Source organism: Acinonyx jubatus, chromosome B2, assembly GCF_027475565.1.
Source record: "Acinonyx jubatus isolate Ajub_Pintada_27869175 chromosome B2, VMU_Ajub_asm_v1.0, whole genome shotgun sequence".
NCBI classification, from domain to species: Eukaryota; Metazoa; Chordata; class Mammalia; order Carnivora; family Felidae; genus Acinonyx; species Acinonyx jubatus.
Window position 1 is genome coordinate 25377973 of NC_069385.1, and position 144179 is coordinate 25522151.

Genomic DNA, 144179 nt, shown 5'->3' on the forward strand with positions numbered 1-144179 from the left:
AGACTCTAGCACCCCTGTCTCGGTAACTATAAAAGAATTAGAAAGAAATCAGTAAAAATATAGGATATTTGAACAATACCATATAGATCACTCACCTAAGAAGACTGAAATTCTTTCTACATGCACATGAAACATTCACCAAGTTAACATATTCTGAATAACAAAACAAGCCTTATGAAATTTAACATGCTTGGAATTATTCAAAGTATGTTTTCAACCATAACAGAATTAAACCAAAATTAATTCAAGTATTGGAACTTAAACATCATACTACTAAATAATTTATAAATAAAGAAGACTCAAGGGAAATTAGAAAATATTTTTCAGCGAACTAAAATTAAAATATATCATCCAAATTTGAGCGACATAAAAATGTTTTAAAGGCTAAAGAAAAGCCTACAAGGAAATATATACTCATTAATGCTTATACTGGAAAAGAAAGTTTCAAATGAATAAAAGAATTTCCACCTTTAGAAACTTAATAAAGAAGAACAAACTAACACCAAACACCAGAAGGGAAGGGATTATAAAAATAAAAGGAGAAATAAATACATTTGAAAACAGGATGATAATAGAGAAAATAATGAAATGAAAAGGTAGTTCTTTGAAAATATCAGTAAAATTGATAAGTCTTCAGCCAGACGGACCAAGAAAGCAAAGAATAATTTATTGTTAAAAAATAGAAAGAGGAGATAATGCTACTAAATCAATAGACATTCAAACGATAATAAAGAAATAATATAGCCAACTCTATGCACATAAATTCAACAACTTAGATGCAATAGGCCAATTTGTTAAAAACTACAAGCTATGGAAACTCATGCTAAAAGAAGGAGATAACCTAAATAGTAACATAGCTACATAAAGAGATAGATAAGACAAATTGAATTCATAGTTGAAAGTCTTCATAAAAATAAAGAAAACTCCAGTCCCAGATTATATCAGTCATAAATTCTGACAAACGTTTTTTTAAGAGTTTTTTTAATGTTTGTTTATTTCTGAGAGAGTGGGAGAGACAGAGCTCGAGACGGGAAGGGCCAGAGAGAGAGGGAGACACAGAATCCAAAGCAGGCTCCAGGCTCGGAGCTGTCAGCACAGAGCCCGATGGGGGGCTCGAACCGAGAACCTTGAGATCATGACCCGAACCAAAGAAGTCGACTGAGCCACCCAGGTGCCCTGTAAATTCTGCCAAACATTTAAAGTGAAAACGACCACTAGTTCCACAAAATCTCTTCTAGAAAATAATACTTAAAACATCCCAATTCATTTGTAAGGCCAATTAACTCGATAGCAAAACCAGACAAAAAAAATTACAGGAAAAGCAAACTGCATAGAGGAAGAAATGTTGAACAAAAAATATTAGTAAATTAAACCCAGAGGTATGTAAAAGAAATATGTATCACAAGCTAGTAAGGTTTATCTCAGTAATGTAAAGCTGCTTCATCATTTGAAAACCAACCAACATAATTTACCATATTAATAGCCTACACAAGAAAAACCCCATGATTAATAAATCCATACATGCATGTACACAATTGACACAATTTAATACCTATATTTTATTTACTTACTTTTTTAGAAAACTAGGAGTAGAAAAAGAAAACTTCCTCAATCTGAAAAAGAACATCTACAAAATTCTACAATCATGTCCTATTTTACAGTGAAAGCTGAGTAGGCATAACATTTGGAACTCTACACAGATGTTCATTCTTATCATATCTATTCAATAATGTACTGAAAGTTACAGCCAGTGCAATAAGACAAGGAAAAGAAATGAAAAATATTCCCATAGGGAGAAAAAAAGGTAAGCACAGAAACTGTTCTGATTCTCAAGTGAAATATTGGTCTTTGTACAAAATCCCCAAACATCTGCAAAACAGCTCCTATAACTCAATCAGCTTAGCAATGTTACAGGATAGAAGATCAATATATTTTTCTCTATAGTGGCATTGAACAATTGGAAACCAACATTTTTTAAATACCACATAATTTATAGTAACTTTAAAACACTGAAATTCTTATGTGTAATTCTTAAAAAAAAAAAAAAATATATATGCCCAGGCTCTATATACTGTCTACCAAGCTACTTCTGGATTGGTACTGTGGGAATACAAATAAGTAGTTTAAAAATAGAAAACTCAGGATTTTTGAATGGTTAGATGAACTCAAAAAGGATAGGGAAAGAAATCAAATGACTAAATAAAGGGATAAAGGAGGGAAAGAAAAATCAAAAGAATGTGATTTTTTTTTTTAATTTAAGAGTTTGAGAAGGTTTTTCTTTAAAAAACAGGGACATGGGGCACCTGGGAGGCTCAGTTGGTTAAGTGTCTGACTTGGGCTCAGGTCATGATCTCAAGGCTGGTGGGTTCGAGCCCCGCACTGGCCTCTGTGCAGACAGATCGGAGCCTGGAGCCTGCTTTGGATTCTGTGTCTCCCTCTCTCTCTCTTTCTCTCTCTCTCTCTCTCTCTCTACTCCTACCCTGCTCATGCTCTGTCTCTCCCTGTCTCTCAAAAATAAAATAGAAAACATTAAAAATATAGTAATAAAAATAAAACATGGACATGAAGAGGAGGGGGTCCTTTCTGTTGGCAGATCTAAAGAAAATAAGTGGTTTAATTTTGGATATTTGAATTTGGATTAACATAAGACATCAGGATGAAAATGTCTGATACATAGTAATACATAGTTAAAAAATGGGCATTACATGGCTTGAATTACATAAGTATCTCCATGGCAAAAAATAGAAGTTACTCATTTTCTTTACCTTTGTATCTCTAAGATCTAGCTCCGTATCCAAATACTGGGCTCCTAGTAGATTCTCAGTGAACATTTGTTGAAAAGAATTACTAATTTTCTAAAATTTTTATAAAATATTTGATGTTTATAAATATTGAAGGATATTTGCTTTGTGAATAACTATGTAATTCAACCAGACATTTAACTGAAAATACTTCACACCTTCAAGGCTAAGATTATGAAGGGTGCTTATAGATTTTTTTGAGAGGGAGAACCTCTCTAAATTAAAGTACAAGAAAGGATTTGTACACGAGAGCTACCACATTTTTATCCTGCTGTGACTATTAAAAGCTTTGAAGATGAAAGATCTTTTCTAAACAAAACACATTTATTTCATAACATGATTATTATGCATAATACTTTCTTTGTTTATTCTTAAAACCTCTGAGTAACTCTTTACAACAGCTGCTTATGAAAGAAGTATTAATATAGGATTTTGCTTTTAACTTTTTATTGACACCACAGAATTTTTAATGCACCATATTAGCACTGAAGGGTTTCCTTAAATTATACTATGTAACAAGTGTAAAATATGTTGCATAATTTTTTCTTAGTATTTTACTTTTAAAGACATTATGCCTTATAAAAGGTGCTTTATTTATTCAGCTTTCTTCTCTGTGGACGGTAATTGGTTTAAGCATTGTGCCAAATTATATAGAGAAGAAAATATCTGTTCCTTCCATGGCTAAATTTATTTCCTGGCATCACTTGGACACTAGAAGAACCTGGATCATTTTACTAAGTGCAATAATACCCAAAGGAAAAAGTTGGTAAATTCCCATCATGCCGTATTTCTAAATAGTTTTCAGGAACATCAGGAAACTGATCTTCCTTCCTTTACTTCTCCTGCCACATCCCCAAAGGAGGACCAATTAACTAACCAGTCACCTGGAAATTTTCCAGTATTTCTCTAAGTAAGTCCCGCCTTGCTTGCAGTTATGAGTGGTAAGATTATGCTAAATAAAGGTCCCATGCTCCGGGAGCACGTATGACGACACTTAAAATATGTTTATGTCCCTTTAATTGGGCTTTCCTCCTTGCAGGAGGCTGGCATTATGCAGACCAAATTAAGTCCCCTCCACTCCCCCAACAAAAACATGCTAGAGTTGCCATATCCCAGAAATTACCTAATGAAAGCAATTATCAAACATTCCTGCATTGGAACACAGCTTCAGTCCTGTATTTCTTTGGAGGCTTGGATGTGGTTTTCATCTAGGCTACAAGTTTTTCTTTCTTATTTAAATTGACCTTCTCAAGATGACATCCCATGATGATATATTACATTACACAGAAATATTTCTACTGACCTTAGCTTGATGAAAAATAAACATGTTGATTTTTTCATCTGGTTTAAATACTATGTATCTATCAAAGAAGTTACTTTATTGGCACATTGTTCTTTTGGATGGCATTGGGCCACATCAAATCAAATCCCCCCTTTTTATGCTAATAGATTAAAGGAATAAATCATATTTTAAATTAATCCAAAAGAAAAACTAGCCAAGACATTTGTTTTGGTGTTTTGTCAATGACTTTAAAACATATAAATGGTCAAGCATTTTGTTTATCAAGTCAATGTTCTTAGAATCATTTCTATTTTTGTTTTATTGTGTTTGTTTTGTTCTTTGAATATTATGACTTATTATATTTGAATATATATAAAACCATGAATACATATCTTTGTTATATATATGATTCTTTTTGTTATATATGATTAATGAGGTAACTGGAAGTAAGTTACATTAAAGCTTAATTTTAGCAAGGCACAAACATTAAGTATTAGTTATTGCTCAATATGATTATTTTAATTTTTTTAACGTTTATTCATTTTTGAGAGACAGAGACAGAGCATGAGAGGGGAAGGGACAGAGAGAGAAGGAGACACAGAATCCGAAGCAGGCTCCAGGCTCCGAGCTGTCAACACGGAGCCCAACGCAGGGCTCGAACTCACCAGCCGTGAGATCATGACCTGAGCACAAGTCAGATGCTCAATCGACTGAGCCACCCCGGCACCCCTTGCAATATGATTATTTTAATAACAATTTATCTACAGGCATAAGATAATTCTCTTGTTTAAGAATGCAAAGCAGGACCCAGTTCTTAGTCCCCCAGGACAATTTAACAATGCTCCAAAGTTGTGGGGAAAAAAAAAAAGGATAATAATCTGGCATTCACTAGAAATGTTAGAACAACACAGAGAACAACTTCAATTATTAACCACTTCAAATTCTATTGATTGATTGATTGATTGATTTAATTTATTTATTTTAGAGAGAGAGAAAGAGCACCTGTGTTGGGATATGGGGCAGGGGGAGAAAGTGAGAGAGAAATCCCAAGCAGGCTTCGAGCTCAGTGTGGAGCCTGACACGGGGCTCAATCCCATAACCCCAGGATCCCAACCCGAGCTAAAGTCAAGAGTCGGACGCTCAATTGACTGAGTCACCCAGGTGCCCCAACCACTTTACACTCTTATTGGGAAATCAAGTGGAAAATAAAATGCACAAAGACTGAAAGATATGCAAAAGACTTCAGGGAAGAAGACAGAGAAGAGGGAAGAAAAGACAGAAGAAAAAAAGGAAAGAAGACCTCATAATTTTCCATCTTAATATTGATGTTCATATCCAATGTACCCACCCATGAAAGATTTCTCACCATAAACCCAGTCCATATTAGAAACCTCATTGTCATTCTCAGTATACCTCCTTCCACACCACCAATCCTTTCTAAGTATGCAAATTCTCCCATTTCTATCGCTGAAAAGCTTGCATAACTGCTCTTCTTCCACTTTTTCAACTTATTTCGCTTTAAATCTCGTGATCTATCTCTGCAGACTCTTAAGTGATCTCCTCTTTTACTACAAATTCAATCCTGTCCCCACTGCTATCTCCCTAAATATGCACTTGATCATGTTATTTGCAGACCAAAGACTTTGAGAAGGTACCACCACCCTGCTCACCTTTTCCATCGTATTTCCTCCGATTTCCTTTGTCCCTGGTGTGTTAGCCAAATCACAAAATCTCAGCTCTACTGCAGTTGCTGTCCCATCTAATTGGTATGCTTGTCCATATTTCTCGTCACTGGAGTCCCCTGGTCATCCTTCAAAACTTAGCCTCGGACTCAGCCAGCAAAACCAAATTCTCCTCATTCTGTACCTCAAATATGGGAAGATGGGTATGTTTGGGAGTGAGTAACCAAAGATTTGTTTTGTGGTAGATATTGCAGATTGGCAGTGGGTTTCTATTATGACAATTTCAAGAAAGCAGTAGTGGTTACTTAATGTCTGTGTTGTTCCTGGTTTTGTATAGCCTCCAAACTCATTTCCCGGGGCACTTCAGAAACTCCATGAGTTCCCCAATTCCCTGTACTAACTTCCATTCTGCAAGTATGCGTTCTAAGGATTGAAATTTAGAAGGCTGATTATTGACAGATTCACCCACTCATTGATTCATAGAAAAAATAATTATTGCCTATGATGAGGTTGCTGAGTAGAAAATCTCCTTTTTTTTTCAGAAGTAGAAAATGATACTGGAATTTCGGAGAATAGAAAGTGCGGAGTAATTTCATTTTGTAAGGAAGAAAAGAGATCTCCAGAATTCTGCTCCTCAAATCACTTTGATTTTTCCACTGATACATTTTTTTCATCTTTTAGTAAATGGAAATGGATCGTGAAACTGTGACTTTGGAGCGTGTGTAAATATAAAATACTCTTTCTCTAATTACTGACTTCCACCTGTGCTATGTCACATCTTTCTTTCCTGTCTCTTATATATCAAAACATATTCCATATTTTCCTGGTCATTTTGGTTGTTAAAAGTGTATATCCAGTCTAGTCCAGTTCTTCAAACTTGTATGTGATTTAATAGCCATCTGCACCCTATCTCCATGCCAGATCTTGGCCCAAGGGAACTCAAGTAGGTTATAGAGCTTGATCTGCTTTTTCATTCTTTCCTCCTCTTTAGGTCCTAGCTCCTTGGTGATTTGGGCCTGTCTAAAAGGATGGGATGAAAAGGTCAAACAGTATTTACTTAACGGGAATAAAATTGCAATTGTTGCCTCTCAACTATCGTTGGCTTGCTGAGGATACTCTTCTTTAAGGGCAATCTGTGGTGCCTTCTCCATTGCTTAGCTCACTTGCAGGTAGGATTTTTTCTTCTTCTGACTTAATCTCTTGCACCCTCCCATTGGAACTGGTACTGAATTTCATGGGTGGGGTAAGGGCAGCTTAGCCAACGACTTTCCACAGAGAAACTTATGAATCTTCATCATGCCGAATGGCAGTGCAGAGGTAGAGAGGAGCTTGCTGCTCCTTTTCTGACTTTTTCTTTCTTACTTCCCCTCTGTCTCCAGTTTTCCATTTTCTCTTTCCAGTGTTTATGTAGGCTCAGAACATTCCACCAGGTCTGCTACATGCACAACTAGGGCTTACGTTACTAATCTTCCTTCATGCATAAACACATACTTTACAAATGATTAACGTGCATACTCTTTCCTGAGTTTTGGTATAAGAGGCAAGTATCTCCCTCCTCTCTCCAAACAACTAGCACCAACTCCAATTCAGTACTTCAAAACCCTGATAGAGTCCTCTGATCTGTATAAATCCCCATACGTAGTCTTCTAGTTCAGATAGACAGGGAAAGAGAGGATTTAAGGAGTGGGGGTGGTGATTTGGGGAGCAGAATTCTGGAGATCTCTTTTCTTCCTTACAAAATGAAATTACTCCGCACTTTCTATTCTCCGAAATTCCAGTATCATTTTCTACTTCTGAAAAAAAAAGGAGATTTTCTACTCAGCAACCTCATCATAGGCAATAATTATTTTTTCTATGAATCAATGAGTGGGTGAATCTGTCAATAATCAGCCTTCTAAATTTCAATCCTTAGAACGCATACTTGCAGAATGGAAGTTAGTACAGGGAATTGGGGAACTCATGGAGTTTCTGAAGTGCCCCGGGAAATGAGTTTGGAGGCTATACAAAACCAGGAACAACACAGACATTAAGTAACCACTACTGCTTTCTTGAAATTGTCATAATAGAAACCCACTGCCAATCTGCAATATCTACCACAAAACAAATCTTTGGTTACTCACTCCCAAACATACCCATCTTCCCATATTCATAAGCCAATTAACAACTCTAGCAAAAACCATGTGAACCTGCCTAATAGATTGTAACTGTTCATCATAGAAATGAAATATCTGTGGAAATTCTCATCTCTCAAAAAAAGTGTAGATCCATACATAGTCTCACTACATGCCACATCCATTGTTAGTTTTTGTTTGTTTGTTCAGTCACAATCTCGACTTGCTACCCTCTAGTCACTGTACTAAATTATATTTAACTTTTGTCCACATAAGGAAATACGTTTGGAAAAATATGCATACACCTAAGTGTATACATAACCGAGTAAAGAAGAAATTATGGATACCTACTATGACTTTAATTTTTGGAATTTTTCACAAGGGTATGGTTTGTATTTATAACTTTTTCCCAGTACACTATGCATTTTTCATTTGCTCTCAGGAAACATCACTTGCTAACTAAATCAAGACTTTTTGCTTGTTGGTTTAGCCAACTGATGGTGTGAAAGGCCAACAATTGGCTCGTTGATTTTCTCGACTATCCATCCAATTGCAACGATGCATCCATTGTTAGAAGTATTGATTCCTTGTCTTCAGCAACTTCATAATTAGCACTGTATTAGGTCTCAGGAATAGGAAGCAAACATTTGAGCAGTGGGTCATTTTAGTGCTATGGGGAAAGTATCATGAAAGTGCCACTCTTTCTTCCATTCGTTAGTTTCAAGACTCATGCATTCTAATTGTGGGGAAAATATTAGCATATATTGTTTTCTGGCTAGGAATCTGTTTTGCACTTTATAGGACAGCATAAAACACTTTAATGCATTGTTTCCCATCTGGCTCCTTATTTCTCTTAAATAAACATTTTATTTTCTATAAAGCAATTGGTAACTTTGTGATCGAATACATTTTTTTTTAATTTTTTTCAACGTTTTTATTTATTTTTGGGACAGAGAGAGACAGAGCATGAACGGGGGAGGGGCAGAGAGAGAAGGAGACACAGAATCAGAAACAGGCTCCAGGCTCCGAGCCATCAGCCCAGAGCCTGACGCGGGGCTGAACTCACGGACCGCGAGATCGTGACCTGGCTGAAGTCGGACGCTTAACCGACTGCACCACCCAGGCGCCCCTCGAATACATTTTTTAAAAGTTAAAATTAATCCCATGGGCACTTAAGAGTTTCCTTCTTTTGTGGTAAAATGAATTCCTTGGTCGGAAGTTATGTTTTGTTTTATTTTGTTTTGTTTTTGGTGACCAAAAAAATAAGAAAATAAGTAAATCCATGAATAATATTGCTGGCAGAAACAAGTGAGGAGGAAAGAAAAAAGCAATACCAAGAATAAGTCAATTTCAATGAGGACAAATCATTGTACTTTCAAAATAGAAACGTCCAACGTAACTGAACTTCTCCCAAATTTTTAGTTGGCCTTTCCAAAATGTTACGCTATATTAACTGTTCTGTGTATGTCTCTGCTCTTGGCAGGTTGGACACTCAAGAACAGTAACATAAATAACACCCATGAAGAAGAGAGCCTCAAGTTTATAAGCCTACCTCGACACTTTGCCCTGGCTATCATGGCGGTTTGTTCATGATTACATAGAATAAAAACTGGGAGAGTACAGAAAGAGACGATCTGACCAAAAAAAGTGAATCTTTCAACAGATGACTGAGAGATTCCTCTACAGACAGGGCCATCTGCTGATCATTCACATGGGGCACAGATATTTCAAATTTGGGACCCATTTACATAATTTTCCTTCAAACCTTGTCATTAATCTTCCAAGTATATTCCTCCATATCCCTGATCATCTGGCCAAAAACTAGCTACAGCACATGAATTTAAATGGTGCCACACCCTGTTCATCACTCCTAATCAAAGTGGAAAAAACATCTATACTCAAAAGTGTTGCCTACTGGAAGGACTTTTTTATACACTGTCTTTCAGAGACAATCAGAGTAAGAATAAGACAATTGTATGTCTATGTTCTCCTCTTACTCTGAATTGGTTGCGGAATACCATGCAGGGCTGTCTACAACCAGGTTTCGAATCCATTACCTTCAGTTATTAGACATGGGGAACTCCCTGACGCTCTCGGTAGAGGTGGAGAAGGAGATGACAATGGAGTGGGCATTGGTGCATGGAGGAGATGAGCACCTGCTCATAACCCTTCCTAGCACCTTCATCCCATACATACCACTTCTAGGTTTGCCCAAAAGGATACTTCTGTACACTAAATCACACAGACCACAATGAGAAGCTCAGGTCACAAGATTACTTGGTGTTTTATGAACAACCTCAGAACATCTAACAGGAGCAAGAGCTATTTCTCACAATACTATAGTACACGCCCCGCTTTGCTTCAAAACCTAGGAGCTGAGCTATGATTCTCTTACTGGAGCTTATTACTACTTCCTTTCAGCATCCCAATCTGTCACAGACATCTCAAGCATCACTGAATCTGTTGAGTCATAAGGGCTAAGTGTCAAAACTGCTTATATGACTGCCTGAATAAACTAGAAAGTCTTTTTCTGTGTTTAGGCCCAATTAAAAGCTGATAGCCTAATTATCCAATAAATAGGTTGAAATTACACAAATGCCAAATATCACATATGTTGCCTCTGAAATCCACACTGGCTTACTTTTCAAATACTAGACAGAGCAAAATATAGTGGTTTTACTTTGAAAACAAATTTTCAATATGCTCCAGAGTACGATATCTTGGAAAATTTGCTGGGCTTTTGAGATTTTGAATTTCCTTAGTGTATATCTCCTTTTTCTTGCATGCATATGTCTAATCAAAGCATCTATGTACCTGCTATTCCTTGCTCCCTAGATTCTATTCACATGTGTCATCAATGAAAAGGACTGATTTGATGGTGTGGGAGACGTTGGAATGATGAGGCTCTCCACAGATGAAATTATGGCTCAGAGTTACAAAAATGACATCTATCTAAAGTTAGACACTGAAGGCTTAGCATTTTGCCAGCCAAGTGAAATAAATTATTTCCAGTATTCTTGACTTATTGGAATAGAAAGGTGGCCAAATCAATAACTGTATATCAAGTGCCAAGGTGCATGATGATACTTATTTGTTTCATTAAAGGGTCATGTAGTACATAATTTTTTAATGTGTTATTTTACTATATTCTACTCCCATTCTCTAAGACCAAGCTATCTCCAAAAAACCAAGCAGGTGACTTGAATTGGGAAAGATAGCTCAAGAGTCATACATCATGTGAGCCAAGGCTAAAATTTACTTGTATCATTAGCTCTTCCTGAACAAGAGAAAAGTTACTTTCTTGGTATGCAGAAATTAGCAATAACTGTGTCCAGTTTCCAACAGTTAAAAACATTCTAGTTGTATCTCTTTCCCACTGCACAATTATTTTGATAAATGGTTGTAAGTTCTTTTGAAAGAGGTTAGGAAAAGATCTTACTTTATTTATTTTTATTTGCTAATGTTTGTTTATTTCTGATACAGAGAGACAGAGCATGAGTGAGGGAGGGGCAGAGAGAGGGGGAGACAGAGAATCAGAAGCAGGCTCCAGGCTCTGAGCTGTCAGCACAGAGCCCAACACAGGGTTTGAACTCACAAACCATGAGATCATGACCTAGCTGAAGTCAGTCTCTCAACCAACTGAGCCACCCAGGCACCCCAAAAAGATCTCATTTTAAACACCTGTAATGTTTTGAACATCTTCATCAAACTATTGTGGATTTGAAATTTGTTAAGCAGCCCTGTATAATTGAACTTTTTAATTATCCAGTATTGAGCAAACCTATCTCAACTACCTGATCCAACATTTTCCTATGACTAGCATGTATAATAGCATTCATAGTAAAAATACCCCTATACGGACTTCACCTCTGACTACCAAAAGCACATGTTGAAGCCCCCTGTATCTCAGTCCTGGCAATTGAGTACATGGCAAAATAGACTATTCTGTGGTTCAATTCAGGGTCTGTTTCTTGCTAGACCTAAAGTAGCTTCCTTTCCTTTCCCTTTTTTTCTTTTTCTTTTTCTTTTCTTTTCTTTTCTTTTCTTTTCTTTTCTTTTCTTTTCCTTTCTTTCCTTTTCTCTTCTCTTCTCTTCTCTTTTCCTTTCTTTTCTTTTCTTTTCTCTTTTCTTTTCTTTCTCTATTTTAAGTGAGGGAGACACTTATAGAAACCAGGTAGGATGTTAGGGGCCTGCCCATTTATTTTGGTACCAAAGACTCCATGATAAATTAAAGGTCAACAAAGACCTAAATGGGCCAAAGTATTTTGATTACCATTCTTTCCCTGCTGCCCATCATTATAACCATGCCATCTTGCCTGGCACTGCAATACTGATATTTAGCCTCTTCCACTCTGAAATAAAAAAATCCACTTCAGTGGCAGCATTTCCTCCCCTCATCCCAGGTTACAAAGGACAACTGCTATAGTGCTTTTGAAAGATCCTGGTGCTCTACCAAATGCCTTGGAGAGCAGCATATGCTTTGGGATATCATGAGGACAGTATTTGAAGGTAGATGGACAGGATGTACATAATAAATTCCCATTTCTGTAAGTTGTTGCATTCTTTCCTCTGCATTCTTCCATAAGGAGTTTTTGTTATTTATATTTAATTTAGTACAAGCCTCTTCTGAGACCTAATACAGGTCAAGTAATTAAGCAAATAGAATCCCTCTCAGCTGCTCTTTCTAGAACAAGGGGAGCAGAATCTTTGGGAAGTACCTTATAAAAATAAATTCATTAGTAGTATACTTCTCTGTCTTTTGCCTCAGAATCCATTTGAACTTCTACTCAACATATTTTTGCAGATCTTTCCCAACTGATGCATTAAGTTTTCCAAGGATTTGAATTCAATCAACCAATCATTGCAATTTAGCAATCTCAAAATTAAATTCTATTTTCTTATTTTTGGTGATATCAGTGTTGCAATTTTGGAAAATAGATTTATTTCTATTTCTTCCTCTTCCTTCCTTCCTCACTTCCTCCCTTCCTTCCTCCCTCCCTTCCTTCCTTCCTTCCTTCCTTCCTTCCTTCCTTCCTTCCATTTTTCCTTTTTTTTTTTTTGTTCAATCACGAGAAACTATTTGATAATTATGTTTTTTTTCCATAAGGTCCTTACGGCACTTAGAAACAGCCAACTTGCGGCACCTGGATGGCTCAGTCGGTTAAACATACTGCTCTTGATCTTGGCTCAAGTCATGATGTCACAGTTTGTGGGTTGGAGCCCCATGTTGGGCTCAGTGCTGACAGGGCAGAACCTGCTTGGGATTCTCTCCCCTTCTCTCTCTCTGCCCCTACCCACTTATGTGCTCTCTCTTTTTCTCAAAATAAATAAAAACACTTTTAAAAAAGCCAAATCATGTCACAATATTTGTCTTCTTCCTCCCTCGAAAAATGATCTGTCAGAGTTTCCATTCAGTCTGCTAAAGGCCTTAGCTTTATAAGGAAATTCATTCAAAATGTTGAGGGGGATAATTTAAATAACTATGTGACCTTGCCTCTCATGGAATACCAGTAAATCATCCAATAACACTAACTGAATTCTCAAACACAATCTAGGTTAGAAAACCAATTCTAACGTTCATATCTTGAATTATATCATTTGTAAAAACTTCTATTTTGGTTAGGGTTCTTAGCTGCAGATTATTAAACAAAAAAAAAATCTCAACTGAGTAAAATTTAATATCTAATTGATTTTATTAAAGAATTCATGAGGAGCGCCTGGGTGGCTCAGTCGGCTGAGTGTCCGACTTCGGCTCAGGTCATAATCTCACAGTCTGTGGGTTTGAGCCCCGCATCAGGCACTGTGCTGACAGAGCCTGGAACCTGCTTCAGATTCTGAGTCTCCCTCTCTCTCTGCCCCTCCCCTGCTCCCGTTCTGTTTGTCACTCTCTCTCAAAAATAAATAAACATTAAACAATTAAAAAAAAAAAGATTTCTTGAATCAGGCAGTATTTAGGAAATAGAAAGAAGCTTCACTGATGTAGAAAAGGAAAGGTTTCTAAAGGTAGAGAGAGAGTTGTGGGGGGGAAGTAATTATTTGCACAGAATGCATTTTTAGGAAAGTTGCCCTTCTCAGAGAAATGGAAAGGTTCTAGCAATAAATTTCTTGGTACTGGCCAGGAAATTCCATGTTGACTGATTAAAGTTTCCATTTCTCGGGTGATTAAAACTGCAGTTTGTTTAGGTATTAAGTTTTGGTTTGTTGACATGGGGCCTTAACATAAGTGACTCCATTTGAGGCCTGTGTTTATTTGTTTGTTTTGTTCTGTTTTGTTGTTAACAAGACAATAGTATGCACCTTTTTATCTTAATTTAAAAAAAGAAAAGTTTTTTAAAGCAATCTCTATGTCCAGTGTGGGGCTTGAACTCATGATCCTGATATCAAGAGTCATATACTCCACTGACTGAGCCAGCCAGATGCCCTACAATGGTATGCACTCTTGACTTAGCTTAAACTTTCTAGGGGTTATTAAGAAGTTAAAAATATCTTAGATGCCCAGGAAAATCAACTGGGTTTCTACACATTCAGAAAGGTGAATGCCCCCACTAGTTCCGTAAACAACTGTTTAGCATCTATACTACTGGGCCCTAAGTTTGGACAGTAGAAATGCTAACAAAGCTACTCCATATATTTCCTTCTGAGGTGTGTTTATTTATGTATCAGGTTGGCTAGGGTAAGGTGCCTATTTGTTTCATTACACATTATTCTAGATGGTATTTTTTAGATGTGATTAACATTTACAATCAGTTGACTTTGAATAAAGCAGACTACCTTCCATAATGTAGATGAGCCTCATTTCATCAGTTTAAGGTTGTATAAGCAAACACAGGCTTCCCAAAGAAAAGGAAATTCTGTTTCAAGACTACAATGTAGAGGGACACCTGGGTGGTTTAATCAGTTGAGCATGTAACTCTTGAATTCAGTTTAGGTCACGATATCACAGTTTGTGGGATTGAGCCCTATGTTGGGCTTTGCATTGACAGTGCGGAGCCTTCTTGGGATTCTGTCTCTCTCTTTGCCCATTTCCTGCTCTCTCTCTTTCACCATAAATAAATAAACGTTTAAAAAAAAAAAAAGACTACAATATAGACATTCTGCTTGAGCTTCCTGCCTGCTGCCCCGTTCTGCAGATTTTGGACTTTATATTGCAACATCAACTCTTACATGATTTCCAGTCTACTGACTTACCCTACAGATTTCAGACTTGCCAGCCTCTACAATTATGTAAGCCAAATATATATATATATATATATATATATATATATATATATATGCAATAAGCTAGCTGCAAAGCAATTCAGAAAATGCACCTGTTAAGGGAAACCTTCTTGTACTGTTGGTGGGAATGTAAACTGGTGCAGCCACTCTGGAAATAGTATGGAAGTTCCTCAAAAAGTTAAAAATAGAACTACCCTATGATCCAGCAACCACACTACTCAGTATTTACCCAAAGAATACAAAAACACTAATTCAAAGGGAATACATGCACTCCAATGTTTATAGCAACATTATCAACAATGACCAAATTATGGAAACGGCCCAAGTGTCCACTGATTGATAAATGGATAAAGAAGATGATCTATATGACATGGAATATTACTCAGCCATACAAATGAATGAAATCTTGCCGTATGCAACAACATGGTTGGAGCTAGAGAGTATTATGCTAAGTGAAATAAGTCAGTCAGAGAAAGACAAATATCGTATGATTTACACATATGTGGAATTTAAGAAACAAAACAAATGAGCAAAGGGGGAGCAAAAACCAGGGAGAAAGACAAACCAAGAAACAGACTCTTAACTGTAGGGAACAAACTGATGGCTCCCAGAGAGAAGGAGGGTGAAGGGATAGGTTAAATAGGTTATAGAGATTAAGGCATGCACTTGTCATGATGAGAGCTGGGTGATGTATGGAAGTGTTGAATCACTATATTGTACACCTCAAACTAATATAAACTGTATGCTAAGTAATTGTGATTTAAATAAAAACTTCTTAAAAGTGTACCCCTATTAGCTTCCCAGCCTCTTAGAAGAAAAGACCACATGGAAGGGGAGTGGGAATGGTAGCTAGTGCTTCAATCTTTAGTACTGCTACATAGATATATGATTATTTATTTATATATCAGCTTCCCCTGGTAATCAGTTGGCCTTGAATCAGTATTGTAACCTCGCACCACCCATCAAATCTGGCCATATACTTCATAACATACAAATAAATAAGATATCCTAGCCCCCGATTTGTCATTTACAAATGATTTAAACATTTAATTAGTTTCTGTGTGTTTACTTACTTGATGATATTATGCCTATATATCTTTAAGAAAAAGAAAATAAATAAAATAATTTATAATCTCTATTTTGAGAAAACTGAAGGAAAAAGGATGACTCATTTAACCTAAGTCATTTGACAATTCAACTTAAGGAAGTAACAGAGCCTGGCCTAGAATACAGGTTTTGTGAGTTCTTGATTAGTGTCCTTTCCACTCTACCGTGCACAAATAAACATTATAACCCACAAGGAAATATTCACCTAACTACAGCCTGACTTGCCCATGTGTAAATAAACCAAGGCAACAGGAAGAAATGTGGAGTTGAGGCAGGGGAGATTGCAAACAGACAAAAGCTCTCTGGACAAACCTCAAACTTCAGTGCTTTATGTAAGGATGAAACCCATAGAACATATTCTTTTCCTCAAATGTTTAATTTGTTATTCTTTTATATGTAGAAATTAGACAACATTCCGAAAATCTAACAGCAGTCTGTGCTCTTTCTCTGAATTCAAATAGTCCACTTTTATTGAACATTTTACTAAGCTTAGATAAATCAGAGAGATTATCCAAACGCATTCAGCTCATTGTAAAAAACACCAGAGAGACCTTTAAAAGGATTGTAAACACTCTCAATCAAACTAGTTCTCACAGAAAATGTGTTAAAGGACGTAGGACACAGTTAAGAAGCTGGAAGCGGGATCCATTTCCACAGCTACCATTTAAATTCACTCTTTTGTTACCTCCATCTAGAATTCTTTAACAGCACTCCCAATGGCCTCCCCTTTCTAATCTTCCTCCTCCAGTTTGACCTTGAAACACTGTTTTTAGATTAGTCTTGAAAAAATATCATGCCATTCTACTGTTAGGCAAAGTGATGAAGGACTGATAGCCAAAAAATCTTGGCTTGGGCTCCTAAACTCTGGTCTTGGGCAAAATATACTTTTCCTGAAAATACTATTCTGAGCCTGTGTCTCTCTGTTTTTCCGTCTCTCTTTCTCATCAATTAAACTGTTTCATAATCCCTTCCAAAAACATGGTTCCTATTATAATTAAATCAAGTGATTAATTTGAAAAATGTTAAGCACTTTTAAATATTCCAAAATAGAAAATAATAAAATATTTTGAGGTTATCAAGCCAATAATCTAAACTCAAAAGTCAACAGATAGGCTATATAAATTTTAATTGTGACCATATTTGTATTCTGATACATCATTTTCTTTTATTGGTGAACATCTGTGAAAATAAAATTAATTTTGTCCACTTTTAAGTAAAACATGATTTATTAGTTCAAGGTCAAATTCCTCAAATTATCCATTATACTCATTAACCATTAGAAGTCTTATTTTTAAAACATTCAGCCTTTATTTTAGTGTTCTTTTTTTTTTTTTTTGCTTTTCTATTCTCTCCACGAGTACACACGTGCATGTATACAGACACACACACACACACACACACACATTCCTCATGTTAGTCATAATGCATTTATTAAATAAATGATGATATAATTTAAGTATTTGAAACATAATAGTAAGAAATGTTTTTAAATATTATTTTAAAAAGACAACTTGTTGACTGTTATGTACCTATGTTATGTACCTAGGATTTAAACAGTCCTAAGAAGTTCAAAGGGTGAAAATGATTGCACTGTGTTAGAATTCTACAAATCAGAGCAATATTCTCCAATAAAATAAAGGTACTTCTTTTTTTTTTAAGTGTATTTATTTTGAAATAGAGAGAGAGGGAGAGACAGCGTGTGGAAGGGGCAGGGAGAGAGGGAATCTCAAGCAGGCTATGCATTGTGAATGTGGAGCATGTGGAGTTTGAACTTACAGTAAGATCATGACCTGAACTGAAATCTAGAGTCAGACACTTAACCAGCTGAGCTACCCAGTTTACCCAAAAATAAGTAAATATTATTGTAATGCCATGTTATCAGTAGCTTTATTATTATCCATCTCTTATTCTTCCATAAAGAGCTCAGACCACATTGACAAATTCTACAGCTAGGAATACATCTTTAAAAACACATTTAAGGGGCGCCTGGGTGGCTCAGTCGGTTAAGCCTCCGACTTCAGCTCAGGTCACGATCTCACGGTCCGTGAGTTCGAGCCCCGCGTCAGGCTCTGGGCTGATGGCTCAGAGCCTGGAGCCTGCTTCCAATTCTGTGTCTCCCTCTCTCTCGGCCCCTCCCCCGTTCATGCTCTGTCTCTCTCTGTCTCAAAAATAAATAAAAAACGTTAAAAAAAATAAAAAAAAAACACATTTAAGGTGGTCAGCTATTATTATGTAAATAAAGACATCCATATTCTTACTTATTCTACACTTCACCTCCATATAGGATAAACTCAACTTAAAGAAAATATATAGCTAAGATTAGCATCCCTAGATTCTTTTATGAAATTGATTCAAGCTACTGACCAAAATAAATGGTCTGCTTCAATAACATGCCATTACTTTTCAATTGTACTGGTCCCAACTTGTTCTTTTTATTAAACAAAATAAAAACTTGTTTATCAGATAAATTGATGTAGTTGTATATAGCTCTAATACAGTTTTCATGGCTGACTAGTATTTCCTTGCATGAATATACCACAATTTACTGGCCTATTCATTTATTGATAGACATTTAAGGCATTTCACTCTTGACCTTTATGAATTTGCTGACATGAATACTTTTGTAAGAGTCTCCTGGTGCAAATGTGCCAAGATTCTCTAGGGTAAATATGTAGGCATAGAATTGCTGAGTCATTGAGTGTATGCATGTTCAGATTTACCAGGCACTGCCGAATGTGTATGTCCTACTTTGTGTGACTCTCTCAGAACTGTCTATTCATCTCAGGTCAAATCACAGGGGGCATGGCAGAGGCCCTCGGGGCCAACCCACAACCTTGCTTGCTTTGTCTTATTTGGGTTGATGATTTCCTTACATTCTGGCCATGGAATTTTTTCAAAAATATGTTTATTTGTCCTGCATGTTATATACTACTGTGGGAGAGTTTTAAGTTTGGTTGTTTGTTTGTTTGCTTAGTTTACCCTAACCACTCTGCTGAAAATGTAAATTTAGGTACAGTCTAGTCAATTCCTTTTGATTTATCTTTATCTTGCATCACTTTTTGCCCTCACAGATTATCCGGCTGTCATTTCTACTTTTAGTTTTAAGATTTTTTGAAAAAAAAAATTACTTCTTTTCTTTCAGATTCCATCTCTAATTCTCACTTTCTTTTTTTATTTGTTCGGTGGCTTGCATTACTCTTCAATGCGTATCATGCAAATTCTAGAGTTGCTCAAACTCTTTCTTCATTACAAGGAACAAGTATCATAGATTATGTGGTGATAATTGGCAGTGGGCAGAAGAACAGTCATTAAAAACAAATACAAAATGTAACAGCCACAGTCCAAACAGGAGATAGAATCCACATCATAATTTGAACAGTGAATGTTTAAAATTAAGAATTATTAACTCTAACAAGGCCCTGGCACCTGAGGAGTATGGATAACTTTAGGCAATAAAGCAATAGCAGATAGAAGAATCAGCCCGCACTCCTGGGACTATGATAATGTGTGCAAAGAAGAGGCTTCACATCCACAAGTGAGCTCCAGAACTTGGTGAAGAGGGTCTGGCCAAGGTACCTGAATGACAGAGAAATCACTTCGAAACTATACTAGAGGGACTTGCTTGAAATCTGCCCTCTGGACCTCGCCCAAAGTCTCCTGTGTTTCAAGAAACGTTGTTTGGGGTAGGGTGTCTTGCTGGAGACATTCTGTTACAAAACTGTCCAGAGAAGGTGCAGGGGGAAGCTGTTTGCCATTGGCTGTTGCTGATCCTGGGGCACTGAGTTCTCCCAACAATCAGTAAAAGGACCTTGAGTTCAAGAACAGAACACAGCCCTGCCACCAGCAGGTGGCAAGGTTCGATAACCTTCTCGAACCCTGAACAGTGGACCAAGTTAAGCTGATGGACCCAAACTCCTCACTCATAGAAACTATGAGACAACAAATGTATGTTGGTTTTAGCTGATCCGTTTGGGGTAATTTATTATGCAGCAATAGTTATTCTTTGGAAACAGTATTTTGACCCTCTGTAACATTATTCCTGAAGCCTTGGCTAATCTTGAATGTAGCTAGTGGAGAAGAATCCAGGTTTTGCCACAGGAGAGGGATGCATCTAGAGTGAAAGATTGTAAATATAAAGGCATCAAACGCAGGGCGAATTTTCCCCATGAGACATTTACTGAATTATGAAGTTGAGTAAGACGGGAAACTCAACACTTAAACCACAATTCTCTAAAATACTGAGCTTCATTGATGGCAGTCTTTCATATTAAGAAGCAAAAAACCACTGAGGAGATGCTTCACAGTCATAACATGCTGTAACTTGAAGTTCCGGAAGAGATATAACCTAGAAAAGGGGACAAAGAAATATAGATTGACTATTACAGCTTACTCTCTGATTAGATTGAGATAGATGGTTAGTCACCTACTCTGTCTGCTAGGAAAATAAAAATGTGAAATTCCTTATGGTAATGTAGTATCACGTGAGGTCTCTACAAATGTTTTATGCAGTCTCTGGAGTTCAATTATAGTAATTTAATTTTTAAAATTCATGTCAAAAGAAAGTACAGAATTATTAAACAAACCCAAAATAAAACAGATTTACAGATGATCCAGATCTAACCAACAAGGATATAATTATGGTTAATTTGTTTAAGAACATACAGATATAAAAGGATAAAACAGGGTAAAATATTGAGAATTTCATAAGAGAATTAGAATCTAAAAAATATAATAAAATAGAACTTACAGAAATGGTAATAGAATATGTGAAATGGAAAGTAGATTATTTTAATAGCATAATAATCTAAGAGAAAGAGAATTAGTCAACTGGTCAAAAGAAAATATTTACGCTGACACAGAGAAGAGTAAAAGGAAAATACAGAGAAGAGTGTAAGAGACCAATGGAATATAAAAGAGTTGCACTAGCTGTAATTGGAGTTCTAGTCGAAGAGAAAGAATTGGGCAGCAGGAAAAATTAAAAAGAGAATGAGTCTTAAAATTACTAACTAATGATACTAAATCACAGGACAGAAATCTGTGCATATACCCAGAAAAATGTATAACAATCAAAGCAAATCAATACACTTCAGTACATCATAGTCAAAATAATGAAAAGGAAAAGGAAAGAAAGAAACAGAGAGAGAGAAGGATAGAGAGAACATGTTAAAAGCAACCAAAGATAATATAGACATAACATTCAGGCACCTAGGTGGCTCAGTTGGTTGAGCATCTGACTTTAGCTCAGGTCATGATCTCAAGGCTCATGAGTCTGAGCCCCACATCGGGCTTTCTGCTGCCAGCCTGTCAGCATAGATCCCACTTAGGGTCTTCTGTCCCCCACTCTGCTGTCCTCCCCCCACTGTGCTATCCAGAAAATAAATAAATATTTTTTTAAAAAGAAATAGATGAAACATTCAAGAGTAACAATCTGATAGGTAGCTGAAATATTATAAAAATGTAGCAACCAGTAGACAACATGTGGCATCTTTAAAGTGCTGAACACAAGTAAATGTCCCTTCAAAATCTTCTGCACTGTAATTATTTCTATAAGTATGAAGACAAATTAGAGATATTTTTGAATAAATGAAAACTGAAATAAACTGTCACCAAGAGACCTGTATTTAAAAAACGCCAAGGGACAGAGAACAAACTGAGGATTGCTGGAGGGAGGTGGGTGGGGGTATGGCCTAAATAGGTGATGGACATTAAGGAGGGTGCTTGTTGGGATGAGCACTGGGTGTTATATGTAAGTGATGAGTCACTAAATTCTATCCTGAAAACATTATTACACTGTATGTCAACTAACTTGAATTAAAATAAAATTTAAAACAAAAGAAAGAAAAAAACATTTTAATAAAATATTAATAAATAAATAAACAATACTTTCATACATACATACACACATACATACATACCTCAATAAAGCTAATGGGCATTATTTACTCAGAAGGAAATGATACCAGAAGAAAAGACAGAGAAGCAGAAAAGAATGAATAAAAACAGCATAAAATAGAAGTTAAGATTGTATAAAAGTGAGTATGCTGTATAGAGTTTTAAATATATACATAATACAATTCTTGAAAAGAAAAAACACTAAATAGGGGATGAGGATAAATGGAATTTGTAAAACTTATCATTTATATTAGGTTATGAGAAGTCAAGTGTGCATGTTGTAATACCTTGAAGTAAAAATATTTAGTGTAAAAAATTTCAGTAAACTGAAAAAATAGTGAAGAATTTTATACTAACACCTTAGTAGAGAAAAAGTTAAACAATAACAATAAACACACATTAATACAAAAGAAAGCAACAAAGGAAAGAAAAAAGGAATATAAAGCCCCTAGTAAAAATAGGAAACATGTAGTAAAATTTTAGATACAAACCCAAGTATACCAATAAATTAAATGTAAATGATCTAAATATACATACAACAAGGGTTTATATTAAGAATCTATAAAGTACTACCACAAATCATAAGGACTAGATAGAAAACCAAAAAGATATGTACAAAATATTTATATAAGACAATCTGTTCTATACGACTTTGTTAAGTTTACTTAAATATGCCATTGATAGAGTTCTAGAAAGATAGTCATCAAAATCTTAGAGGTGGTTTCTACTGTGTCAACATTTAAATGATGTTAATGTATTTATTATACAGTTCTTTACTATATTATTTATATATTAGCAATATATACTTTTTTATAATTTGGAAACCACTTATTTTTATTATATATTCACCTTGTAGGTCTTGTCTTCATTTCCCAACAGCTAAACTTGTGTCAGAGCTACGTAGGAAAATTATTTAAGCCTCTTCCCTAATTAATAACCCGTTTAAGTTTCTAAAAAATTCAATTCTCCTTCCCAAGGAATTAAATCAGATTCAATAAAACTGATTAGCACCTTACTGAACATATTGTACTTCCATTTTAAAGATGCAAAATACCTGAGGCACAGAATACCTTCATTAGAGCTGCGTTAGTGACAGAATTTGGTTAAAAGCATTGCATGTATTTCTCTTGCTTAGTGTGAACCCAAGTGCTGTGAAACATGGGATAAAAATGGTTCTCTTATAAATGGAAATAAGCTAAGGTAGAGTAAAACCTATGGTCAAAAACTTACAAGTACTCCAGAGTGAAGTTGAATTTCCTCTCTATAATCCTTTACTGATAGGTTTATATATAAGTTTATTAGGTTTATCAATCTTCCTTAACACAGTTACATGCTATAAAACATCTGGTAAGGAAAAACAGAACACAGTATTTGACTTAATGCTAGTACAGTCAGGATATATATTTCTTATTATATTAGTAACAGACACAATTCCACAATACAATAAGTAAAAATGTTTCCCCTTAAAAGCAAAGTACTCCCTTCTTGGAAATAAATTACCCTGGCGAGGACCATCATGGGACTCCCGAGAATAGGTAATTCACTTCAAATGAATGAACCCTCAACCAAAGGGAGAGTGCTTCTCCTGGTGAATTTTAAACTGTCGTTTCACTTTCTGCCTCAGTTTCCTTATTTAAAACATATGGTAATACACAGCCCTTTTACAAGTGGGGATAATACGAGTGTATTAACAGGCAAGTTATGAATATATTGACACAGATTTAAATCTCCCCAAATGACAAATCCCATACACATGCTGAATAACAGACTCCAGCATTAAACTCATCTGTTTTTTTATTCACACTAACTTCTCAGCATTGTCTGAAACACACCTATGTACTAAACAAAAATCTCCCTGTATTTTACCACCTTAGGAACATCACTAGATGAGTATCTCTTGAGCTGAATACAAAGTATTCTGGGGTTGTTGGGCTTTTTCCCCCTACTATAAAAAGACAATAACTGTTGGGGTCCTTTCGGTTAGAATGAGCAATTGATGTCTTTTTCAATTGTGCCGTACTTATAAAATTGAGCAGTTTATATTCATCTGGGTGCTTTGTTTATTCACTTCTGTGTGAGCTATTGTGAACTGGAACTTTAACATGTAGTTGCTTTTCCCATTCTTTAGTGAAAAGATTTGTAATGTGCACCTCCCCCACAGTACTTGAAAAATATACACTTTATTGACCTATTATTGGATGTTTTGTGGTTCCTGAGACAATTTTATATAATTACATTGTGAATTCTGGCTTGAGTTCAAGCATCTTTGAAAGTGAAGTTCTGATTACTGACTTGTATGCATAACATAAGTGGGAGTAAATGAACACCTCCCTCAACCTTCCCCAGACACTCAGTTCTAACCTCATCTCCCCTTTCCTTTGCTTCCCTTTGAAACATGTAGAGTAAGGTCAGATTGTATTTGAGCATTTGGTAGTTAAGGATGTGTTTTATTTCCTTCCTCATTTGGCACCATTTGTTGTATCTAAACAGGTAATCTTTCCTCTTTGAGTCACCAGAAACAAAACACAGCCTCTCAGAAAGCGTTGGAGACTTTTAAAGGACCATTACTCTTCTAGACAGTGAATACACTGCTTCCGCAGAAAAAGAAAAGTATCTTGTCTCTCCCTGTCTCTCTCTCCCTCTCTCTCTTCTTCCTCTCTGTCTCTCCTCCTTGTATCTCTCTTTTGCATTGCATAATAAGAAATACTGTTGTATTATATGCACTGATGGACCTTTCAGTGCATAAAGGGAATGCAGGAAGAATCCACCAAAGGCTGAGTGCTAACTAAACAGACCTCATTTCATCAAAAGGTTGCAGTTAATAGTAAGAGACTCACTAAGGTGTGGCATATGGACTCAAAGCCTTTGAGCAGGATGAAATTGAGTTGAATGTCAGCTGCTTTGCTTATGGACTATATGACATGCAACTTACAAAGAAACGTAGACGTGAATCTCAGTTTTTATATCAATAAAATGGGAATAATAAATTCTGCCTTGAATAACTGTTTTTCTTTGACACTTCTTCCTCGTAACTTTTGAACATAGACGTTCCTCAGACAAGGTGTCTCATGTCTCTGCATGTATTCTGACCTGCTGAAGGATATCGTCCACTCGTGATGTTTTGACCCCATCTTTACACCATTAACTCCAAAATGTGTATCTACAGCCAAGACATCTCCAGACTCTGTCTATGTATCCCCACCAGCCTACTTCACGTCTCCTAAAATTCTTAATTGTATCTCAAACTTAAACCAAACTATGGATCTCCCTCCTGACCTACAGCTGATTCCCTTCTGGGGCACCTGGGTGGCTCATTTGGCTAAGCATCTGACACTTGATTGCAGCTCAGCCCATGATCTCACAGTCATGAGTTTGAGCCCTGTGTCAGGCTCTGCAATGAACATGGAGGCTGCTTAAGATTCTCTCTCCCTGTCTCTTTGCCCCTCCCCCACTTGCTCACTCTCTGTCTCAAAAGTAAATAAATTAATTAATTTAAAAAATGGATTACCTTCCAACATTCTTTTCCTCAGTGAAGAGGAAATCCTCCAATACTTAATTCAAAAACTGGAGATAACTGGAGTTATCTCGGACATTTGTCTTTTAAATGTCTCTCAAAATCTGTCCAGTTCTGTCTGTCTTTCTTCCAACAAACTGATTCCAAGAACCATCACTCTGTGCCTCCCTAGAGAGACACAACATGTGTTTAACTGACATTTTCACACAGTGGGTTTTTTTGGTTTAGGGGGTTTCTTTTATTTTAGAGAGAAAGGGAGAGGGAGAGTGCATGCTGGCGAGAGGGGAAAAGGAAGAGAGAGAAAGAGAGAGAGAGACAGACAGACAGACAGAGACAGACAATCTCAAGCAGGCTCCATGTTCAGCACAGAGTGCAACTTGGGGCTCAATCCTATCACCCTGGGATCATGACCTGAGATGAAATCAAGAGTCAGACACTCAACCGACTGCACCACCCAAGCACCCCCCCACATAGTTTAATACTCCTTACAATAGAGTGATCTTTTAAAATGCAAAACTGATCGTATTATATTCTGTCTTAAAATCCAATTGTAAAATAGTTAATGTGCATTGAACATTCAGTGTGTTCTAGATCTTGCCTTAAGGATTTTACGTAAGTCACCTCATTCTATACATAAGATGGGAATTGTTGTTATTATTACTAAATTGTTATTATTATATTCATTTTATAGCTGAGAAGACTGAAACACTAAGAGACTAAGAAACATGCTCATGGAAACCCAGCTGCTAAGTGGAAGAAGCAGGTCATAGTCTAGGTTTAGAGTTCACATCCCTAACAAGACACTACACTGTTGCCCAGTATCTCCTGTTCATTCTTGAAAATAGACAAAGATTTAAGAATATCTAGCTACAATGCTCTTATTAAACCCATCTTGCAATGTGTGTGATTGACTTGTAGATTGCAAGAACCCATTCATAAATTTTCAGGAATATTGCAAGCTTATTGGTAAACACAACCATTATTAAAAACGAAATTTTAGGGGCGCCTGGGTGGCTTGGTCGGTTAAGTGTTTGACTTCGGCTCAGGTCATGATCTCACGGTCCATGAGTTTGAGCCCCGCGTCGGGCTCTGGGCTGACAGCTCAGAGCCTGGAGCCTGTTTCAGATTCTGTGTCTCCCTCTCTCTCTGACCCTCCCCCATTCATGCTCTGTCTCTCTCTGTCTCAAAAATAAAATAAAAACGTTAAAAAAATTTAAAAAAACTAAATTTTATTAACTTACAATTAAATAAATTTTCTTAAAACTGAAGGCAAAGATAATAATTACTCAAAGCTCATCACTTCCTGCTTATCTTTTGCTCTTGAGGTTATGTCTCAGCATAGTAAAAATACAATATAATGGTGAGCTACCGGAAATCTCTTCCCAATTCCGTGTTCATATGATACTGCTCATGGTTGGGGCATTAACTGCATAAAAACTGTAAATGCTTCAAATCAGGACTTTGTTCATCATTTTTGCTCTAGGCTTAAGAAAATAATGGAGAAAAATATTAATGATAACTGAGTAAACTTAAAATGTTTGCTGACTATTGACATTGTATTGTGACCAGCACAAAAAAATTGAGGAGATACACTTTCAGTATTCAAAGATTAGTCTCCAAATCAGTAAAGGTGTTTCTCATACCATTAATGAATGAGTGAAGTTCTGACACGCATATTTGTTTCATTTCCATCTTGCTTTTTCCTGTAAATGAAAACATCAGCTAACAGTCACGTTGGAATCATATTCTCTCATCAGTTGCAACTATTGTCTATGGACACACTAGATGGGCAAAAATCATTAAAAGTATTCTGTGAAAATCAATTACATGGAATTGATTTTAATATTATCTAAAACATGTAAGCTATTCTATATACATTTAAATATAAAGCATTTTATGAATTCTGAAATATTGTTCAGATAACCTAAGATGTGTCTTCCTTTTAATAAATTTGACAAAATTGGTAAATCCTTACTGCAAGGTGTTTTGAAAGCTATAAATCATGCACTTTGTAAACAAAAGAGACTCTTCTTTTTATTTTTTCATATATCCCACAGGTTTTTATAGAACTTATAGACTTGATAACTATGTGATATGTTCCAAAGTATTCTATAAACTTGACATGTTCTTGTTTGACATTGATCTCCAGCAAGAAACCAGGCAGAGAACTTAAAGAGATGATTTATGAGTATAGAAAAAAATGAATAACCATCACCAGAAGACAGCCTGTGTTTATTTGACTCAAGTAATGGCAGACTAACTATATTCAAACACTTTGAAAAGAGATGAGACTCTTGTATTGTTGAAATGCAATATTTATGTAATATATTTTTTGTCTCAATAAAGCATTTGACAGATTCAAGACACTGGGTAAACAAAATGTTGAAATATGGATTGGATAATAGCACCAATGAACATAATTAGGAGACATATATCAAATCAACAGTAAGCACTTTGCATGAGTTGAATTTATGCAAGAAAATAGAATGAGTAGACCTGATGAGGAGGGGATTTTCTATTACCAGATGTTTGTTTAACCAATACATGCATGCAAGCTGGACATACCTATATAATAGAAGGGTTAAGAAGGTTGTATGAGGTTGGCCTAGAATCCATTTCAACGGGCCCTTTATGTTCTTAAGATGGTTTCAAATGTCTGTGTAAATTGTAAAATATTTATTTCTAAAATAAGGTGTTTTAAGTTTTTTTCTATGAAAACATTATGATAGCTAAAGATGTATATAACCCCATTCTAGAATTTGACCAAGTAAATTAGTCACTGGGTTAGTTTTAAATGCTAAGCACTGCACCTGGTATCTCAAAAGTATCCCAGATGATGAATATATTATTCTCAAAAGACAAGATGGGAATCAGATCAAATGTTATTATCCTTATATAAAAATAGACTCATTTTTATCCTCTAGGATTCAACAGGGACTTGGAAGTCAGTACACTATGCTTCTGTTTTGTTTGAAGCACTTTCAACACCTTGATTTGATAATCCAGGAGTTGAATATTCTTGAAACATTTTACTCTTGGAAAGAAATGTTCACATCAAATTACTAATTTTGGATTACTATTTATCATAATCTGTACCCCCCCCCCAAAAAAAAAAAGAAAACACTGGAAGGAATTGAAAGTACCAAATATCATAGAAGGCCTGTCAATGGAAAAGGATTACCATTAAATTCTAAATGCAGAAATTTGTCATAATTACTATCACTATAAGAAAATAAAAGTAATAAAAATAAGTGCATGAAAGTGAAGCATGTTGTAAAACATCTCAATCACCAGAAAATATTAAAAGGTAGAAATAATAACACCATATCTTGGTGCTGATTAGCAATTAGATTTCACAGTTTTTAAACTCCATCTGGTCCTAAAGTGTGGGTAACTCTAAGTTTCGATTACTTAGAACCGCATTCAGCTTCAAATAATAGAAAACCTAAGCAACGATTTGTCCACAAAGAGATCTGTTTTTCCAACAGAACAGAATGTCCAGAGGAAGGAAGTTACTTGTCTTGCTTTCTTTGTTCACTGTTGCCATCAAACACTCTACTTTTCTTCTCTGCTGCCTCAATGTGTTGGCTTCTCATTCTCTTGAATTGTATCTCATAATCACAACCAATCAGCCACAAATCTCTCCCTAAAACTTTGTGCTCAAAATTTCGAAGTACAAAAAAACAAAAAACAAAAAACAAAAAAACAGGCTAAGAATTCAGGGCAAGTGGGAATTTAGTATTTCCTATTAATAGAGAGGGTAATGATGTTTCTAATATTGTGAAAGTATTTTTACAGAAAATGGAAAATAAACAAATACTTTCAATTTGATAGCAGTTGGTTTCAACTGCTTAGTAGTTCCAGTAAACCATCATCCTTGGCTACAGAATCAATATGTTTTAGTTCTGGCATGAATCTCATGGGTCATCTGGCCCGGCGTCTTACTTTAAAGATAAAGAAAACTGGGATAGAGACAACTTAAATTATTTGTTCAAGATCATACATGCTACAAAGTTGTGGGTAAACAGCAGTCACAGATGGCTAGCAAGAACATATTTTTTAGGTACCCATAGAGATCCGTACACAGACACATAAAAAGACTCACAGTCTAATGGCTGGATTGGAAAGCATCCAGCGTATTGTAATGGTACTGATATCTATGTGGGAAACATATTCAGAATTTCTTTTTATCCTCATCCAGATTTTAATACTAGATTTAAACGTTCTGCATTAAATAATTGATTCCCAGTCTTTGCAGGTGGGATTTAGTACAGTAACACAAAATAATAGGGAAACGGCATTTAGCAGCATCATTGTTATTTGCCTTTCAATTTTTTTTTTTCATTTGAGTTGATCTGTGTTTTTAAATGTTACCTTTGGAAAAGCTGTCCACAAAGCATTGGAAAAATAGGGAACTATATTTAAATGGTATAATTGTCAAGGAACCCATGTGTAATTGTGCCATACTGAAGCAGAAAATATTGAGTCACATCCACAGATGATATTTTATAATAGGCATTAAGAAATTTAAAAGTATATAGACTTATTGGCAGCAAATTACCCATAAGTTGGAGGGGATGATTGGCGCAGAACAAAAAGGTCAATTGTGCTTGGAAAACACATCCTTCCCATAAGACAGCCCCCGAGTAAAGCCACAAAGCAGATATGTGTGAACCTTGAAATAAGCAGTATTTTCAAATAAGTGAAGTAATTGTATATGAATTCATTGTGTACATAAGTGTAGCACCCTACCTGTATTAGAACTGAGAGCTATAAAACCAGAGAGGCATGTTATGGAATCAGAATAACCTGAAAATGGGTTGACGATCTCAGCTGCCTCATGTGTAAACTGGGAATAATAACAGTATTTACTTCACTGTGCTGTTATGAGAACAAAATGAGATAAGGCAAAGCAAAGCACCCAACACAGGGGCTGGCATATAGTGAGCACTCAGTGACTATCAGTGGTTACTATTATTACAAAGCCACATCCTTCCCTTCCCAGGGAACCAATGACACAACCTGGAAAGATGAGCTGCTGGTAACTCACAGACATGAAAACGTGACACACCGGATTTCGGCACCCTTGGCGTCTACCTAAAGACTTTTTACATGTCTTAAACATCACTTCCTTGTTTACAGATGCTAAGGGACAGTAGCATTGAAATGGTATTCAACGGTGTCATAGTCCTGTCATTCTATTAACTGTCTTTAAGCCAATGGGATTTATGGAGGATAGAGAGGTTTATTATCTTATTATCCAAAATATATTCCATGGTGTGTAAGTCAAATTTACAATTTGAGCATCAAATAGTGTTGGCTATTATTTATTCTCATTTTATTCCAGTGCAGAGTACGCCAGATATGCTAAAATACTGGCCAGAAAAGCATTCTATTTAACCAGCGTTCTCATTGGAAATAGTGATCCTCCAAATATAGCTCTCCATTGATTTTTACCACCACAGTGATAAGTCATCAAGTATCAGTGCCACTTAGGCAGTGTGACTGTGTGTGTGTGTGTGTGTGTGTGTGTGTGTGTGTGTGTGTGTGGTGATGTGTATGTGTATGATTGAGAGAGAGAGAGAGAGAGAGAGAGAAGAGACTGAGAAACAGAAAGAGACATTGAGTGGGGGGAAATCTGTGTTTATTATATTATTGCTTCTTTCATCCTAAGATGACTCCGTTTGGTGCTGTGAAATTTTTAAGTGCCAACCAAGATGCAAAACCATCACTGTCACACAGAATAAACCCTTAAATGAGCAGATGCAGTTGCGTTTGTCTAATATGCTATTATTGATATGTCATTATTTCTGTCTACCTTTCTCTCTGGGCATTGATCACTTTTGCTCAAATTGAACTCTCTTAATTTGTCCTATTTATGCCATAAGAAACAGCAACTTACATCACTTGCCCTTCAGTATTCCTGAGCTAAGCTTCATGTCTTCTAATAAATCATTCTTCCTTGATGGGGGGGGGCATATTTTATTCATCTTTGGGTCTGCAGAGCTTGGTATAGTGCTGCTGGTTCACAGTAGACACTGAATGACTAGCCACCATATTGAATTGAACTATACCATTTAAAATTGTCTTTAGGCAAGGGTTTTTATATCTACCCCCTCTGGCTTTTCTAATTGAATTCAAATAATTTGAAGTGAAGTTTCAATTGTTGTAGAGGGGTGGCATTTCCATCCTTAATTACCAGTGACCTACTCTTATCTATCGATGTTAACTCTGGTCTTTTAATGTCAAACATGACATTGATCCAGAAGCCAAATGTGATTCCTTCAGTTTGGATAAGAGCCTGAACCTATATTGTTTTGGATGACATTATCATACATGAACCTTAAACATGCTCTTTATGGTAATGCAAACTTCCTAGTCTAGAAACTCTAGCATAGTTTCTACCTTAGAGGCAAGATGGAAACATCATCCTTACTGTTGTATCTCTCATTGTTTCAACATCTGTAGCATGGTAAATTTATGCATGTTCTTCCTATTTTTTTCTCTCAGGAAAGGGGCTGTGGAAAAGGTATTTTAACATTCATATTTTCAAGTGAATGTTATTAAAATTCTATTAATTCTAATATTTATGATTGTTGTAGTAATCTTTTATAAATAAATAAGATCAAATTGCAAAATTTAATGATTAATTTTCTTCCCTAATTTATTAGACTGTTAACAAATTGTCATCCATTTAACTCCTTTCCTTTTTTCTTAAAAATCCATCCTCAGTAAACATTATAAAACCAATCATAGAATAATGAAAACCTAGGAATATTATGGTATAACTTGTAAACTTAAAGTGTAAATTCTTGAGAACTGATTATGGTGAGTTTTTAGATTTCATAACTTAATGGCACTTTTGAAATAAATTGCCCTAAGTCCTTTGTTGTTGAAATAAGGAAGCTAAAATTATGTGTCAATGATCGCCCCCAGTCATAGTTGGTGAGATGCTCAAACTTGACAGAAGATTTTCTCACTTTAGGTCTAAATATTTTACTCTTAAATCATGTGACCTCTGACTAATCCCTTTAAAAAGGAACTGAGTAGAGAATGTGTATGGGTGCCATTTACAGACACATAGAGCCACATACTCATTGTTGGCAGGTAGTATCAATTACTATGCAGATAACTGTATACATACCATGGTGGTATATCATCAATTCAAATATTTAGTGACAATACCAACTTAATGTCTTATTTGAAAAAGCTACTAAATGTTAAGAAATCAAAAACCTGTATCATCAATTGCAGTGATGCCAGAAAGAGGCATGGAGCATAGAAACGTCACTGTTTGGGGGAATGTGTTTGACTTTTCATACCAGAGCCAATCCTTCATACGAGATATATTCATACGAGATATATTCATACGAGATATATTCATACATCATGAATATATTCATATGAGATATATTCATACGAGATATACTCATACTTCATACCTCATACGAGATATATTATTAGTTACACCTATTTCATAATATCTGCTATATCATATGATTAGTTTTCCTTATTAACAACATTATGACCAATTGCTACCATTTTTGAGAACCTACTTAGAGCCAAGTTTTACTACATCATTCAAGAGATTGCAACAGGTCCCATAAGTGTAATCTAAAAAAATAATAATAATAAATAAAAATAATAAACAAACAAAAAAGCAGAATCAGACCTATAAATACAGTGAATAAACTGATGGTTGCCAAAGGGCAGGGTGGTAGGTTGGGCAAATTGGGTGAAGGAGAGTGGGAGATACAGGTTTCCAGTTAGGGAATGCACAAGTCATGGGAATAAAAGGCATAGCATAAGGAATACAGTCAATTATATTGTAATAGCAATGTAATAGGACAGATGATAGCTACACTCGTGGTGAACATAGCATAATGTGTAAACTTGTCAAGTTACTAAGTTGTACACCTGAAACTAATGTAGCATTGTGTGTCAACTGTACTCAAATAAAACCATAAAGAAGATGTACAACAATTCTGCAAGATAGATATGATTGCCCTCATTTTACCAAAACAATATTGTTACCAAAAAAATACCAAATTGCTAAGTAAGAGAAATAGAATGAAAAATCCAGGTACACCATAACAACCTCTACCAAATCAATCACCCCAAGTAAATAAATAACTCTTGCTCTCTTCCCATAAATCATTCTTCCTCCTTGTGCCTGTTTGGATTCTTTGGAAAGAAAATGCCAAAGCAGAATTTGCAGTACAAAAGATTTATTTCAGGTAATGTGTGTGACAGCTAACAGAAGAGAAAGCAGAAGTGGGCAAAGCTCTCCGACTGTGGTGTGGGTCTGACACCTGTGGAAGAAAGGGGGGACAATTAGGAAGAGAGAGACTCAGGCTAGGGTATAGGTGTGAGAAAGTCTGAAGCTCAAAGGGGTCTAAAGACTGTCAGTAGGGGAATCCTGCCTTCAACAGAAATAACAACATCCCGCTCTATTATGCTTGGGCATTGGTTAAAGCTGCCTAAGGAGAACATATCCTCACCTTGCTGCAATCAGAGATGGTCCTTGAGGCAGGATGTCTCTTAAACGGTGATTAGAGTAGTGCACGCCTATGGCCAACTTCCTTTGTAAAAGTCCCTTGTAAGTTCTTAATTTCCTTGACTAAAATGGGGACACTTGATCTAACTTAAAGTTTTAGCATTTGTTCTGCTAGTAACCAATTACTAGAAAGCATCTAGGAATTTACCAGTACATAAAAAGCACTCGAAATATTTTCATGAAAATAAATGTAGGGCATTCAATAACACCACTTTTAGTATTTTAAATACACTATCTCTACAGTTATTGGCTAATTGGGTAGAAAAATAGAGAAATGGTCTTTCAGAATGTATCATTTTAAGTTTATCATTCTCAACTCTGGATTTGCTTTTGCCAGTGCTAGGGATAACCCTAACCCAAATGCATCAACCATTAAACATCTATGGCCAGCCACTAGTACTATGGAAGAAACATCATTCCCGAGGGTAATATTCCTGTTACTATTTTATATTATCACACTCAATTAAAAAATTCTAAAGTAAAGTTCATTGCAACGTGATTGCTCAACTCCCAAGTGAATTGAAGACTGTTAACTTGGCCAAATGAAATAGGTCTTTATTTTCCAGCCCTTATCTGGATAATTTAGGCAGAAAATAAAACCACTGAGGAAGGGCTGAAAGATTGTTTATTTTAGAGTTGATAAGATTATGGGAAAATTAAATTAAAGAACTACTCAGTGTACACCAAGGAAGATATTTTTCATACTATGGAAAATATAATGACGGAGCATATTTTCTCTATCTTCACTAACAATCGAGCAAAGGAAAATTAGTGCTACCATAACCAATCTATTTTAGAGTATAAGAAAAATTATCCTATATTTGGGATTTTTATACTACAGAATAAGTCACTAAGGTAGGTAATATAAATCTTTCTATGGGTGTACTGATTAATTTATTAATTCATTCATGCATTCATTCAATATTATTTTTCAATATTTACTATATGTAAAATTTTAGGCTTTACAGTGGAATATCATGAAACATAGTATGAAATAGAAGTCTAGACCACGATAAGCGTCCATTCTGTCTATAACTTAAAATCAATGTCAAAAAGTAAGCCAGAGTGACAACAGAACGTTAGAGTAGCAATTTCAAAACTTTGTCTCATTGCAAAAGCAAGATATGAGCTGGCGAAAACTGTCAGAATTAACTTTTTTTTTTTTTTGAATTCTGGAATCAGAACACAACAATCAGGGGAATATTTAATGAAGAGAAAAACTGTTGGATTTTGGTAAGAGAGCTCTGGGGCACTTTAAACTCATGTGGTTGCCATCTGCACGACTCAGTTTAGTAGCAGCAGCCTTGAGATGGCAACCTGTGTTGCTGGTGCAGGTTATTGGTACCAGAGGGATCAATATGGACCTTGTTCTTAAAGAATTGTGGCTGTGTGTTTTGGCCTGTCTAGTGGATGTCTGAAGGATCATCTCAAGGGCTTGATGTGTTTCATCTACCTCAGAGCTGTCACAGGATTGTGACAGCATCTCCAGCAGTGTTTGCTGAAAACAAGTAAAGGTAAATGTATTAGCCATGGCCACTTGGACCAAATTAGAATATTTGAGACAAACAAGAGACCAAGAAGCTTGGGAATAAAGAGGATGGGGAAGGAGAAACATAGGGAGGAAAGGCTTTGAAAACCTCCCACATAGTCTCAAGTATATAGATGGTCATGAAAATGGCTAAGTCTGAATGCACGCTCAGAAAACACCTGAGAAGAACCTAAGTTTTCACCTCTGGCTGAACTTCAGGCTCTGTGTGGCAGGAAGTCAGGAAGTGAAGACCACAGCAATCTTATAAATTACCTGGCAAGTGGGGTGCCTGGGTGGCTCAGTCAGTTAAGCATCTGACTCTTGATTTTGGCTCCGGTCACGAACTCACGGTTTGTGAGTTGGAGCCCAGTTTGTGAGCTTGAACCCCACATGGGGCTCTGTGCTAACAGCACAAAGCCTGCTTGATATTCTCTCTTTCTCCCTCTCTGTCTCGACCCCTCCACTGCTCACACTTTCCCTTTCTTGTCTCAAAAACAAAACAAAACAAAACAAAAAACAAAACAAATAAACAAACAAAAACTACCTGGCAAATCTTGGAGTGCCTGAATACAGAGTCCATCTGAAAAGTCAAAGAGAGGTGGTTGTTGTTTTTTTCTCCTGTCTTTTTTGGTTTTAAGTACTTAAGAACATCTCTGTCAAATCTTTAGCTGACTACGAAGCTGAAGAAACAGAAATGTCAGTGGCCAATAAGACAAAGAATGTATATTAACAAAATTAGTTTAGAAAAAGAACTAGACAAACAACCCACCAAAACAAATTGTAACAACAAACTATGGGGAAGGAGAAGAATCTGATTTCTAGAGTTACCACACTGAAATGTTCAAAATATCCATCTTTCAACAAAAAATTATGAGACAGGCAAAAAAAAAATAATAAACATGAATGTTCATACCACTAAGAGGAAAAAAAATTAGTAGTAACTGTCACCAAAGAACCCCTGAAATTGATCTGACCTAACAAGTAATTTAAAATAATTGTTTTAAATATGTTAAAGGAGCTAAATGAAACCAAGAGATTGATGCCTCACCAAATGGGTAATATCACTTAAGAGATGGAATTTGTTTTAAAGCCATATAGAAATTCTGGAGGTAAAAGGTATAATAACTAAAAGAAAAATTTCAGTAAAGCAGTTCAATAGCAGTTTTGAATAGACAAAAATAATATCTGTAAATTTGAATATTGATTATTTGAGAGCATCCAGGGTGAAAAACAGAAAGAAAAAAAAATAAAGAAAAACAATAAAGAAAGATGAGACTTCTGGAACACCATCAAGCATATCAATATAAACATAATGGAGTCCCAGAAGATGAGGAGAAAGAGACAGTGGTCAAAATAATATTTGAAAAATTCACGGCTAAACACTTGCTAAATTTGCATACTGAATCTACACATCTAAGAATTTCGACAAACCCAGCTTGAGTAAACTCAAACAGTTCTACACTAAGACTTCTTGAAAATTGTTGAAAGACAAAGAATTATGAAAGTAGCAAGACAGAAGTGAATTGTCTCAAACAAAGGAAACTTAATAGTATTAACAGCCATTTCTCACCAGAAACTATAAAGGCCAGAGGGCAGTATGATGAGATATTTAAAGTGTTGAAAGAAAAAAAAAATGTTAGCCAAGAATTCTATATCTGGTAAATTTCCTTCAAAAATGAAGCCGTTCTTATATAAACAAAACTACAGAGTTCAGTACTAGCAGAGATGTCTTGTATGAAATGTTAAAGGAGGTCCTCAAAATGAATTAAAAGGACTAGAAGTAACTCAGAGCCATAGGAGAAAAATAAAAACCCTGGTAAAGGTAACAACATAGGTAAACACATAAGCCAGTATTATTGTATTTTTTATTTCTTTTTCCTCTTTTCCTCATTTTTTTCTTCATTTTTAGCAAATTTCTTTATAATTGTAGTTGACACAAAATGTTATATTAGTTTCAGGTGTGCAGCACAGTGATTTGACAAGTTTATATATTAGGCTATGTTCACCATCAGTGCAGCTTCCGTCTATCACCATACAATGCCATTATAGTATCATTGACTACATTCCTTATGCTGTGCCTTTTATTCCCATGACTTATTCATTTGTAACACCTCTTTTTAGTCTATACAATTTAAAAGAGAATTGCATAAAAATAATTATTAATCAATGTTAATGGGCACACAATGTGTAAAGATATAATTTGTGACAATAATAATATAAGAGGGTTGGAGTTATATAGAAGCAACTTTGTATACTATTGAAACTAAGCTGGCATTAATTGGAAATAGAATAAGATGTCAATTGTATTCCCCAAGGTTACCGTTAAAAAAATAACTAAAAAATATACAGTTAAAGAAATACCATGGGCTCCACTAATAGCATATACAATAGATTGTAATGCAAAAATTGTCCCAAGAGAAAAAGAAATACTGTATATTACATATTACATATTGATAAAAGAGTCTGTTTTTAAGAATTTTTAACAATTACAAACATATACACAGCTAACAACAGGGCCCCCAAATCCGTAAAGCAAAAACTGACAGAGAGAAATACTTCTAAAACAATAGTTTTAAACTTCAATATCTCCCTTTCAATAATAAATAGAGCAACTAGACAGAAAATGAAAAGTAAATAGAGTATTTGAAGAGCACTATGATGCAATTAGACCTAATAGACACATGTACTGCAGAATATACATTTATTTGATATGGACCTGGAAGATTCCCCAGGCTACACTATATTCTACTCCATAAAACAAGTCTCCATAGATTTTTAAATAGCTAAAGAATAAAATATGTTTTCTCCAACTGCAATGGAATGAAACTGCAAACCAATAATAGAAGCAAATCTGAAAAACAAATTATGGAAACTGGACAACATAGTTTAAATAACTAATAGTTTAAAGAAGAAATCACAAGAAAATTTTGATAGTACTTTGAGACAAATGGAAACAAAATCCCAAAATAATGAAACCTGTAAGATGCAGCTACAGTAGTTCTCAGAGGGAAATTTGTACCTATAAATCATACATTTAAAAATAGAACTATCTAAAATCAATAGCCTAATTTTAAACATAAAGGAACTAGAAAAGAAGGGCAAACTAAGTCCAAAGCTAGCAGAAGAAAGGAAATGAGAAAGATAAGAATGAAGATTTAAATAAATAAATAAATAGATAGATAGATAGATAGATAGATAGATTATGGGATAAGTGAAAATAAAAGTTGGTCCCTTGAAAAGATCAACAATACTGACAAACCCTCAGGTAGACAGAGAAAAAAGACAGATTATTCAAATTACTTAAATTAGAAGTGAAAATGGGAACCACAAAAAAATGAAAACGAGGATATTGTTTCTGGCCTTAGATAAAAATATTATAAAAAACTTCATAAACAATTGTATGCCAAGAAATTAGTGCACTATATTATTAGTTGATTTTATATGTTGAATCACCCTTGAAATTCTTGGGTAAATCTCATTTGGCCGCAGTGTATAATCCTTTCAAATGCTGCTTGGTTCAGTTTGATAGTATTTTGTTGAGAATTTTGCATCTATTCTTACAAAGATGTTGTGTTTTTCTTTTCTTGTGATGCCTTTGTCTGGCTCTGGCATCACGCTGATGTTAACTTCACAAAACAAGTTAGAAAGTGATCCTTCCTCTCCTATTATTTTGTAAGAGCTTGAGAAAAATTCGTGTTAATTTTTCTTTAAATGTTTGGTAGAGTTAATCAGAAAAAGTGAGATTTATCCAAGAATTTCAAGGGTGATTCAACACATTAAATCAATCAATAATATACCACATTACCACAATGAAAAAAAATGTATGATTATGATGATTGATATAGCAAAATCACCTGACAAAATCCAGCATCCAGAATGTATAAGTTACACTTAAAACTCAACAACAAAAAGGCAACCAGTCCAATTTAAAAATTGGTAGAAGACATGAACAGGCATTTCTTCAAAAAAGATATACTTAAGTATCCAATATGCACTTGAAAATGTGCTAAATAGCATCAGTCATTAGAGAAATGCAAATTCAAACCACAAGATATCACTTCATAGTAACTAAATGGCTACAACAAAAATACAAAAATTAAAAAAAAAGAAAAACACCAGAATGTAACAAGCGTTGGCTAGTAACAAAACATGGAGAAACGAACTCTCACACATTGCTGGTCAGAAAGAAGAGTGCTACCACTGTGGAAAACATTTGGCTCTTCTTTGAAAGTTAAACACAGTGTTCCCATAAAACTCAGCAATTCCTCTCCCAGATATATATCCAAAAGAATGAAAAATAGATGTTCCAGCAAAAACTTGTGCACAAATGTTCAAAGTAGCACTATTCAAAATTGGTCCAACAATGGTAATAATTCAAATGTCTATCTGTTGATGGATGGATAAGTAATGGTATATCCATAGGATAGAATCTTACTCAACCATAAAAAGGAATGAAACAAGGATATATGCCACAACATAGGTGGATATCAAAGGCATTATGCTAAGTGAAGGAAGACAGTCACAAAGGCCACATTTTGCATGATTCCCTTTATATGGTATATTCACAGTAGACAAATCCAGAGAGACAGCCATCTTGTGATTGCCAGAGGCTAAGGGATCAAGGAGTAGGGATTAAGGAGTGACTGTTCAATGGTTGTGAGGGGCTGGAGAGAGGGGGAAATGAATAGTGACTGCATAATGGGCAAAGATTTTCCTTTGGGGTAATATCAATATTCTGGAACTAGATGGTGGTGATGTTGTACAACACTGTAAATGTACTAAAAGCCACCATGAATTTTATCTCAAGTTAAAGAAGTATAAATTAATGGGCAGCATAATATGATCTTACGAAAGATGTCACGCAGTGGTATATAATTCCTACCAAACAGATGAGACAAAAAAATGTTCTGAAGGAAGGTGGAAGGAGAGTTCAATAAGCTTCAGAAGGGGAAATGTTTACTAGGAGAATCAAAACTTCCTCTGAACTTTCAAAGAAGTTAGGATGGAGATGGCTAAGGAGGGTTTGAGTGAGCCACGAGGAAGTGGGGAGAAGGTCAGAAGCAAAAGATAATGCTCTGCATGGGGTGGCATAGTTCTGCTATCACCTGAAAAACAAAAGAGCCATTTTCTGAAACATAAATGGCAAATGGGTAACTCAAAAGTCACATGTAGCTCATCGATGACAACTGTTTGGTGCACATAGCTATTTAAAACTGGGAAAAATCCACTTAAAATCTGGATTTTGAACTTTTCTTAAAAATTAAATATATAGGAACGCCCAGGTGGCTCAGTCTGATGAGTGGCTGACCCTTGATTTCAGCTCAGGTCATGAACTCGTGGTTTGTGTGTTCAAGCCCCACATCAGGCTCTATGCTAACAAAGGCAGAGCCTGCTTGGGATTCTTTCTCTCCCCCTGTCTCTACCCCTCCTCTGCTCAAGCTTTTGCTCTCTCTCTCAAAATAAATAAATAAACTTAAAAAAAATTAAATAGATATATTTAATATATATGGCAATGGACGCCCTATTCTTAAACATTACAGATTTACTGGAGCAAAGCAAAGGTGGGCCCTTTCCGAAGGAGTCTGAAAACACTCAGTTGCATTACTTATTTCCTAGACATTTAAATTTGAAGGACAGAATCAAAATTTTTAACATCTTTTTTAGCTTCTACAGTACCATAATTCTAAAGTAAATTTGCAAGAATAACCTTTCCATGAACCTTAAGAATCTAAGTAATAATTTTAAATTTTTGAGTCATTATGCATCCCATAGAATGTAAGGTGCTCTGTGTTACAGACATCCAGTTTTAATTTTACATCAAGCCATCCAACTCTCCTTATGAGATGAGCAGATTTATTATTTCATAATCTCATTTTAGGATTTTATAGACCAAATGGGACACATGTCCTAGGAAATGTTAATGTGGAAAGGATTTGTTCAAAAATATAAATTTTCTCTATTTAAAAAACAGAATTTAAAGAAAGGATATATTTTTTCAATCAGTTTTATAATGGCACCCCCACGCATATTTTGCACCTTCAAAATATCCCAATTCTATATATTTGTAGCTGAATATATTTTTGTTCTGACACAGCTGGAAAAAGCTTCAATTTAGCAATTTAGATTTAGCAAACAATTTGTGCATAATATGGCCCATTTGCTTTTGGTGTTATTTCATCATGATTTTAGAGCCAAAAATACTGCAATATAAAAATCAGCAATTGAGTATGTGCAGTGACTCTGATGAACTGGATTTTCAATAGTGTTTTGTTTAAAATATTATCCAGCCTGCTTAGAATGTATAATTTCAAAAATGTCATGGCTTAAAAGGTAAGATGCCCCTTACTGGGTCTAATTTCCATTACAAATCAAGAGGACACAAGCTGTGATATCACTCACGGCCTATGTGAGAAGAACTTAACCTGCTGACCCACCTCATTCTTCCCTGTTCTTGTGAACACTGAACCAAGGCTGTCTGATAAATTTATAACTTAATTTGTTTTGAGATTGTACATCTAGATTTTATGCAGTTTCTCAAATGGGAAGCAAATTATGCCCTACCTTCCAAGACTCTTGTCCTCTAAATAAAAGAAAGAACAAGACTCAGTTGCTCTGAAACTAATCAGTGTGGGCTTTTCAGGATCTTCCAGGTATGGCCAGTGAGACACTGAAGCCCCATTTTGTTCAAGTTTGGTTCAGGAGAAGAAGTTATAAAATCCATAGACACAAACGCAAATGCACACACACATACACACACACGCAATGGATGAGGAAAGGTGATCTCAGGATCAGGACCTCCTGCTTTGAGTTTCTAGTGGTTATTTGGAGGCTAGCAACCACTTGACCTCAGAGCACTTGTTTTCTTGCCTTTAGGATGAATGTTCTCTGGTGCCTCCCTGATTGTACACAGCTTGACTTACTAAGAAAAGCTGTGTGTGTACTGCTCTAGAACTCACTCTAGACTCTATTTTTTTTATTTTTTTAATGTTTATTTTTGACTAAGAGAGAGAGAGACAGACAGACAGACAGAACACAAGCAGGGGAGGGACAGAGAGAGAGGCAGACACAGAATCCAAAGCAGGCTCCAGGCTTTGAGCTGTCAGCACAGAGCCTGACGTGGGGCTCGAAGCTACAAACCATGAGATCATGACCTGAGCCAGAATGGGACACTTAACTGGCTGAGCCACCCAGGCGCCCCAGGGGTTTTAATGAATAGGATTAATGAAGGGAAAGAAGATGGTGAGGATGAGGGGACAAAAGGAGGTAAAGAAGAAAAGTACTGCATCCGGAGGTAGCAGAATAAGGACATGAGAATGAGAATCAACATACCGTTGCAGGGGACTACAGGCTTCTTCACGGTGCCCAATTAAAAAGTGGGAGCCAGAGATCATTAGAAGTGAGGATGGAAAAGTAGGATGAATTCAGATGTCTGCAGGCCTTAAATCCCAAGATAACCCTGAGTCCTAGCATTCTACCAGATGGCAGTAAATATCCTTCAAAATTAAGCTTCTAAACAACTATACACTTATTATATTTCTTTCTTAAGGTGAATATTACCTTAATCATTATTTCCCACACTTCCTTTATGAAAAGAATCAATTGGAGTTGTAAAAAGCCTCACATTATGAGGCCCCTCTGGAAGACTGAAACAATACTGTCTGAGAGGGCGCAAGAATCTGGATTCTTCACAGGAATCTTATGGTCAGACATGTTTGAAAATGCTAATGGTGGAACTTCCTTAGCAGTAATTTCTATCAAAAGATAATGTGTCAGGGGTGCCTGGGTGCTTCAGTTGTTTAAGTGTCCAACTCTTGATTTCGGGTCAGGTCATGATCTCTGTTGTGAGATTGAGCCCCATGTAGAGCTCCCCACTGAGTATGAAGCCTGCTTAAGATTCTCTCTTTCCCACAGCCCCTCCCCCACTCATGCTCTCTCTTTCTCTCTCTCAAAAAAACAAAAACAAAAACAATGACAAGACAGAAAAAAACCACACCAGGATGTGTCAAATTTGATGTTTTCTTTTTAAATTTTAAATAACATTAAAATAAAAGGAGGCTATTGTATACATTGGAGAGAAATCCGTATTATAATAAAAAAATTATTTAGTATGTCACAGTTAGGGTAAGATTTAAATTTGTTACTTCAGAATTGTATGAAGCAATTTTATACCATTGAATGACTCTGAATTAATTAACCATAAAATGCTGATAACCAGTTTTCTTCCTATATTTTCTTTTTAAAAGGAAATGAATGAAAATACAGAGAAATGATAATTATAGTTTTATAAATTCCAAAGATTAATTTCCATGTCCAGTCTAATTTGTGTGATAACGACATTCTGTCAACCTTAATTTTTACTCTGAATTTTCACTTGGTCATGGTATATGTATTTGCGTTTTTCTTTATGCTTTGCTGGGAATTCTTAAAATAGGTGACATTTTAATCCAGGGGTAATACAGAAAATATATATGTGATATAAGCTGTGTGATATGTTCATATAGCTTCCAAAGTACCTCGCAATTCATCTACATGACAGTTGTTATTGAAGCTTAAGATCATTAGCACAGGAAACTTGGCAAGGACATAAGACTGGGTTATAAATATTGGCTTCAGATGTCATTTTAGGACAGAATTAACTTCTCTCAGGATGTAGTAGCACGGATTATACAAGAGATCTCAGTTGAATCCAAAGTTATTTGTGACATTAATGAATTAGACTGAAGGAAAAGTATAGAATACAATTTGAATTCATGTTGCTTTTGATTAAAAAAAAAGTTTTGGGGGCACCTGTGTGGCTCAGTTGGTTAAGTGTCTTTTTCAGCTCAGGTCACGATCTCACACTCCATGAGTTCAAGCCCCACATCTGGCTCTGTGCTGACAGTGCAAAGCCTGCTTGGGATTCTCTCTCTCTCTGTCTTTCTGCCCCTCCCCTGCTCAGGCTCTCTCTCTCTCAAAATAAGTAAACAAACTTTTAACAACAACAACAACAAAAAGTTTTGGTAGCAAAGTTGAAGAGTTTAATTTTTGTAACTTATACATTATCTAACATGAGGAAAGTTACTTAACTTCTCTAAATGTAGTTTTTGTCCTGAGTCAAATTCAAGTAGATGGAAACTGTTTTTTTTTCTATGGTTCTTGGCACATGCTAAGTTCTTCTCCTTCCTCTTTCTTTTCTATACTTCATTTTCCTTCATCTTCCTCCTCTTTTTAGTCTATTATCATTAGTTTCATCATCACTTTTACACATTTACTGACACATCCCTCTACCTCTGTTTTCTCAAGATTCTTTAGTTCCTTGAAAACCTTGCAAAATTACATTTTATCTATGAGAGTAGCTGTATGTAGAGCAAAAATGTACATCAGTGATATACAGTTTGAAAAATAAATACTATTTATTCAAATATCTATTGTAAAATGTATTAGGGCTGTTTATAAAATTGCATGGATTCTGACAAGATAAAAAAAATAAGTGATGAAAATAAGAAGGGAAAGAATGAGGTGAAGTCAGAGGAAAGTTTAATACACCAAGGAATTCCATAAAATAATTTGTAAGAATTTGGGCTGTAAATTTGCTTTTCCCAAAGCTAATGCATACAATAATGATGATGGTAATAACCAAAAAAGAGAATAAGGAAAAATTATGTTTCATAAGTTACAGAGTTGGCAAGATGGGATCACATCACCAAGACCAGCAGTGGAGGGCAGTGATAACCACTGCTGTTACTAAGAATAGAGACAATTTTTTCCTTTAGTCCTCATGAGGTAAGTACCGATTGGTAGAAAGGGCAATGGCCTTGGCATTCCTCCAGGAAATGAGTCTGTCCCAGAGGGCACTGGTATCACCAGCATTTGGAATTGAGGCATTGACATGAGACCAAAGTAAGGTTCAATGAAAACTACCCTACAACTAGCCAAAATAGTGTTGTTCCATTGTGGACCTCTATGATGGTCTGACATGACAGAGGAGTAAGTTGTAGAATGCCTTAGAGAGATAGTCTTGGCGTATTTTTCAATCCTCAATAAATCCTGCAGACCTAGGTAAAAATTGTGGGGTAGTAAGTTTAAAGTTGTATTCTGATTAGTACCTGGATAGTAAAGATAATACATTGTCAATTTAAGGTGGATCACATGACAATCACAGGCCTGACATCTCCTTGTGAACTGTTAGGAACTAGCAACAACATACGAACAGTTGGAAACTCATTCCATTTCTACACAGGTGTGCACAAAGGAGATAACATATTGTCAGAGTCAACATTTTCCTCAGAAAAGGAATCCATTTTTGCTTTAACACACAGGAAAATGGCCTGTGATGGCTTCCAGTCGAATCTTATTGAATGTTGTTATAACCTAAGGCACAGATTTAAAAATTGATTTTAATTTATATCAGTTTAATAATTATTTACCTGAAGAAATATATATCCTAATATATGTGTGTTTAATTATTAAAGAAATCTTACAAAATGCATCTGGAAATTCTCATGGTTTTGACATATCTGTTAAAATATACGAATATACCTGGACTCAACATAATCACCCTTTTATTGAGAGAGGTGGCATAATATTATGGAAGGTGTTGGAGACTTAAAGTAGAGAGATCTATGTTCTGTTCCAGAATGCACATGAACTTTCTGTGTAACCACTATGGTGTTCAGCTAAGTTTTCTTTTTGGTGAAATGAGAGATTGGTAACAGATAAGTTCAAAGGTCCCTTCCATGTACAGATTTGAAGGGATTCTCACTGACTTTAACGTTTAAGCAGTTGTATGTACGTTATCCATCTTAAAATTTTATTCAGTTGCTAAAACAGCTCTTTCATCTTTCACCAAATACAGCTGAGAATTGTCTCCTCAAGCAGGAGTGAAACAATTAGTCAACGAATCACAAACTAACTACTTAACAAACATCCATAGGTTACGTCAATAAGCAAAATAAGTAATAAAAATCATTCCTATCACCTAACACATACAGAATAGTCCTCATTTTAGAAACATAAAAACTAGTGACCAGAAGATGTAAGTATATTTCAAAGGCCGTACACCTAGCAAGATAGAATTTGAGTTTTGATTTTTCAACTTCAAGAATTATGATCTTTTTCTAGTAAGCCATGCTCTTGATGACATGACAGAGATTCGGGTTATAGAGATAGATAAGCCAAGACATTCTAAAGAACAAAACAACAGTACTCAGTGATAAATTGTGTCAAAATTATTCTTTGAAGATTATGTTAGTTTTTCCATAGAAAGCATGCATCACTAACAAGCACAAATCAAGTCACTAGGCTGATAAAATATTTAAAAAAAAAACCCTGAAATGTGGGGCACCTGGCAGGCACAGTAATTAAAGCATAAGACTCTTGATCTTGGGGTCATGAGTTCTAGCCCCACATGGGAGAGTGGCAAAGAATACTTGAAAAAAAAATTTAAACGTGAAAATGCTCAATTTAATTTATAAATACCCATTGTTGGAGACTCAATACATTGTATTTACCTTTACATAATTGGAAAAGAAGCATGTATGCCATTTAAAAATTTTTCTGTCATTAAATTTCTGGAAATTGTCAGCTGGGCTTTAAAGAAAAAGAAAGACCAAGAAGATTTTTTAAATAAATAGTTATAAAAAGTATCCCTGTTTCAGCACATGATCTTTGCTTTGTCACCAGTTTCCTTCGGAAAGAAGGAAAGATATCTTCGGAAAGATAAAGGGGTCACTAATGGGGTCCAGGATATACTACCCCCAAATATGGTGTCTGGGCATATTGATTACTTTAAGCTGAAGACATTTGAGAAACAGCCAGTACAGGAAGGATTTTCCCTGAATCAGTTCATAAGATCTTTATGTGAGAAGGACCCTCTCTCCTCCCAGAGGAAAGGATCATCCTTATCTCAAAAAAGAAGAGTGAGATATATCTGAATGAACAGGTTTTGCAAACTTTCCCTCAGTTTACTACCCTTAGCTCATATCCTTTTTGTTCTGCCACATTTTTCTACCACTTTCTCCTCTTCATCAAACCTGGTATAAAGACACTCAGATTAACTCTATCTTTCTGTCTTCATTTCCATATGAAGTGCCCATGTCAGGTAAAATTTACACTAAATAAATGTGCACACTTTTCTTAATTTGTCTTTTGTCATGCAGACCCCACTGAGAACCAAAAGGATAGGAGGATGAAGGTATTTTTCTTTCCCTCCAGAATAATACTTTCAGACTTTAGCTTTCTCATACGTAAGACATAGAGACTTGTCAAAATAGTATCTAAGGTCCGTTCTGGTCAATAACATTCTTAGAGTTTATTAAAATAATTAGTTGTAGGGGTGCCTGGCTGGCTCAGTCAGTAGAGCATGAGAGTCTTGATCTCAGGGTCATGAGTTCAAGCCCCATTTTGGGCATAGTGCTTTGTTAAAAAAAAAAATTGTAAAACAGTTAACAAGTAGCAGCAATAGAGAAAGGAAGAGAAGAAAAGGGTAGTGTGATTTTACAACGTATAGTAAGTCAAGAAAAACCAAATTTTTGACTAACAATGACTTTGGGATTTTTTTCTTTGTAGGAAACATATCTCAAAATAGCAGAAGATGGCCCAAAATGTGAAGAAGATTTAACATTTATCTCATTCTTAGGCCTTGAATCACTGCATAGAAACCATGATAGCCTAATAATTTCCATTAGATATTATAAAATCATAAGGATTTGCAGTTAAACATATGGACTACAAACTTTTATAAGCTACATTTTAAAATGGGGTCAATATTATTAAATTTCAAATACAGAATGTGAAGGAAATGAACTACTTTACGTTTCAAGTGATATCCTTATTATGAAAACATGAATCTAAATCTGCAGTTGTACTAACCTATTGCCTAAGGCATTAGAAAGAAAATACCAGTATCTCTGTGTATTTCCACAGTTAACTGTTGTACTTTCAAAATAGTGCACTATCAGGGCGCCTGGGTGGCTTGGTCGGTTAAGCCGCCGACTTCGGCTCAGGTCATGATCTCGCGGTCCGTGAGTTCGAGCCCTGCGTCGGGCTCTGTGCTGACAGCTCAGAGCCTGGAGCCTGTTTCAGATTCTGTGTCTCCCTCTCTCTGACCCTCCCCCGTTCATGCTCTGTCTCTCTCTGTCTCAAAAATAAATAAACGTTAAAAAATATTTAAAAAAAATAGTGCACGATCAATATATAAATTATAAGGTATTCACTGTAATTTTTATTTCTTAATCTTCATAAATTCATTAACAGTCAAGATAACCAGTACCTGGGACAATCTCAACTCAAAAACCATGCAAGGAGAAACCTGAAAATATTTCACGTTTGTTAGATTCTGAATATTTGCATTTAAAAATAAGGATCCCAGGGGCCCCTAGGTGGCTCAGTCAGTTAAGCATCCGACTTAGGCTCAGGTCATGATGTCACAGTTTGTGAGTTCGAGCCCCGCATCGGGCTCTATGTTGACACCTCAGAGCCTGGCGCCTGCTTCAAATTCTATGTCTCCCTCTCTCTCTGCTCCTCCCCCGCTCATGCTCTGTCTCTCTCTCCTTCAAAAATAAATAAAAACATTTTAAAAAATTTAAAAAAAAAACATCCTAAAGATTTAAGGCCAAAAACAAAACTAAAATAAATCAAACAACAATCACAAAAATCGGTAAACATCAGACTTTCAAACGGTAACTAAGACCACCAACCAACATAATTTAGGGTTGGAAAATCTATAACCCACAGTAAAAGGTGTGTTTAGGTTAAAAGAGTATATGTTATTATCTCCAACATGAATTTAAAATGGAAAATTAAAATGAGTTGCTTTTGATAGACCCTCATTTTCAAGATTCAAATCTCAAAACATTTCAGAACGACATATTTATGAAATGTTCATCTAACGAAAGACTGTTGGATATTTATATTGTTGTAATCTTATTAAGTTTGTAAGTAAAGGTTGGGAATAAAGCGCAAAACTTTAAACTGGACATCCAGACGTCACTGCTAACCACAGACTTACATTCTTTCTCTATTTATACCGTTTGTTTACTTTTTGCATTTCCTCAGCTTGGACAGGGACTTTCTGCTTCTAGTCAATTTCACTCTTATTTTTGGCACGTAAGTAAATTTTCCAGTACTTCTGGAAAATGTTACATCTAAACAATCCTTAGCAAAGAGATGATGGAAACATTCCTATTGGGATTTAATAAATTGGGTGGTGATAGTTGTCACTATTGTCCCAGAAGATATCCACGGTAACCCAAAACAGGTCTCCCAGTCATCTCTAGGAGGCTGACAGCAGTAATAGTTGGTGACTTCTCTCCTTCATCCCTCCCCAACACTACAACCTAAAACTACTATCCCAGTGTAAAACAAAAATGGCCTCCCAGGTTAGCCTGGCAACAACAGTACGTATTCCAGCCCCTCCTGAGTTTTCTGAATGATTCATTGAGAATTTCTGTCAATATGGTAGTCTGGAGAACTTAAGGCTGGTCTCTCGTGAGTACAGTTAACTCCACTCTCCTGTCAGGTACCAAATTCTTTTCCATCTAATCACATCATGTGATTTAAAACTAAACTTTGGAACACCATAAACGTATACTTCCCCCCCCAAAAAAAACTGCCAAAAGGCAAGGGGATATTTTGTGTATAATAACTTACAGCTTTTATGGATTACACATACTCTGTTAAAAGGGAATCGTAAAATTAATTTCCAGATCAATACTCATCCAACACCTTCATTTGTATGCTTGCAAAAGAAGTTGCCTTATTCAAATCCCAGGGTTTTCTGTTATTATTTTAACTGGGGCTCTCCACTTTATCTACCTAGAAGTAGATTTTACTTGTTTTATTGCCCAGTCAGGAGAAAATTTCCACACCAGGGTAGCCAAACTAAAAATGAAGAGGAAATTATAAATACAGCTTGAGGAGGAAGGAAAGACCATTTCCTTTCAGCCACTCTCGATTTGGCCTGACTGTGTTATGATGAATATCGTGCAGCCTGAATATAGAAAGTGCTCCTATTGTAAAACCCTCAGTGCCGCCTCCAAACAGAACACAGAAGCAGCTTCCCACCAGGAACTCCAAGGAACACCCTGCATCCCGAAAGTAGTTTCCTATCTCCGTAACTTTCAATCTCAGTCAGAGTCTTTAGTTCAAAGGTAACAATTGCTGCTTATGGCACAAACGTAATGATTAACAAGATTTTTATATCGTGGTAATGGATATGCCTGTGACCACTTCGGGGTCTATGTTAACGCCCTTTGGAATCAGGGAATGACTCCCCAGCTCTTGCTGAAATGTCCTAATACATGTCAGGAAGGGAATAGAATAAACAAAGATTATGACTTACTTGGATAGGAATCTAAGATATTTTACCATTTATCATTTCTCCTGTTTATTTTACACAGAGAAATTCTAAATATTTCCTGTCATACCTGCATTTTCAAAGTGACCCGAAATGAAAGAGGAAACATAGCAATTTTACACAATGTAACAAATCTTACATGTTATCTTCTAAAATTAAAATTTTACACTTTAAGGGCACCTGGGTGGCTCGGTCAGTTAATTCAGCTCAGGTCATGATCTCGCAGTTTGTGGGTTCGAGCCCCACGTCAGGCTCTGTGCTGACACCTCAGAGCCTGGAGCCTGCTTCAGATTCTGTGTCTCCCTCTCTCTCTGCCCCTCCCCTACTCGTACTCAGTCTCTCTCTCTCTCAAGATAAAATAAAGACATAACAAATATTTTTAAAAACTTTACACTTTACATTGAAATCTATGACCATTTTGAGTTGATTTTTTATGTCGGGTATGGGGTTTAGTTTGAGGTTTAGAGCCTGGTGAACAGATCTGGGACATGACGGCAAAAGCATGGTCTATAAAAGGAAATAATCAATAAATGGGACTGCAGCAAAATTAAAAATGTCTGCCCTCCCAAAGACCTTATTAAGAAGATTAGAAGACAAGCCATATAGACTGAGAAAATATTTGCAAACCACGTATCTGACGAATGACTTCTATATGTAATACGTAAAGAACTCTCAAAATTCCACATTAAAATAATAATCCAGTTAGAAATGGGCAAAAACAAAATAGAGAGTTCACCCCAAACGATATACAGACAGCAAATAAACTTTTGATAAACGATCAATATCACTAGCCATTAAGAAAATGCAAATTAAAAGAACAAATAAAATATCACAACACACCTTTCAGAAAGGCTAACATTTTTGAAGTTATAGCACAAAGTGCAAGCCAGGAGGTAGAGAAAGGGATCTCTTCTTCACTGCTGATGGGACTGTAAAACTCCTTCCAACAAGAGCAAGCTATAGTGGGGGTAGGGGGGGCAGGGGAGTAATCCCTCCTCCATTAATAAGGTCCAGACAGGGCCTTGTTCCCTATCTGCAGTGATCAGTACCTGTCCTAGGACGGCCAATAAAAAGGCTTTTTTCCCCTGACCAGAGCAATTGATTTAGGTGTGAGAAATGTGACCCATACCACGCAATGTAAGTCCTTCTGAGATTAATTCATGAAATTAGAAAAAACAAAACAAAACAAAACATGTTTTGACTTCATTTACAGTCACTCCGATGATATGGTACTTAATTCAAGAATATGTTAAAAATCTGTCAACCTATGAAGAAACTAGATACAGAATCTTTTTAAATGTTGATTTCTTTTTTGAGAGAAAAAGAGAGAGAGTGTGTGCATGAGCGTGTATGCAGGAGAGGCAGAGAGAGAGGGAGGCAGAAGATCCAAAGCGGGCTCTGCACTGACAGCAGAGAGCCCGATGTGGGGCTGGAGCCCACCAATCATGAGATCATAACCTGAGCCAAAGCTGGAGGCTTGACCAACTGAACCACCCAGGCACCCCGATACAGAATAATTTTAAAGGAATGTTTTGTAGTTTGTACATAAAATGTTAGCTTTAAAGGAGGATAAAATTATAAAATATTGCTGATATATTCATTGGGTTTCTTTTCTTTCATATTGACAAGCTATGCCGAATACAGCCATTTACTTTAAAAATGTTGCTTTAGCTCCTTTTTAAAAAAATAACTTCTTTCTTTCCTTCAATATCCTGGCCTCTGCCCCCTTACATCTCTGAATATGAAGTATGTCATCGTTAAGTTGCAATTCTTATAACTTCCTCAAATTCCTGAAAGCCATCTCCCCCTGGGAAAAACAGGAAGAAAGAATTGAAAAGTAACAGCAAATGAGCTCTGATTAGCAGATCATCTCTGGGGTTCAAAGCTATACCCCTATGACAGCTTAAACACCCCAGAAATTCAGTAAGAGTTTTTATCGCCATATCATAACATGTATAAAATTGTCCTTTAATTTTTATCGAAGTTTGTACGTGTGTGTTTCACGCAATTTATTATTCAAACCAAAATTGAAAACTAGAATTAGTATACACAGAAAATGAACTGAGTAGGAAATGATGCATTTTTGTATTTTTCATTTTACCAGGTCGAAAATTAAAAAGTAAAATGACTCTTTTTTTAATTGAAGTCCACACAACATAAAATTAACCCTTTTAAAGCTTTCAACAGAGTGGCAGTTAGTGCAGTGAGGATGTTGTACAACTACTATATTAACTTTCAAAACATTTCCATCATTCTCCCCACAAAAAAACAAAAAACAAAAAAAACAAACATCCATTAATCAGTAATTTTACATAATCCCTTACCTTACCCCCCACCCCCAGCAAGCACTAATCTCCTTTTTGTCTCTATTATTTTAGCTCCTTTGGATATTTCATATAAATGAATTAATACACTATGTGACCTCTCATGTCTGGCTTCTTCTATGTCTGGCATAAAGTTTTCAAGGTTCATCCATGTTGTAGCATGTATCAATACTTTACTCATTTGTATGGCTAAATAATATTCCATTGTATAATGCTACATTTTATATCTCTGTTGATGGACATTACAGATGTTTCTACTTTTTAGTTATTATGGACATCGATACTATGAACATTCATATGGAATTGTTGTTTGAACACCTGTTTTCAATTATTTGGAGTATCTAACTGAGAGTGCAATTGCTGGGTCATACGGTAATTCTACCTTTTACTTTTTAAGGAACTACCCGATTGTTTTCCACAATGGCTGCTCTCTTTTACATCACTACCAGAAATGTAATATATGAGGGTTTCAGAGTCTCCACTTCCTTGCCAATGCCTGTCATTCATTGGTTATTATTATCTATTATAACTATCCTATATTGTATATTATTAATAATATATATTGATAATATAAAATATTATTTTATTATTATAAAAATTATTGAGGTATCATTGAAATACAACAGTATATTAATTTCAAGATTTGTTGTTTTAAATTTCATTTCTATAATGCCTAATCATTTTAAGAATTGTTTCTCATTGATATATATCTTTTGTTTTGGATACTTCTTTTATTTTTATTTAACTTATTTTTTAATTAACATCCAAGTTAGTTAGCATATAGTGCAACAATGATTTCAGGAGGATATTCCTTACCCATTTAACCCATCCCCCCTCCCAAAACCCTGCCAGTAACCCTCTGTTCTCCATATTTAAGAGTCTCTTATGGTTTTGTCCCCCTCCCTGTTTTTATATTATTTTTACTTCCCTTCCCTATGTTCATCTGTTTTGTATCTTAAAATCCTCATGTGAGTGAGGTAATATTATATTTGTCTTTCTCTGACTGACTAATTTCGCTTAGCATAATACCCTCCAGTTCCATCCACGTAGTTACAAATGGCAAGATTTCATGCTTTTTGATTGAAATGAATAAAACTCCATTGTATATCTATACCATGTCTTCTTTATCCATTCATCTATAGATGGACATTTGGGCTCTTTCCATACTTTGGCTATTGTCAATAGTGCTGCTATAAACATTGGGGTGCACGTGTCCCTTTGAAACAGCATACCTGGATCCCTTGGATAAATCATTAGAGAAATGTGTATTCAAGTTCTTTGTCCACATCCTAGTTGAATTTTTGTCTTTTTGTTGTTGAGTTGTAAGAGTTTTTATATATTCTGAATATCAGATACTTAATATCTGTCCTTTTTCTGTTTTGGGGGTTTTCTTTTCACTTTCTCAGTACTGTTCTTTGATGCCAAAAATATGTGAATTTTAATGAAGTACAATTTACCTATTTGTTTTTCTCCCATTGCTTCTGCTTTTGTCCTCACATATAGAATCCATTGCTTAACCCAAGGTCATGATGATTTACCCTTAAGTTTTTTGCTAAGAGTTTTATGGTTTTAGCTTTTACATTTAGGCTATTGATTCATTTTGAGTGAAGTTTTGTAAATGGTGTGAGGTAGAGGTTTTGTAGCCTTTTGAGCCTCATGACTATTTGAGCCCCTGAAAAAAAACAATTCTGACAACGTAAAATAATTATTTTACTGTGATTTGTTATCCTTGATTAAAAAAAATTATTAATGTAGATTTTGATGCATGTATGGTCCTTACAAAACTTGGAATTAGTTAATACTACTCCAGACATATGCCATATTTGATTTACTACCTACGTTAGAGTTACTGTGCCTTTCTTATTTATTACTGCTGGCAACTTCATCACTTGAGCACTAGTCAAACAAATCTGGCAGTGACAGAGAAGTATCCAAAACAATAATGTCCAGAACATGTCTGTCAATGTTCCTAAGGTCCTCAAATGTGGTGGTAGGGGGTGGGGCTGTAAATCTCCTCTGTGATTACCACACCTCATACTTATATAGGGCTTTCCATTTTATAAAGCACTTTCAGCATAATATTCTATTTGATCCTACTAGTCTCTTTTGAAATAGACAGGACATATGCTTTTTCAATATTTTATACATATGAAAACTGAATCTTTGCAGAGCTAAATGATCTTCCAACATCAAATAACAGAACATACCAGATTAGTACTCAAAACCCAGTCCTTAGACTCTGGGAAATAAATAAATATATATATATGTATATGTATATGTATATATATATGTGTGTGTATATATACATATATATACACACACACACACACATATATATATATATATATATATATATATATATCTTTTCCTTTGCCCTACTGTGATGAGTCAGTGTGATTCTGAAGCAAAATTATGAGGGGTTTATCAAAAATTATTTTAATTTTTATTGAAAACCAGGTTTAAAATGTTAAAAAGCTATAAAGTGTTATTTCCTCTCTAAATGATTGTGCAGTGCATATTTATAAGCGTTTATACAATAATTTGATAACCAAACAGCTGCTGAAACAATGAATTTTAATGACCAGCATCTCAGTTAGTGTTTTTCTCCTAAGCATGATAAAATAAAGTTTGTGTGAGACAATTCATCTATTTCAGATGCGTTTAATGTAAGCACCAGCAAAAGGATAATCAAGAGGAGAATCCATGAAATAAAATCACATGGGCAGTAGAGTAAAATAAAAACACATGTCAGGTACCTATTTTTTTTAACTCATGTGTGTGCCTGATCATAGAGAACACTACTTTTTGAGATTCTCTAAAAGAAATCAAAACTAGAACTTTTTGAGCTGCATGGTGTAGACATCCGTCCTTAGCTCATCGTCACGTTGCACATACTAAGTGAGCACTTTTCATCCGGACAGCCCCAGGCTAGATATTATAATAGGATAACAATGTGAGTAAGATTTAGTCTCTGGCTTTAGTTTACAATCAAAGAGAAGTGACATATATGTATCCAGCTAACTAGATTGTAAAAGAATACGCCACAGCTAAGGTAATGAGCTGCCCTGCAAGGTAATGAATTTCCTCTCCCTGGAGGTGTTCAAGCACAAGCTGGCCTTCCACTCAACAGCATTGTTATAACAGAAGCTGATGCCTGGGTAGAAGCTGGCAGTGAATCACTTGTTAGAGCACTTCCAATTTTAATATAAGCTCTAAAATAATACAGTTTACAGTTAAAGCTGTAAAATAAACCCCTTCTCAAAGCATTAGCTTGCTATTGTATTAATGTTTTTGGCCTGCTGATGATTTTCTTTATTCATTATTCATATGTACTTGTGAAACATTTTTATTACTTCTTGAATGAAACATTTTCTACAAGAGAAATAGCCTGGTGTGTCTTTGGTAATAGCAATTCCATCCAAGATAAGTCTTACAGTTATTCCAAGTGACTTTTTGTTTTTTTTCCTTAAACAGCCCTCTAACATTTGATAATGTTGATTCCACCACCAGAACTCTCTGCAGTTAATGCTATCACATTACTATTATACAGAGGATCAAAGGATTGTGTAAAAACTGAAATATAGTGTAATTAGTAGCTGAAAGCCCAACTAACAAATGTAAAATAAATTTTAGAGAAATACAAAGTGTTATTTGGCACTGATCACGATCATATAAAGCATGTCAAATTAAATAGCATCCCAATATGCTAACAATGTGTTTTCTAAAAGGTGAAGAGGTTAATTGTGTTGTAAAAGGAATTTCCAAAAGAATGCATCATCTATTTTACATTGAAACCTCAATTTACTATGGCAGGAAACCATATTACTGAACTTTGCAGATTAGCAAGTAATTGACCAAACATTCAGAAATAGTTTTCCCTAATTGTTGGTTGTTGGAGCAGTATATATTATTATATTTAGCAATCCCAATGAAGTTGAATAAATTAAAATGATCTTTGTTGTGAACTAAAATTTGTATTATACATTTTTAAGTTAATAAACTTATATGAATTTGCTCAAAGATTTCTGTGATTACATTTGTCATGGTTGATATAAAACTGCTCAGCCATTTGGAGGAAATGAATTTTTTTTCAGTGTTTTATGTTTAGCAAATGAGAATTGCTGATTATTATTCATCCTAACAACATTCACTTCTCAAATTATGAATCGAATACATCTTGATTGTGGCTTACGGTAATATGTAAAAAGTTTAATTAGTGTATACGAATGAGTTGGGCTTTTTTTCAGTAAATCTTATAGGTTTTGTTTTTACTTAGAGTTTTTAGTTTTCGACTTGTCCAGCTTTCGAAGGAGTAGAGAACCCAGTGAAAAGTGATGGCTTCCAGATAGCAACCAGCATTAGTAAACGCTCTCTCTCATGTATGTCCTTCTTTTTAAAGAATGTATCATCCTTTAGCTGAAGAAATACCAGAGTGATTCTTAAAAGGTAAAGGTATTAGTAATGGACAACATTACCCAGTGTTTGTATATATATACACACACATATATACATATATATACACATAGCAAAACCGGTGCTAACTTCATGTACTCTGCACAGGCACAGTCAGTCCTGGATAATGTGTAATAGAGATAATTGGTATTTACAAATGTTTGTGGATAGGTGAAAAATTTATATAAGATTTAGGTAAAATTCAAAAGGATTCTTATATTTAAAACCCACTACATATTATCGTTATTTTAAAAGGCAGAGCATGATTAATTAGTTCACAAGCACTTTAAAAAGTCACATTAAATAAACAGCAGACCAAATTGAGGGAGGAAGCCACTAAAAATTAAGTCGTTATTATTGTTCTACTCTTTTATATGAGCATATAATCTTTCAGTCGCTGTAAAAACAAAAATAACACAAAAACAAAACAAAACAAAACAAACGAACAAACAACTCAAGGCAAAATAGCTCACACTATAAAGGAAATGTATTGGCTCATGTGACCCAAATGTTCTGTGCTTACTTTTATCCTTTCAAAGAAGCTTGCTTTGGCAGTTCAAATGCTGTGACCAGAGTCCGAGTCTCTCTCCTCAGTTCTGCCTCTTCGGGTGGGCTCTGTTCATAGCAACCTCCTGTCGTCATGGCCTGACATTGGTTCCCAGTGGCTCCCAGGTCGTTCCTCTTTCTCCTTAATGTCATATAGAGAAGATAACAAAGTTCTATAAGAAGAATTTTAAAAAGAAGCTTTTCCAGAAATCCTAGGGAAGGTTACCCTTCAATTCCTTGGGTGCATTTGGAACAAAGGCCTTGCATCAATCACTCTGGTCAGAGGAAGGCATGTGATGATTGCCTTAAGCCAATAATGAAGCTATAGTTCTGTGGCCGAAGAGGGGTTCCACTTCCCCTGAAATATATGGCCTGTGTCAGGGAGGACAAATCCCCACAAAAATAGAGATAAACTTTTATCAAAAGAAGAGGGAAATGGACACGAGCTAACCACCAGAAAATGTACATGACACTTGTGTTGTACGTCTCTGCCTTTCTACTGATCTTCTCCTTGCCTTCAAGTAATTAATAGAAAAATGATTTTTTGTAACGATCAAAGATCATGAAACTGGTGAGCCAATTATTCTCTTTCCTCCCATTTAGAGCTCATTACCAAATGTGTTTATTATAAGAGGCTGCCTCCCACCCTGCTTAACATCTATGGAAAAAAAACTAAAGACACTGCTGAATCATAGTCCCTTTTTTAATATACTTCACTGGCTAATTCTTCAATAGTAATCATAAATGTAAGTGATCTTCTCTCCAAATGTAGAAAAAGGTGAAGATACATAGAGTCCGTCCACTATTAAATCATATTCCATAATTCCCTTACCTTTCCAAAGAAACCTGTAGGCCTCAGTTCCTCAATTACAAATTCTATGGTTGTCAAATTGGGCCCCTGAGTCAATCATATAAATCCAAATAAAAGTTAGTGGAAAAATAAAATATGTGGATATATGAAAAGACACAAATTATTACCCTGGCATTTGGATATTTGTAGATGCAGGCTCCCTATGCCAAAATCGTATGTGATGGGGCTCTGCTAAATAGGAGAAAGGCCATTGTCCAAACTGGAATGGTGACAGATTATCTTCTATATTCTCCTTCAGATTCATGCTCCACCTTGGACTGTGTTCCAGTAGCTAACCTGTCTAAACTGCTTAGATTCCCTGGTTATCTCTGATTTATGGCTGGGCTTGGCCATTTAAAATTACCAGCAGGAGATTAGTAGAAGGATGGAGAAGGATTTTTTGAAATTCTCTCCCCAGCTCTCTCTCCTCTAGTAATTCATGGTAGGTTGGTTCTGTCCATCTTTAAGACCCCACAGTTCTTTTTAAGCAGTCTCCCCCAAAAAGCTTTTCTCCCTGGTTCCAGTAACTGTTCCTTTCCCCTACACTTTCAGATATTGGGATGTTCAGAACTATGACAATCTGAGGGTTGGATTGTTGGATTCCTTGCACTCACTTTTGTATTTAATCCAATAACTAGGCTCACTCCAATATACCCAGTAGAATATCCTATTTCTTTCCAGGACCATGACTGACACCAGGGCCAACAGGGACATGGGAATAATATAGGAAAGAACAAGTTGTGCTCAGCAAAAAGTGGGAATGGCTCAAATACACTAGAGAGAAACCTTAAGGAAAGTGCGAAATAAAATAAAGAGGGGCCAGATGATATAGAGCCTCTAAATCCAGAGGCCTTTATAGAGTTTGCCTATCAAGTATAAAAGAACTACAAAGTGTTTGTGAGAATGATCAGGTATGCTGAAAATATCAGTTTGGCGGACTGGAAATTGAAAAGACTTAAAATAGAAAGAAAGTTTAAAGGACCATAAAGATATCTGAGCAAAGACAGATATAAGCCTGAGCAGAGAAGTTGGTAAAGAGGACAGGTGAAGAAAAATGGATGCATAGAATCTTTTAATTATGGAGAGTTGAATAAGGAACATGAGACGAGAGATATGGAGTGTGATCATATGATTTACCATCCAAAGAAGGACACCTTTAGAAGTGATAAAAGTTGTATTAATACCTAAGGTAATTAATGCCTACCAGGATTAGTCCCATAAAATGGAGGCATATAGTCAACCTAGAGATAAACAAAACATTTCATGATAGCAAACCTGAGTTCTTTAGAAACTGATCGCTTTTGGTGAGGACAAGGAAGGTAAACAAAAATGCTAAATATCTAGCTAAAGCTAAATATGTGGGAATGGGGAAAAAGATAAAGGGTCATTTTTGTACATAAAGTTGAAAATGCCCAGATAGCATTTGGCAGCATAGAGCCAAACTCATGGTCAATTGAGAACACAGGATAAGAAATATGGATTTGAATCTCTTCCACTTAAAGAATGAATCTGTTCTACCAAAGAGATAATTTCCCTGACAGAAATCCCTTCCCTCTTAACTATTTATGCCTGTGAATTATTACCTCCACAGCAGTCTAGGAGCCTGAAGGGCAGGGCCAGCCTCTGATTCACTTTTGCAAATCACCAGGCTTAGCACCCTGTTGTATATCCGAAAGAAACTAATACATATTTGTTGAGCTAAAGACTTGTTTTACTTAGGCCACTTGAATAGCATATCCATTACCATGTTTCTGTCCTGCTACTACTCTGCCATACCTCATCTTTTACCTAAACAATCCTGCTGCTGCTCAATCTGGTTTGCCATGTAAAAATAAAGAAGAGTTTAAGAATCGGTGTCTCGCCAGGGACTGAGCTATGGAAAGATTCCTGTGCTGCTTGAAAGTAAGCCAGAGCATAAATTAACTGCGTTGTACATAAAAGTCTTATGTCTTGTCTGGGCAACTGAATGGACAATACTGTCACTGGAGTACTGGTTAAACAGTGTTATATATTTAAATGCTAGATTTTTCTTACTCTCTTCTTCATATTTCCTTTTGAGGAGATGTTTTTGAGGTTTTAGCAGATGTTATTCTTTTTTTTTTTTTTTTGTTAATAAGATGAATGGGGGAAATTTTCTTTGTAACATTTTGATGTCCCAGATCAGTATTTGACCTCCAGTAGGTCACGTATACTCTTAACTGCCTACTTATTCTCATGTTTTTGGCAACTGGTTTTATAGATATATCCATTTTACTTTTTTAAAGTAGCTGCCATTTCTTCTTTTGTCATAAAATCAATTTCCCTGCTCTGCATCCAATAAATATGAAATCCATGCTGATAGAGTTTTTCATTCATCATTTGGCAAAAAATTTACCAAATGTTTGAAACAGTGCTGGGTAAAACACATGAGATATGGATTTTGTGGGTCGGGAAACACAAAACTAAATTAATAAAACATTGCCCCTGACCTCACACAATTATAAATTTTTATGGTGACTGAATTATGTGATTCTTTTGTCACAATATTATTTGACAGAAATAAAAATGTCTGAAGTCTATAGAATCTCTTTCTCTCCCTCTCTCTGTTTCCCTCCTGCCTTCCTTTTTTCCTCATATTTAAGACAGCTATTTTCAGAGCATGTCAATATTGAATATTCATTAATTTTCAAAGTCCTGGGTTTTTGCCAGTTTAGATTTAGTTGATGTTCCATTACACTGTTGAGCACATTTCATGGTTCTCTAATCAAATTAGCTCACTTCTAAACACAAACATTTTTATAAGACTTGCCCAAAGCAGTTGTGACTTAGCTCCCATCTTATTTTTTTAAATAAAAAAAAAAACAAGCAGCAGGTTATTAAGTTTGGCACATCACCTGCTGTGCAGAGACCAACACACAAGAAAAGCAGCCAACCTTCCTACAGCACATACTGTAGATCACACAGTGTAACACAGACTGTAGATCAGAGAGTTGTTACATCACTAATATTCAAAGCCCCTTGAATTTCAATTATACTTTATTTATTATCTTAGCTGCTTCACCATTTGTAATGCATAGTAATCTTCTACACATTCACTGCTTCCACCTTGATGGTTGCGAAGTATCTTCTATGATGCATTTTGTCATTTAATATTACGTTTACTATGCAAAACACAGCTAAATCTTGACAGGCCCCATAAAAACCCATCCTAAATGAATCATTATATTGTATGCTGTCAACGTGGACTAAAAAAATACAGTGCCACTCCACCAAGCTTGCAGAAGCAGTGGAAAATTGGGAGGGATGTAACTCCCAAAAAGAAGATAGCAACTACATATTTTGCACCGGACGGGACATATCCCGGCGGGAGATGGGGTGAGGATAACTAGGGAAATGGCAATAATTAAAATTTGATTCCGTTCAGGAAGTCATTTTTTGAATTCTTACGGGAGACTCAATGTCTAACAAGACCTCGATTGTCTAGAAGTTCAGCCAATACAAGAGAATAAGAGGTACACACGTGACTGTAAAACAAGGCCACTGTCATGCAGGACGTAACAACAGCAGATGCAGCAGACCATGGCGATAGAGAAGAGGGAGTGAATTGCTGTCCCTTGGGCATTTGGGGAGCGATGCGCTCATGACTCCCAGGGCCTGTTAATCTTCTCAAGGGTTCCGAAATACAGCACAGTCAGCCTACTATGTTGGAATCATGGGGACCAGTGAGTTCTGGGATCTTTGGCACCTGACAAGTTCTAATAGGCAGAGAGGTGATTCCCTAACTAGTCTGCATGTCCAGCTCACCATGAGAGTCATGAATAAAGGGATTCTTCTGCCCTATCCAAGAGCTGCTCTACTGAAGTCCCAGAGTAGAGTCTGTATTTTTCAAAAGTGTGCTGGGCAAATCAGATACGTAGCAAGGCACTGAAGACACAACTGTGCATCTGTGACTTGCTAGATGTTAGAGCTCCTGCCACCTGTGAGCAACACTGAAATATGTTTTCTGTTCCTTACAATCCCTGGCCTGATAAAAACCACCTGTTTATCTCTCACCCTTCAGCAACCAATTTTTGTGGCCAAGCTAACAACCAGGATGCTACAGTGTAAGAGCTACATACTTCTGTAGCTTTATCTCAACCAGGGCTGTTTTCCCTCCAGGTAATTCAGCGTCTTCAACCAAAGGGAGCCAATACACTGCTGCATTGAAAATAATATTTTTATTAATAGGAGTTAAGGCACAGAATTAGAAATTAGTTTAATCTTATTATCTATAAACATGTGCTGTTTCAAAGTTATCAATACACAAATATTATATGTATAATATACATATATACATATATATACATATACACATATATATGACATGTGTATGGTATAAAACATATCTCATGTGGACTTGAAGATAGTGGAGTTGTATACATTTGTTTTTTTTTTTTTTTTAAGAAAACAGAAGTTGGAAAACAAAAGTTACCTCCAAGAGGTAACTTATGGAAATCTAACAGTAACATTATGTAGAAAATTACAGCTTTTTTTTTTTTTTTTTTTAGAGGGAGAAACAGGCAGGGAAGGGGCAGAGAGAGAGGGAGAGAGAATCTGAAGCAGACTCCACACTCAATCTCACAACTCTGAGACCATTACCTGAGCTGAAATCAAGAGTTGGATGCTTAACCAACTGAGCCACCCAGGTGCCCTGAAAATTACAGAATCCTTAATATCACAATTTAAAAAGTGAACGTTATGGTAAAACTTTTATACACTAAGTGCAAAGCTCCACTCCACGACTCCACGACATGGCATGATGAGGTAGGTGCTCTTTAAAATCTATCTGCACCTTGTTGATACTAAGATTGCACCTTTACCATATATTTAACCTGTATTGAGACTTCGGAGTATATCCTGTGGTAATCCTGAAGTTGTGTCCTAACACATGGCTCATGGTTTTCAATGGGCAGATTTAGACCTGAAAAGGGACCTTCAATATCATTTTTCTTTCTATTTATGTTTTTATTTCATTTATTTTATTTCAGTGTCTTCCTTTTACAAAATACCTGGAAATTTTGGTTAAAATAAAAACAAGCATAGTTTTCAAATTAAAAAAAAAAAAGAAATTAAAAAGTCTAAATTTTTATTGGAAAATTAAAAGGTTTTAGGGTGCCCAGTTAGGCAGCTACATTAAAGCTGCCATAATCCATCCTGTTCCAAATAATCTAGAATCTTGATTGTTAAAACGAAGCCAGAGAATAAAGTCAAGACATGAGGACTCAAGCATGGAGAAATGAAACTGACCACCTGAATAAGTTAGGACATTAGAAGCCTTCAACTTCAAATACAGAGACACACTAGGAAAAGTTCACCTTCTGGAAAGGAAACGTGACAAGAAACTTCTGTCTTAAAGAGGACTGTGGGTGGGAAAATAAAATAAAATAAACTCTTCCCTAAAAGTTTATAATTTGGGCCTGTCTTCACACCAATGGAATTTGATTTTATATTTCTTGCAAGTATAAGTTAAAAATTAAGAAAGAAATTAAGTTATCAAACTAACTCAAGTTTGTCCTGTGCCAGTAAGCCCTAAGGCACTCCTGTAAGGATTCACAGCCACTCCGATTTCATATGATGCAAAGAGATAAAACTCAGCTGGATGTGAACTCCCAATACAGAAAGACATATGTCAACACGAGGAAGAGTAAGCAAAAAGAACACGTGGTTGAATTAGATAACCAAGGAGTTTAGATATTCCATCTACTGCATACAGAGTTTGGAGGAAGCACAATTAAACTATTTTTTTTTCAAATGAGTGAATCTAGACCATAAGTGAGAAAGAGGACCCGATCAAACAAAGCCAGATGGATTTAAAAAAAGAATGAAATAGTATCTGTGTATAAGATTATAAAAAAATATGTATGTCCATATCTATGTAACCACCACACAATTTTTAAGAAAGAGAATATTTCTAGACCTTAGAGCATCCTTGTGATACTTGCCAATCAAGATCCTTCCCTCTGAACCATAGTTACGACTGCCTTGATTTATAGAAAAATTATTCCTTAATTTTACTTACTTGTCTTAAACACTATAATATTTCATTTTGTTTATATCTGAATTATACATACGTAAAGTTGCACTTTATTCATTTGGTTGCCGTCTTACTTTCTTCAAAATTACTTTTGAAATCCTTTTGTGTTCAGTTATAATGCACTCACTTTTATTAGCCTGTATTAATTTGTTGCATGCATATGCCACAATCAGCCTGTTAATTCTAGTACTCATGAACCCAAACAGAATTCCACGAGTAAAAATATAAACATCAAAAGGAATTAATTAAAATTAATGTCATGTAATTAAAAGTAACGTTACATAATTAAAAGTGTTATTAGGGGTGCCTGATGGCTCAGTCGGTTAAGCATCCGACTTTGGTTCAGGTCATGGTCTTGTGGTTAGTGAGTTTGAGCCCCCATCAGGCTCTGTGCTGACAGCTCGGGACCTGAAGCCTGTTTCAGATTCTGTGTCTCCCTCCCTCTCTTCCCCACTCACACTTTGTCTCTCTCCCTCTCTCTTTCTCAAAAACAAATAAATATTAAAAAAAATTAAGTAATATAAAACAAAAAAAATTGATGAATAAAAATAGATAATTTGTGAAGTGGAAGAAAGGTCAACAGGAATTATACAAAGTTCATTAAACAGAAACACAGTAAAGATTAAAAGCCACAGAGAAGAGAATGAAAAGGTGACAATATATCTAATCAGACATCAAGGAAGAGGATGAAGATAATGGGGGAGAGGAAGAATACTTTAAGAAGAGAGTTCCCCAGAAACTAAAAAAATAAATGAATATTTACATATAAGATACACAGCAAATGACCTATCTGGTAAAGGGTTAGTATTCAAAATACATAAAGAGCTTATAAAACTCAAACCAAAACACCCCAAGTAATCCAATTAAAACATGGGCAGAAGACATGAACAGACATTTCTCCAAAGAAGACACAGAAGGCAAACAGATAATGTGGAGGTTCCTCAAAAAATTAAAGTAGAATTACCATACAATCCAGTAATCACACACTGGATATTTACCCAAAGAATACGAAAATGCTAATTCAAAAGGATATGTGCAACCCTATTTTTATTGCAGCATTATTTATAATAGCCAAATTATAGAAATATCCCAAATAGATGAATAGAGAAAGTGTGTTACATATATATATATATATATATATATATATATATATATATATCACTCTTCTTCCAGTATATATAATGCATATATATAATGCATTATATATATAATGGTATATTATTCAGCCATAAATATAATGAAATCTTGCCATTTGTAGCAACATAGTTGGACCTAGAGGGTATAATGCTAAGCCTAATAAGTCAGTCAAAGACAAATACAACAAATACCATATGATTTCTTCATATGTGGAATTTAAGAAACAAAACAAGCAAACAAAGGGGGGAAAAAGGAGACAAACCAAGAAAGAAACTCTTAATTATAGAGAACAAACTGATGGTTATCAGAGAAGTGGGTGGGGGATGGGTGAAATTGATGAAGGGGATTAAGAGTACATTTACGTGATAAACACTGAGTAATGTATAGAATCGTTGCAATACTACCTTGTACACCTGAAACTAATATCACCCTGTATGTAAAGTACACTGGAATTGAAATTAAAAAAAAATATGTGCAAGAAACAAGAATCTTACCAGTTATGGATCTTAGTAAACAGAAATTCTAAAAGACATAATTTAGAAACAAAGAAAATAATCCTAAAATAATTCAGAAACAAAGATCTGAGCATCTAGAAGGAATAGTGAGAAAAGATAATGCATATATTTGGGTAACCTAAACAAAAATTTAGTATATACAAAATAACAATGCTTAATTTATGAGACAAAGAAAAAGACAAATTAAAATCCTGCACAAGATTAACATTTATAATGTGAGGAAATGAGATTATAATTCAAGTGTTCTTTAATCCTTGTATTATTCAAGAAGTATGTGAATTTAAACCTTAAATTAATGTTGTTTAAATTGTAATATTATAACTTCCAAACCAAAGTTGGTTGAAGAAAATGTAATAATAACAATAACAATAATAACCACAGCCGTAATAGTTAAAAATAATCCCAGGATGGCAGGAAGTGAAGTAAAATGACCAAAAGTGTATGTAAACACATAACATAAAAATGGTTCAAAATATATCGGTAATCAATAAAAGTAAGTTGACAAATCAATACCAATACTTGAAGGTAGGTTGGAATTAAAAGTGGGAAACCCTGCTCCATGGTATTTATAATAGTTCCTCCTAATAACTTTATAAGTTTTGAAGGACCTGCCTGGCCAGAAGAGTGAGAAACTCTTGATCTCAGGGTTGTAAACTCGAGTGTAGAGATTATTGGGTGTAGAGATGACTTAAATAAACACACAAACAAACATTACAATAAGTTTTAAAGTAAAAGAATGAAACATATTATACAGTTAGGAAACACTAAACAAAAGACAGCTGATATGGTTGTTAATGGGGCATCAGCAGGGGGATTGAATCTCAACACATAATGTAAAGAATGGATTCATCAAGAGCTAAAAAGTTCTCAACTCATTTGAGGGAATAACCTAGGTTCAAAATACATGAGGCAAAACTGATAAAATATAAAGAAAATTTAACTCATTTAAAACTTTAGTGAGATTATTTAACACTCTTCCAGTAATGTATGTTTGCAGCAATAGGTAACAATATAGTTTTGATAACAGAATTAAGTAACTGTGAATAGACATATATAGAACTTATAAAATTAGCATTCTTCTCCAGCTCACGTAGAGCATTTATGAAACCTGCCAAGCTACTGGGACATGTGGCAAGTCCTGTATTGTACAGACCAGAATCTTCGACAAGAGAAGAAATGAAAATCATCATCATTGATACACTGAATAGCAACAACAATGGCAACACAAGCCTTAGAAAGAGCCACAAGCCTGGGTGGCTCAGTCAGTAAAGTGTCCGGCTTCGGCTCAAGTCATGATCTAGCGGTCTATGAGCTCGAGCCCCACGTCCGGCTCTGTGCTGACAGCTTGGACCCTGGAGCCTGCTTCGGATTCTGTGTCTCCCTCTCTTTCTGCCCCTCCCCTGCTCATGCTCTGTCACTATCTCAAAAATAAATAAAAACATTAAAAAAAATTTAAGATAAAGAAAGAGGACAATTTTTTGAAGATTTTAGAATGTTTACCAAATAGCAATAGCCAACTAATTAACCCTAATGAAAACTTGAAAAGATTTAGAAGTCAATGAAAATGAAAATATTATATATGGGGCTTGTCGGATAGGGCTAACATAGTTTTCAAAAATAAATAAAGCTTAAGTGTTTCTATTAGAAAAAAAGAAAAGGCCAAAATATAATTAATTAAATACCTGCATTAAGTACTCTTACTCAGCACCCCAAATTCATCCTGGCCTAGAAATGTTAGTTTCCCTTTTTGAGTTTATTTTTGTGAATGGTGTAAGAAAGTGGTCTAGTTTCATTCTTCTGCATGTTGTGTGGAAACCAATTTGACAATAAATTTCATATTAAAAAAAATGTTGGTTTCCCTTTTGTGATCTCAAGTTCCTGGTCCTGATTAGACTTAGCTTATACTCAAACTATTTCGTTCTAGCCTGATAAGGTCTTAAATGGACTTAGTCACACCCCTTCACTGGACTTCACAGCACAACCTTTACCCAGTTGTACAATCTCAGCCTTTTACTGGATAAAATCAAATATATGAACCACTTGTACAATCAACCCATCCTTTTCTTTCAAGAAATTTACACGTGCCTGTTCTTTCTTGGGCCTTAATAATCTGGCAACAACACTGATAGCAGTGTGCAAAGAAAACATCTAGAGATGAAGAAATGAGCCAGCTGAATTTACATGTGTTCATTTTACTGAAGAGCATAGAGTCCTGAGGCTTTGTGTTCAGATGTTTCCTTTGTGATGATAAGAACATCTTTCTCTGTATTTAAGAAAAGCTAGATGACCCTGCCTGAAGATCTCACTGCACATAGACCTTAGAGTAAATTCAGAACCTACCACTAAGTTCCAAACTGTCACCTCCTCATATTTTTTCTCACCATGTCATCCTAAATGGACTTTTTCTCTCTCCAGTAACCATGGAGGACAAACTGGTGAGAATTTTTTTCTTTTCTTCTTCTTCTTCTTCTTCTTCTTCTTCTTCTTCTTCTTCTTCTTCTTCTTCTTCTTCTTCTTTTTAATTCCCACCGCAAATGAAGATACTGATCAGTCATTGAATATGGGAACTCATCTTGCCTTCTTAAACTGAACTGGAATAAAACTGATACACTAACCAGAAAACCCTAAGTAACTCTCTCCAAGATCTCCAAGATGAGTTTGTCTGAGAAAATTTAATCACATGCCTTGTTCAATTAAGTGTTACATTCTATCACTTGCAGAAATCTAGATAAGTTCCTGGTGAGGGGATTTTGTTGTATTGTGTAGGCACGTATACTAGCCATTTCCTTGAGAGGATATGTGACCTATAACAGAAGAGTCCCCACATATCAGCTACTAAAATATATATTCCTCTACACTGAATAGTAGCTTCTATTTATAGACAAGTTCATCATCAGGAATCACCTCCAGTAATCTGCATATATTAATTTTATTTATTCCTGAAAGAAATCCTATGGGATAGGTACTTTTATCCTCATTTAACTATTTGAGACACAAATAGTTAAGTAGAAGTAATTTGACAAAGGTGAATGGAAAGTGAAAGAGTCAGGATTTACATCCAGATACGCTGGGTTTCAGAACTCATGTTTGGACCCTTATTACTTCTACCCTCATTTTGAGTTTCTGAGGGCATCCTAAGACAACAGTAAAATATAGAAATCAATGAGCTATATAACTTATACAAAAGTTTCTTTTTTAAAATGTTTATTTTTGAGAGAGAGAGAGAGAGAGAGAATGAGTGGGGGGGGGGGGGGGAGCGGTGGTGCAGAAAGAGAAGGAGACAGAATCCGAAGCAAGCTCCGGGCTCTGAGCTGTCAGCACAGAGTCTGAACTGGGGATCTGACCCACAAACAGTGAGATCATGATCTGAACCAAAGTTGGGTGCTTAACCTACTGAGCCACATAGGTGCCCCATAACTTATACAAAAGTTTCTAAGATTCATCCTGTGCTACAATCACCCACCTTGCCCAACTATACTTTCCATTACTATACTTTCCATTATTATACTTTCATTGTAAGCCACATAGTGTCTGCCTTCACTGGGGATTTCCTGTATGTAAAATGTTATTGTTTATAGTTAAGAGTCACCATTATGTAAACCATAATATGATATATTTTATTGATTCCTCCAACTCTATTCTGAGTAGCATATGAATAAAGGCCTGAGCTTTGGAATGAGATTGTAAATTCCAAACCAGATCTATATATTCTAGCATATGGGGAGGGGGTACAAAATAGCCTCAATAAGCATCAACTTCCTTTTTTGTAAAATACTGATATTAATAGTACTAACTTCAGAGAGTCATGATGAATAAATTAGATAACATATAGAAAGAATTTGAATAAATTTTATGTGACTCATTAAGTGCCCAGCACTTTACAAAATTAATGATTCAAGGATGCAATTGCTGAATGATTTGCAAAAAAATACATGATGATGATTTTAGAAAATAATTAATATTAAAGTGATTTATCATTTAAATTTTTGCTAGGATATCCAACCTAAACACTTATATGCATCTAGACTGTATTTATTATAGGAAGCCAGTATGAATTTCTCATTTGTTAGGTTTCAGACACCATAGTTTAATGTCTTAAATATCCTAATATATTCAGGAAAGCCAAGAGAAATTGGCAAAGGTTCAGAGAAATCAAATGCAATTAAAAAAGAAAAAAAAGCACCTCTTAAAGTACTAAGGAAAGTGAGGTTATTGAATCCGCATTACCCCGATTCGATAACCTCACTATGATTCTGGTGAAACTTGAGTGACAACATAGAACAACACACTCTACAAAAATTATAACGCTCTGGAAGAGGGTTAGAACTAGAAAGTGCCATAAATCTTTGGAGGATACCTGCATTTACACAATTTGGAAACCGATTATTTAGTGAACTTCAGCCAAACTGATCTAATTTAATTTTTGCTGTGCTAATAAACACATATTGGATCAAGAGCAAATCTGGGATGTGAGAAATTATAGATATCTGTATGTGTTTTGAAAGAGATTTCTTTTCAAGCAAAAGTATAGCCTAGAGGTGCTCCTACTGATACACATTTTCGCTAAATGAAGAGTGAAGCCAAGATTACTATTATCATCTGAATTTTTATTTAAAAAGTGAAATTTTAAGCAGAAATCAATTTTGAACGTTATGGCTTGGGAAAAATAATTTCTCACTTAGATTGCCCTTGCAGTATATAATAAGGATTTTTGGTACAAGATGATGCGTTTACCTAAGGGCCTTGGAAGAGTCGCATATATGGGTGACGCCTTGTTTTCTCTAACATTTTCATTTCTAAAACCTTTAAACTATATGTATATGCTTTATTATGTTTCAATCAACATTGATCTATTCTGAGTGCTACCATACTTTACAGTTTCTCTTTCTTATATTTTGGAAGGGTCAAAGTTTACATTTTTCTTTTAAGATTTGAAGAAGATCTACTTAACATTCCCCCCCCCCCAGGCCTAGTGACCTTATTTAGGCCTCCTTAGTGGAATTAAATAAAGAAATTTTAAATATAATTTTTAAATTATAGTTAAACTTATTCTGTTGGATGCCATAAACATCAGCAAAACGTTTAGATTATGGCATAATATAATCTCTCCTATTATAGCTTAGATTATTACTCAAATTTTATTGACATTTATGGATATAAAGTATATATATATATATGTGTGTGTGTGTGTGTGTGTGTGTGTGTGTATGTATAATCTCAAAAAGGATAGAAAGTCTCCCAGTATAAATACGCTTTATGATATTGTGAAAACATGTTGTATTTGTTTGAGAATTCTCAGTAATATTTATACATAAATTATTAGCTTTCACAATCGTCAGTAATTGTGGAAATATTAAATAGATATTTAAATACAACTCACTAATAGAATATTAACATATAAAGCGTATGATTTTTATTTCAAATTACAGATACAATCCTTACCTATACATGAAGGTATTATAAGTTATTAACCTATAAGATATAAGTGAAAGTCCAGATGGAATATTCCTAGTAGTACTATTTTTTTAGGTTTATTTATTTGTTTTGAGAGAGAGAGAGAGACGGAGAGAAAGAATATGAGCGGGGGGGGGGGGGGGCGGGTAGAGAATCCCAAGCAGGTTCCTTGTTGTCAGCCCTAGAGCCTGATGCAGGGCTCGAACTCAGGAACCAGTGAGATCACGACCTGAGCCAAAATCAAGAGTTTGAGTCTTAACCAACTGAACCACCCAGGCACCCCAGTATGACTACTACATTTATGCTGATTAAACATAACACTACCTAACAAGATTAAATGAATGTGATACCCAGTTTCCAAGATACCACAAAATAAAATTAAATTTGCATTTGGTCTTCAGCTTTCCAAATGTTCAATCTGAGGCTGAAACACCTGAACAAATGTTTGAAAGATTCTGAGTCCAAAGTCAAACTTCTGTGCATTTGTAGCTGGCGGATAAAATACTAGTATTATCAATTATCAGAACTAGTATTTTAAAATTTTTATTGCAGCATCTTTTTTTTTCATTTTCTTTTTCCCTTCTTCTTCATAGTTCTATTTCTCTTTCCTTCCTTTCCTTTTAGGAAGGGAAGGGGTGCTGGAGGAGGGTAGCTGCAATGGCTAGAGCGGATTGTCAGAGTCCAAGAAGGTGGGAAGGATATTTATGTGGAGAGCGACCTGGCATGGGAGGTCAGAGTCCAAGTACATAAAAAGGATGTCCCCATAGAAGGGCAGCTTGGTATGGGGCCTCAGTTAAGGTGAGGAGGGCATTCTTGCAGGAGAAAAGCTTGGCTTGAGGTGTTAGTACTAAGAGGGTGAGGAGTGGCCTAAATGGAGTGTCAGATGTAAGGTCAAAGGGTTTCTCTTCCTTGGGACCATTCCTGATTCCTTTAATTCATGTTTATGTAATAGATACCCTCCTTTAACAAAATGTGTCCTTTTTTTTTTAATGTGTATACTATAAACTTCCACAAGGATTTACTTACAAAAGACAAATTAAGAATGGGTAAGTTTACATAATGTTTTTATAAACATCAAGGCTCAGGTATTCCTTTGAATTAGCATTTTTGTATTCTTTAGATTAATACCCAGTAGTGTAGTTGCTGGATCACAGGGTAGTTCTGTTTCTAACTTTTTGAGGAACCTCCATACTGTTTTCCACTGTGGCTGCACCAGTTTGCATTCCCACCAACCGTATAATAGAGCTCCCATTTCTCCACATCCTTGCTAACACTTGTTGTTTCTTGTGTTGTTGATTTTAGACATCCTGACAAGTGTGAGGTGATATCTCATTCTAGTTTTGATTTGTATTTCCCTAACAATAAGTGATGTTGGGCATCTTTTCATGTGCCTGTTGGCTATTTGTATGTCTTCTTTGGAGAAATATTTATTCATGTCTTCAGCCCATTTTTTAATTGGATAATTTGTCTTGAGGATGTTGAGTTTTATAAGTTCTTCATAGATTTTGGATACTAACCCTTTACCAGATATGTCATTTGCAAATATCTTCTCCCCTCCGTAGGTTGCCTTTTAGTTTTGCTGATTGTTTTCTTCGCTGTGCAGAAGCTTTTTATTTTGATGAAATCCCAATAGTTTGGTTTTTTGCTTTTGTTTCCCCTGCCTCAGGGGACATATCTAGTAAAAAGTTGCTAAAGTCAATGTCAAAGAGGTTACTGCCTGTGTTCTCCTCCAGGATTTTAATGGTTTCCTGTCTCATGTTTAGGTTTTTAATCCATTTGTGGAATTTAAGAAATGAAACAAATGATCACAGGGGGAAAAAAGAGAAAAATCAAACCAAGAAACAGACTCTTAACTGTAGAAGAACAAACTGATGCTTACCAGAGGGGAGGTAGATGGGGGGAATAGGTTAAATAGGTGATGGTAATTAAGGTATAGTGTATGTAATTACATACACTGTATGTAAACTAACTGGGGTTTAAATTAAAACTTAAAAAAAAGTAATAGGTAAGTGATTCAAAGGACTGTGAGACAAAAGTCTGCACTTCTAATTTGTGTTTATTGCGTGATTCTGGAGAGCTACCTTAGCCTCCCTTTATTTATGTTTTCTCGTTTGTACAATTGAATGATGTATTTTTTTCTTTCCTGATCTGCAAAAATACTAAAGACTCTCTATTTCCTTGGAGAGATCTTGACGCTTGATATAGACTTCATAGTAATATACAGTCTTGGGAAGCATTTCAGCCATTGTGGAAATTAGTACCATTATTGATTCTGGATCTATGAAACATTTAAGCTAAAATCCAGGAAACAGCCAATTTTCAGAGTCACCGATGCACATTCATAGCTTGGTAGAATAAGCAAAAAAAGGGAACTTTAGTTCATAGAAATGGTGAGAAATTATGATTTACACTTGTGTTTTCTGACTTATTTTTCTTAAATCACTCTTCTGTGCCCATTCAATTCATATGGATTACACCAACCACGTGAGATTTTTATCTGAAGCAATTCTTTAACAACTGATTTGTTTTAACCACATTAATGACTTTTCTACATGTATGATGCAGTTTTTTCCAATTTAAACTTAAAGCTAGGCACTTAGTAACAACGGTTTAAACTTTTCAGGTCACTGGAATAGCAATGTCCTGGAGCTGTGCCACTTACAGCATACCAAGCACTCACTGTGGGAGTTGCCAGATGAAAATCCATAGGCAAGTTACTGCCCTCATAAACATGTACTTGGTTTGGCTGACAAAGTATTTAACCAAAAATTGAATTGGACTTCTGATAAGGGATGCATGATTTCTTCAGCTCAGCGCAGGCCCACCCTTGCCTGGTCCTTCTCCCAGATCTAACTCAGACATTTATGTACTGGTCTGACCTGACAGGTATTCGAGTTTGCTCATGATTTAACATAACTGCCAAAGTGACAAAACTTAATGAAGTATGGGAAATTAAGCAGGCTGCTAAAATGACTTGAGTAATTTGAAACTATATATTTTCAAGCATATCCTTAAGTAGGTGACAATTATGTTCACTGACTACTGAATCACAATAGAACATGTGCATGTGAAAATAACATGATTGTGTGCTATTCTTGCTAAATGTCTATACTCACTCTGCATGAGAGTATCAATAATTTTTATCCAATAATATTATTATATGAGCAAAAGGTGAACATAGTTGCTCCCAAGTCAAAGTCAGTAGCAGATGCAAGGTGCCTCATTTCCAATGATATCTGCTAAAAGAAATAGAGCTAACACTATATAATTTGATTCATAGAGTCTTAATTACAGGATATAAAATGTTCTGTAAATGAGCCATTATATGTTTTCCATTTTGTTAGTTACTTCAGTAAATAAAAACTTCAGAACTAAACAAATTTTTAGTTAAGATGCAAGTTGCAAGTGCTGAGAAACACATTATTTAAAGAGTAGTATGCCCTTGTTTAGAAGCCCCAGATCTTAAATCCTTTTAGTTCAATGGACTTCCTATATGATCTCAGGCAAGCCTCCTCTCAGCACAGAAGTCTTTACAGCTTATAAAATGAAGACTAATACCTACTGTAGATGAATCCCAACAATTATGTAGATTTAGAACACTGATTTGTAAAGGATATTGGGCTTTTTCAAAGCAAATGAAAGACAAAAACTTATACATGTTTTTATTGTTATTGCTATAAATTCTATCATTCTTTTGGTCAAAAATTTTCTTAATGATAGATTTATGCAAGAAATTGTTATTTGGAAGACTTGTGTCCATGCTAAAAGTCTATTCATTTGTTAAGTCAACCACCCACACAACAGTTCATTTTATCTATAATTTGTACATTCTTTGAGTTCTTTTGAATTACTGAAAAGGAAATATTTTCTTTTTTTCATGTTTGGGAATACATTATTATAAATCCTATTCCTCCCTTCAAAGTTAAAAAGAAAAGAAAAGAAACAAAAAGAAGAGAAAAGATCCTAAAGTATATTCTAAATGAGATAACTTAGTCTATAAACACCCATCAAAATATTTTTTTATTTTTGTTTCATACATGAAGTTGCACAGGATATGACTCAATTTACTCTGATTTTAAATAATTAGAAGTGGAAGATAGTGTTTTTTCATAGAAAAAAAAGTAAACGAAAGGCTTAAAATCTAATTTATCCAGATAAATAATCTGTGTATATAGGAAGGTGGCTGCATTTACATTTTGGGATGTTGTGTCCATGAAGGTCCCTTTCATCCCAAACACTTTCCATTAGTTCACCATCAAGACAGGTCATAAGTGGTTGCAACTGGGTTTGTAAGCTTATTATATTTTGGAAGTAAATGACCTTGATTTTTGCCTATTTTTCCTTTTTTATTGGTTTATCACAATAAGAGATAATCAACATTTCATGTTATAAAAATCCTGTATGAGCACAGGTACAGAATTAGCAGTAAAAAGTTCAAGGCATATATTACATTATAAAATAACTAAAATACTATAAAATACTGTAGTTCACACCCACCTGTGTCTATCATTAACAGTTACGAAACGAGCAAATTGATTTCATTGTTGGAACGTCCTGGGTTTTTCACACCATCATTTGATGTGTACATGTGGGTAAACTCATAGGAGGAAATGAGGAAGGGCGTATAATGTAGTAGATAGAAAATAATCAGTTCAACAAGTGGATCCAGCTGGGTACAAATTGAAGTCACTCGATTCTTCCCTTTGTCTCTTCACTCTTTTTCTTTCATTTATATTCATTGACTGAGAAGAGCCCTCAAAAAATCATCTCATAAAGCCACAATGAGATAATATAATCAAGATAATTCCGAGAGTCAGTATCTAGTAATGAAATCTGCCAGGAAGTATATTCAGTGTTTCATCGTTTTGACTCATGAAATGGTTTTCCACATGTCGTTCTGAGAACTCTCCTTGTAACATCAGAACCTAAGGACATCAGTTCATGTTCTTCCTTTCATGGTCATACTTTCTCTTATCTCTGTTATGTGGTGGTTCCTGTCCTCCTCCCAAAATTCATGTGATAATTGATGACAAGTTCTTTAGAGAGATTATTAAGAATAAAGTCTTTATGGTAGGCTTTAGTTCCATATGACTGGTGTCTTTATAAGAAGAGGAGATTTGGATGCAGGGACAGAAACACCGGAGATTTGCAAGCACAGAGACAACCATGTGAACACAAAGCAAGAAAGCAGTCATCTACAAGTCCAGCAGAGAGGCCTGGGAAGTAACAAAATCTGCTGATACTTTGATGTCAGACTTCTAGCCTCCAGAACCGTAAGAAAATAAATTTCTCCTGTTCAAGCCACCCAGCCTGCGGAATTTTGTTATGGCAGCCCTAACGAACCCACAGAATATCCTATAGCCAACTCTGGGTTGTATCCACTTACTGGTGTAATGGGATGTCTAACAAAGCAGAGAGTCAATGAGATTGAGCATTTACTTTGAAAGGAGATCTTAGAAATTAGGCTATTTGATGTCTAAAGATAAAGGAGACAGGCCAACCAAATTAGAAAAGCCATCCTATGAAATTCCCTTCTCGGGAAAATTGTAAGCAATTTTTTTTTAACATTTATTCAGTTTTGAGAGACAGGGCTTGAGTGGGGGAGGGGCAGAGAGCTAGAGAAACACAGAATCTGAAGCAGGCTCCAGGCTCTGAGCTGTCAGCACAGAGCCGACCTGGGCTCGAACCCACGGACTGTGAGATCATGACCTGAGCTGAAGTCGGATACTTAACCGACTGAGCCACCCAGGTGCTCCAAGAAATTTTTTTATTCCAGGAAAAAAACACTATTCTTTTTCTTAGCACTTTAGCAAAAAATGTATCTCCCCTTGGTATATTTAATCACAAGTGAGTAAGTGAACAGGTGTATTAGATCCTCTGGGTAGGAAGAGACCAACATCCTATTGTCAACTATATATTTAATATATTGATGTCAACGATGTTAGCTCAATAAAGACTTGATGGTAGTAAAGGGCAAGGCAGTCTTGAAATTAAACAATCTCAGGAAAAGAAGTAAATTGCTTGTTTAACACAAAGGCCTGAATGTTTGAGAGGTACTTTTGCCTGCCTCATTTCAATATACAGAATGAGTGTGATTTTACACTGGATTTATCAAATGAAGAAATTAGCATGAGTCACCTTGCCCAGAGCCTTTTGATCTTTGGACACCACTTCTTACCTAAGCCTTGATTATTTATTAACCATGTCACTCTGCCAATGGTCTCCTAATGAGAATATGAGCCCCAGCCGTAACAAAGTACACATATTATTCAGTTAGGCCTAGCACCTCAAAATTAAAAATTTAAATTTTCCCAGGACAACAATTAATATGCTTTCAGTCACTAAATACTAGTTTGTATTTTCTAGAGTTTGATACGAATGATATCAAGTGGTATCAGCCATTTGACTTTATTCTTCCTTAAATTTTTTTTTTCCCGTTAGTCTAGGTCTTTTGCATGTTTCTATCATTTTTGGAATCCATTCATCAATTTCTGCACAATAGCCTCCTGCGATTTTAATGGGGATTGCCTAAAATTTTATCAATTTCAGGAGAAGTTCTATCTTAACAATATCAAGTTCTGATTAATGTCCTTCACATAAGTCAGTTCCTAGTCTGTTCCTAGATTAGTATCAGCTGTGGACCTGGGATTACATTAAATGAGAGTCCTTTTGTCTATTGTGATGATCTCATGTTTTTGTTTTTTAGTTTTCTCATTTGATTGATGATGTAGATTGACTTTTATTTATTTTTTTTATTTTGTTTTTACATTTATTTATTTTTGAGAGACAGAGCACAAGTGGGGGAGGGGTGGAGAGAGAAGGAGACACAGAATCCGAAGCAGGCTCCAGGCTCTGAGCCGTCAGCACAGAACCCCACGCGGGGCTCGAACCCACAAACCGCGAGATCATGACCTTAGCTGAAAGTCGGTCGCTCAACTGCTCAACCCACTGAGCCACCGAGGCGCCCCTATATTGATTGACTTTTAAATGTAAAACTAACCTTCAACCTTATGTAATCAGGCTTTTATATTTTAAATCCTACTGGATTCAGTTGCTAAATTTTTGTTAAGAATTTGTTCTATCTATATTCGTGAAGGATATTAGTCTGAAGCTTTCTTTTCTCTTGACATCTATGTTTGTAGTTTAAGAACTGGGATAATGATGATTCACAGAATGTATTGTTAAGATTTGACTATTTAATTTTCTAGAAGCATTTGTTTAGGAATGGTATTATTTTTTCCCTAAATACTTAGAATAATTCAGCAACTAGGTGATCTGGGTCTGGAGCCTACTTTGTGGGAAATTTTGTAACTACAAATTAAATTTAAAAAAATAATGCCATTCTCATTATCTATTCACTTAGAGAAGACTTTACTAAGTGAGCTTTGAAAGTTTGTGTCTTTAAGGAATTTAACACATTTCACCTAGAGTGTGGAATTTATTTCCATAAAGTTGTTCAGAGTATTCCTTTATGATTCTAACCATACATAACTTACAGAATTTGTACTGATGTCACTTCTCTTGTTTCTGATATTGGCAATTTGTGCATTTTTCTCCCTGTTTGGTGGGTTAGGCATTGATCAGTTTTATTGATTGTTTCATAAAATTGTTTTTGGTTACATTGACTTTATTGTTTTTATTGTTTTCTATTTCATTGATTTCTGCCCTTATTTTCCTACTGTCATTAATTTGAGTTCAATTTGCTCTTCTAGTTTCTTAAAGAAAAAGCTATGCACACTGATTCGAGACTTTTTTTTCCCTCACGTCCATTTGGTGGAGTAAATTGCAAAAAAAAAAAAAACTTGTATATTATTGATAAATCTCAACTAATTATCCAAGGAATTATTTTTAATTCCTACCTGTCTTTTGTTTTAGTTACATTTGATTTGTTTAAATGGTACTTTTTTAGTGAAAGTGAAACTCAAATAATAATAAAAATAATAATACAATAATAATTTGCAAAAGAAAGTAGAACAGCAGGTGCTGTTATTTTAGGAAGCTTTATTATTTGGAATCATTTTCAGCTATGGAAAGATTCAAATCTCAAAGTCTCATCTAATGAGGGAATTTTTGTTTATTAATTTCTTCTTGCTATAAACAGTGATCAAAATCTTACTCAAAAAAGAAGCTGATAGCTCCCTGGAGATTGCACATTGTGGAATAAAAGTTACTATTATTAAGTAACATTTTCTTGAATGTTTAAGGATTTTTGAGAATAGAATAAGAGTTACCATGGGTATAATATTCACAAAGAATTTGATAGCTCTCTGGAGATTGCATACAGAGAAGTAAACATTTTTATTAAGTAACATTTTCTTGAATGTTTAAGGATTTTTGAGGAGAATGAGAATTACCAGGAGTACAATATCTGATACATATTCCACTGGTTTTTAAAATAGAACCTAACAATCATTGCAATGTCTTTAAAGATTATTTAGGAATTTTGCTTTCAATTCTGACATGTAAAAGACTTGTAAGTGATCACTCCTGTTCTTAGAAGCATTGAGCTAAACAAAGTGAAAGCAGTGGCCTTACTTGAACCCATCAGAAGAGTAAGGTGCTGGGGCAAACTGACCTCCCCAAATCTGGAGAATCAAGTGAATACAGAGAATCACAGCAGCGATCAGCCTACCTGACACAAAAGTACATGGAGCCATAATCAGGTAAGAAGACTTAACTGGTAATTTTGGCAAATTACTGAAGGCTGCCTATGAACTAGTATGAGAATGAGAAGCTCCTGGGGACTGCAGGGTTACGGGAACACCAACACTTTCATAGGTTTAAATTCCAAGAACACCAACAGGTTCTAATGGTGAAGAATAAAGAAAAATCCCCTTGTTTTTCTGACAAGAGGAGAGTAAAGCAACCATTTTGAAATAGACCCAAAGAATTATACATAACATTCATCAGTGTACTCTCCAGAGTAGACTTTACCAGAGACGTATTATGCCTAAAAGATGGTCACTCCCCTGACTTCAGCATCTGATAGCCTTCCTGCCTTACCTAAAGGGAAGTGGCTAGGTAGGAACTAAAAAACACTTGTGAAGGTCATATACCAGGATCATAAGCCAACTAAAAGAATGAGACTTAATCAGAAAATTATAGAATTAATTTTAGATATCTTGAAACCATCTTTGTGGATCATTCTGGTTGTTGTTCTCCTCTAAGCAGAATTTGTAATGTCAGTGAAACATCTCAGAAAATTGCATGTCAATCTTGGCATGGCCTGGGTTTGCTAAGATAAATGTAGTCTTTTCCTCCAAGTGAATTCCTTGAATTGGTTTGAAGCTGTACAACACAATCATATAATCTCTTGAAATACCAAGGATCAAGGCAAACTTTCTGGAATTGTTTTCGTAATACTTCCGTGTCTAACTGGGTGATATAACTGACTGTTCTTCCTCACATTTGTTTTATACTGATAACTCTATATAATATTTAATGAACAAAAAATCTTGAAACATTAAGTTTGATGACATTAGTGTTCCATTGATAAAGAACTAAAATGAAAAGACATTAAAGTTTAACTTTTCCCCCTAAATGCTAATACAGAACATGAAAACAAAAAGGTTTCTTTAAAAAATCAAATATCATCTTCAAGGATATGAGGGAAGGATGCCCACCTATCCTGTGGGCATCAAACCCTGGAATGCATAGAGCCATTATTATGCTAAAAAATACTTCCAATAAAATTTCATGGTGATTATTGTCTTTGGCCACCCAGCACCACATTCTTCTTTCCTCTCATGACACAGTTTACCTTATCTCAAGCTTCGGCATGGTTACACCACTTATAATTACCTATACCCCTGTCCACGGTTTGGTCCAAAGATAGGTACATAACACAGGTGAGACGATGGTTTTTGCAGGATCTTTCTGCTGGAGGGTTAAGTAGTCACAAAAGAACCTTTCCTTTCTCCATTATCATGAGTATATAAAATGTGACCACAGAGATGACAAAAGTAATTCTCATTATGTAAGTATGCCTGAAAGAATTAGACACACAGGGGGAAAAAAGAGATGACAGATAAGAGATTGCCTCTGTTACACCCTGAGTTTCTATGATTCCTGGAGCCTAGTAACTTTGCAACTTTTTTTTTCTTGGCCTTTAAACTATGGTGTAGATATATAGAGACATGATAGATAGATAGATACATAGATACATAGATAGATGATAGAAGATCATAGATAGATAGATAGATAGATAGATAGATAGATAGATAGATAGAAGACAATAGGTAGATAGATAGATAGATAGATAGAAGATAGAAAAAATGATAGAAGATAGATAGATAGATAGATAGATAGATAGATAGATAGAAGGAAACATACATACATAGTTATACTATATATACTGATTTGACCAAATATTGAGGAACATTGTTAGAGTTGGAGTTCAGTCATGTACAAGGGAAAGGGTACTTAGATTCAGGGGATAGCATCAATTTACCATAATAACTGCAGTTTTCCTTCCTTGCACCAACACTGTGTAAGGTGTGTTGAGGGAAATGGTAAATAAGTGCTGACCTTTTCCCCAAAGAATTCTCCTCCTTGTTAGGAACAGAAGAAGATCATGGATGTAACAAAGAATAATAGAACTTAGAACATACTGGAGAGCTTTTGTGTGAGGAAATATAGGCTGTTCAGTGTGAGAAAGCACTAATAATTAGATTGTCATCTCTGTAAATATTTTGACAGTACACTTTCTAAGACCTGCACAGTAGTCCATTATATTGATAGATGTGCCATAGTTTGCTAAGGCAATTCCTCATTTAGGATATTTTGGTTGCTTTCCTTCTATTCCAGTGTTTCTCAGCTTCAGTACTATTGACATTTCGTACCAAATAAATCTTTGTTGTGGAGGCTGTCCTGCACATTGCTGCTGGCCTCCACTTACCAGATGTCAGTGGCATACCCTCTCCCCACAGCTGTGACAAAAATATCTCCAGAAATTGCCAAATGCCTCCTGGGGGACAAAATCATCCTTGATTGAGAATTACTCTTCTACTACAAATACATTTTCAGGGGCGCCTGGGTGGCTCAGTCAGTTAAGCATCTGACTTCAGCTCAGGTCATGATCTCACAGCTCATTGGTTCAAGCCCCACTCCAGGCTCTGTGCTGACAGCTCAGAGGCTAGAGTCTGCTTCGGATTCTGTGTCTCCCTCTTTCTCTTCCCCTCCCCTGCTCGTGCTCTGTCTGTCTCTCTCTCTCAAAAATAAATAAACATTAGAAAAGAAATTTATAAATAAATAAAAATACATTTTCACTGTTTTCCTGACATAAAAGTAATAAGCATTACTTAGAAAATTGATAAAATTATAGAAGGGGTGCCTAAGTGGCTCAGTTGGTTGAGTGTTCAACTCTTGGTTTCAGCTCACGCCATGATCCCGGTGTTGTGGGATCGAGCCCTGTGTCGGGCTCCGTACTGAGCATGGAGTCTGCTTAAGATTCTCTCTCTCTTTCTCTCTCTTCCCTGCTCGCATGCTCTCTCTCTGTCTCTCTAAAACACATACAGACAGAAAAATAAAATGGAGAAAGTAAAAATTATCAATTATTAGCATTTTATAAGTCACTTAACACTTTTTTTGCCACATTTCAACATAATTTATTTTTATCTGATATTAAACTTAAATCATATCTTATTTGGCATACTATAATTTTTATTCAATGTTCCACATAAGTCATTAAATACTACTTAAGAATGTGGTTTTGATTGGCTATGTAGTGTCCAATTGCATGACAGGGTCTTTTTTTTCAAATTAGGAGAATTCTCCTGAGTTCAAGTCAAACTTTAGTGATGGTATAATGAGCTCTTTGTCTAATGAGAAAATGATTCTGAACAAAGACCTTTTCATTATTATATTTAGTAAGGAACATTATTTAGTCAACCAATTGGTCCTGTAGTGAATCAATACATTCTTATTTTTTCAATTTTTTTGATGTTGGTAGTGTCCAGTTGGGTAAATTTCATTTAAGAATATTTTAAATCCAAGAACACCTAAAGTTTTATTTAACTAGTGGAAGAACCTATACTAGTTTCAATATAGTTATGGCATAGTTTTTACATATTTATGACACTGTGCTAAGGACTGAATTTGTAGACTTATCAAACAATTTAACCCCACCCGTAAGATGTTTTAAAGGAATGAGACATGCATAACGTCAATACACAATGTGATGTGAACTATAGCCAAGAAAGATGTGCAAAATGCAATGAAAATTCAGAAGGAAAGAGTGCACTGGAAGAGATCAAGCTAGGCCTAGATGAGAAAGCAATATTTATGGGACATCTTAAAGAAATGATAGAATTCTGACATGCCAAGCAAGGGAAGGAAAGGGAGGCCATTCCTGACAGAAGAAATGACTTGAATATGGAAGAAGGACAAGAGTGGTAAGGCTGGAGGGCAGTGAAAAGGCCTGGAATTCTAGAATAAGGTGTCTGGGGTGAAGAAGGAAAGAGCAGAAAGCAGATGGAGAAGGAGGAAAGGAATGGAGAGCAGGATAAGCTAATGACAGCCTGCTCTTGTCAGGCACAGTGGTTTAAGTTTTATTGGCATCGTTTAATCACTCACATCTCCTTGTTTCAAATGAGAAGACCAAAGCACATGGTTACCCAGCTATTACATGGCAAAAATGGTTACAGAGCTAACAAATGGAGGTGATGGTATTGAACCCAAGGATTGACTCCAGTTGTCTTTGATTTATGCTATGCCATCTTTCAGATGCCATATAGTCTATTACCAACATTTAATCGAAATAAAGCTGAAAATCCTTTCTTAAACCTTCCTTTGAAGCTAAATACATCAGTGGTCTCAGAGAACTCTGGCCACCTATTCAGCTGCTCCCACTATAATGCAGTACATTTACATATATACAGGTCTACCTACTTTGCTCAACCCACTGCTACAGTATTTTAAGTTTCATGAGTCAAGAAATCTTCTTCATCACTTCTCTGATTTCAATGTCTGGAACAGAGCGTCTCAAAATGTTCACTGATTCATAAAAATCCTATGAAAGTGGGGATGGGGAACACCCGCTTTGCTCAGTCTGTAGAACATGCAACTCTTGATCTCAGGGTTGTATGCTTGAGCCCCATGTTGGGTGCAGAGTTGACTTAACAATAAACATTTTTTAAAAAATGTTCATTGATTAGATAAAACCAAATCCAAGCAGGGATACGTAGAAGAGCATTTCCCTCTCCCCGCAAAATGTGGTCCATCTGCCTCTCTTTGGAGTAATCATAAAAATTGAGCAAATGCCTTTATCTAGTTCTTTATCCACATATGTTCCTAGTGGATCCTGGCTTGTCGGAGGGCCCCCAGTACAAAGAAAACCTGCTGAAGCATGTTTCCCAGAGAAGTGAGAGTGTTAAGTGTGCTTTAAATGTTAGGCTTAAAATTGGATTGATTTTTGTACTAACAGTGTAATTTCCAGGTATTTGTTTTAATAACAAACAGTATTTGAAATGGCTGCTGAATAGCAGTAAGTTTATCGCTAATTAGAGGAGCGTCTCACTGATGCAAGCTAATGAGAAGCAGAGCAATAACTGAGCAGAGTGCCAAAGTTTCAAGGGTAGCATCATAAATGCAGTTTGCTTAGTTCTGTAAATATATGTTGTTTGCTTTATTTACAACAGCCCACAGATTACTCAAGTGCATAATATGCTGGTATATTAGGTGAAATAAAAATCTCACGAACATGAGCTCTCACCAAAGTGCTCTGTCTGCTATTAAACTTTTATTAAGAACGGAGATAAAACAATTCTCTTTGGAGCAGGAATTAGAGTGCCTGCTGATGATCACTGAAGTGAATGAGGATGAGACAATAAGAGAGAGAGCCATGTTCTCAAGGAAATCCCGGCTGATCACGCCCATTGTGCTCTGACCTTGCTCTTACTATCCCCAGAGGTACTTCAGGTCACTTCACATAAATGGATAACAGAACAGCTAAATGTCCTGGAGTGAGTGCCGCAGTGTGTGAAGACACAAAGGCCACTCTTGGGATGGGTGTCTGAATGTAGGTTTTGTTGTTAGGACAGAAAGCAGCTTCAGAGCCAGAGAGCTGAGTACAGCATTCCATGGGGAGATGTGAGCTTTAGAAAGAGACACGTAACCCGCAGTTTCTGAGGGGCTGGTCGTGGGCTAGACGGACAGTGAACAAGTAATGGCAAGGGCCAGATGTTTGGGAAGATCCTTAGGGAGGAGCTGGAACCTGGAAAGTTGAAAGGAAGGGATATTTTCATAACCAAAATACATGGCCATGGCGTTAACCCAAACAAAGAGAGGACATTTCAATGGAGTAATTGTTTTCACTCCAGTGGTTCATTTCTGTTTTACTGGGAATGATCTGACTGAATCAGTCAGTTGTTCCAGCTTTGAAAAGACTTGAAGACGCGTTCAAGTTTCTTACCAAAACAGTCAAATGAAAACTTGCTGTGGACATACAATTGGAATGTTCACTTTTATAAGTAATAGTCTTACTTATGTAATTCTCACATATCATATGTCAAAAACAGCACAACAGCTGAAAATCGAGCCCATCTAAGAGTGTGCCATCAGCTCAGCCGAGAAACAACAGCCTTGGAAGCCAGGCCACACAGAGAAAAGAGCACAAACCTTGAAGTTAAACAAGTCCTGAGCTTAAGAATTGACATTGTCACCAACTGGCCGTGTGAATGTTGGCAAATTACCAAGGCTCTCTGACTTGCAGATTCCTCATCTACATATTCAGGATAATAATATGGACGGCTAGGTATTGCTTCTCTTGGTCTGTTTGGGCCAGTATGACAAAATACCATAGACTGAGTGTCTTATAAACAGCAGAAACTTACTTCTCGCAGTTCTAAAGGATGCAAGTCCAAAAACAAGGTGGCATCAGATTCACTGTCTGATGAGGGCTCATTTGCTCACTGATGGTCATCTTCTCACTGTAACCTCACGTGGCAGAATGGGCGAGGGAGCATTCTGAGGCCTCTTTTATAAGGATGCTAATCCCACTATGAAGTCTCTAATCATGACCTCATCACCTCTGACATAGGAAATAAGTAGGAATGGGGAATGCTCTGTACAAGATACCTACTCCTGGATCTTATAACATTGCTGTCATTCATTTTATGTATCCATATGCTGGAATCATCCCCAATTCATTGTTGCAATGATTACTTTAAAGTTATTAGATCAATAAGGATAAGAAAATTATTTTTTTATCAGTATCCTTCTCCAATGTTCTTCTTTTCTTTCGTAATAAGGATTTGTGATTATATCACTTATTTTCCTTCTCCTTGAAGAAATTCTGTGAACATTTCTTGCAGGGCAGATCTGACATGATGAGATCCCTGTTTTTGTTTGTCTGAGAAAGTCTTTATTACTCTTTCATTTTGAAGGATAATTTCTCTGGATATTGAATTCTAGACTGGTCTTTTCCTTTCCATTACTTAAAAACTTCACTTCGGGGTGCCTGGGTGGCTCAGTCAGTTAGGTATCTGACTCTTGATTTTGGCCCAGATCACGATCTCACAATTCATGAGTTTGAGCCCTGCGTTGGGCTTTGTGCTAATGGTTCAGAGCCTGCTCTCTCTCGCCTTCTCTCGCTGTCCCTTTCCCACGTGTGTACACTCTCTCTCTCTCACAAAATAAATTAATTAAATATAAAATAAATTAAGTTATATAAAATAAATACATTTTTAAAAATACAATAAAATAAAATAAAATAAAATAAAATAAAATAAATAAAATTATAAAATAAAATAAATAAAAACTTCACTCTGCTCTTGCTTGCATGATTTCTGATGAAGAGACCACTGTCATTCTTGTCCTTGTTCCACTATTTTCAAGGTGTTCCTCTCCTCTCTGGATTCTTTCAAACTTTTCTCTTTGTGTTTGGTTTTTGCAGTTTGATTTGAAAATCGAATTTTCGATGTTTATCTCATGTGGTGTCTTCTGAGCTTCTTGGGTCTGCCATTAATTCTAGAAAACCTTCAGCCATTATTTATTAAATATTTCTTCCCTTCTTTCCTTTCTTTTCATGCTGGTATTTCAAGTATGTGTATATTACAACTTTTGAAATGGTCCCAGTTTTGTCCTAGGGATATTGTCTTCTGATTTTTATTCTTTTTTTTTTTTTTTTTTGGAATTTCATCTTGGGAAATTTCTAAAGACATATCTTCAAGCTCACTGATATTTTCCCTGGTCATGTGCAATCTGCTGATGAACCATCAAAGTCATTCTTCATTTTCATTACAGTGTTTTTTATTTTTAACACTCTTTTTGATTCCCCTTTAGGGTTTCCATTTCTTTGTTTATATTACCCATATATTCTTGCATATTGTGACTTTTTTGTGCCCTGTCTTTAGACTTCAAGCAATATGATATCCTGGATTGGATCCTGAAACAGAAAAGGGGGACAACTGGTAAAATTCAAATAAGGTCTGCTGTTTAGTTAATAGCAATGTACAAATATATATTTTGTAGTTTAGACAAAGGTACCACAGAAATATAACACAGTAATATTAGGAGGCTCTCACACCTAAAACTGGGTGAGGGATATGTGAATACTCTGTACTATTTTTGCACAGCTAAACGTACTCAAAAATAAAATAGCTATTTAAAAATTTCCCAGAAAATGAAGTCTTGCCTTCTCTTTCCTTCATAGCAGTTACAATGATACTTGAGTGACCTGAGACCCAGACTGATCTCACTTCTTTAGCCTCAGTTTACTTTTATATAAAATTAGGTTAATAATAGCACTCATCTCTGATACTTTTTGTTAGGACTAAATGATAGAAGCCATGTGAAGGACTTAGCACAAAATCTTGAACCCAGTAAGCACCTGCTTAGCATTAGCTATTGCTATTTTTATTGATGAAATAATTGATTTTTCATATATTCCAGTCCCCCTGGACTCTGGACTCCTTAAGTGCTTTGCATGGTATCCGTCAAACAGACAATACTCAGTAAATATTTGTGGAACAAATATTGAATGAAAGTATAGATTCTAATATTTTTCCTCTTCTCTCCCTAGATATGCTTCTCCTAACATGACAGAAATAAATCCCTTGCCGGTTGGTTTACTTCAGTGATAAGAATTCACTACAATATCGCCCTCGTTGGCTCTCCTACTGAACTTTTCCCCACCTCAGACCTTGAAAGAAACTTCATTTCATCTATCATCCCAGAATTCATGCCCTCTATTTATTCTACTGCACAAAAGAAATCTAAACTGCAGAAGTGTATTTTTTCAGCCAACACATCTTTTGGAAGTCAAAACTCTCCTTTTATTGAATTTCTAACTTTATGCTCAATAAGAATTCCTGACTTGCCCCTAGATAGAGATTTTTTTTCTTAGTGTTGAACAGTCTTCAGAATTAAAATGGATAAATTGTAGCTGTGAAGTGTCTTGATTAATCTGGAGACATAAAACTTGCAAAGCAGAAAAAAATTTTAACCACTCAGAATTAATTCAATTAAGTCACTGAATCTCAAGCTAAAAAGATACTTCAATGACACATAATCTGAATGCTGCATTGCTTATCTGAACACAAGCAAGCAACGATTGCTTTCAAAACCATTGTTCCTTTTAGTGTTCCATATTTCCCCCCCTCATACCATTAGTGATCAAACCTATATACTACTTATTCTATTTCCTATTTATTTTTAAAATACCAGTGTGAACTTCATTCCTCCTGGAAAAGCCTTAATGCACACGCACATACACAAATGGAGATACCACAAACATGCACACACCAAAAAGCAGATTTGGTGTGCCTGCTATGTGGTCCCATGGCATCTGGTCGTCCTTCATCAAGGCACTTATTACGCCTGTTTCAATTTCATTTTTAATTGGTTGTCTTGCTTGCTAGACTTTAAACTCCATGGTCAGATAACCATGTCTATCTGGTTCTTTGTTGTATTTCTAGTTCTAAGTACAGTGCAAATTGCTTAATTCAAACTTATTAAATGAATACATGAATGATTTAATGAATTAATTAAAAGAAGTTTTTAAATGTTGGCAATGTTGAATACCAGGCCCTAAATATGCTATTACTTTGACATTAAAATTGATGTTATAAAATGGATGTTAGTGTTTCCTGTGTTACATGAAAGATAAGCATGTACAAATACCACCAAGAATTTGCTATCTTAACCCTTATTTCCAACCCCTCTCATACCGAACACTTGGTCCAGATTGAAAAAAAAAAAATTGGAATACACCTAATTCCTTAAGGTAATTCCTTAAACTGGTGTGGTAGAAACGTGTTATCACTTGAAAAATTGTTTTAGCAAAACTTGGCTAGTTTCTTTAGTTATTCCCACCCAGTGAACCCAAATTTAGAAATAACTTATTCCATGGAGTTTCTGGTGGTTCAGTTAAGTGTGCAGCTCTTGATTTCAGCTCGGGTCATGATCTCACAGTTTGTAGGTTCAAGCCCCATGTCAGGCCCCGTGCTGACAGTGTGGAGCCTGTTTGGGATTCTCTCCCTCCTTCTCTCTCTCTCTGCTCCCCCCCACAAATTGTGCTCTCTTTCTCTTTCTCAAAATACATAAATAAACTTAAAAAAAATAAATAACATGTTTCTAAAATATATTGTATCATAAGAATCACAGGAAGGAGGAAAAGTTATTTCTTTAAGTATCTTTAAATAAGTAAAACAAAACACAATATATCCAACAAGCAGCACTATGTTAGCATATAGGATTTTGCATTAAAAATACTGTGACTGAGACTTTTCACATGTGCATAGGTAGAAAAAAATTCTGCTCTAAAGGCTTTCCTGCTGATTGTGCTTTTTTTTGAATACAAAATTTTCCAAAACTTGATGTGATTTATAATTTCTCATTGTCTTGACTGCTTCATTATCCTCTTATACTGTCCAAACTCTTCCCCCTAGGTTTATTGAGAAATAATTGACAAGTAGAATATTGATTTGTATCAGGTTAAGGCATACAGCATGATGGTTTGATTTAAATATATTGAAAAATAATTACCACAATAGTTTCAGCTAACATCCACCTTCTCATATAGATATGAGAAAAAGAAAAGAAAGAATAGAGGAAAAAAAATTTTTTTACTTGTGATGAGAATTCTTAGAATGCACTCTCTTAACAAGTTCACTGTATGCCATATAACAGGGTCAACTATAGTTATCATGTTGTACATTACATCCTTTGGACTTATTTATCTTGTAACTGGAACTTTGTGCCTTGTGACCACTTTCCTCCAATCCCCCTCCCCCTCCACCCCGCACCTCCCATCTCCACCTCTGGTAACCACAAGTCTGATCTCTTTTTCTATGAGTTTGTTTGCTTTAGATTACACATGTAAATGAGATCATATAGTATTGATCTTTCTCTGTCTGACTTATTTCCTTAGTATAATGCCTTTCAAGGTCATGGACATGTTGCACGTGGTTGGATTTCCTCATTTTTTATGGCTCCATAATTTTCCTTGTGTACGCATACCACAATTTTACCCATATGTCCATTGATGGACACTTAGGTTGTTTCCGTGTGTTGGTTATTGTAAATAATGCTGTTATGAATATGAGGGTGCAGATATCTTTTCAAGTTAGTGGTTTCATTGCCTGTGGATATAGTCCCAGAAGTGGAATTGCTGAATCATCTGGTAGTACTATTTTTAACTTTTTGAGAATCCTTTGTACTATTTTCCATAGTGGCTGTACCAATTTATAATCCCATTAACAATGCACAAGGCTTTCATTTATTTTCCTCATCCATGCCAACATTTGTTATTTCTTGTGTGTTTGTTGATGGCCATTCTGACAGGTATGAGGTGATATCTCATTGTGGTTTTTGCATTTCCTTAATGACTAGTGATGTTGAGCATCTTTTGGTGTACCGGACATCCTTTTGTATATCTTCTTTAGAAAAATGTCTTTTCAGATCTTTTGCTTATTTTTTAATGATTTTTTTTTGCCTTTTGAGTTTTTGTTTCTTTGTTTTTCTTTTTTTTAATTTTTACTAGTGAGTTGTGTGAATTCTTTATATATTTTGGGTATTAATTCCTTATTAGATAGATGGTTTGCAAATATTTTTAATATGAAATTTATTGTCAGATTGGTTTCCATACAACAGCCAGTGCTCATACCAACAGGTGCCCTCCTCAATGCCCATCACCCACTTTCCCCTCGCTCCCATCCTCCATCAACCCTCAGTTTATTCTCAGTTTTTAAGAGTCTCTTATGGTTTGCCTTCTTCCCTGTCTGTAACTTTTCCCCCTCCTCGTCCCCCATAGTCTTCTGTTTAGTTTCTAAGGATCCACATAAGAGTGAAAACATATGGTATCTGTCTTTCTCTGTATGACTTATTTCAGTTAGCATAACACTTTCCAGTTCCATCCACATTGTTACAAAAGACCATATTTCATTCTTTCTCATTGCCAAGTAGTATTCCATTGTATATATAAACCACAACTTCTTTATCCATTCATCAGTTGATGGACATTTAGGCTCTTTCCATAATTTGGCTATTGTTGAAAGTGCTGCTATAAACATTGGGGTACAAGTGCCCCTATGCATCAGCACTCCTGTCTCCCTTGGGTAAATTCCTAGCAGTGCTGTTGCTGGGTCATAGGGTAGGTCTATTTTTAATTTGTTGAGGAACCTCCACACTGTTTTCCAGAGCAGCTGCTCCAGTTTGCATTCCCACCAACAGTGCAAGAGGGTTCCCGTTTCTCCACATCCTCTCCAGCATCTATAGTCTCCTGATTTGTTCATTTTAGCCACTCTGACTGGCATGAGATGGTATCTGAGTGTGGTTTTGATTTGTATTTCCCTGATGAGAAGCAACGTTGAGCATCTTTTCACGTGCCTATTGGCCATCTGGATGTCTTCTTTAGAGAAGTGTCTATTCATGTGTTCTGCCCATTTCTTCACTGAATTATTTGTTTTTTGGGTGTGGAGTTTGGTGAGTTCTTTATAGATTTTGGATACTAACCCCTTGTCCGATATGTCATTTGCAAGCATCTTTTCCCATTCCATCGGTTGCCTTTTAGTTTTGTTGATTGTTTCCTTTGCACTGCAGAGGCTTTTTATTTTCATGAGGTCCCAATAGTTCATTTTTGCTTTTCATTCCCTTGCCTTTGGAGATGTGTCAGGTAAGAAATTGCTGTGGCTGAGGTCAGAGAGGTTTTTCCTGCTTTCTCCTCTAAAGTTTTGATGGTTTCCTGTCTCACATTCAGGTCCTTTATCCATTTTGAGTTTATTTTTGTGAATGGTCTAAGAAAGTGGTCTAGTTTCAACCTTCTGCATGTTGCTGTCCAGTTCTCCCAGCACCATTTGTTAAAGAAACTGTCTTTTTTCCATTGGATATTCTTTCCTCCTTTGTCAAAGATTAGTTGGCCATACCTTTGTGGGTTCAGTTCTGGAGTCTGTATTCTATTCCATTGGTCTATGTGTCTGTTTTTGTGTCAATACCATGCTGTCTTGATGATTACAGCTTTGTAGTAGAGGCTAAAGTCTGGGATTGTGATGCCTCCCACTTTGGTCTTCTTCAAAATTACTTTGGCTATTCGGGGCCTTTTGTGGTTCTATACAAATTCTAGGATTGCTTGTTCTAGCTTCGAGAGGAATGCTGGTGCAATTTTGATTGGGATTGCATTGAATGTGTAGATTGCTTTGAGTAGTATCGACATTTTAACAATATTTATTCTTCCAATCCATGAGCACGGAATGCTTTTCCATTTCTTTGTATCTTCTTCAATTTCCTTCATAAGCTTTCTATAGTTTTCAGCATACAGATGTTTTACATCTTTGGTTAGGTTTATTCTTAGGTATTTTATGATTCTTGGTGCAATTGTGAATGGGATCAGTTTCTTTATTTGTCTTTCTGTTGCTTCATTCTTAGTGTATAAGAAGAATGCAACTGATTTCTTTACATTAATTTTGTATCCTGTGACTTTGCTGAATTCATATATCAGTTCTAGCAGGCTTTTGGTGGAGTCTATCAGGTTTTCCATGTATAGTATCATGTCATCTGCAAAAAGCGAAAGCTTGACTTCATCTTTGCCAATGTTGATGCCTTTGATTTCATTTTGTTGTCTGATTGCTGATGCTAGAACGTCCAACACTATGTTAAACAACAGCGGTGAGAGTAGACATCCCTGTCATGTTCCTGATCTCAGGGGAAAAGCTCTCAGTTTTTCCCCATTGAGGATGATATTAGCTGTGGGCTTTCATAAATGGCTTTTATGATGTTTAAGTATGTTCCTTCTATCCTGATTTCCTTGAGGGTTTTTATTAAGAAAGTTTGCTGAATTTTGTCAAATGCTTTTTCTACATCTGTTGACAGGATCATATGGTTCTTATCTTTGTGTATCACATTGATGTATACAAATATCACATTGATGTATCACATTGATTGACTTGAGAATGTCGAACCAGCCCCGCATCCCAGGAATGAATTCCACTTGATCATGGTAAATAATTCTTTTTATATGCTGTTGAATTTGATTTGCTAGTACCTTGTTGAGAATTTTTGCATCCATATTGATCAGGGATATTGGCCTACACTTCTCTTTTTTCTCTGGGTCTCTGTCTGGTTTGGGAATCAAAGTAATGCTGGCTTCATGGAATGAATCTGGAAGTTTTCCTTCCCTTTCTATTTTTTGGAACAGCTTGAGAAGGATAGGTATTATTTCTGCTTTAAATGTCTGGTAGAATTCCCCAGGGAAGCCATCTGGTCCTGGACTTTTATTTCTTGGGAGATTTTTGATAACTGATTCAATTTCTTCGCTGGTTATGGGTCTGTTCAAATTTTCTTCCTGTTTGAGTTTTGGAAGCGTGCGGGTGCTTAGGAATTTGTCCGTTTCTTCCAGGTTGTCCAGTTTGTTGGCATGTAATTTTTCATAGTATTCCCTGATAATTGCTTGTATTTCTGAGGGATTGCTTGTAATAATTCCATTTTCATTCATGATTTTATGTATTTGGGTCCTCTTCCTTTTCTTTTTGAGAAGCCTGGCTAGAGGTTTATCAATTTTGTTTATTTTTTTCAAAAAACCAACTCTTGGTTTCATTGATCTGCTCTACAAATATGTGTATGTATATATATATATATATATATATATATATATTTGTGTATATATATATATTTGTGTATATATATATTTGTATATATATATACACAAATATATATATATGCACAAATATATATATATTTGTGTATATATATATTTGTGTATATATATATTTGTGTATATATATATATTTGTGTATATATATATTTGTGTATATATATATTTGGCCTCAACATAGGTAATCTTTTTATTTTTTAAGGTTTCTTTTTTTGTGTAAAAGGTTTTTACTTTGATGTAGTCCACCTTGTTGATTTTTTTAATGTTTTATTTTGAGAGAGAGAGTGTGTGAGTGGGGGAAGGGCAACGACAGAGGGGAGAGAGAGAATCCCAAGCAGGCTTTGTGCTGTCAGGGCAGAGCCTGACACGGCCTTGATCTCATGACCCACGAGATCATGACCTTAGCTGAAATCAAGAGTTGGACATTTAGCTGACTGAGTCACCCAGGTACCCCTCCACTTGTTTATTTTTTTTAATTTTGTTGTCTGTGTTTTACATGTCATATCCAAAAAAATAAAAAAATAAAAAATGTTACAAGATCCATGTCAAGGAAATTTATTCCTATTTCTTCTTCTAAGAATCTCATGGTTTCTTGTCTTACATTTAAGTTTTTAATCCATTTGAAGCTAATTGTGTGTGTAAGGTAATATATGGGTCCAATTTTATTCTTTGTACATGTGATTATGCATTATACCAGCACCATTTATTAAAGAAACTGTCTTCTCTCCATTGAGTATTCTTGGCTCCCTTGTCAAATATTAGTTGACTGTATATGCTTAGGTTTATCTAGGCTCTCATTTTGTTCCACTGGCCTATTTGTTTTTATGGCAGCTACATACTGTTTTGATGACTACAGCTTTGTAGTAAAGCTTGAAATAAGGAGGTGTGGTACCTCTTGCTTTGCTCTTCTTTCTCAGGATTTCTTTGGCTATTTGGGGGTCTTTTGTGGTTACATAAAAATGTTAGGGGTGATTTTTTCTACTTTTGCAAATAACGTGACTGGAATCTTGATAGGGATTGCATTTGAATCTATAGATGTCTTTTGATAGTATTGACGTTGAGACAATAGTAATTCTTCCAATCCATGGACACAAGATACTTTTCGACTTATTTTTTTCTTCTTGGATTTCTTTCATCAATGTATTTTATGTTCAGCATAGGTATCTTTCACCTTCTTGGTTAAATTTACTCCTAAGTATTTTATTGTTTTTGATCATATTATACATGGGATTGATTTATTTCTTTCAGCAATTTATTTCTCTTTCATCATTAGTGTATAGAAACACTGCAAATTTTTATGCTAATTTTGTATCCTGCAACTTTACTGAATTCATTGAATCAAACTAACAGCTTTTTGGTTGAGTCTTTAGGATTTTCTCTATGTAAGATAATGTTGTCTACAAATATAGATAATTTTACCTTTTCCTTTCCAATTGTGATATGTTTTATTTTTCTTTCATGATTGCTCTAGCCAGGACTTCCAGTATTATGTTGAATAGGAATGGAGAGAATGGGCATCCTTGTCTTATCCCTTATCTTAGAAAAATAAGTTTTCATCCTTTTACCATTGAGTATGATGTTAGCTATGGGCTTTTCATATTTGGTCTTTGTTATTAAGATATGTTCCTTCTTTGTGTAATTTATTAAAAGTGTTTATAATGAATAAGTGTTAAATTTTGTCAAATGCTTTTCTATATCTATTGAGATGATCATATGATTTTTTTCATTCATTCTATTAACGTGATGTATCACATTGATTAATTTACATATGTTGAAACATCTTTGTATCCTTAGAGATAAATCTCACTTGATCATGATTAATGATGTTTTTAATGTGCTACTGAATTCAGTTTGCTATTACTTTAATTGAGAATTTTTGAATCTACATTCATCAGAGATTTTCACCTATAGTTTTCTTTTCTAGTGATGTTTGTTTCCGGTTTTGATATCAGGATAATGTTGACCTTGTAAAAATGAGACTGGGAGTATTCCCTCCTCTTTGATTTTTTGAAAGAGTTGGAGAAGGGCTGATATTAATTCTTCTGTAAATGTTTGGTAAAATTCACCAATGAAGCCATTAGTCCTGAGTTTTGCTTCATTGGGAGATTTTTGATTATTGATTCAATCTCCTTACTAGTAATTGACCTATTCAGATTTGATTCATTCTTCATAACTTGTATTTTCCTAAGAATTTTTCTACTTTGTCTAGATTATCCAGTTTGTTAGCATATAGTTGTTCATAATAGCCTTTTATGATCCTGTAAATTTCTGTGGTATCAGTTGTAATTTCTCCTTACATTTATAATTTTGTTATTTGGGCCCTTTTTCTTTTTTCCTTGGCTAGTTTAGCTAAGGTTTTGTCAAATTTGTTGGGGTCACACAGCTTTCTATGTGTTCTGCCTAGGTGCCCCGGTTGGACAGGCTAAAGACTGTATTCAGCAAGGAGCAGGGCTATAAATCAGAGTCTCTCCCTGGGCACAGCAGGAGAAGCAGCTCTAAAACCGATAAAACTCTCTGTTTGTTGTCTTAACTCAACTCAACCCGCATGTCAAGTTCCTTGGCCAAACAGGGCCACCGTCTTTGCTCTGCAAACTGTTGGCTCTTTCTGTTCCTCTCAGCTTGAGTGTTGCTCAATGGGCCACATAACTTTCAGGTTTTTTTGCCAGGCCTTCTGTTTAGATGGAGTTGGAAGACACTCTCCACACTGGGTGGGGCTATGCCTCAGCCCCCTTTGGCTAAAATTTTAACCACGTTCCTAAATGTCACCTTCTGGTACAGGCTAATATTTTTACATAAAGAATACACATTAAACTGCTGGTGGTATCACAGAAGAAATCTTCCCTACTACTCACTAGCAGTGATGACAAAATAAAACCATGGGGCACCTGTATATCTTTTTCCAAACTCAATTACCTCAATATGTTGAGGGGATAAATGTGTCCTCAGCTCCTCCAGCATTCTGACACATTTTTATAAGCACGTATTATACTGCAAATTAATTATTCATATATGAATTGATTTCCCTGCTCAGTTAGAACTCCTTGCAGGTAAACTCTGTATCTTATCTGCCTACATATGGAACAGGTTCTAGAACAATGATCAGAATAAAACAAATGGCCGACAAATGCTTCTGAATGAATGTATATTATAATCCTAATAATGATTCCTAACTATGATACTGATTTTGAAACAATAGTATATCATAATTAATTTATCTTGTGGTTAACCATAGCCTACAAGGTAATATTTCTATAGATAAATTACCTTTTATCTTCCATTTTTAGAAAGACTTTCTTCTTGAACATCATACTATTTTTATGTTGCCATTTGCCTGGTATAAGATAATTAGGTAAAATCAATAACACATCATTGGAGGGGTGCCTGGGCGGCTCAGCTGGTTAAACATCCAACTCTTAATTTTGGGTCAGGTCATGATCTTCTGGTTTGTGAGATGCAGCCCCGCACTGGGCTCTGTGTTGAAGCTTGCTTGGGATTCTCTCTCTCTCCCTCTGTCTCTGCCCCTTCCCTGCTTGTGCTCTCTCATGCTGTCTCTCTCCCAAAATAAATAAACAGTATAAATAAACTATCTGTGAGAAAAGAAAAAAATGAGATGGTTCCAAGATAGACTTGTTACCATAGACAGATAGAATGCTATTCATTCACTAATCTAATTAATTTTATTACTGGGTTGAGAGGAAAACTATATTCCCAGCTCATGTGGCATTAGATTGAAAACATATGAGTAAGGTCTGGCCAATGGAATATAAGTCAATATCATACATGTGACTTCCACATTGGCTTAGAAATCTCTTGCACAACCCTCCATTCTTTTTATTTTACACACTGTGGTTGTCACAAGGATCACCAGTCTCTACATAACTGTATAGCACAATGCACCCCACAGCCCCAGTGGACCACAATGAACTTTCGTATGACTAAGAAATATACTTATTGGCTACACTTCTAAGATCTGGCATTTGGGACTGTTTTCCAGCATTTGCCTACCTTACTGCTCCACTCTCATCTGCTACTTTTTATTATATTATTATTATATATATATATATTATATAAAAAAGCATATTATATATGCTTTTTTTTACTTAAATATATTAAATATATGCTACTTTTTATTTAAATGTCTGTTGAAGCTGAGGGTTGTTGGCTATAAGTGAGAATTTGGGTGCTATAGGAGCATCAGCAGGGAGAACTTATTCAAGGCTTTCTTCAGTGTAGTCTGGAACACACCCAAGATATCAGTAAGAGAAAACACCAAGGTATGATCAGAATCCAGGAAATTATTTAAAGGAGCCTGATGCTGAGAGATGCATGGGTATCTAGAGCAGAAAGTCAACATCACCAACATCCCTGGACACAGTGAGGTGGGCTGAAATCACACAGCACTTGAAGCTGAAAGAGTGCAAAAACCCCTGGAGCACTGGGAGTACTTCCTGATGGTTCTCAGGAAAACTGGCATTCTGTCTTCAGATGAACCTCCACCCCACAAGCATAGAGACTACTGTGCCTTTCGATATTCACAGGTTTAAGCCACTTGAAGAACACAGTCAACTAGACCTGCTTCTCAATGAGTAAACAAAGAAAAATAACAACCCATTCTTAGAGGCACAGCACTTATAAATAGGAAAATAGATTGGAAGAAACCAAGTCTATGCTTGGCACATTAGAGCTATTGGATTAGAGGCATGGGACCACTATGTAATGTTATTCAGATTATTTAATACACAAGACACTTATCCAGTAGAGCATATGGGATCTGAAATTTAGCCCCAGTGTGGTTGTTAAGCCATGCACCTTCTTAGGGCCACACATACCCAGAGGAAGGAGCCAAATTTTTAATTAACAGTAAAAGCACTATTAGCCAAAGCATATACCTATGGAACTGAGCCCACCTGGAGAAAGTCTCTTTTTCACTAAATTTTAAAAGGTACTTTATGAGGATTCTTGTGCCATTTTGTGAAAGAGTAGTGGCCCTTAAATTAGATGGTAATTTAAAAAATAACACTAAAAATGATAACACGATTCTGGAGTGGTATTATTACTTTCCAACTAAATATATTTTACATTTGGGTGCCTGGATGGCTCAGTCACAAGAGCATGAGGCTCTTGATCTCAGGGTCATGAGTTTGAGCCCCACGTTGGATGTAGTGATCAAACACATAAATAAATAAGTAAATAACTTACTTTAAAACATATATACATACTTTTACATTACTTAAATATGCCAGTAATTCTAATGGGAGCCACTACCTAGAATATCAAGCATGAGAAATATCTCAAAACACGTACCTTAAATACAAAGAGAGAGAACTCATGATGAGAGCATGTGCGCATGCGAGAGAGAGACTGACTGAGGGACAGATCCTAAAGAAATAAAATCAAATGTGTCCACTTATTCATTTATTCAACAAATAATTTTTGAATGCCTGTTATGTATCAGGAAATTCCGTGGGAATTGGGAATAAATCAGTGGGCAAAAAAGATAACAATCCTTATCCTCTCGGAAGTTACATGCTAGTGAGGAAAAAAAAAGACAAGAAACAGTAAACATAATAATTTATATGGTATGTTAGTAGGGATGGATTTGGGGGGAAGGGTCCTAAAGATTACACAATCTAGGAGAAACTTTTTAGGAAAAAAATTCAAACTTATGGCTCCTCCTGTTCTGCTTCTTATCCTCTTACCTACTTTCCCTGAATAATTTAATCTAAAATTATTAGCGGCAGCTGAGCAAGGTAAGTGGCCATGCACAAAAGGGTGTGGGTACAGACCAAAATAATGAGCATACCTTGGGCAGAGATCTTGGTCTTTCAGTACTTTCTTCCACTATAGGAATCAAGCCTCCCCGGGGCGCCTGGGTGGCTCAGTCGGTGGGGGTCTGGCATCTGACCTTGGTTCAGGTCATGATCTCACAGCTCATTGGTTCCAGCCCCACATCGGGCTCTGTGCTGACAGCTCAGAGCCTGGAGCCTGCTTCGGATTCTGTGTCTCATTTTCTCTCTGCCCCTCCCCCACTTGTACTCTGTCTCTCTCTCTCTCTCTTTCAAAAATAAATAAATGTAAAAAAAAAAAAGAAAGAAAAAAAGAACCAAGCCTCTTTAAAGAAGTAGCTGGTATAAGGCTGAAGCAGTGGAGAATACAAAATTTGTCTGGAATATCTTATTATACGAGAAAGGAAACAAACCCTGAAAGAATAATGAGGACTGAAAAAAAGGTACAAAGAAATTAGTGAAAAGAGGATTTCACTGACCTAAAATTGTGCATTTATTCATCAAAATAACTAATAATAAGGATTATAACAAGTTGTATAAAATATAAAATCATGAGTCAGTGTAGGTAGAAAGGAAATAATTAAGAAATTGAAATATCGATTAGGAATGAGTCTGAAATTACCTCCTTGAAAAATACTTATTACTTATAGAGAGAAAAGATTAACCCTCCAGGAATGAGTCTGACAAGTGCCACCTTAAGTGATTAATATTATTATCAATAATGAGACAAAAATAAATAAATAAAAATAAATAATGAGACAAAGCACATTGGGTCCACAAGACAGGATTCAATGAGAACAATAATACAACTGTAACAGTGATGCCAACAACTTCCATGCATAATCTAATTACAAAAAAGAATCAGATGGAGAATGGCCTATAATCTTCAAAAGTGTCAAGCTCTTAAGAGTAAAAAGAGGAAAATAATTTAAATACCTTTAAAAAAAATGATGAGCAACTGATTCAGACTGAAGGAGATTGAAGGACACATGACATATAAATAAAACATGTGATCCCGAACTGAATTATTTTTTGCTTGTAAAAGTCACTATTGGGACACAAAGGAAAACTGAATGAAGTTTGAAGATTTAACACTACTGATACATTAATGTTATCTTCCTGATTTTGATCACTGCATAGTGACTGTATAGGAAAATGTTTTCTTATGTAGTAAATACACATTAAAGTATTTGGGAATACTGTAGCTTTGACATCAGCAAAAATGATCCAAGAAAAACACATTTCTTGTACTCGTAACTTTCTATATATTTGAATTATTTTTCAAAGGAGAAAATCTTTAAGAAACAGATATACATTTAGGTATAAAAGTGAAAATGCAGAATGTGAAATTAGTACAAGGTATAAAATGTATCATACATATAATATCATAGTGGTTTTACAATTAGCTGTCTAATACATATCTGTAATACTTTTTTCTCCACATTTTAGCTTCATATTCTTTGCCTCCTTGTCTAATAATTCTTGATACAATTTTCTATAAAGAGTATAAAAGACAAATTAATCTTTCTTCTAATAATGTTGATAATTTTTTTAATAATTGACAGTTGAGAAAAGCCTCTTTCAGTTTCAAAACTTGTTATGGATAAGTAGCACCCATTGTCAAAAATAAGAGACACTTTTGACATTTCAAAGTCATAAGTTTTATTTTGAGGAGTGAGTTTTGGGCCCTCTGTTACATTTGAATTTTGAGATGATCAATAATTTTCAAAACATACAAATTTAATCAAAAATAAGGTATACACAGGGCATTTTAAATACATTTTGAAATTACCATTATGTTGAACAGAAATATATGATGATATTCCTCTTTTGCTACATTGACTCATTCATAGGTACATGTGAAATTTTGGTCACTGGAAATAATTTTCTTTAGGCCAGTTGACTGTGATGGCCATTTTATTTTATCCAGATCTACCAGACTTCACAAGATACGTCATATATGCTAAAATGCAATATAATACATTGGGAGACATTAAACACCCTTCATTCCTCACACAAATATACTATTCTATAGGCTCACTATGATTTATGCACCAAAACACAGAAATTAATAAATTCTACTTTCTGTGATTCCCAATAGAAAAAAATATATGGTGTATTTATAGTTGCTTCATTCAAGTATACCTTTAAGTTACTAACAGAAGATTACTTCCTTTTTCTCTTAGGTGTTCTGGAGAAACAATTCCACTTATAATTTTACTCATCTGGTGATGGGAAAAAGAATTTCCAACAGATCAGTTTCTCCCTCTGTGATGTATAAACATTGTTTCTCTCTCCTGCTGACACGTAGCTAGAGCAGCTGCTAAAGGACACATCCTTATTACAGCATGAACTATGAACCTGGACTTTGGATTACAGTAAGTGGGTTGACACCATTGCCAGTAGCCGAACACCTGGAAGCTACTGATATAAACACATGAAACTGACTGTAAGCCATATTATATCTCCCATTAATCTCAAACTTATGTGCCCACATTAAATCCCCCTCGAGTTGATTCTCCACATCCCATAGCCATTCTAGTGCCACCTATAATGAGGATCAGTTTGATGGAAGGGAAATGCTTGAGGCGTGTCTTTAATTCCCCCAGGTCTGTAAACACACAAACCATTGAGGTCTTAAGATACAATAAGATGAGACCACGCCTCCAGCCTGCACCAGTGTCTCTCTGTGTCACCTGCTTTGCACATCTCTTCGCCCCTGGGCTCACCGCTCCCGCTCTACCGGGGGCTCCTGCTCCTGCCCAGGCTCCTGCAAACACAAAGTGCAAATGCGCCTGCAAGAAGAGTCGCCGTGCCTGCTGCCCCGTGGGCTGTGCCAACCAAGTGTGCCCAGGGCTGCATGGGCAGGGAGGCGTCACACAGGCGCAGCTGCTGTGCCTGGCATGGAGGAAAGCCCGGTCCAGATGTAAATAGATCAACATGTACACACCTGCAGTTTTTTACTTGTTCATACTATCCCGACCCAGTTGTTACATTCCTGTTTCTATTAAATATTTGAATGACAATGAACTCATCTAGACTCCTCTCCCACCACCCACCACCTGCCCTCCAGCCACTTCCCCCCACCCCCACACACACCCAAAAAGATACAATAAGATGAAAAGGAGAGGACAGAGTGGAGATAACAATGTACTATCAGGGCAATAATATATGAAATAATAAAGATTCATGTACTAGAAGGCACTAAGGATTAATAGAACAATGAGAATATTTTTCCAGGAAAATGTTAGTAATTTCTAGAACCATACTATGTATTCTATCTCAGTAAGACACAGGAGTTAAACAGTAGGTTAAGAGTAATAGAGGAGGGAGAGACACTGAAGGTGTTTTACTGACATTTCTGAACATGTAATTCCAGCCCTATACAAACTCTTTCAGTGAAAAGAAAAACAGGAAATACTTCTAATATTATTATGTGGAGCTATAATAACCATGGTATAAAAAATTAATGGAGAGTAATATAAGAGATAATTATATTTTCCCTTAGTTATGAACACAGAATCAAAAATTTTAGACCAATTTTAGCAAAAATGGTATCAATTTATTTATTTACTCATTTATTTACTTACTTACTTACTTATTTGAAAGAGAGAGCAAGAGTGTGGGGAGATGGGCAGAGGGAGAGAGAAAAAGAATCTTAAGCAGGCTCCACACTCATCACAGAGCCTGACGCAGGACTCAATCCCATGACCCTGGAATCATGATCTGAGTTGAAATCAGGGGTCTGGTGCTCAATAGACTGAGCCACCCAGGCACCACTCAGTTTGTTTTTTTAATGCATCATGGCTAAGACGGGTTTATCCATTGACTGCAAGATGCTTTATATATAACAATGTCAACATAATTCACGATACTTGCAGATTAAAGGGGAAAATTATTATCTCACCAGATATATTAAAGCTACTTGTTTTAAAATTCAGCATCTTAGGAAACTAGGAATAGAAACAAAACCAAATACAATAAAGGCTATCTATCAAAAATCAATTGCTAAAAACACACATGAAAAATGAGTTGTCAGAAACACTGTTTTCAAAATCAGGATCAAAACAAACAATGTTACTATCCAGACCTGTCTATGAGAATCTTGCTGATAGTGTCAGATTAAATAAACATACACATGACTAATAAAAAATTAGGAAAGAAATAACAGCATTTCCATTACCTGAGAATGTCTACATACAAATAACAAGAATTAATAAGAGTTGAAGAACATTGGTGAATAGAAGATAAATTAATGACTTCCACTCCAAATCAATATATGTTAGAAATTGTAATATTTACAGAATACCATTTATGATAGCACAAAAAACATACATCACATCAAATAAATCTAACTGAAATATAATAGGAAAGTATAAAACTTTACTGGAATGCATAAAAAATCTGTAAGGAGGAATGCAAACTACACTCATAGATAAGAAAACCCAATTTAAAAAAGAATGTCAGTTTTCCCCAAATTAATCTATACATCCAATGCAATTCCAATCAAACTCCAAATACAAATTTGACTAGAGATTGACAAGTCAATTCTAAAAGGTCTGTGAAGGGGGCCAAGAATAATTATAACCTTTTTGGAAAATCAATGAGGTGATTTCAAGACTTATTTTAAAGTCGTAGTAGTTAAGACTATGAAATTGATACAAGAATAAACAAAGAGACCTATATTACCAAGTAGTGTCTACTGAAACAGAATTGTGCATAAAAGTAAAGTGGGTTTATAACAGACATGGTGCTGCAGATTAAGATGATCATGAGGCACCTGGGTGGCTCAGTTGGTTAAACGTCTGACTTTGGCTCAAGTCATGATCTTTTTTGTGAGCTCAACCCCCCACCCCTTCTCCCCCAGGGCTCTGTGCTGAGAGCTCAGAGCCTGGAGCCTGCTTCGGATTCTGTGTCTCCCTATCTTTCTGCCCCTCGCTTGGCTCGCATTCTGTCTCGCTTTCTCTAAAAATTAAACAATAATTTTTTTTAAATGATCATGTAATAAATGGAACTGAAACAAATGGTTTCATAGCGATAAAGAAAAGGATACCTTCTACCATGCAGAAAAAAATAAATGCTAAACAAAATAAATTCTAAAAAGTAAAACTTGAAACATTTAGAAGATAATGAAGAAAACATATCACAGTGTGGTATAGAAGGAATTTTGAATCAACTCCCCTTAAATAAAAATCATAGAGGAAAAAACGAACAAACTTGTCAACAATAAAAATGAAAATAGTTACACACCAAAAGACACTTAAAATATAAAAATACAATTATTCAGACCAAAGTGGATAAGTATCCAATATAGAAATTAGTACAAATAAATATGAAAGTAACTCATTCGAAATAGGACATATGATACATAGAACAATTTACAGAAAAGAAATCCTACAAAACCAATAATGTTGAAGAGATGCTCAACCATCTCAGTAATCAGGAAAATAAGAATTAAAATGACAAGATATTATCTTTTTTAAAAATTTTTTCAATGTTTATTTATTTTTGAGAGAGACAGAGTGAGAGCGGGGGAGGGGCAGAGAGGGAGGGAAACACAGAAGCCCAAGCAGGCTCCAGGCTCCGAGCTGTCAGCACAGAGCCCGATGTAGGGCTAGAACACATGAAACGTGAGATCGTGACCTGAGCCGAAGTTGGACGCTTAACTGACTGAGCCATCCAGGCGCCCCTAAAATGACAAGATATTATTTCATAGGTAATCATATTAGCAACATTTTAAACATCAGTCAATACCAAGAGATGGTGAGAATTCTCACGGTGGTAGTGTACATATGTTTAAGCATTGGGGAGTAATTGAGAATATCTGGCAAAGTTGAAAACACATATCCATTAACCTAGAAGTTTCATCCTAGAGTAAAATCTCACAAATATATACAAGAAGACAGAGAAGCATTATTTGAATAAGGAAATAATAATGGAAATAAATTAAATGGAGATTAGGAGTAAAAAGAAAAACCATAAGAGATTCGTGTAATGGAATACACTATATACCCGTGACACATGAGGATGAATACAGGAAAGTGGCAGTAAGCCACAGACCTTTAAATTGTTCCATTTTTTTCTAAAGAGATGCAATATTGAGATAAACTGTACAATTTATTTCTTTTTATTAGATTTTGATTAATGAATCTAACATAGACAACTTTGTTGTGTGTAAAACATATCATCAGCAGAGCTATTTTTGTTGTTGTTGAAGTACTGAGCTATTGCAAATCCTTTTCACAGAGATGTCCTTATTCAAGTGCTGAATGGATAACATTGTGTGAACATGCCCTTTGAATAAGATCCTGTAAGCTCATAAGGAACTTTGATGAGTCTGTGAAAAACGCTGAACGTGATTCTTAGTGATCCAATCATATACAACATTACTAAGAGCTTATGTGGCTTTCTTTGGCTAGATAGAAGCTTAGTTACGTTTAACGGTCTCATCAACGGCCCGAATGCTCCTCCCCTAACCACCACTGCAACGCGCGCACACACACACACACACACACACACACACACACTTCATTGCTAATGAAACAAGAAGAAATATGACTAGCAAATCTACTAATAAGTATGTAACACCAAGAAGATCAAAAGGCATAGTACAAATGTGTATCTGAATGAATGAAAAGGGACTGTATTTATTACCTGCAGCCAGTTTTCTTGCATCTCTACCTGGTGTGCCAACCTTAGCATATCAAGTAGACAGCATGCATTTTGAAGAGGGTAGAAGTCTTATTTTACATGCCAGAGTAAAGTAATTTTATATGTGCTCTAAGAGTGGATTAAGTAGTTACAGACAATTGTTAAGCTACTAAAATAATCATGAAGAAGAATGGATAGAAGAACAGATCCTTGCAACAAACCCATGTTAATTACCCTTGCAGCTGGGAGATCAATTTGCATAGAGAGTCTTTGAAGCCTGTCAGGTATGAATTGAACCACTGAGCTGCTACATTTGATAATCCAGCCCTTGAGCTTATTTTTTTTCCCCTGAAGATGTTGTTTCAGCCTACCAGGCAGGGCTTTTCATATAAAAGTACTCATTTCTAATTAATTTGGTCTTATATTTAGCACACAACCCATACACACACACACACACACACACACACACACACTTGTGACTTTAAAGGAAATTATTAACAAAATATTATCAAAAGCATGGATACTGTTCATTAAAACTAGGAAAGAAGAGATATTTGTGTTTCTAAGTCTTAGGTTTAGTTTTCAAAATCTGGGAACTCAAAACTATCCTGAGACATTCATAGATTTGCGAACAGCTAATGATAATGAGGCTGTATTATGAAAGGCTTTACCTGTATTAATTCATGTAGCATTCACAACAGCCCTATGAAGTAGGTAATGCAGCTTTCTTCTTTTTACCCGAAGGAAAACGGAGGCACAGAGAACTACGATAAATTGAGGACTACAAAGTCTCTTAGTTAAGCACATGGCAGGACCAGAATCTGAATCTTAAGAGCCTGTTTCCCAGCACATTCCTAGCCCATTCACTACTGTGCCTCCCCTAAGAAGTCTACACTATAATGCTTCTCTAAAGGAGGGAGATTCTTTTTCTATTTTTTTCTTATAATATTTAATCATATTAACTTAAACAGAAACAGAAATACAGACTCATGGCACTTAGTAATATTTATCCAGTGGAACAATTTATATACTTCTGGATTTTGAAAATTGAAGAGCTAAGAGACATACAATGCAGAATAGGGAATAAGGAAAAATGTGTGAGGAAAAAAAAGAAAAGCTTTTTTTTAATTAGACTCTACTCTAATAAGACTCTACTAAGGTTAATGGAGTTTGTAGAAAATATAGCAAAAATCAGTTTGCATAACAATTACTCAACTTTTAAAGATTAGTTAGAATTGAGAACTATAAAAAATAATGATAATGACTTTAATATATAATCTGTAGATTTTCGCCAACATTTTGAGAGTAGTATATTTTCTCTTCTTTGAGTATGGATCTGTTTATTAGCATTCTAGTTGTCTTTCTTGCTAACCAAGTCTAGTTTAACAAAAACCCCAGTTTCATGTGAATGAAGAATCTTCTAGAATTGAGCAAAATTTTTCCCATAATTTACAGTGCTTTCAATCCCACTAAATTTAACTTGCCTTTAACAAACCTTTACAAAGTAGTCAGTTTTGTTTTCATCAAAAATCCCAAATATCTTCTTATTTGTACTCCTGTAATTTGCATAATATTCAATTACATTTAATAATTATCAATATACAGGGGTGATTGGATGACTCAGGCAATTAAGCATCTGACTCTTAATTTCAGCTCAGGTCATGATCTCAAGGCTCGTGGGATCTAGCTCCATTATGGGCTTTGTACTGACAGCACAGAGCCTGCTTGGGATTATCTGTCTCCCTCTTTCTCTGTCCCTACCCTGCTCGAGTGTCCCCCCCCCTCTCTCTCTCTCAAAATAAATAAATAAACTTAAAACATAATTAGTAATACACAGATATTGACATGTTGGTGAGAAAAAATAAAACAGACTATTGATAATAGGTATAATAAAAGACATTAAAAAGTCACTTTATAGATGTATACACATGAAAAATGGGTGTTTGAGAGCACCTCATCAGCCATCCTGCAGGCATCAGTCAACTGCAGTGGTTACAGAGGGAATAGAGATCCTCAGATCATCAGAAAGCTTACTAAATGCAGGTCAGTTAAGGGTTTCTTCTGTATATACAACATCCTTGGAAGCAAAATAGCCATTTACTCATTCACTATTTTATGTTTAGAATGATGTAACTGTATATTAATATTCACTCATAATATCACCCTCTAAGTGTCATGAGGCCACTTACCTATATGTATTTGTCATGTATTTCTATGTTCAAGTTACAGAACCTAACGTAAATGAGCTTAGATGCTAAGAAAAATGTATTAAAGCAAAGAACCAAAGTGCAGGACTGGAATTTGCCATATTGTTAGTTACTATGATGCATGCAGTGATAGATGAAGATAACTGCAGCCCAGAGAGGCAGGGTATAGCTTTAAATGTGGCTAATTCGGGCTAATTAAGAAGAGCTGTTACCATCTTGGAAAAAAATAAAATAATTACTAAGTACACTCTCTTGTGTGATCACATTAATTTTTGTAATTTTCATAATATTCCATTAAATTTTATAATGACACGTGCATAAATACACATGATATATTTGGGGGAGGGGAATCTAGCTGACCCTCAGTAACCATAGAAGTCACACGGTTGAAGTGCACCCATGCAGGGATGGATGAGCAAGTACTGACATTGCTTGCTGACCATGAGCGGTCAGTGCCCACTTCCCATCATATTGTAGAAAGCTTTTTCCACATGCAGAGGCATTGGGCTCCATGAGTTCATCTCACATTCTTATAGTACCAGCATGTTGAAATTCCACTTCATTAAAAAGAGTTAACCCCCCTATATTAGGTTGAATATCCATCACTAGGTCCATCACTGAAGTCACCTGAATGAGGTTCCAGTTTGTTAACTATTGCAGAATACTTATAAATATTTACAACAGATGTATAGTTATAGCCCCTGCTAACGGTGTAGGTTCCCCCGGGGAAAATTTAAACTCTACTCACGACTGAAGTTCACATATACATATAAGCATATGTAATAGATTTAGGAAGAGTCTAACAAAGTCAGATTAGTGGGACCCGCAAGCCAAGTCACCCTAAGTGAAGCATCACACAGGAGGGGATATTTTCCACAGGAAGGATCTGCCATTAAAAGGCTCAGTGTGAAACTGTACTGAAAGTCACCTAATTCTGGCCTCAGGTGCCAATACAAACTAGTCAAGCAAGGTGTCTATAGTAAATTGGAAAGAAGTCTATTAAAAAAAAAATTCACAGCAAAGACTGACCTACCAGATATGCCTATTGCCCTCTCTCTTCATTTCTTTCAAGTTATGGAATTTTGAATTAGTATTACAAATCAGTCTTTTGACATGGAATCTAAGAAGGTGATTTTAACACAACCCCAGTGACCAGAGTGAGAATTCAAGGAGAATCAAAACATCTCACGATAGGGCAACTTCAGAGACAGCTTTCAAATAGAAGAAGATAGAAAAACACCGGTGTGAGCCGGAAAAGAAGAGACAGTGCTCAACAGGAGGGGAGGAGGATATCGCCTGCCAAATAATTTTCTACCAAATATAAGTTTTAGCCTGTTAAAATTCAATTAAGTATTGACTCCATGAAACAGGATAAAAATGATGACATGATAAGAATATGAATTGAGATAAAAAATGAAAAATGTCTGAATAAGAGGTAGACATTCATAAGGGAAACAGACAAGGTAGGAAAGGCTAAAAAAAGCCCAAGACTATAGTGATTTGAATGATTAATAAGTCTGATTTAATAGATTTCCTTTTTTTAAACCCTACATTTGAAGAGATTACTTTCTCTTAAAGATGCCTTTGGAATATTTATAAAAACTAATCTTGTAATAAGACAGAGAAAACCCCGAAAACAAATACACATAAAGAAGACACAATAACATATACTTACAATAATCTTTGTCCAAAATGTAATAAAATAACAAATTAACAATAACAAAAGCAGTAACAACAACAACAAAAGAAACCAATATGGCTGATTTTTTTTTCCACATAAAAGCCTAGATTCAAAAGTAAAAACAAAGCTAATATTTACAATTAGAAATTATAATTTTAAATTAGAATTACCATATATCATATCTTGTATAATTCAAAGTATTTTGATGATTAAACAAGGAAAACCCAAATACAATGAAATATATTGTATTTCCTAAAGTACAATTCAATTCAATAAATTCAAAAAGATAAAATTAACATAGGAGATTAGGAATGAAAAATTAAGAACACATGCAAAATTATCGTTTTAAATAATAGGTAGGGTTAAGAACAAATAGTTTGAAACAGCAAGAAAAGAGACAAACAGAGAGTTGAATTTAGTAAGGCAGGTAGGAAGAAATGTACATATTCACCATTAGATGTAAGAAAGAGGGTACAATTACAGAATAGAAGAGTGCAAATAATTTAAACATTCCCCATATAACTGTGGTAAATTAGAACACACCAATAGTGGCTAGAGTTTATTAAATGATGGTTGAAAAAAAAGATTTAAAGAAAAAATTAAATAGGGTCCTTGTTCTTTCATAGGTCCTCATTCTTTCCTGAACATAGCAAACAAAGGATATTCTTAAATAATAATTTTATGAAGCTAGCATTACCCAAACTATAATCATGACAAAGATAAGAGAAATGAAACAAATTTTAAGAGCAAACAACATCCTCAATTATGAAGATATATGTAAAAACCCTAAGTAAAATAAGAGTAAATTGAGTCTAGTAATAATACGAAAAGAATATTTCATGATCTAGATGTCTGAATATAGAAATACATTTGTTTTAGTATTAAGGATCCTATTAATTTAGTTAGAAGTATCAATTAGTCAAAGGAGAATGAAATCATGCAATCACCTTGACAGAAGTTGGAAAGTTATCCATTCAATAAATTTCTTCATTCTTCCTTGATACGAAAACGTTAAAAAGCAAAGAAAGGATGTAGTTAAGGAACGTGAAGAATATTTATCTCCGATCATTGGCCAGTTGGGAAACGCCAGAAGTATTTCTTCATGAAAGTCAAACAGCGGCAATAAACATAGGTACTAATATTTGGTTCTCTGGAAGTTCTCACCAAAGTAAAAAGGAAGAAAAAATACAAATATAAGATATACAGCACCAGAAAGGAGAAAAACAATTTATGTTCAGGTACATTATTGTTATTAATCCAAGAGAATCAAGCGAAAAACACTTTACCTAGTAACAAAATTTCCCAATCTCCTATTTTCTAACTGGTGATTACTGATGTATAAGAAACTGTTTAATGTATGCATATACACGCAAATAGTAATAAACTTGAAAACATGTAATAACCTATTAGAGAATTTTTTTCAAACCAAACTACATAGAAGAAAACATGGCTAAACAGGGTAACCAAGAGAACATTTATTAGCATGGATGTGGCCAGTCTCCCCCAAATCAATATACCTACTTGACTTTTGATTTATAAGGACTACAAAGGTGATCCATCTGGAAGTAAAATTTAGAGGCTGGATTACTAAAAAAAGGATTAAAAAAATTAATGAGTAGGGTCCTGGGTCCTTGCTCTTTTATTTTTTTTTTGAAAATAGCAAAATTCCCTTGAAAGGTATCCAAGTATAATGAAAAAAAAATTCAATATAATCAGTATAGAATTTAGATGACAGGACATTTAATTTACTCTTTACAGCATTCAAAAAAATGTTTATTTATGTATTTTGAGAGAGAGTATGAGCATTAGCAGGGGAGGGGCAGAGAGAGAAAGAATTCCAAGCAGGCCCCATGCCTTCAGCACAAATCCCGATGCAGGGCTCTTTTCCACAAACCATGAGATCATGACCTGAGCCAAAATCAAGAATCCAACGCTTAATTGACTGACCTCCCCAGGTGCCCCTCTGTAGAGCATTTTAAAAAACTCTCTACTTCACATCATACATATTCACTTTCCCTCACACAAATATACAGATGAATTTAACATATCAACGTAAAAAGCTTACACATTAAAGGTACTAAAAAAAAATGTATCCGATCATAGAATGGGGAAGACTTCTCTAACCATAAATGTAAAGGAACAATCTTTTAAGGACAACTTAGAAAGATTTATATGAATGAAAATTTAACACTTCCATATGTAAAAATAATGTTATGGACAAAATTTTAAATGCGAATATGAAAGCAAAAGAAAAGAGTATTAACAGGCTTAATGCATTTTAAAAAGCTCTAAGAAACTGATATGATTCAACAGGAAAAGCTGAAGTGAGGACAGGAGCAGAAATTTCATAGAAGAAAAGAAACAAAGTAGCAGTGAAAATATGAAATGGTCTATAGTTTTACTACCAAAGAAAGCAATACAAATGTAAAGAATGAAAAAGCATTGCAGACTATAAAATCCGCTTAAAATTATAATATGGTAATCAATGCTTCAGTGAAATAGAAAATGCACACACTCTTGGTAGCATGAGCTGATATAAAAGTTAGCAGAGGCAAACGTCTGAGAAGTAATGAGAAATACCATTTAGTGGAATGATTGCTCGTCTAGAAGCGTATTCTATCAAAACCATCTGAAATACCTGAAAAGGTTTATGAGCTATCACTTATTGTATTGCTATTTATAGTGTCAAAATCAAACAAGAAAAGTTTTAATACTTTTAAAATGTGGATTGGTCAAATGAAGGATGGGGTACCAAAGCAGTAGAATATCAAAGAGTCTTTAAAAATAATATTTTCCAATAAAATACATCCAAATGTGTTTATTAGAGGATCTGTCTTTTCAAAGGATGTCTTGACTCCAGAATAGTGGAATAGAATACTGACACGAGTGGATCCACAGTAGCTTAGCCTTCTCTGGCCCTCAGTTGCCCTCATGGCGGCCTGTAAGCACCCATATTTGAAAATAGCTGCTTTAGAACAATATTTAGTGGGAAATAAAATTTATAGAGTCAATGTTAAGTGAAAAATAAACTGGTTATTAGAACAATATCCCCAGTTTAAATGCATTCATATGTGCATAAAGTGCTATAAAATATTTAGTACATGATGGAATAAATGTTTTAACATTTTCTTTTTTGTCTGTTTTTCCGTATTTTTCCAACACATAGGGGAAGCTATATTACATTTTAATAGGACAAAAAAAGTGTAATTCCTTCACAAAAAGCCTAGTTGCATAAAATGCAAGCTTTAAACATAGAGGGATGTGAGAATTTGGGATATAGAAAGAAGGACCAGAATTACAACCATCACCTGCTTGGTGACCTTTATTTGAATCAGACAGTGACAGCTCTTTCCATGACACCCCCCACAGGTTTTTGTGGAACTTAGAAAACAAGTTTTCCTCTCTGACCCAAAGAGAAAAATTGGTTTTGCCCACCACAGGCCTGAAGAGCACTTTAGTATTTCTTGTGTAACAGAATGATCACACAATTAGAAGACTATTGATTGAGACATTCCCAAGATAAACACACTAGAATATTAGGAGCAGCTGAGGGAGAAATTACTCATCTGATCTTGATTTACTATTTTATATTTCTTTGTGCTTCAATTTACTAATTTATAAAATTGAATGATTGTACACATGTAACTCACAAATGAACCTTCCTACCCTTTTTATGGGTTATCTCCCTCAAGTACCCACAGGGAGAGGGCAAGTTTCTCAGGGAGTTTGTCATGTGTGTGTTCCAATGTTGCCCCTTGTCATTCAAAATTTGTATTTCGTTCTATTCTTCTTTTGACCATGGTTCACTTCCTGCCAATCTCAGTCTTGACTGGCCTGGTACAATAGAAATGTATGTGAGCTTTATATGTAATTTTATATGTGTTAGTAGGCACATTAAAACTAATAAAAAGAAACAAATAAGATTATTTTAATAAAATATATGATTTAATATATTCAAAATATTAGTTTTTCAACAAGCAATAAAAATATTGAGATATTTCTTTTAAACTAAGCTTTGAAATCTGCTACGTATATTATGCTTTCAGCACATGTTAACTTAGTTTAAAGTCTCAGTAGAACATGTGTTTAGTGGCTGCCATATTGGTTAGCACAGCACTAGAACTGTTCTCTGTTTTTTGGTTATTTTATCCTCTGATATTTCCTCCAATGCTATTTGGAACTTACCGTGATATAAAGATCTCTGGCTTCTTTCCAAAACAAACCTTTAAAAAGCTATAATTTTGTATCAGAAGGGTTAAAAAAAATCTAGGAGGAAATACAATATAAGAGGTAAGTAAAAGAAAGGTTATGCACATTGCTCCAAGAAAAAGGGTAATCCCACAAGCAATTATACCTTTACTTTGGGAGCTTTTCAGTTCCTAGCTGTGCCCCCAACTCTCAGGTCTATAATTCACTATGAGAGAATTTTCATCTTCTAACTTCCACCCTGTGACTCTTTACTTATCAGTTAGGAAACACCACACCTTTCCAATAGGGCATGGCCTCACCCTCACACATCACTCACTTGCCAAGTAGATTATTGCTTCGAGTCAGAGACCTTCAGATAAGACCCAAACCCTGGTCTAAAGTCATACTTACAAAACCTGATGCTTTGTAAACCTTATGTCCCACAAAAGAATCTGGGAGGAGTGGTAGCTACCTTAATGTCACAAGATCAGTGTAATTTTCAGACTCATACTTTATTGTACTAAATTACAAGACCATAGTTTTCACAGCAGCCGACAAACACACACACACACACACACACACACACACCCCTTCCTTCAAAGTGCAAACCTAACTCACAACACTAACACACAGTTTAACCCAACTTACAAGAAGATAGTTTCTTATTTACCTTTACAATTTGCAAGGCTGCCCTCTCAGAAAAGAATAGATACATGACCATCATCCCATACATTTCAAATTTCACCCCCTCAGGTCTAAGAGGAACAGGAAGCCACAGACACTTAACTAACAATGGCAGCCCCCTCAGCTGAACAAAATCCAGGCTTAAGCGGCAAACGTTTTGAATTTTGTTTCCTGTGATAAAGTAAGAGCTCTTTTCCTCCCCAGTATCTGTTTAATAGCGATGATAGTCCATTTATTCTTACTTCATAGGTTAATTGTGAGGATAAAGAAAAAGAAAATTTAAATTGCCTGGGAGTGAGTGTGCCATGTAGAAGATATTCAATAAATCTTAGCTAATAATATCTGATGGGAAGGAAGATGATGAGGATGATAGTCATTGCTTTAATTATATTATAATCAAAATTTATTTTGCTATACTTATCATAAAATATACCATAACAGAAAAATACTCCGTGTCTCAGGTTCTTGCATTGTAACTTCGTGAAGGCATCTGTGGTAGTAACAATGTGATTTTGCCTGAAGAATTTAAAATATCAAGTATAAATATTTTATCATCAGGTCCATTTTTTTTTAAATTCCCATATTATTCAGTAATTTACTTGGATTTCAATATGGAAAGCCAAAATGTACCACTTAAATGCGTTTTAGTGGGACAGATTAACATTATAAAAACTAAATCTATGTGATAACTACACTCTAAGATAGTTGTATACCTATACTCATGCCAACAAATATACCATTCTAATTTCAATCTCACGTAGGTATAAAAACAAATCAGTGAAATGAAGTTCTCTCTGTTCCTTGATCTAATGAAAAACAAAGAAATACATTAAAAGGGAAATTCTTTTTGGCTAAAATACAAAGTTTGTATAATAGAACAATTTTCTTAACATAGCAAATATTAAAGGAAATGATCAGAGTTGATTATAATTCAAATGCAATGAATTTTACAAGCAGGTTACACACAAAAGGAATTTAGACACAATTTTAGAAATTATAAATATTCCTACAGATCTCTTCTCTGTCTTCTCTGAATCTCTCTCTCCCTCTCTTCTCTTGCTTGGGCTGTCATATTTTTGGCTTTTCTTTTTTCCCACAAGGTTCTTTCCTTACTGCGTGTACTACAATGCCTCCAATCTTCAAATAAGTAAATAATTAAACAGAAGTCCTGCTGTGTTACATTTGCCTCTGTGACTAATTTGCCTTCATTTCCTTCCAGCCATTCTGTACTTCTTCACTTCCCATTCATTCTCAAGCCCTTGCAGTTCCCACCTTCAGCCTACACTAAAATAACGTAACTTCAATAAAATCCCCAGAGAATCAAACTAAATTCATTGTATTTTAGGTATTGTCTTACTTGGGCTCTCCATGGGCATAGAACATTTGACGGGTGCCACCTTCTTCAAAGTATCTGCTCCTACCTTAAATGTTTTTCTTCTTTCTCTGTCTTCAAATCTTATTGGTCTTATGGTCTTCAATTTTCAACTGGAACTCTCTGTGAAAGATTTCATTAATTCTCAAGATGTCTGTTGTCACGTATATGGTAATGATTCAGAAATCTACATTCTTCAGTCAAAACTCTCTTCTGTTTCGAACCTATGTTTCCAAAGCCCTCTGAATATCTCCACTTATATATCTGACAGATAATTTAAGTTTAAGACATATGGAAAAAATGACCATCCCTCCACCCCGCCCCCATTTGCTTGATTTACATTATGCATTCTCCATCTTGCTATAGGTACAACTATTACCTAACTTACAAATAGGGAAGTCACATTCATTCTTCCTCCTTCATCTGATTGGTAACTGCATTCTGAAAATTCTTCCTCCCAAAGACCTAAGTGTCCTCGGTTCTTTTTTTTTAAATTTTTTTAACATTTATTTATTTTTGAGAGAAAGAGACAGAGCGTGAGGGGGAGAGGGACAGAGAAAGAGGGAGACACAGAATTGGAAGCAGGCTCCAGACTCTGAGCTGTCAGCACAGAGCCCGATGCGGGCTCGAACTCATGAACCGTGATATCGTGACCTGAGCTGAAGTCGGACGCTCAACCGACTGAGCCACCCAGGCTTCCCAAGTGTCCTCGGTTCTTATTCAAATTTTATCATCTCTCATCTGAGTTAATAACCGCTCTAGCATCCTGACTCATCTCACGAACTCCACACCCCTATCCCCAAACCACAAGTGTTCTTGCTGTTCTCTTGATGGCAACAAATTTATTTTGTGAAAATATAAATCACTGGCTTTTACTCTGCTGATAATTTTTTTTCATGGTCTCCTAGCATCTACAGGGTAAATACAAAGCCTTTTGCCTGGCACAGAACACTTTTCACAATCTTTACCTACCCCTGCCCTCTGACTTCTTGCACTCCATACGTGAGCCACACGATACCAAGAAAATGTCTAATTTCTAAATGTCTTCTTAAACCTTGGTATTCTGCTCATGAAATAGACTGTAGAGTAAAATGTCAAGAAAGAACATCTTCAATGTTAGACAAACTTGCATCTATAATGATGAGTAGCCAATAACAAATACCCATTAACCAACACGTAAGATAATATACGAAGAGACAGAAATCATGTGATCAATCCTGTAGAAACAAAGATGAAGTAAAGCAATGAAAGGGAAGCTAAAAAAAAAAGTCACAGAAGATACTGGATTCAGGTTACAACTGAAGGATGAATAAGTATTCTGTAAAACAGAAGGAGATTTTGAGGACATTTCAGAAAAAGTAGCACCAACAGCAAAGACGCAAAAGTAGTTATTGCTTACTAGTGAGTAGATTGACTGTCAAGGGAACAGGAAACATGCTGGCTGGGAAGCGAAAGAAATAAGATGTGATACTAAATGTCAACAGAGTGTGGAGAGCTTTGAAATTTAAATGGATAATGATGGAAATCCTTAAATAGAAGACTATTATGATTATGGTGAAGAGTTTAAGGCAAAGAAGCATTCATTAAGTTGATGGAGGTACAGTTCCATAAAATAGATGAAAAGTCATGATTAGAGAAATAAATTATAGTCATGAACAGAGTCCTTAAAGCTGTGAGAATAAGCTAGCTGTCTCAGCTAGCTGTCCACAGAGAGTATATTGGAGGGAAAAAAAAAAAAGACAACCAACGACTAAACTGGGGGAGAGAAGCAATGAAAAGAATAAACATAAGCAAACTAGCCAGCTATTTCAGTTATTTACTACCCGCCAAATAGCAAACTCTCACAAAACTTAGTCAATTAAAGCAATAGCCATTTTATTATTTCTCATAGTTTTGTGGGTACCCACTGGTACCCAGCTCTATGATTTCTCTGCTGGTGTTGCTTGGAGTCTATAATTGAAACTGCAGTCAGGTGGCAGATGAGGTTCACAAACGGAGACCCTGGTGGAAATGGTTGGAAGTCTCAGCTGCAACCGTAGGGCAACTATTGGGATGGTTTAGCCTCTCTCTCTCTCTCTCTCTCTCTCTCTCGTTTTCTCCCTGTGACCTCTTCCTCTTCCCGTTATTTCTACACATGTTCTCTCTAGAAGGGTAGCCAGACTTTTCACATGGCACCTCAAGACTCTTGAAAGCACAAAAGTTGATGCTGCCGGGTCTTAAGGTTTAGACCCAGCTCTGGCAAAGTGTCCCTTCTGCTTTATTTGCCTATCAAATCTCATTTCTCTCTTTTTCCAGCATGCTTTTTTTTCTCTTTTCAGTTGGTCATATTATCTTTTCAGCCGCTTCACATTTACCTTAGTAGCTTTTGTTGATGGTCTTTATGTTTCCTAAAATGGCCCCCTTCACTAGCGTTCTCCTTTTAAAATATCAGTTGTGTTGGGGCACCTGAGTGGCTCAGTCGGGTAAGCGTCTGACTTCAGCTCAGGTCATGATCTCGCGGTTTGTGAATTCAAGCCCCGCGTCGGGCTCTGTGCTGACAGCTCAGAGCCTGGAGCCTGCTTTGGATTCTGTGTCTCCTCTCTCTGCCCCTCCCCCACTTGTGCTCGGTCTCTCTCTTTCAAAAATAAATAAATGTAAAATAAATAAATAAAATATCAGTTGTGTCAAAGCGCATTGCAAGGACAGTCCATATTCTAGATGAGAGGGGAATACACAAAGGTGTCCATTTCAAGAGACATTGTTCATTGGTGGCCATCTTTGGAACCTGGATCCCACCCCAACACATAGGAAAATGTCAGTAAATATTTAGCCCATTAATGCTTTACAAAAACATACAAATTGTTATCTTCATCTGACAGATGAAGAAACTGAGGCTGAAATATGTTATGCTTTGGCTAAAATCACACAGCTAACAAGTAATAGTATAAAGCTTGTCAAATTCCAAAAAGCTATAGCACATGATGTGAGTTCGCAGGATTAAAATTAATACTATTTTGATAAAGACAAGGCTAAGGACCATGAGTTGAGTGTATGATCATTTCTCATATTCACCTTAAAGGAGGGTAGTGACAAGAACAATAATCAAGGGGGAAACATGCTGTAGGATTCTTAAGAATCAAAAAGTCTTTTCGAAGACACCATTTCCAGCTGAGCCTTTGGGCAAGAAACTTAGTTTTCACTTTACAAATGATAATCACAGACCATGAACACCTTTTTAAATGCTATTTTTCAAGGCTGAAAGCAAGCGGTCCAATTATAAAAGAATTGATCTTGTTAAACTTATTCTTAAATTTTTTATTTCTCTCCTTGGTTAATTCAATTTCCCTTCAAATGCATGAATCATCAAGACATAATGTGAACATTCAGCCACAATGGAAGAGGATGTTACATTGTTTGGATGTACCTGATAGATTTCAGACAGAAGAGACTGAGCAGGGTCAACTGAAACTCGCCTAGCTGCATATCATCAGCAACCACGATGGCCATCGTCTTCCTTTCTTTATAGGATGTTGCAAAACAATTTGCCATCATAAAAGAGAACGCACATTTCTTTTTGCTTATTTTATCCAAATGATAACAAATCTAAAAAGAGATGGGATGCTGACATTTATCTGTGCTTACCCTGGCCCAATGATCATACCAGGAAATGTCTCTTCATCTTAAGCAGTTTTCATGAGAACTCTGCTAGAATGTGTAGTGTCATTCCATTTTTAGCGATGAGGGAAAATGAACATCAGAGAAGTTAAGTGACTAATCCAAGTTTACTCAGTTGATGAGTAGTAGCAGATTAAAGGATTTAAATGAAGACCCATCTGACTTCGAAGTCCTTCCCTGTTCACCACCTCCGAAGCTTTCAGCAGCAGGATCATTTGTAACTACAGTCAAGAAACTACATATTCATCAACAAAAAGTGACCTGATAACATCATAAAATCCATTTCTAAGAAAAATCAGAAAATTTTAAGTGGAGAGCCTTTTGAGGCACGTGGTTCTGAGGGGAGAGGGGGCAGGGATTGAGAGTCATTTGCTCTTGTTTCTCAGAGAAGGAAATGGGAACAAACCAGGCCCCAGAGACTCTCCCTTTCATCAGGATTTTGCTCATGAAATATTTTGGAATTGTCCTCTTCCTTACCCCCTGCCACTCTAACCCAGAAATTTCTGACTGCACATTTGCCAAAGGGGTTTTACTATGGTAACCTTCAGGCCTACACAAAGAACACAGTCAAAACAAATAGCTCTCTTTAAATGTCATTATGGGGAGTAAAATTCTATGTGGTGTATTAATGGGCCTCCCACAGCTAAATCCTAGCATACCACTTTGAAAAATGTCCCCTGTGGGTATCGCTTAAACCAACAAAAGTGAGGGAATTTGAGAGTTAAGAGAAAACACGATCTGGCTCTGGTGAAAATTAATAGAAGACAGAAGAGTATGAATAAAGAAGTGAGAAAGCAGGAAAACAAATTAAATTTGCTTTGTTTCCATCTTATTAATGTTATTTTAATGTAGAAGGCCTAAAGAGAAATCTAGCTTTTTTTTTCTACATGCAATTTCCTTATTTTTGAATTTATTAAATCTTTAATGGAAGTAGAAATCCTGCCTTTGGCTTAAGAAACATAAAAAAGAAGAGAAATATGTATTTTTTCCCCAGCCATCGGACAGTATTCATAAAAGATCAGAGCAATGCTCTAAGTAAATAATATACACATAGCGTTTACCCAGCATGCACCCCTTACCTGATAAATATGCTGGTTGCTCATTTTTTAAGGGCTTATTAAGGAATAAGCTAATTTTCAAAGCTTATTAAGGAATTAGTCAGCATATCTAATAGATCTCTAGAGACAATTTGACTCCTGATATAATGTATCTTGAGGATAGGACTGATGTATGGCTAGAAATCTTCATGAAAATATTTTAAAGCTTTCACCAGTTCTTTATTAAACCTACTACTTATTTGCTTATTGTATCTTTTTCAAAGCAAAGAAATTAGTTCTTGTTTTGCTTCTCCCTGCCTGGAGCCTGAGGCAGCTTGCTTTAATCTATGCTCTGACTCTCCAGGATAGCTGCGAAACTTCACCATCCATATCCAACAGAGAGAAAAACTGACATTGACCATAATCAGAACTACAACCAGGATGTTTATGGCGTGGCCACTCTTCAGCTCTCTCTCCTTTGTTCCTACTCGTCTCTCCTTTTTTCCACACATTTCCACCCGCATTCCCCCACCAACTCCTTTTCTAAATGGCCACTACAATACCAATTTAGAAGATAACACAGTTTAACCATGTGATACCCAACACAATAAGGAAATCTAGAAGGTCTGTTAATATCATTCTTGGATGCTAAGTATGAACTCCAAGTCCTGTGCCTCACACATCAAATAAAAAAAGAGATATTGACTTCCTAAATGATTGTGATTACTTTTCTGGAACTTCATAAGTATCATCAATATAATTTCTGGGGGAGAATCATCTGAGAAAACAAATTATTTTTGAATTGTGTCATTAGCTTTGTGATGATAATGGGTGTGGAGTAGCATCCATACCTAAATGTTTTCTACCAAAAGTTAAAGACTACAACATGATGCCAAAGGCAAGTTGCTATGAGTATTCCTTTATATTTTGCTAATAATTATAAAAGAAAACGTTCAAAACAGATTTAGAAATAAAGCCAACCTTCATACGCTACGGTATTTTCTCCAACAGTAAGAAAATGAGTTAAGTTTAAGTTTTATTAAAACATAGCTTTAATGGGATGGCTCAGTTGGCAGAATGTACAACTCTTGATCTTGGAGTTGTAAGTTTGAGCCCCATGTTATTTAGGGAGGTTATTTAAAAATAAAACCTTTTTTTAAAAAAGCAAACATGGGGGATCTATAGGAAGATGGCAGCGTAGGAGGACACTGGGCTCACCACGCGCCCTACTGATGACTTAGATTCTACCGACACCTGCCTAAATAACCCAGAAAACCACAAGAAGACTAGCAGAATGGAGTCTCCAGAGCCAAGCGCAGACGAGAGGCCCACGGAAGAGGGTAGGAAGGACGGCGAGGCGGTGCATGCTCCACGGACCGGCGGGAGGGAGCCGGGATGGAGGGGCGGCTCGCCGGCCAAGCAGAGCGCCCGAGTCTGGCTGGCAAAAGTGGAGGGGCCGGAGGGAGTGTGTTCCGACAGCAAGCGGGACTTAGCATCTGGGAGGTCATAAGTTAACAGCTCTGCTCAGAACACGGAAGGCTGGAGGACAAAAGGAGGGAGAGTTGCTGAGCCCCAGGACGACAGAGCTTAGTTTGTCGGGGAACAAAGGCGCTCGCCAGCGCCATCTCCCTCGCCCATCCCCCAACCAAAATCCCAAAGGGAACCAGTTCCTGCCAGGGAACTTGCTTGCTCTGCGCAAACACCCAACACTGTGCTTCTGCGGATCCATCCCTCGGGGGGTCTGACTCCCTCCCAGTGCCTCAGGACCCCTCCCAAAGCGGATCTCCAAAGGAAAAGTGAGCTGAGCCTGCCCCTCCTGTCCCCGTGCACCTTGCCTACCCACCCCAGCTAATATGCCAGATCCCCAGCACCACAAGCCTGGCAGTGTACAAGTAGCCCAGATGGGCCACGCCACCCCACAGTGAATCCCGCCCCTAGGAGAGGGGAAGAGAAGGCACACACCAGTCTGACTGTGGACCAGCGGTGGGCTGGGGGCAGACATCAGGTCTGACTGCCCCGCCCACCAATGCAAGTTATTCAAGACAGCACAGGGGAAGTGCCCTGCAGGTCCACACCACTCCAGGGACTATCCAAAATGACCAAATGGAAGAATTCCCCTCAGAAGAATCTCCAGGAAATAACAACAGCTAATGAACTGATCAAAAAGGATTTAAATAATATAACAGAAAGTGAATTTAGAATAATAGTCATAAAATTAATCGCTGGGCTTGAAAACAGTAGAGAGGAGAGCAGAGAATCTCTTGCTACAGAGATCAAGGGACTAAGGAACAGTCAGGAGGAGCTGAAAAATGCTTTAAACGAGATGCAAAATAAAATGGAAACAACCACGGCTTGGATTGAAGAGGCAGGGGAGAGAATAGGTGAACTAGAAGATAAAGTTATGGAAAAAGAGGAAGCTGAGAAAAAGAGACATAAAAAAATCCAAGAGTATGAGGGGAAAATTAGAGAACTAAGTGATACACTAAAAAGAAATAATATACGCATAATTGGTATCCCAGAGGAGGAAGAGAGAGGGAAAGGTGCTGAAGGTGTACTTGAAGAAATAATAGCTGAAAACTTCCCTAAACTGGGGAAGGAAAAAGACATTGAAATCCAAGAGGCACAGAGAACTCCCTTCAGACGTAATTTGAATCGATCTTCTGCACGACATATCATAGTGAAACTGGCAAAACACAGGATAAAGAGAAAATTCTGAAAGCAACAAGGGATAAACGTGCCGGCACATATAAAGGGAGACCTATACGACTCGTGACTGATCTCTCTTTTGAAACTTGGCAGGCCAGAAAGAATTGGCACGAGATCTTCAATGTGTTGAACAGAAAAAATGTGCGGCCGACAATCCTTTATCCAGCAAGTCTGTCATTTAGAATAGAAGGAGAGATAAAGGTCTTCCCAAACAAACAAAAACTGAAGGAATTTGTCACCACTAAACCAGCCCTACAAGAGATCCTAAGGGGGACCCTGTGAGACAAAGCACCAGAGACATCGCTACAAGCATAAAACATACAGACATCACAATGACTCTAAACCCGTATCTTTCTATAATAACACTGAATGTAAATGGATTAAATGCGCCAACCAAAAGACATAGGGTATCAGAATGGATAAAAAAACAAGACCCATCTATTTGCTGTCTACAAGAGACTCATTTTAGACCTGAGGACACCTTTAGATTCAGAGTAAGGGGATGGAGAACTATTTATCATGCTACTGGAAGCCAAAAGAAAGCTGGAGTAGCCATACTTATATCAGACAAACTAGACTTTAAATTAAAGGCTGTAACAAGAGATGAAGAAGGGCATTATATAATAATTACAGGGTCTATCCATCAGGAAGAACTAACAATTATAAATGTCTATGCGCCGAATACGGGAGCCCGTATATATATAAAATATATAAAACAATTACTCATAAACATAAGCAACCTTATTGATAAGAATGTGGTAATTGCAGGGGACTTTAACACTCCACTTACAGAAATGGATAGATCATCTAGACACACGGTCAATAAAAAAACAAGGGCCCTGAATGAGACATTGGATCAGATGGACTTGACAGGTGTATTTAGAACTCTGCATCCCAAAGCAACAGAATATACTTTCTTCTCGAGTGCACATGGAATATTCTCCAAGATAGATCATATACTGGGTCACAAAACACCCCTTCATAAGTATACAAGAATTGAAATTATACCATGCATACTTTCAGACCACAATGCTATGAAGCTTGAAATCAACCACAGGAAAAAGTCTGGAAAACCTCCAAAGGCATGGAGGTTAAAGAACACCCTACTAAAGAATGAGTGGGTCAACCAGGCAATTAGAGAAGAAATTAAAAAATACATGAAAACAAACGAAAATGAAAATACAACAATCTGAACGCTTTGGGATGCAGCAAAGGCAGTCCTGAGAGGAAAATACATTGCAATCCAGGCCTATCTCAAGAAACAAGAAAAGTCCCAAATACAAAATCTAACAGCACACCTAAAGGAAATAGAAGCAGAACAGCAAAGACAGCCTAAACCCAGCCGAAGAAGAGACATAATGAAGATCAGAGCAGAAATAAACAATATAGAATCTAAAAAAACTGTAGAGCAGATTAACGAAACCAAGAGTTGGTTTTTTGAAAAAATAAACAAAATTGACAAACCTCTAGCCAGGCTTGTCAAAAAGAAAAGGGAGATGACCCAAATAGATAAAATCATGAATGAAAATGGAATTATTACAACCAATCTCTCAGAGATACAAACAATTATCAGGGAATACTATGAAAAATTATATGCCAACAAATTGGACAACCTGGAAGAAATGGACAAATTCCTAAACACCCACACTCTTCCAAAACTCAATCAGGAGGAAATAGAAAGCTTGAACAGACCCATAACCAGCGAAGAAATTGAATCGGTTATCAAAAATCTCCCAACAAATAAGAGTCCAGGACCAAATGGCTTCCCAGGGGAGTTCTACCAGACGTTTAAAGCAGAGATAATACCTATCCTTCTCAAGCTATTCCAAGAAATAGAAAGGGAAGGAAAACTTCCAGACTCATTCTATGAAGCCAGTATTACTTTGATTCCTAAACCAGACAGAGACTCAGTAAAAAAAGAGAACTACAGGCCAATATCCCTGATGAATATGGATGCAAAAATTCTCAACAAGGTACTAGCAAATCAAATTCAACAGCATATAAAAAGAATTATTCACCATGATCAAGTGGGATTCATTCCTGGGATGCAGGGCTGGTTCAACATTCGCATATCAATCAATGTGATACATCACATTAATAAAAGAAAAGATAAGAACCATATGATCCTGTCAATCGATACAGAAAAGGCCTTTGACAAAATTCAGCACCCTTTCTTAATAAAAACCCTTGAGAAAGTCGGGATAGAAGGAACATAGTTAAACATCATAAAAGCCATTTATGAAAAGCCCACAGCTAACATCATCCTCAATGGAGAAAAACTGAGAGCTTTTTCCCTGAGATCAGGAACACGACAGGGATGCCCACTCTCACTGCTGTTGTTTAACATAGTGTTGGAAGTTCTAGCATCAGCAATCAGACAACAAAAGGAAATCAAAGGCATTAAAATTGGCAAAGATGAAGTCAAGCTTTAGCTTTTTGCAGATGACATGATATTATACATGGAAAATCTGATAGACTCCACCAAAACTCTGCTAGAACTGATACATGAATTCAGCAAAGTTGCAGGATACAAAATCAATGTACAGAAATCGATTGCATTCTTATACACTAACAATGAAGCAACAGAAAGACAAATAAAGAAACTGATCCCATTCACAATTGCACCAAGAAGTATAAAGTACCTGGGAATAAATCTAACCAAAATGTAAAAGATCTGTATGCTGAAAACTATAGAAAGCTGATGAAGGTAATTGAAGAAGATATAAAGAAACGGAAAGACATTCCCTGCTCATGGATTGGAAGAATAAATATTGTCAAAATGTCAATACTACCCAAAGTTATCTACACATTCAATGTAATCCCAATCAAAATTGCACCAGCATTCTTCTCAAAACTAGAACAAGCAATCCTAAAATTCATATGGAACCACAAAAGGCCCCGAATAGCCAAAGTAATTTTGAAGAAGACCAAAGCAGGAGGCATCACAATCCCAGACTTTAGCCTCTACTACAAAGCTGTAATCATCAAGACAGCATGGTATTGGCACAAAAACAGACACATAGACCAATGGAATAGAATAGAAACCCCAGAACTAGACCCACAAACCTATGGCCAACTAATCTTTGGCAAAGCAGGAAAGAACATCCAATGGAAAAAAGGCAGTCTCTTTAACAAATGGTGCTGGGAGAACTGGACAGCAACATGCAGAAGGTTGAAACTAGACCACTTTCTCACACCATTCACAAAAATAAACTCAAAATGGATAAAGGACCTGAATGCGAGACAGGAAACCATCAAAACCCTAGAGGAGAAAGCAGGAAAAGACCTCTCTGACCTCAGCCATAGCAATCTCTTACCCGACACATCCCCAAAGGCAAGGGAATTAAAAGCAAAAATTAATTACTGGGACCTTATGAAGATAAAAAGCTTCTGCAGTGCAAAGGAAACAATCAACAAAACTAAAAGGCAACCGACAGAATGGGAACAGATATTTGCAAATGACATATCAGACAAAGGGCTAGTATCCAAAATCTATAAAGAGCTCACCAAACTCCACACCCGAAAAACAAATAACCCAGTGAAGAAATGGGCAGATAACATGAATAGACACTTCTCTAAAGAAGACATCCAGATGGCCAACAGGCACATGAAAAGATGCTCAACGTCGCTCCTTATCAGGGAAATACAAATCAAAACCACACTCAGATATCACCTCACGCCAGTCAGAGTGGCCAAAATGAACAAATCAGGAGACTATAGATGCTGGAGAGGATGTGGAAAAATGGGAACCCTCTTGCACTGTTGGTGGGAATGCAAATTGGTGCAGCCACTCTGGAAAACAGTGTGGGTGTTCCTCAGAAAATTAAAAATAGACCTACCCTATGACCCAGCAATAGCACTGCTAGGATTTTACCCAAGGGATATAGGAGTATTGATGCATAGGGGCACTTGTACCCCAATGTTTATAGCAGCACTCTCAACAATAGCCAAATTATGGAAAGAGCCTAAATGTTCATCAGCTGATGAATGGATAAAGAAATTGTGGTTTATATACACAATGGAGTAGTACATGGCAATGAGAAAGAACGAAATATGGCCCTTTGTAGCAACGTGGATGGAACTGGAGAGTGTGATGCTAAGTGAAATAAGTCATACAGAGAAAGACAAATACCGTATGTTTTCACTCTTATGTGGATCCTGAGAAACTTAACAGAAACCCATGGGGGAGGGGAAGGAAAAAAAAAAGAGGTTAGAGTGGGAGAGAGCCAAAGCATAAGAGACTCTTAAAAACTGAGAACAAACTGAGGGTTGATGTGCGGTGGGAGGGAGGGGAGGGTGGGTGATGGGTATTGAGGAGGGCACCTTTTGGGATGAGCACTGGGTGTTGTATGGAAACCAATTTGACAATAAATTTCATATATTGAAAAAAAAATAAAAATAAATAAATAAATAAATAAATAAATAAATAAATAAGCAAACATAAGCCTTAAAATTATGTTCCCAAATGTTTAGTAGAAAGAACACTAACCCAATGTCCTGAGCCTAGTTTTGCCATACACTTAAGATGACTTTGGTCATTTCACTTAGCAATAATGATAATACATACCTTAAAAATTTACTGTTAAAATTCAGTTATATAATATCCATTTATTTATTACATTTAAATAAATTATTTTATCTATCATGCCATACAACCTTGTGCCGGGAAGGGTGTAGGGGATAAAGTAATGAACAAAAATCTCACAATGTCAAGAATCTTATTTATATTCAAGTAGTGGTTAAGAAAATAATGTTGGAGCAGACTGAGAGAAAAAAAGAGAAAGAAAGAAAGAAAGAAAGAAAGAAAGAAAGAAAGAAAGAAAGAAAGAGAAAGAAAGAAAAGAAAGAGAGGGACAGAGGAAGGAAGGAAGGAAGGAAGGAAGGAAGGAAGGAAGGAAGGAAGGAAGGAAGGAAGGAAGGAAGGAAGGAAGGATGGAAGGAAAAAAGAAAGAAACTAGTAGAAAATCACATCATAGAGGTAACCAGTGACAGACCAGTACAGAATAGCTTTCTAATATGTTTCAATGTGTTGGAAGTTAATCAAAATTAATAAAAATAGAAAATTCATACAATATACCTCTGAAAAAATTCACTCTGACTACTGTGCAAATAATAAGAGGGAAGAATCAGATTGGGGAATTAGATGGGAGTCTACAGTAAGGGTCCTAGAAAAAGATGCTGATGTCTCAGATTAATATGTTAGTACTAAAATCCTTTAGAATTTGTCGAATGTGAGGTATGTTTTTAAATGCAGAGTCAATAGTGTTTGCAGATTAATTAGATGTGGGATAGGAGAGAAAGAGAAGCTATTAATCTTGGCCTGGTCAAAAGTGGATGACAAAGCCTAGAGGCGTTGATGCTTGTGAGGTTAGCCTCGGGGCTCCCCACTTGCACAAGAACTTTCCAAACTTCTAAGGCTCTGGTCTAGGCCCTAAAAGTGCATTCACATGATCGTATATTCTTTATACTTTCCAAAACCAAGGTATGTTAACTGTGATTGTTTAAAACCACTGGCTCCTCACTGTTGGTCACACCACATTTTTGGAATCCAACCAAAAGGAAGTTGAGGAGAGAACTGAGGTGGATTGTTAAACATGGGCCCCAATTAATAATACCTCCCTTTGTCCAGACCTCTTTGCAATGTGACTATACTGTTCTTTCCTTCAAGAACTGGAGACATTTCCCCTCACTCTCCTGAACGGAGCGAGTCCTGTGACTTGCTTTCACCAATAGAATGTTGCAGAAGTGAAATCTTCAAGCCCTACTTTAAGAAGATTTATAGCTCTGCTTTCAATCTTGGAACTCATATTGAGGCCATGTGGGGAGAAAGACCATAGTGAATAAGATATCATATGGAGACAAAAACCACATAAAGGAAAATCAAGGTGCTTCAGTCTGACAGTAGCAGCAAAGCTCCTAAAATCAAGAGTAAAATCACCTTTGGTCTTTTAGTCTCAGTCAAACCACTCCAGAAAAACACCACATGGGGCAGAGACAAGCCATCCCTACTAAGCCCCAAATACCCGACCCCCAGAACTGCAACAATGAAAACATTGCTCAATTAAGCCACTATTTTATGGGGTGTTTTTTACATAGTAGCGTACAACTGATTAAAGGATAATGTCACTTGGCTTCAGTAGAATATATATATGTGGCTTGCAATCGTTTCAACGTATCGTTAGGTTATTGCTTTACCTCTATGTGCATGCAGCACTGGGCTCCAGGAAAACTCCTGCCACCCATTGACTCTCCTGGCATCATGATACCAATCAATGTGCAGGGCCAGGGATGCTACTGCCCAACGAATATGTCCTGTGGTTTCTGGCACCCAAACTATGTAAACATTGGAAGAAAAACAATGCTAAAATCTACAGAGCTGGAATAACTATGGGCAAAATTCCTCCGAGCACGAGTTGTATAAAATTCTAAATTTATTAATGTCAGATCAAAATGGAAGTTCTTGAAAATACGGCGTAAAAATTATAAATATACCATTTTTTTTCCTTTTTTGATGAGAATGGCACACAATGCAATTTATTGGAAATTCTGTGCTTGTAAGGCACAAATCTATATCAGAAATACAAAGCAAGTATATTTGCAAAGACTCATATTTGAAAAAAGCCTTATATAAGTTTTCTTTACATGATCACAGTTTCTAAACGTGGCCACAGCTTTTAAAATTCCTAGGGGGTGCCTAGTCAGTCAGTTAAGCGTCCAACTCTTGATTTCAGCTCGTGGTCATGAGATTGAGCCCCATGTTGGGGGTTGCACTGAGTGTGGAGCCTGTTTACAATTCTCTCTCTCCCTTTCCCTCTGCTTCCCAACGCTGCTCACATGTGAGCTCCCCCCCACCCCGCCTCTCTCTCTTTCTCAAAAAAAAAAATCCCTATGACATTATTAATAATGAGTGTGAAGCTGAAACAAATTTTTCTAAACTATCAGGAATTTAAATTTATTTTTAACTTACTTTTTAAAAATTTTAGAACTAGAGTAATTTTATAAAATTTTAATGCTTTTAGAGCAGCTTTAGGTTCATAGCAAAATTGAGAAGAAATTACAGAGATTTCCTACAAACACCCCGTGCCCCACACATGCATGGCCTCCCCCACTATCTACACGACTCGCCAGAGTAGCATACTTGTACAATTGATTAATTTATGTTGATACATCATTATCACACAAAGTCTGTAGTTTACATTAATTTCACTCTTGAGTGTTGTACATTCTATGGGTATGGGCAAATGTCTAATGACACGTATCCACCATTATCATATCATACACAGTATTTTCACTGCCATAAAAACTCTCTGTGCTCTGCCTATTCATCCTCCCCTCCAACACTCCTTGACCCCTTGCGCACCTCCCCCCAAAGTCTGGAAACCACTGATCTTTTTACTGTTTCCGTAGTTTTGCCTTTTTCAGAATGTCATATAGTTGAAATCATATAGTATGTAGCCTTTTCTAATTAGCTCCAATTACTTAGTAATATGCATTTAGGTTCCTTCCATGTATTTTCATGGTGTGATAGCTCATTTCTTTTTATCACTGAATAGTATTCAGTTTTATTCAATTGTCTAGATGTACTACAATTTATTTATCCATTCATCTACTGAAGGACATGTTTTGGCAATTATGAAAAACGTTGCTTTGAATAGCCATATGCAGGTTCCTGTGTGGACATAGGTTTTCAACTCCTTTGGATAAATACCAAGGAATGTGATTGCTAGATCATATGGTAAGAGCATGTTTGGTATTGTAAGAAACCACCAAACTGTTTCCCAAAGTGGGTGTGCCATTTTGCATTTCCAACAGCAATCAATGAGAGTCCCTGTTGTTCCACATCCTTTCCAGAATTTGGTGTTGTCACTGTTCTGGGTTTTGGTCACCCTAACAGGTGTATGGTGGTATCATTGTTAATTTAATTTTCATCTCCCTAATGACATTAGATGTAGACCACCTTTTCAGATACTTATTTGCTATCTATGTGTCTTCTTTGGTGAGTTACCTGTTCGGGTGTTTAGCCTATCTTTTGAAATCAGTTTGTTTTCTTATTTTTGAATTTAATTTATTTTTTAGTTGTTTTTAAATGTTTAATTTTAAAAGAAGGGATTAACCATGCTAGAGAAAAGAATAAATTATCTTTCTATTGTCTCTTTGGGAAATATCATAGACTATTGTTATATGTATAAATACTAAAAAATATGTGGCAAAAAATATTAAAAAATATGAAGATGACTTTGGGCAGCTGATTCTTAAAGCTTTTATTTAAAAAAAAATTATTTCAGAGAGAGAGAGAGCATGACTATGGGAAAGGGGCAGAGGGAGACAGAGAATGAGAGAGAAAGAATCGTAAGCAGGCTATACTTAGCATGGAGCCCGATGTAGCGCTCGATCCCACAACCCTGGGATCATAACCTGAGCTGAAATCAGGAGTCAGATGCTCAACCAACTGAGCCACCCTACCACGGACACTTAAAAATACTACATCATTTCTATAGACTTTATGACTTTTTAATATTTTCAACCTTTTAAATTTTATAATTTTGTGTAACTTTTCATTTTAAAGAAAGTAATTTTGTTACCTATTTTGAAATTATAACTTTTTTATTTTCTTACGGAAAGCAATCTAAACTCTATATGCTTCACGCCTCAAAAGTCAACCTGTAACCTTGGTAGTACCACTTACTGTAATTGGAACACTGAGGAAGATACAAAAGGGCTTTCAGGATTGTAAGGTACGACCTAAACACAAAGTCTTGCCATTTTTATATTTCTTTTCCAAAGGGCACTAAATGTATCCCCAGTGTATAACTGTGTAATGTCTGAAGGCTCACAACTTTCTAAATTCTTAGACAGCAAGTGTGCACTTTGGCTATCAAGGACCCCACTTCTGTAGGTGGGGAATTTATAAGTGTGCAAGGCTACACAATGGAAATGGGAAAGTACAAACAGGGTTGACAAAATTTTGGGACACAAGCACCCATCAGGATCGTCAGATGACTAACAAGCAGTGCTCAAAGAGGTCCTGCAGGCTACTCCTCCCAGCTATGACAAGAGGAGCCAGTGCAGCCCCACAGCACTGTTATGACAAGGTGCTCTCTTTAAAGGCAATAGATGGTCTGAGGCATAGGCCCTTTTCTGCCAGGAATTTCTGTTTCTAGCAACAACTGCTGTTCTACAGCAACTCAATAAAGACTTTACTCCCCTCTGCTTCCATTGATTTCTGATGAGTACTTAAGAAACCTACTTATAAGTTTAAAAACAAAGAGAAAATCAACTAACAGAATAATGTTTGATACTTGCTCTTTGCTTTCCTGTTAATTTCTTTCTTTCTTTCTTTCTTTCTTTCTTTCTTTCTTTCTTTCTTTTTCTTTTTCTTTTTTCTTTTTTCTTTCTAATTTTTCTTGGAGAGAGAGAGAGAGAGTGCATGTGCTAGAGAGAGCAGGGGAGGGGCAGAGGGAGATGAGAGAGAGAGCCCCAAGCAGCTTCCATGCCCAGTGTAGCTGAATGTGGGACTCAATCTAACAACCCTGAGATCCTGACCTGACCTGAAATCAAGAGTCGGACACTCAGCATACTGAGCCACTGAGGCTCCCCTTTCCTGCTAATTTCTAATTCTACTGGGCCAACATCTAAAAAGAAAAGTCATGGACAAAGAAATGAGGAAGAACAAACTTAAAGATTAATATATCAATATACAAAGCTATTCAAACTCCCAGATGCATTTCACCACTTATACATGTCTATAAACATCACAAAAAAAAGGGTAATTGGGCATGCCCCAAGACTGTATTAGAGATACAATGTGTTCATAGCATTTAAAAAGCAAATTTCCAAATTTGCCTTCCTTATCCAGTTGTAGATAATATGGTTTTAATATCCATCCGCCTTGTCTCCATTGTTTCTCTCCTCCAGGTCTATGAACTGATTTCATTAGTTTTTGGCCTCATTATTCTTCTACTGGAATATCTATCAAAGTTTATGAACATATTCAGGTATCTTCTATGATTTAAAAAGGAAATTCTTCCCCGAAACCCTGTTCAATATTAACTAACTGAAACCTACTGGGTAATGAATTGATAGGGAAAAAAGTCTGAGTTTTCTATAATATTATATGAACTTGAAAGACAAAGATTTACATGATTTTTTTATTATAATCTACATATTATTGTTAGATTCAAATATGATTTACATGTATTTGAAATTAAACAATTATAAAGTACTTGGTTTTTGGTGGTTGTAGTATTTCCTACTCCTGGGCATAAATCTGGTTGCCTATATGCATTTTAATGGAATTTGGGGTCTCTTTTTATAATAACTGGAAAGATTTTTTTCCCATCTGAATCTAGGCTGCTGGTCATTTCAAGTATTTACTTCTTTTCTGAAGGCAAGTCAAAAATGCAGACTTGTTCAGAATAATAAACATAGGACTAAATGCTATGACCAAAATAACACATTAGAACTAATAAATTACTAAATTAAAGGAAAAAAATGGAATTATATTTAAAACCTTAGGTTCTTTATGTCCTATGCTTGACCCATTCAGTGCAATGTAAGTTGAATTCTACTTGATTTCCTACACTTGTATGCCAAGAAAAACAAACATTTACTAAAAATGAATATAATGAATGTTATTAAGGCCACAGCTTACTATTCTTGTAACTTTTTGCTTTTCAGCCTCGGCTTTAAAGGTTCTATTGATTTTGGGGTGCCTGGGTGGCTCAATCAGTATAACATCTGACTCTTGATTTTGGCTCAGGTCATGATCTCATGGTCATGGAATTGAGCCTCGCATCAGGCTATGTACTAAGTGTGGAGTCTGCCTATCTCTCTCTATTCTCTCTCCCTCTGCCTGTCTCTCCTGCTTTCACACTTTGTCTCTCTAAAATAAATAAAATGAAAAAAAAATTTAAAGGTTTCACTGATTATATTATATAAGTAAGTTTTCATCCATATATGCAAATCACTTCAAAATATCCAGACAGATGTGTTTGTCTAAGTTTGCAAAACTGACAATTTTATTTATTTATTTATTTATTTATTTATTTATTTATACTTTTAAGTAATCTCTATACCCAACGTGGGGCTTGAAATTGCAACCCTGAGATCAATTGTCACATGTTCTACCAACACAACCAGCCAGGTACCCCTATGAAAACACCTTTTAAATACAAGATAAAAATCATCTGTTAAACATTAATACAATTTCATATGGACTTGGGCCTTTAACTTTAAAACAAAGATCCTTAAATATTGAAATCTAAAAGAGAGACTTCAAATGATTAAAATCTGGGGCTGATTTGAGAAAACGATGTTTCGTTTCTAATTGAACATCAAATAAAAGAGTGGTCTATGATACCTAACAATTCTGTCTTTATTCACCATTATAGAATAAAGTTGAGGAGTATGAGCTATCATTAGGAAAATTTTAACTTTAGTGTTTGGTCAGGTTCAGTCATATTTTACTACAAGGTGCCAGAAACTTTCAAATATGCTTTAGTTTCTAAAAATAACCAAATAATATTCACAGCTTTTCACTGAGCATTATTGTTCTAAGCCTTTGCCTATTAATGATATCTCCTACTTTTTTTTCCTTGGTTATGGAACAATGATAATATGAAACTCCTATGAGAGCGCTTTAGCTACCAAATCAAGGTACCATCTTGATGGGTACCTTCAACCTCCAAGGGTTGAAGATGAAACTCTAGATTCCAAACTTTGGTCCGATGAGCAAGAGTGAAAGGTGCAAAAAATTGGACCTCTTCCAAGTTCCAACTCCTCAGCCCATTCCCCACATTTACCTTAATTCTCCAGCATGGTTTCTAGGGTGATTAACATTCTTCCCATAGGAAAGACAACCTAGTGCTCAGGAGAAGTTAACACACTATAACTGTTATCATATTTCCATTTAGGTAGGATTCTGTCTTCATTGTATGCCTGCCATTTTAGAGTTCAATAGCAATAAGGAAGAAGAAGTTAAGTATTTGCTCCCCTTATTTAATAGCAATCAGATAAGATTACTGTTATTTCTAAGCACCAAGAATCGAGCTATTGGAACTAAAATAAAAATTAGCCCAACAAAAAAGGCTACACAAAATCAATTTATTAATTCAAAAATAAAATTTACACCTTAGTCACGTAGATCTGCTGAGAAATGTGCATCTTGCTTAATTATTCTTAGTGAAAAATTAGAATATCTTCAGCTTATTTTGTGAGTGTAGTCAGCTCATGCCCAGACCAGAAGTTTAGGAGCACCTATGCTACATTGTCCAGTACAAACATGTCATACACTTAACTAAAACCAAACTTCCCACTGTGTCTCTCCCTCAATTCAAAATCTCCGTAGAATTTCCAAACAAATGTGTGAATGAGATCAGTCCCTCAACCGACCCACACTCACAAATAAATCAGCATGTAATAATGTTTGTCAGAAGTGGATTTCCTTCCCTACAAATTAGTAGGGGAGAACAATATCATTTTGTATGAGTGAGTGCCTTGTCTTAAATTTTGAACTAGAGTGTAGAGAAATAGATTGGTTCTAGTCACCATCAAGACCATTCATCAGAATTAAGATTCTAGTGTTACAGAGTTGAAAGCCTCCTCAAGAGGTCATCAAGCTCAGCCTCTGCCCTATTAATCAAAGGGAAGCCCAATATGTGCCCCCAGCATGCACTACGATTTGTAATTTGAAGTTGACATACTATAGATTTCTGGGAAACCGTGAGTAAATTACCTTACCATTTTCTGCTCTAGCATGACATCTGTAAAATAAGGGCAAGAATAACTATCTCAAAGAGCCACTGCAAACTGCTCAAAGATTCACAGAAGGAAAGGCATATTGATAATTAATTAATTTGTGACTAATAACCTTAGGATAGAAAAAAAATCCATGCTTAAAAAGTACCAAGCATATTTAGTTCAGTTCTCAAAAACAAGAAAAACTAAATTTAGAAAAATAGAAAACTAATGCAGAAGTGAATTTGTGGAAGTAGTCTCCTTGATATTTTATATTCCTTGATCCATCTCTGAATTGCTTTTTATATTATCTTCAAGTCTCTAATTTCGGAATATTCAACAGAATAATAGGTCTCCTGTTGTAGATTCAATGTTTAAAATAACACTGAATATTGTAGAGATTTGGACAGTGGTACTGAGAATATTGATTAACCAATAATTGGCAAAGGAAGAGGGTTTTACCTGGAAAAGGATGTGGTTGTAAATTGAATAGAGCATCCTCCTAAAAACGATGCCTTGAAATTAATCCAATTATGCAGTTTCCTTCCTCCTGTCAAAAAATTGGTCTAACAGTAGCTGAGCAAACTTTGCTGGTCAGCATCAAGGCAGACACCATGAGCACAGAGTAAGGAGAATTGCATTCAATTCTTCAGGTTCCCTTCCAAAAGAGAATAGGAATAACTCTCTGGCAGACCTGTATGGAAAAAAAAATTTTTTTTTTAGATTCAGAGCTTTTTTTCCTCAGTGAGAGAATTGAAGCCTTGTGGGTCTTGATCTTAGCTGCATTAACTCCCGTCACTGAAGGGCATCAAAATAAAAATAAATAAATAATAAAGGAAAGAGTGACAGGTCTTTACGTCATATTTCCCAAAACCAAAAGGAGAGAATCCTATAACCTCTGAGAATGTAGGTAATGTGTGGCAACTGACAGGGAAATATCCTACTATTCTCTCTCCCTTGGGCTCCAGAGAAGATGATTACTGTAATAACCACCATATTTTGATGTTTACTAAATATCAAATGACTCTGTGAGGTTTACATTCTGCAAAACATGGACATTAACTCTTTAATTAGCTATGCTATCTAAGCAGTAGTCATATCTAGCTTTATCATTTTGTTGAAGGAACTCATCTACTAGAAAGCAGTAACTACAGAAGTCCTCCTCACTCACTCAAAAAAAATGTAAATAGTCTTCAATACTTTATATTTTTTAATTTGCTTTATAATTTCCATTTATAGTTAAATTTCTTTATTTGATCAAATAAGTAATAAGGAAGTTAAATGAAATAATTCTGAGTCCAAGATGATCAGAGTAATGACCCATGAGCCATCTGATTTATACCCAAAAGATATTTTGATTCAAAAAACTTATGATTTAATTCTGAGGCACCATGTGTATGTGCATGGCCACTTCCTACCCCTCACCCAAGATAGACATCACTGGTGAATCACAAAACATTCCTCACTGCAGGGTTTTACACACACACACACACACACACACACACATGCACACACGCACACACAAACACACCCATACACACACACTCACACATGCACCCTCATATAAGGCTGTGTGATTTTTCAATTTTTCTCCAGTGGGTAATTACTATTCATCCCCAAGATTGGAAGAAAAGCCAATGAGGACCCTCAAGAAGCTTCTAGACCACCAGAGCACTTGGGCAAGAACAAACCTAGGAGATTCTTTAGGTCCTTCAAAGGAATCATCAGTTTTTCATGTTCCATGGAGATTTCTTCCTTCCAATGTTCTTTGGATAAAATTCTGACCCAGCGTGTTAGTTTTCTAGAGCTGGCATAACAAAGTACCACAAACTGGGTCATTTAAATAACAAACACCTATTTTCTCACTTTTGGAGGCTAGGAGACCAAGATTAAAGTGTCAGCAAGGCTGGCTTCTTTGAAGATCTTTCTCCTTGGCCATCTTTTCCCTCTGCCTTCACATGGTCTTACTGCTATGCATGCCTAAGTCTAGGGTTCCTTTTTGTATAAGGACACCAGTTATATTGGATTAGGGTCCATTCTGCTAACCTCATTTTAACTTAATTACCTCTTTAATATCCTCAGCTACAGTTACATTCTGAGGTACTAGAGGTTCACCATGTAAATCTGAGGCGACATGACTGAGCCCATAATACCTATATTACTAGAAACTGAGATGTTCTTCAAATTTAAGCCAAATATCACAAGCTTATCAATCATTTGCCTTTATAGGTCAAATGATAATGCATTTATACTGATACAACAGCATTCTCTCAGTCAGCTGTACCATCATGGTGTGGCATCTATAGTAAATTATGCATTTAAACATTTATATTATTCTTTTCCTTTTGTGCCTCTTAAGGATGATGTCAAGGTTTGCAATTATTCTTAGCTAACTGATTGAGATTCTTATAAGGTATTGGTCTTTGGCCTTGAATTTCTGTGACTGAAGTTTCTCCTTTTCCTGCTGTTCTCTTCTTTCTATGTATCTAGTTTCAAGATAATCTACACTATTGCAAACCAATCTTCTGTCCTCCTTTTTTTCCATTTTGATCTTATGCCTTGATATTTCTCAGTGTTACAAATTACTTCTCTTCTTAAAATCATGTATTCAGTAAGCAAAGTGTTTCAAGGATATAGAATGCTATCCCCTGAGAACACAAAGTACTGAAGTGTTTTCAGGGTTTCCTATACATGATTTGCCCAGAAGTCAGATTTCTTTTTATCATAAAACAATACATATTCACAATGAAAAATCATAACAAAAGAGCTTGCTATTTGTTTTTTCATAGAGGCAACTGGGTGGTTCAGTGATTTAAGCATCCAACCCTCGATTCAGCTCAGGTCATGATTTCACTGCATGAAACAGAGCCCCGCATTGGGCTCCATGCTGGGCATAGAGTCTCCTTAAGATTCTCTCTCTCTCTCCCTCTCTCTCTGCCTCTACCCCCATCTCTCTCTAAAAATAAAATAAAAATAAAAATAAAATAAAATAAAATAGATGCAGCTTACTCAATGCATTTTGCCACAGCAAAAGTTAAAGTTGGCATTTTCCAGTGAGTTTGTGAATTTCCTTAAAAAGAGAGAAAAGAAAGGAAGCATTTGGAAACACCCACAGAAGAGTTTCCAAACTAGGTGCAAAATCAAAACTGGGGCATCAGCTAATAACAGGGCATCAGACAAACTAATAACATGGGAACTTGGAGTAAAAATTAATTGAATAAGTGCATGAGATGTAAAGCAGCTGTTAAAGCTGGATATTCTAAAAGTGAAGCAAAAAGATCCTGTGACTGGCATCACAAAATACAAAGTATACTTTACTGCACTGCTTCTTGGAAACAATTTCTTTTGTTGAATTAATTTGGTAGCAGAAGGCATAGAAATACTATAGCAGTCTCTCAAACTGATAAGGAGAAACAGAGTGGTTAGTTTTAATATCTACCTATGAAAAATTTCTTACATCAATTCACTTGATTACTCTTACTCTATTTTTTTCTAATAAATAATCAACTGTTTAAAGTTCACTCTCCCCATTCGTGAGTTAGTATTTTTTTTATTCTTTCCTGCCAACAACATCCAACACACATAAACGCACGAGAACCTCTGAGTATTTGTCAGAAAACAAAATGCAATCTTTCCCTGAGTCACCTTGCACTTGCGCTGACAGATTGACTCACAGTTAGAGGTGATGCTTTATGGTTTTGTTGGCCAGACTTCCATCTGCGTGACTGTTTGGGGTATAAGAATATCCCTGCCTTGGCTACTGTTCTTTTCAGCACAGCTTTCCTTGTTCCGTGTCCTTTATTTAACCTTGATACCGAAAAGAAGTCATTCCTAGGCATTTTGCCTTTTCCCAAGTACAGTTTTATTAAATATGTGCATGCGCGTGTGTGGGTGCAATTGGAACAGCCTAGGAGCAATGCCAAAAGGAAGAGTCGCAACACAAGTTTGAACAGCAAGTGTCTTTGACTTATTGCTGTGATTATACTAATTGCTCATCTACTTGGTGGGAGGTTGCAGGAAGCTGTTTTGAAGTAATCAAGCTGAGATAGGCCCTTCTATTTATAATAATTCTGAAAATTCTTACACCCCAAAAAGACTTAATTGCATTTTTCTTCCTTTAAAGACAGACTCATTTTTCTTTCTTCTCACTCTTTTCATTGTCTCAGTCCCAGGAATAAATATTTGATAGCTTCTTAGCTATTATAGGAATAAGCATTAACTATCCTTCATTCAATAGATCTGAACACAAAGCCCTCAATATTCATTAACGGACTTGAAGTGCAATACAAACCCACTACAAAATAATAATAATTGCTTTGGCAATCTCTTAGAGAGGGTAAGTTTTATGTGCAAATCATTCTTGCGAAAGTATTTCTGGGTTATGAGAAAAGATGATGGCCCTAGCTCAAGGCTTGGATCCTTATTTATCTAGTCAATATTTTAGTATTATGATTAGCGTTATAATATCATTTAATAGTACAGAATCAACACACATAAGTCTTTCTTAGCACCATGATGGTCTTATGTACTTTATTTTAACTTGTTCTGAGTACGAAATGTCTTAATACAAATTCAAAGGTTAATCAAATGTATTATTGATCTTGGAACTACATGGGAGCCTAGATGTAAAGCTCTTTATTGTATGTGCTGCTCAACTCTCCCAGATGCACTTCTTTTTTACTATTCCACCCTCATAAACAAAGATCATATTGTGATCTGGTAAGAGCACACAGTCTTTGGAGTCACTCAAATCCAAATACCTTAGCGGGGCTAACTCTATGGATCTCGAGCTCTGCTGAGCCACAGTTTACCAAACACTACAAATTGGATATTAATACTTCCTTCTGACTTGTTGTAAAAATTAAGTAATTATCTTACATAATATACATGACCTAAAAGACACTAAAATACACAGTGACTTTCCCTCAAATCTCCCTCAAAAATTATATCGCCTGCAACACCTTTTAGTTCTTTGGGCTTCAGGAACTATCTCTTATTCCTGCCTCTTGCCCATTCTTCTTTACCTTTAATTCTTCTCTGAATGTCAAGGAAGCATGAAAAAGAATCAATAGTGTGAAACCATTTTAGGAAAAGCCTTTATACAAAAATGTAACCAAGTTGATAAATTAAGATGTGGTAAGTTTCATAAAATTAGCCACAGAACCACTCAATACTGGAAATTAGAGAAATCTAAAATACCTAGTCCAACCCCTTGCTTTGCAGAAGAAATTGCAGTCGGAGAACTTCATTGACTTAGAGCACAGAGTTGCAATATTTCTTTCAATGCAAAGTACTCTCTGCACATTTCATATAATTACATTTTTAAAAATTTATTTTCATATAGTGTTCAGGAAAAAAATCTAATACAAAGTAATCCTTTTTAGGGATAACAGACATCATCAAAGATGATTATTTTTATTTTTGTGGGGGTTTGGACATGATTACATGGTTTTATCTTCACAACAGTTCCTAAACATCACTGTACATGTTAGCCTATTCTTCTCAGTTTACCTTTCTTCCCCAAATACACACACACACACACACACACACACACACACACACACACAGACACTTTAGCTCTGCCCTGAGGTTTTTGAATGATTGCTCTGGGTGGAGATCCTAGAACACACCCACATCTTTACATGTGAACTTGTAGAACTTTAGAAAGAAGTCATCATATTTCACTAGGGAATGAACTAGATAACTAAAACATCATAGTATGCCTTGAATGGAAGCAAGCCTTAAAGATGGGAAAATCCCCCCAAAGTAAACCAAGTCTTTTATAAACTTGAGATGTTACTTCAGAAGATGAAAACAACATCTGCAATGAGTTATGTGAATTTAGGCAGGAGTTGGGGAGAAAGGTAGATTCTCAATTCTCCCTAAATAAATCCCTCTCAGCTTTCCTAAAAGTAATCAAGGGTACCACTTAACATTTCCTTCTTCTCAGCCATTTCCTAATAAGTTTGATGGAGAGAGTTTGTGCCCTTCAAATAACTATATGTAATGTAAAAGAAATATTGGCGTTGTTTCCCA

The 144179-nt window shown here is 35.9% G+C and overlaps 1 long non-coding RNA gene across 1 annotated transcript; it reads right to left on the reverse strand.

The window, feature by feature from the left end:
- Nucleotides 1-20151: 20151 nt before the first annotated feature.
- On the reverse strand, nucleotides 20152-87922 carry LOC113598463 (uncharacterized). The gene is made up of 6 exons (XR_003419093.2): nucleotides 82807-87922; nucleotides 63296-63374; nucleotides 58326-58490; nucleotides 27251-27310; nucleotides 23324-23437; nucleotides 20152-20546 (listed from the first exon to the last, which is right to left on the reverse strand). It is a non-coding gene; the product is annotated as an uncharacterized LOC113598463 (long non-coding RNA).
- Between the last annotated feature and the right edge of the window lie 56257 nt (nucleotides 87923-144179).